The sequence below is a fragment of the Sarcophilus harrisii genome, chromosome 6 (assembly GCF_902635505.1).
Source record: "Sarcophilus harrisii chromosome 6, mSarHar1.11, whole genome shotgun sequence".
Classification (NCBI taxonomy): domain Eukaryota; kingdom Metazoa; phylum Chordata; class Mammalia; order Dasyuromorphia; family Dasyuridae; genus Sarcophilus; species Sarcophilus harrisii.
This window is the reverse complement of record NC_045431.1, coordinates 244814349-244922071: the sequence shown is the minus strand read 5'-3', so window position 1 is coordinate 244922071 and position 107723 is coordinate 244814349. Positions and strand designations below refer to the sequence as shown.

The following is a 107723-nucleotide window of genomic DNA, read 5'->3' as shown; positions in this document are numbered from 1 at the left end:
TTTTCTTTGTACCTGGTGGAACACAAGTTCCATGAGGGAAAAGCACCGAGGCTGCCCCGCAAACTCCGGAATGGCAACCTCATCACTTCCCTGCCTTGTCCCATGGGAAGCCTTTCTTCCCCATCTCCCTGGTACAGTTTGTTCCCTCCTCAAATTCTCTCAGATGGACATTGCTTGGTCAAATGACGCCTGCCCCAACAGATCATGAGCATCTTGAGGTCAGGTCTCGTCCTTTCTGTCCTCAGCGTCCAGCATGCAGTGCCTGGCCTGGGCTGGATCAGGAGGCCTTTGTAAATACTTGTTCAATTGAGTAACAGATGCTTAATTGAGTAAATCCACATTCTCCATTGCTCTCATGTGCGTCTATCTCCTGCTGTTTGTCCCACTTCTCCACCCTTCTGATTTGCCTGTAATCCATTAAGAGAACTGCCAGATCGGCCCCATGCCTCATGGGCAGGCTGGGTAAATCTCAAAATTAAAACCCTCTCCCCCAGACTTCAACTTACTATTTGCTGCCCAATCTTGATTAACTCGTAGACTCACTGGAATGAGACCTTCCGCTGAGCACAGATCCCTAACATTGTTGGCTGCTAAGAAGGCTGCCTTGCAACCCATTCCAAACAATCATGTGATGAGTCAGTAAGTTTCTATTATTTTCCCAAAGGTCAGTTCGTGCAGAGGCCTGGAGTGAGGTTAGCTCATCAGAGGCTTCGTGGAAAGGGACCATTCCAGCTGGCTGGAGTCAAGTTCTTCAGGGAGCCCTTTACCTCAGGAGGAGTGATTAATGGTGCATGAGAGGGGGTGGTCAGAGCAGAACGTTTCCCCAAGAGCTGCTGGTGGTGGGATGTGTAATGATGAAACTTAACTCTGAATGACAATTCCCAGGAGCCTGGGCCCCGAGAAATCAAAGTGCCAAAAGGCTTCAGGGCTCCCCGACTTAGAAAGATGAGAGTGGGGCAGGCTAGGCTAAAGCGTGCTGCTCTCCAAGTGACAGCTGGAACAGGGCCTAATCACGGGGAAAACTGATGCTATGATGGCCCAAGATGATAGTTAGCTAGGAAACGGGCTCAAAAACAGCTCTGATTGCCAGCCCAATGGGCCAAAGTCACGGAAAGGCAGAGCCGCACCAGGTAGGGAGAACAGAATCTTGGCGGCATTCTACCCCAAGTCCCAGTGTGCTCTTCAGCTGTGCAGACTCACCGAGTCACCCAGGAACTCTGCAAAACTGAAGAATATCAAACACACAGAAGATTGATTCATAAACCTAAAACCCAATTTATTAATTTACAACAGTCATACGAGAGGGGAAGAAGGGAATGATCTTTCCAGGGACCAAGACACACCAAAAAATCCCCAAACTTAAGTCATTAAGAGGCCACTTAGAGAGCGAGGAATCAGAGCTAGAAAGATGGTTTTGAAGAACGTTCCACTCGGGCTGCAATAGAAGCCTGGATAATTATCCCTGCTCCCCTGGAAGGCCCGCCATTTTAGCATAATGCCCCATCCACACGAGTTTCTGCCGTGGATGGCACCGGATTAATGTTGCCAAATTTTCTCTTTGGAACTTCTCCAGTGGATCATGTGAGAGACTTGTTATAATTAACTAGATCACGGATAATTTAATATTTCACACATAAGATCACAGAAGTTACAGTCGGAAAGGATCTTAAGAGGTCACATAGTCCAATTTCTATTTTAGGGATGAAACTGAAATACAGAAAAAGGGGTTTGTCCAAGGTTACACAGGTACAGTCAAGTACTACTGCCATATTTAAATGTCTTCCCATATAAATCAAGATTCTTTCCATGTTATAACCTGGTAAAAAGCCTTGATGGAAGCCCATTTTCTCGAGTGCATTTGGGAGACACCTCCAGTTCAGGTGTCTCTCAGTTACTGAAAAACCACCATCTAGGGGTGGCCAGCTACTGCTGCCAATCTTAGCCATGGCATACGGATTCTTAGTTTCAATTTTGGAAAGTGACATTTTTATCTTGTCCCCAAGTCCTTATTTGGATCTACTTGTTGGTCACCTTGCCTTATACAATAATGAACCATCTTGTATGGTCTTGGGTCAGTCACATGGTCATTCTGCCTTCCAGATGTTAGCTGGACACTTCCCTTGTCAACACTGGTTCCCAGGACAGGAAGTCTGGCCAAATTCAAAACCTGTCTTTAAACAATTAAGTTCTGCGTTTTTCAGTTACTGAGACTCCCAGAGGTCCCATGAGGGAGAAATCATTTGGTTTCCCCATCAGAAGCCAGTAGAGAAAGAAGCCCCACTGCGGAGACAGCACCTGTGCTGCCACCCGAGCGCCTGCTTGGACCGGGGGATGACTTCTCACTGTCTGCTGTTACTGGGGGAGGCCGGAAGGCTAACGTGAATGCCCAAAGCCAGTCTCCTCCCCACATTCTACCCAAGTCAGCTTCCAAATCCACACAGCTGAGGGTTCCTGGCTCTCCAGGGCTTGTAGGACTCAAGGTCTAAGCTTTTGGTCTGGCCTTCCAGGCCTGTCCACAGTCCAGTTCCTCTTTTCAGCCTTCTGGCACCATCCTCAATGGCCCAGGGATAGCTGGCAACCTGCCTCATTGGGGGATCGTCTCCTGCTGGGCTTTACTCTCCACCTGCTACTCCCCACATCTGGGACAGACCCCCCCCTCCCCCAACCAAGCAGTGCACGTTGAAAGCCTTCCCTCTGTTCAAGGCCCAGGTCGTGGGGCTAGGCGCCCACCCACGAAGCTGCCCCTGGCTAACGGCCCCCTCCTGCGAGGTCCTCAGGTGATTACTCGGTCCCTCCTACCTAAAGCACCATTATTCGCATCCAGCTTCTGTGAAGAGGGTCCCTCGGGCTCTCCCAGCCTCCCCCCCCAGCCCTTACCTGAACTGCTCTCAGAAGGACTCGAGGCATCCTCCAAGCTGAGGCCAGCATGACAGAGCAGGGATGCACTTAACGTTCCTCTAGGGCTAACTCCCAGACCCACATCCCACTCTGGTGCTCCAAATCCAAAAAGCAGCGCCTGCTTACTTGACTTGGCCAGGTTAAGCCAAGAGGCAAATACAAGGAGAATGCACAGAGTGGGCGGCACCAGGAGGCTGGCAAATGAGCCCAAGGAGTTGTCTCCTCGTCTCTTTTGTAGGCCTCTGGGAGCCTGGCAGGAGGGCGCAGGATCATTCTGCAGGACCAGAGAACCACAGAACTCGGGGAAAATCGGCGCCTTGGCTGCCCTCTGCACGTTCTGACCACTTGGCAAGAGGAGGGAAAGAAAGTTAGTGGAGTCATACATTAGGCAAAGGGAATGGGGGAGAAACGGACGCAACCTCCGAGGCACAAGGTGCCTGCCTGGAGGAGCTAGGAGGAGGAGGGCCGACCAGCATACAGCACAGCAGGGTTGGCCAGCCAAAGCAGACCGGGCAGCAGGCTGGGCCTGGGAGATGAAAACAGAGAGAGAGAGACAAAGAAACCCAAGTTATCCAAATCTGGACCAACCTCCTGGCTGGGACGCCACCCTCGGATGCTAAGAGAGGAGGGGCAGAGGTGCCCCAAATAGCGATGCCGCCGTACCTAGGGGTGGCAAGGAGGCGTTCGCCGCTGGGGCCGGGCAGCTGAATTCCAGCCAGGCCAGGGGCAGAGAAGCAGAAACAATGGGCTCTTTCCTCTTGGATTCTACTTTATTTGGTAAAACTCAGAAACCAACAACCCGTTTGCTTCCCTCACTCTCCTTGTCCCTGAAGGCAGCAGCTCCCCCAGAGAGCTCTGGGGTCTCCGTCGCCCCATGGCCTGGTGGTCACGGACTGAGCGAGGGAAGCTCTCAGAGGCAGCAGTGGGAAGGCAAAAGGGGAACCTGGCTTCAAAGACAATGAACCCCGCCCACCCCCCACCCCCAGGAAATCCAAATACAAAGATCCTAGAGAACAGGGAATGAGGGAGACCAACGGATCTTCCCTTCAGCCACAGAGCTACGAAAGAGGACAATTGGTCAAGACCAAGGCTTGGTGGTCCCCGGTGACAGGTGAAAACCCAGGCATGAAAGTATTGTCACCCCCAGCCCATTTCCATTATCTCTAGTGAGCTGGCGTTAGTTCCCAAAAATGCCCCACCCCCACAGAGGGCAGAGGGTGGCTCCTGGGGCTGTTGGACAGCTGGCTTGGGGAAAGGGGGTCCCCCCTCCACTAAACAAAGAAGGGGGTGGGGGAAGACTCCAGGTGCAAAACATGGAGAGAGGTTCTAGGAAGGGGGGATCCCGGCCAGATGGCTAATGGATCCGAGTCAGCTCCTCCACAACCTTGATCAGGTCATCTGCGGTGGCTTCTCGCTTCATCCCACTGCCATCATCATACTGGAACAAGGATGCTGGTCAGTCAAGAAGAAATGAGGCACACCCCCACCCCACCCCCCGTGGGGAGACACGAGAACCCCCTCTTGTGGCACTGGGCGAGGGGGAGCCCCTCTCTCCAATGAACCAAACCAGGAAAGGTTCAGGGGAAGCCGAGAAGACGGGGCTCAGTGAGCCTACAGCGTGGGGATAGGCAAAGGGCGAGGGACAGTTACACATGTACAGTCTGATGGGGCCCGGACTTGGTGGTCCTTAAATCCCTCTCTGCTAAGCCAGGAGAACTGCCTTTTCTCCAAGCCCCCAGTTCCAAAAGGAGGAACAAAGGATGAAAAGGGAGGTCCCAGAGGGCGCCGAGCTCCATCAAATCAGGAAATAAAACTGGCCCATCTGCCATCGTCGCCCAAGGCTCACCTGTAAGTTAGCCACGACTTCCTGCATCTTGGGCCGGCTGATATCCAGGAAACTTTCAATCAGATCTCCATCAATGAAACCTGTAGCCGGCTCTGTCTTGCGTTCGGTATGAAACGATCTCCAGGTGCAAGCAAGAGTTAGGGAGCATGGGATCATTTGGAGGGAGACTTCCCACCAGACACCTGAGACCCCTCCCTGCCACAACCGAGGAGCTGCTCCTCAGAGGGCTGAGGGCCGACGGTTCCTGGGTGTATGTCTATGTCAAACCTCACATCCTGTGGGGGCAGCGGCTGGGGCTCACAGGAAGTCATTACTGTGGCACCAGCTTTAGGCCTTGCCCCTACACTGCCCCCCAGGGGGTCCTCTCTGCTCTTTTCCTAGAAGGTTCCAGAGCTTCCCTTCCTACAGAGACGACCCTGGATTTCTAAGAGCACCTGCAATGTTAGGACACCTCCAGGGCGGCACTGAAGCTGGTGCTGTTGGGGGCTCTTGGAAGCCGCCCCCTTCTTCCCTTCTGTTCAAAGACAAGCTCCTCTGGCCCACTAAGCGCCTCTCAGCCCAGTTCCTGGCTGGCAGCTTGTCCCCGGAAGACAGAGCCTTGTCACTGGCCCCGGGCAGAGTGGAGTCAATGGTTAGGGAGGGCCCAGGGCTAATGGGAACTTCAGGAAGGATATAAGGAATGCTCGATCTTGCCAACGCTTTTGATGACTTTGTTGAGTCGGTTCTGCATGTCCAGAAGGAGGTTGTACCAGCTTTCTGACAGGGAGGTCACCAGACCTGACAAGGCGAAATAACAGGAAGCCAATGGCGGAGATCCAAAAGCTCCCCGGGAATGGCCACTGGCCCCAGCGTGGTCCAGGCCACGGCCGGAAAGCCTCCCGGGCACCAGCCCAAGGCCGGAGAGCGGCCGACTTACCGATCATGCCGTTGACCGTGCCGAAGAGCACGGAGCCCTGCGTGGGGGTGGAGGTCTCCCCGAGGTTCTGCATCACCAGGGAGCCGTGGCAGAAGACGTTGACAAACTCGCCCAGGTGGAAGAGCCCCACCTCCTGCAGATGCTGCCGCTCCTCATCAGTGGTGGCAGCGCTGAAAGGCACAAGGAGTGGGCACTCGCCTCCCTCCCCAAGTTCTCCTGGAGGCCCTGAGGTGGTGTGCCAGGCTAGGCTGGGCACGGCTCGGGCCCTTGGGAGCACAGAACTCCAGAGGATGGAGGCCTGGCTCCTGACTCCCGTGGGCTAGGCTCCTCACTTCCAGGGCAGCCCGAGAGGCCGCCACCACCAGCCTTCTTGCTGCCCCACAGAGGGGCTCCGAGTACAGAACCGGATCTCTTTACCTCATCCCCCGCCCACCTTGGGACAGGTCACTCACCTGTCCTTCTGACACACAAACAAGTTAAAAGCATTCTCGGCCCCCAGGAAGTTGTCGTCATCTAAGATTTCGACGGCACTCATCCAGTTGGGGTTAAAGTCCCGGGCAATCTTGGAAAAAAAGGTGGAGAAGAATCAGCAAGTCCCAGAGAGCAGAGCCCGGTACCGTTCATCCTGTGGCCAGAAGGCTGAGCAGCGGGCCGTAGCACAGCCCCTAACCCCCTCCACATCCTGCTCTGCATCCTGCACACCAGGTCAAGCCGGCTGCTCCTTCCTCCTCCTAGAGCATCCTCAAGCCCCAGAGCGACCCAAGACTGCTCTGGACTCCGCCAGCCTGGAGGCCTTGTGCCAAGCAGGTCCCCACAGCCGCACCACAAAAATGAACCCTTCAGTCTGGCCATTGGCCACCCCCACCTCCAACCCCGTTCCCCCCCAACCCCACCCTCCAGCCCTGGCTCTCCCAGGCTTGCTACCTCTTCAAAGTTGCCCTCCATGGGCTTGTAGGCCAGAAGCAGCACAGAGCGCATCAAGTCACCGACCAGAATGAAATCGCCCTTGGTCTTCAGATACAAGGCCATGATGTTGTTGTAATGATTGCACTCGGTCCTGAGCTCTTTCTCTGCGGTCCACTCGTAAAGTCGCACCTTGGAAAGACAATCATTCCCAGGATAAGAGCGAAGGAATTTCTCCTGACGGCTCCCAGCTACCAGGAAGGTCGCTCTCCAATGTTCTGGTGCCCAATGGGAAATGGACAGCAGCCCCTCCCCTGCCAACTGCCTTTCCTCACACACTTGGTCAGAACTCAGTCCCCTCCCAGACCGGGAATGCAAAAGAAATATAAGCCTCCAACTCCTGCCTTGGTGATTCCTGATCAATGATCCACAATCTTATCTAGTGTGAATCACCCCACGAGTCCTTCCGGTCCCCACACAGAGAAGCCCGGCCCTCTGAGCCCAGGCCTTGGGCTCCTGCCTGGGAAGGCCTTCATACAGAAGTCTGTTCTGCTTCCCTGAATCTTTAAAAGCAGAGTCGTGACCTCATTTCCTCTCTGTAACTGCTCACGGGATTCTGCACAAAGCGGGATTCCACTCCATGCCCCCTGAATGACAACCCCAGGTCTCGTTCCCCCCCAACTGGGGCACCCGCACCCAACATTAGGGAAGACAATGAGCTCAGGTGCCGCACAGGAAGAGCAGGTCTCACCGTGCTGTTGATGCTGGCTAAGAGCTTCCCATTGAACTCCACCATGGAGTACACAGCACCTTTGACTTCCTTCTCAGCTACAGTCTGAAGTTTGCCTGGGAAAGAACAAGCATGTCCTTCGGTCATCACCACCGGCCCGCTCTCCGTCCCGTTCCTGCTCCCCCACTGCCACCCTCTCCTCTCTCCAGGGCCCTTCCTCTCCCAGCTTCTTCTGCCCAGCTCTCCTCCAGCCTGGAGCAGGTCCTCGACCCGAGAGACACCAACGCAAAAACGAAGGCTACAGGCCCTGCCCTCAGGGTGCACAGCAGGGGACACAGAGTGCGGGTGCTCCCAATGACACCATCAGAGTGGAAAGGCTCAAGGCATGAGAAGCTGTGATAGCTGCAGGTCTCGGGAGAGCTCTCACTTCTGACCAGATGAGCACGGGTCACAGGATTGGTCACAGAACTACAATGTCAGGGGCCAAAGGAATTCTGGGTGGGTGGGCACCTCAGGCCTGCATCAATGCCGGACTCACAAGTCAGACTCTGAGGCATCTCCATGTGCAGAGAAACCCCTCCCACCCCCCGGAAATCTGAGGGAAGCACACCTTCCCAGCCACAGACACTGGGCTTTGAGAAGACAGGAGTGTCGCTAGCTCATCAGACTAGAAGTGGTGACCGAGCCTCCTCCCCACATGGTTCATCTAGGGACACAAAGCGAGGTTCCACTGCCCACTTCCCCCTGAGAGGAGCTGATAGGACCGACATTGCGCCTTCTGTGTCCAGGGGCTGCTCTCTGGTGGGGACCTAAGCAGTCTGGCACGGTTTGGTGGGTCCTCCGCAGGCAGCGACAGACCCAGTGCTCAGAAGCACAGCCCCCGACGTCAATGACCTCCCACCCATCCCGGGGAAGATGTCCAAAAATGGACTGAATCGCTTTTAAGCCTTTCAATTCTAAGACTGAACTCTAGAGTGAGGTTCCAGTGACAAACGTGCTTCCCATTTTATGGATGGAGAAAGCTGAGGGACAGCAAAGGTAAACAAATACCAGCACTAAGGAACAATTCAGGAGATTCCAACCTCAAGGGGAAGAACGCCCGGCTTTCCCAGCTTCCAGTTTCTTCCCAGCCCCAACCTTACTCCCACATTTTCTCCCAACCCCCTCATCCCCCTGACAAAACTCCAAGAGCCAGAAGCAGCAGAGCTGCACAGGGAGAGCCCCCCGTGCCCCAGGGGCGCATCTTAGCCCTTCAGAAGCGGGACCCCGCCCTTTTCGGGGCCACAGACATGGCACTCACCGTCCGAGTACTGGAACACAACAATGCGACCCTGCTTGGGCTCAGCCTCTTCGGGGTATACCATGGCAGTGCCCACGATGAAGTAGGTGTTGGGATCTTTGCCAAGCTTGCAGGAGACCAGGCTGAGAGCATACTCGTTCTGGAGGAACTGGTGAGCATGGAGCACTAGGAAAGAAGACAATTCCCCCTCACCTCACGGCCCACGTGCCCCTCTGACCGACGCATGACCTACAGGTCCCCAGGCTGCGCCTTTGTGTCGCCCCTCCCGGGTCTCCCCTGCTGGCCCAGAGAAGCTGAGGAAGGAGTGGGCATCTCCCCCAGTTTCCACAACGTGTCTGGCCTGACCTGGGCCGAGTGGCCCCTCCCCCCAGAGCCCGACGCTCGGGCCCCACCTTCAAAGGTGTGCTGATCAATGATGAGCAGGTTGTGCACCTCAACCTCTTCTCCAAAAGACGTCTCGTGAGGGGCCGTGCTGCTGGAGAACAGCTTGCTGGAGCTGACGCTGCTGGACAAGGCCTGGGGGCCAAGGTGATCTGGATTAGGCCTCGTCCTCCTGCCCCCCAACCCCAGGCAAGGGGAGCCAAGCCAAGGAGAAAAGCACTGGGCAGCCCCTCCCCCCAAGTCCAGGGGAGAAGGCGGAGGCAAGGAGGCAGCCGGCACGTGCTCGGTACCCGGGGAACTGACCTGCGTGCTGGCGCTGGGCCGCAGGGCCGTCGTCCCTCCGCTGGCGTCCTGCACCTCGATCCGACTGGAGAGGACCCCAAAGCACTGGGACACTTCCTGGTAGCAAATCTTTCTGTTTGGAGGTGTTTTAAGGAGAACAAAAACAAAAAAGGTCTGGCAAAGATGGCCAGCGAGAAGAGCAGAGGGGCTGCTCACGAGCCTGGGGTGGCTCACTTTCCCACTGGCGGCGGCGGGCGGGAGGCTCACCTTGGAGACTCGTACAAGGGCACTGTGCGGATGTGCAGCTTCTGAATTTCGTCAATGGTACCGATGGTGAGGGTGCTGTTGTTGGCCAAGGCCAGGCTGAGGGGAAGGAGCTCGGCTTAGAACGGAGCTCCTGGGCTCCGGCCCTATGCCCTGGCCCCACGCCCCTGAGTGCTCGCGCTCGCCGCTCACCTGTCGGGGTAGCCATCCGAGTTGAGGGGACACATGTAGTTGACCTCCTTGAGGTTGACATTGGAGAAGACTAACTTGTGGTTGCTGCTGTAGATGACGGTGGGGCGGTCGGAGCACGCGAAGACATTGGTGGTGGAGAGTGAGCGAAATGTCCTCAGGACCGTGGGCTGTGTCCCAAGAGTCACCTTCTTCCGGTCGCTCAACAAGCCTGAGGGCAAAACGGCATCAGCCCCAGGCCCTGGCAACCAAGGCGCTGCCGCGAGGGTCTCTGGGGGTCTCCAGCTCTGACGTCCATTAAGCTACTGGCCGAGTTCCACAGCAAGGGGCGGGGAAGGGGAGCAGGTGAGGCGATCCCCCCGTCCCCCCTCCTGCTGACCTGTCTCGATGCTGAGCCCGAAGTAGAAGAGGGCACCGTCTCCCAGGGCACAGAGGAGGTAGTGGCTGCTCTCAAAGGTGGTCATCAGGATAGACCGAGGGATGATCTCTGCCACACACAAGGGGAGAGCATGCTGTCAAGCAACCCCGGAAACCCACCCGACCCAGGCCCCTCGCAGCAGCTCCCTACCTCCCCCGAGCATCTCCTTGTGCAGCAGCTCGAACGAGGGAAGCTTCAGGATGCGGGCCGAGATGTCGGTCCAGAGGCCGATGGCACAGAGCGGGGACATGCCGTTGCTGTCCCCCAACGGGGTGATGTCCAAGCAGGCCACCTCGTGCTCCATCTCTGTGTGGCTGAGGAGCAGAGGAGGATGTTAGAAGGCGCCAGGGCCTCGTCCGAGGCCCCGGGTTGGGGGAGCGGGGAAAGCCGTACGGGTACCTTATCTGCCGGAGCTCCTGAGGATGAATCTGAAGGTAGTAGAGGGCCCTGCCCACGGCCACCACCACCTGGCTGCTGTTGCACGAGGCCACGCTGATGTTTTTGCCCTGCGGCTCCTTCCACTCACTCACTAAGGCCTTGGGCTCCTGGCTCACGAGCCGCACAGAGGCAGAGGTGATCTAGACGGAAGCGGAGGAGAGAGCCCTGAGGCGCAGCCCAGATGAGGCTGGCGGCCGGGACGAGCGCTCAAAGGCGGGCCCTCCTCCTCCACTAAAGGGTCACCGCAGTAAGGAAAATCGTGCAGGAGAAAGATTTAAATTGGATTTTTGGGAAGCTAAATTTAAGGGAAGTCTATGACCTCATGAAGTGGAAGGGATATTGGAGTTCAGTCTACCACCTCTACACTCGAACCCATAAAAATCTCAGTAACAGGCCACTAACGCCAAGATTCAAAAAAAGGGTCCGCAGATAGAAAAACATGTAGAACAGCTCTTTTTGTGGTAGCAAGAAAGTGGAAATGAAGGGGATGCCCACACAGTGGGGATGCCCAAACAATGTGACAGAGTATTATGGGGCTGTAAGGCAAGGCAGATAGATGTCAGAAAATGCCCGGAAACTCTGACTGATTCAAAGTGGAATGAGCAGAAGATTGTACACAGCTAACATCCACACTGGGCAATGATCAGTCGTGAATTACTGAGCTGGTCTCCACACGAGGAAAAATGCTATCCACCCCAGAGAAAAAACTGACGGAGTCCGAATGAAGATCGACGCATATAATTTTTTACTTTCTGTATTTTTCCCCCTTTGGGTCTGTGTTCTTTCGCAACATGACTAATATGATAATATGTTCTACGTGACTAAACATGTATAAGCAATGTCAAGTTGTTTACCATCCCAGGAAGGGGGGAGGCAAGGGAGGAAGACGGAATTTGGACCTCATTTGTTAAAACAAATGCTTAAAATTGTCTTTACATGTAACTGGGGAAAAACGAAATGTTTAAAAATGTATTACTAATGACAATCTTTAATTAGCATTTGTGTTTCCTCTTATCTTCACAGCAGCTGCACAAGAGAGGTGTGGATGGTATTCCTTTCTGCTCTGATAAAATGAGGAACCAGCATCCAAAGGGCCACATACTACACTGCGAGATAGAGCACTCCCAGACCCCTCCTGCTCCTATCGGCAGTGCCCAGGTACCCACCCAGCATCTGTTCCAACACTTCCAGCTCCAGGGAACAACCTCACAAACAACCCCTCACATTTGGAGAGTTCAGGAACTGGCAGAAAATTGAATGTAAACCTCCCTCCTGTAGCTTCTATCCACTAATTTCCAGTTTTTGAATTTTCTCTCAGGAACACAGGATAAATGACCCTAGACTTCTGACCCCAGAGGCCTTTTTCCTCCAATCTCCTCCTTTTAGAGAGAAGGAAATTCAGACCAAGGGAAGTTCCTAGTCCAAAGCCACAGGTGAAGCCTGATGGTCTGATTCTACAGGCCTCAGAGCCTTCCCCTGGAGCCACTCGGTATTGAGTCTAATTCCTCTTCCACAAAACAGCTCTTCAAATATGTCAAGAAAACTGTTACAGCTTCCCCAAAACACAAAGCTAAATAACTCCAGGTTAAACAAGTTCCTCCAACTCCCCCATTTCTCTTGATAGTCTCACTGCCCTGTTACAGATGCTCTGCAGTTCTTCCACCTCATTAAAGAGAGCCCAAATGGGTCTGATGCAGCAACGCGACCCAAGCGCAGGAGGAAAGACGAAGCGCTGTTTGGCCTGCCTAAGATGCAGCACGAGCGGAAGGAGAATGGTGAAGGCCTGGGCCCAGCAAAGACCTGGCCTCCCCACTCAGGAGGCGCCTTCCACTTCTCCCAGGGAGAGGGAGAGAAATGACCAGCACTTCAGGGATATATGGGGCGGACAACGCACTTCACAGGTTTTGTGTCCTCACGACAATTGCAAGAGGGAGGAGTTGAGATCAGCCTACTTATAGCTGAGGAAACGAGGTAGATAGAGGTTAAGTGAGTTCCCGGGACCACTGTGGCTCACGGCGCACTCTGACTCGGGTCTTCCTGAGGCCCAAAGTGCTGCTCCTGAGCCTCCAGCTGCCTCCACCTCCACTGAGTTGGAACATTAATGTGGAAAGGCCTGGAGGCTAGGACCAGAATAACCAGACCCCGCAACAGCAACCCATTTACTCTGTGTTCTGATCAAGCTGATAAACCGTGGAGAAGATGGGCAGGGGGCGGGGGTCACGCCAAAGGGCTGGGGCAAATCCTACAGTCTGTACCACTGCTCTTGGGATACAGGCTGAAAATCTTCAGGGAAAGGAAAAGTGACTCGTTTCCTGGGCCGGGTCAGAAGCTAGCGTGCCCCAGATCGCCAACCCCCACGAGGTAAGCCGAGGAGATTCACAATTAGGATCACAAACTGGCCAACAGTAGGCCCTAACTGACAAAGCCCTCCCCAGAAGCTGCAGGCTCATTCCCAGCGACAGCGATCTTCTCCAGACTCGCGGCCAGGCAATTACCTGGATCAGCTGCTGATGGGCCACATTCCCACAGAAGAAAGTCTGCTGGTCATCCACAAATCCGGTCAGCTCCGTTTCCTCCACCTCCTCTCCATTCAACATCAGAACTCTGCCAACAGACGGAGAGCCCACATCGACCCGAAGCCCTCTCTGAGAGGCAGGGTCTCCCCGCCCCCCCCCCCCCCCAAGACCGGGACCACGCTTACCTCGTCTGGCCCACAAAGGACAGCACCAAGGTGTCATCGGTTTCTCGGCCAGAGTCAGACCTGAGAGGCCATAAGCCTAGGAGGAGGAGGAAGATCAGGCTCTATCAGGAGGCTGTCCCAAGAACCTAGCCCCTGGCTCCAGGAAGCCTGTGTCCCCCCGAACTCCCACACTCCCCATTTGACTTCAAGCCAACTCCACAGCGTCCGCCTCCTAGCCTCAGTGGAAGGGGCACCTGATCCCTGGGACACCCGCCGGAAGCAGCCTCCAGCCAGGAGACTTGCCTTTGGGCCGCCCCCGACCACTCTGGGAAATCCCACCTGGCAGGATCTTCTCCTGACACCCACATTACACGGACTTCCCCTAACTCCTACTCATCGTGTGCCAGGCAAACTAGAATCTTCTCTTCTCAGGGAAAATCTCTCAAATACTTGAAGACAATTCCCAAGTCTGCTCCACATGGCAGAGTCCCGAGGCCCTGCCCGCCCATACCTGCCTCTCCTGCCTCTCCCCCCCCTCCCCGAGGAACAGGACACTGTACCTTTGATACCAGGTAGGTCGATGCTGGCGTGCTCATGGATTCCGATCCCGTTCCGGATGATACGCAAGGAGCCTTCCTTAAAAGCCCCAGAACACGTGACCAGCTGGACACAGACACACACACAGAGACGGTCACTGGGGCCTTCAGGAACGCCAGCAAAATCACAACTAGCCATTGTGCCGAGGGGCGGGCAGTACTATCAGCCCACCCCTGGGAAGGCGACCATCAAAGGCTTGCAGCAAGGGCCTGGAGGGCACGGCCCCCTGGGGGCATCAGGAGTATTTGGAACCCAAAAGGTGAGAACATCACAGCGACTTTGAAAGGTTTTGCAGAAAAGAAAGCCTCCATTTAGGCCAAAATGTTTATTTGTAGCAGCGTTCCTTGTCACAGTATATTGCTGGGCCACAGGAAACGACGACCACAATGATAAATACAGAAAGGCACCAAAGTGCCTAGGAAGTGATCCAAGGTGAGCAGAGCCAGGAAGCCGTCACCCACCCAAGGACGAACAACGGGGAACAATGACGGAGAGATTGCAGTGAGGAAGACCAAACGGACCTTCTGTGCTTGTGAGAGACGGCGTGCTACACTGGGGGAGAGTAGTAGCAAGCAAACTTCAGGCTCCCCAGATTTCCCACAAATAGGACAAAGAGACTGGTGAAAGGTCAAGAGGTCTTGGGACAGAACAGGGGTACTCTGGATACAACCTAAGAAACCCCTCAGCCCAGGATTAATCCCTGTGAAGTGCAGACACCTCGGGCTAGCTCTCCACAAATAGCAAGTGGGACCTCTGGGGCAAGTGTGGTACGGCTGGAGCCTCGGAGACTGTGGGGAGTCAGGGCTCTCAATCCAGGAAGACTGAGGGAATGATCAGAAACACCAGGCCGGGCTGTGCTGTAGGGCCTCAGCCCTGAGAAGGCGCCAGCACACTGGGAGTGCGGAAGTAGGGGGACCCAAACTTGCAGGAGTGGGGAGCTCTGAGTTTAGGGTCCCAGGTCAGAGGGAGAGCTTAAGTGAAGCTAGAGGCATATCCCTCTACCCCACAATTATACTTCTCTTTAAGAAAAAAATTAAAATGAACTGGCAAAGAAGAACCCAACTTGGGAAACCTACTATGGGAATAGAGAAGACTGGGGTTTATCTTCAGAAGAGGACACTTAAGTTTAAAAAAAAAAAAGCTTCTTCTACCCCAAAAAGTAACATTAAATGGCTTCCTGCCCAGAGAATAGGCATTGAGGAAAAACTAAAAAACAAAATAAAACAGAAACCACCTGAGAAATACAAGATTATGAAAAAAAAATTAACCAACTAGAAAAGGTGATACAAAGTCTTAAAGATGAAAACAACTGCTTGTAAATTAGAACTGGACCAGGGAAAACCAGCAAAGTTATAAGAGACCAAGACATAACAATATAAAGAATGAAGAAATAGAACAGAATGTGAAACATCTTAGAAGAAAAACAATAGATCTGGAAAATCATCAAGGAGAAAATATAAGAATAAATTAACTACCTAAAGCTGTGACCAAAAAAAGAACCTCAACATAATAATGCAAGAAATAATCCATGATCCTAACTGTGTGACCCTAGACAAATCACTAAACCCCAATTCCTCAGCAAAAAAAAAAAAAAAAAAAAAAAGTAAGAAAGAAAAAAGAAATAATCCATGAAAATTGTCCAGGACTGATAAAACATGAGGGAGGAGTAGAAATAGAAAAAATCCACCCATCATCACCTCAGAGATCATTTTTGGGGAAAATATAGGAATATTATTGCCAAATTTCAAAATACCCCAGGTCAAAAAGGAAAAATTTGCAAGAAACAAGAAAAAAAAAAAATTCAAATAACACTGGAGCTACAATGAGAATTGTACAGGACTTAGCAGCAGCTAAAATCAAAGACTCCAGATCCTAGAGTCATATCTACCAGCAATCAAAAGAACAAGGTCTATGGCCAAAAATATATCCAGCAAAATTATCTCTGATAACTTGAAAGAAAAAAAAAAGGACATTCAATGAACTTGCAGATTTTCAGGTCTTTCAACCAAATCTGGACTCAAAAGAAAATTTAACAAATAAGAACTGATATCAAAGATCAATTCAAGGAACTCAACATGGACTGTTTATGGAATTGACATCAGCAAGTGGGCAGCTCAAAGGAAAGATTAGGAAGAGTTGAGTAGATTCTAAAAAGCAAAACCACCTAGAAAAAGGTAAAAATAGTCATTATGTTGGACAAATTGAGGTGCAAATAGACTCAGAGGTATTAGAGAGAGGAGGGTCTATTCACATTGGAAGTGGGGGAAATAGCACTCTCTAAAATCTATAAAGAAATCGGGGGGAAGGATGGGTGGCCGCAAAGGATGCAGGGAGAAGATAAGGGAGAGATCCATGGGTAGGAGGAGGTTAAGTAATAGCAAGGCAAGTGAAGGAGCAGTACCATAGCAGAAGTTAGCAGGGATAGGAAAGAAGAGTTAAGTCAAACTTAAAAGATTCAATCAAGAGAGAAATGCCTTGAACCAAATCAGTTCCAAGGGAGCAGTAATGAACTGAACCAGATACACCCAGCGAAAGAACTCTGGGAGATGACTAAGAATCATTATATTGAATTCCCAATTCCTATATTTTTGCCTGCCTACATATTTTTTTTTTTAATTTCCTTCACAGGCTAATTCTACAACATTTCAGAGTCTAATTCTTTTTGTACAGCAAAATAACGGTTCAGACATGTAAACTTATTTTGTATTTAATGTGTACTTTAATATATTTAACACGTACTGGTCATCCTACCCTCTAGGGGACAGGGTGGGGGGAAGGAGGGGAAAAATTGGGTAAAATTACCCATGCATATAACTTGTAAATAAAAAAGCTATAATAAAAAAAGAGAGAGAGAAATCTCTATTATATGTCAGCTATACTAATATTAGATGCATGTTTACATATGGCTTAATGTGTATAATACATATGTCTGAGTACATGCACATGTGAATGCATTATGTCTATGGATGAATTATAGATGTCTATGTGTGAGTGGGTTGCAGGTGGGGGATGAATGTGTATTTGTATGTGTGTGTATACGTCTTGTGTATCTCCTCTCTTGAACTGTTAATTTATTGTCATATATGTTGTATAAAATAAATAGACACACACACACACACACAGTTTTGCTGAGGCAATTGGGGTTAAGTGACTTGCCCAGGATCACATGGCCAGGAAACCTGCGGCCAAATTTGAAATCAGGTCCTCCTGAATTCAGAGCTGGTGCTCTAACCATTACACCAACTAGTTGCCCCTTGTCATATATTTTGAATACTCCCTGATGTTCTGTTGGGCACTTGACAATGTTCTGTTTTGTTTTCCTTTTCTGGGCTTTTTTTCCCTATTTTTTTAAAAATAAATTTTTTAAAAAACCACTGTGATATGTTTTTTTTTTTAATATATTCATTGTATTTCATTTCTCTTTTCTCTCATTTAAAGTCTTTGTTATAAGAGGTGGCTCTCGGGGAGGAGAGGAAATTCAAGGGGGAAAATGTAGTCAATGTAAAAATGAAAGATAACAATAAAAATCTATTAAGAAAAAACTCTAGTGCTTCATCAGCCTTACCTGGCCCTGGCCCTGTCTCTCCAGATCCACCACACACATGTCCACAATGGGACCCAAATTGGTAAAGGTTTCCATGGCCACAACGTAAGAGCCTTGCTCGTTGCTGTCTACATTGAGCTGAAAGTAAACAAACATGGTATACTTGTTTAATGGCCCACCAAAGCCATCCCCCATACTCAAGCTTCAAGAAGTACTGAGCTTTTCCTCTTTCCTTGACTCTTGGGATCTGCCTATACACCGACACCACTGAGATGGGGAGGATGAAACCCATTGGTTTCCCTTTGTGAGAAGCCACACCGAGGAGACAAAGTGAGGATGAGGAGAGGTCAAGAAACAAGAAGGAGGAAGAAGGCTTCTTACCTTTACAAGCTGGGAGTCGCCAAGGCGGGAGCCAACAAACACGACCCCGTTGTCCAGGTACGTCAAGCATTCGGCAATGGAGGTCTAGGAAGAAATTCAACTTGAAGGAGACGCTGTGTGGGAGTGACTGCTGTCTCCCCCACCCTCCAAATGAATATATGCCAGGGCAGCCCTGGGAGGACCAAGACCATATCAAGGTGAATTAGAAGGAAACTTGGTTTTCCAGTTTCATTGGACTCCCAAGGCCCTCAAAAACCGAGGTTATAAAATTGCTGAATTCTGTGATTCCCTATAAAGTTTACAGTTTATCTTCTGGGTGCTACCATCAAACTACTGTCCAGCTGCTACAGCCCCTTTCCACCAGTCAGCCCTCCACAGAAACATGCCCTAAGTTCCCATCCCTCCTGCAATAAATACAGACTTCCACTTCCAGGAATCTCCACCAGCACTAGGACTATGGGATTTCCCCGGTATTGTCAACACACACACCCCATTTCTTGCTCATCCCTCATCTTTATGCAATAAGGCTCATTGCTCACTGATTTGATTTTCTTAAATGCCAAAATTCACTTTCCAGTGGAAAAACTCAGACATTGCTGCTGATGGATAGGGAGGCTATGGACAAAGTGATGGCCTGGCAGGGGCTGCCCCTCTGACACGCTGAGCACAGAAACTCCAAAGAGCCGGGGACGAGCATTACCTCTCCGAGAAGCTCCACACGAAGATCCTTAAGGGTCACCGTGCCGTCCATCTGCTCCTCTTTCTCCAGCAGCAGCATGAAGAGCCGACCTTCCATGTCTCCGAGCAGGTAACGGGAACCATTCGGATCTACTCGATTGTGGCACACAATTGTGCTTTGCTGCCCCCACAGAAGGAAAAGTAATCAGGAAAATAGCTTCTGTCTCACGCCAGGGAATAAACCCTAGGAGGCTGCTCCCTTTACTAGGTAGCCCTCATCATTTTATCAGAAGAAACCAAAAAAGCCCCAGGATGCCTTTGGCTGACAACATAGACCTGGGTTCCTGGAAATGCACATGAGGTAAAGGAATAGGATACAAACAGTGTTACACAAGGAGATCATTCTGTGACTTCTGAGACATAGAAAGAGGGGATGGAGCCGGTTATTTTCTGCCTGGCACAGACACAACTGAAAGCAGTTCTCTAAGTATTCACATTGAGTAAATAGTAGGAGAGCAGAGCTTTTATTTTCACTGACCAAAAATGACTAAAACTATCATTTTTTTCCTTCTATACTGAAGTTAGATTTTTCTTTATTTGAAAAAGTAACACAAAATTTTGATCTATTTTTCTGTATGAGTTCCAAGGATATAAACTTCTATTTGGCTATTTTATGAAATAAATGTTACTGTGACTGAGTGAAAACTGTTCTTTTACATGTACACCTGGCCTGCATGAGGTTAGGTAAAGGTTTTCAAGGGCAGGTTAACCGGAAGTATCTCCAGAGCCTTATAAAAGTATCTGTAGTGGAAAACAAGGGGCTGTCTATCTCTAGGCCCTAATCTCAGAGCAGCAGAAAGGAAAGGCCATTGGAAAAAGGAAGCAGGAAGAAGGTATCTCACCTTAATGATGGGAGGGGCAATGGCTAGGTACTTATCGCCATTGTGATAGGTGATGGATTCTTGGCCAATAATGATTGCACCTCCAAAAGGCTCTGGGACTGCAAAAGATTGAGCAAGAAGCTTTAGAACAGGCTCAGATTTTCCAAGATCAAGGATTAGCACCCCCCCCCCCCCATTTAAAGAACTTACTAGAGGGGATTTCCCTGGGGTGTACCTCTTAGGACAACCTCAGCAGGGAAACCTCTCTCTCCTTGGGGCTTCTCTAGAAAAGCTCTAAAGAAGCCAGGAGAGTGGGTGAGGGTGAGAACGCTTCTTGAATAGCCGCTCCTGAGCGACAGCAGTTTTTAAAACTTTGTCCCTACTGATTCCATTCTGCTCTACTCCTGATTCAATCCTCCCTGGGAACCAACATGAGGAAGTGGTAATGTGCTGGAGTAGGGGGACGCTAAGGTGCTTCCAGCTCTAACTCCAGGAAACCTCCTCTCCTCCATGAGGCAGCAGGCCCGAAGGGCAGGAGTACAGCCCGACCTCAAATGAATATAGTGCTGCAAAAATGTGTTCAGAGAAACAAAGTTACAGGAGGCAGCAGATACATACAAACCACCACCATTCCTGTTAAAAATGGACAGTCAGCAAACACTCCAGTAGGATTCTGTGACTGGAGCAAAAACAGTTATAGAGTAAACGGTTAACGGTGTGACTGCAAAATGGCATTTGTTGTGGCGAGCCCATGCAGAGAAGGCCAAAGATGGATCCTTATCCAGACGGGATTTAGACCTGACCGGACCTTCTAGACCGGGCTCTCTCCCCACCTCCAGCTATGTGACCCTGGTACGGGTGCCTTAAGCTTCCCCATCTCTACAACAAAGGAACATCTAAGTTCGGTTCCCTTCCAGTTCTAAAAGTCGATGACACCTAACTTTTCAAATGATTTCCATAAAACACCCAGGAAAATCAGCCCCACAGACGATGAAAGATGGGAAGGAAGGGATGGCCCCGGAAGGAACAAGAAGATAATGTTCTAACACACTCAAATGTATCTACAAACGTAAGACAATTCCCAACTTTTTGAGCAGCCCAGAGCTGTGACTTCATCTGTGTGGACCCCTTCCCTCCCAGGGCAGCTCAACCACTTCTCTGTCACTCCCACTCGTGGGCCCAGGGTCTCACAGAGCCAAGGCCAAAGCCTCGGGTTTCTGGATTCTCAGACCAGCCTTCTCTCCTTCTCTCCCGAGGCTTCTCTACTAATAACTCCACAGAAGAGAGTGCTTAGAGCCAAGGATGACAGGTACCTTCGTTATCACTCTCATCTATTAGAAAGGGGAAGTGATTAGCCTGCGATCACACAGCTACAAGGGTCAGAGTGAAAATCTAGAGCTGATCTCAACTCCAGGCCATCTCTTTTCCCTACACTTGCAGAGGAGAATTGGGGGGAAAAAAACAAAAACACAAACTGGGAATGATAATAAGTGCTATAACATATACCTGTTTCCAGTGACACCATAAAGGGCAAAGGCAAGTAAGGGACAAGATCAAGCAAAATGACAGACGCAACAAGGAGAAAGCAGATTTCCTTAAAGCCACAAATCTAACCAACCTGCAATCACCATTGAAGCTTCCGCCTCCACATTTTCCTGCTTCCAAGGGCCTTTATTGAATTCCTTCTCTCGAAGAGATACTTCATAGGTCTTGACATGCCGTCCCTGGGGGTCCTGGCCTCAGGAAAAGGGGAATGTTAAGCACGGGGAAGAAGGGGATCGGCGCCGGTCAGCAGCAAGAAATGGGACAAGGCCCCTGCCACGGACGTAGGGTGCATCGGGGTCCCTGTTAGTGGCGCTGGGAGAGTCAGGGCTGACCCCCATACAGCAGCCAATCAACAAAAATTCACCAAGTGCCTTCAGGCAGGGCCTTGCTGAAAATAACACCAGTAAATCCACAGCCTCTATTCAACAACCTCCATGCGACAGATGGTGGGAACAGGACAATTTTTATGGAACATTCTGTTGGGTGACGGTGTTCACAGCATGCAGAAGTGAATCCCAGACCTTGACCTGAATCAGTTCCCACCTGGTATATGCCCTGCTCTCCCCTCTCAGCTTCCTCTGCCAGTCAGCCCTGGGAAGAACAGGAACTGTACAACCATGCCCCTGACCTCCAGGCCCTCAAGGGGACCGGCTGCCCATGGGGAGCTCAGCCCAGTAGGAGGCAGCTTCTAGAAAGGAGCAAGACGGCTGTGCCCCAAGGTCTCCTCTACGTTCCATGAATTTAAGGATTCACACATAGTTTAGCACTAACACTTCAAGGTCTTTACAGTCAAGAGAAAAGGGACCAATTCTCAATCTAATGGAAATAACTTTTAACACAAGACAGGGTAAGCAGGACTTCCAGCCTGTTCTGGAAGTGAATATCTGGGATACAAAGGTCTGTCTCGGGAGGGAGGCAAAGGGGTTGGGGGGGTGCCAAGAACCTCCCGGAGCAATCTGAACTAATGATCGCTACCTCTTCAGTGACAACCAAACTCCAACAGCCTGACTTTCAGAAAGGTGGAGGAAGAAGAGAAGAACAGGACTCGCACTGCAGTTTCTAAGAACTAATCCAACATGAATATATCCAGAAAAGTTTTCCTACTCCAGTTCACCTTTATTCCAACCAGTTACCAAGTCCACAGAGATCTATGGCTTGGCTGAAGATAAAGGGATACCGCGGCTCACAAGCCAAAGCAGGATCTTCGCACACATGATCCTCCCCAAATATCCAGATATCTGAGTATGTCCCACCTACCCAGACCAGAAATCTGACTATATGCTCCAGAAATGACTTCACCCTGTGCTCACTGTGCTTCCCAGGACCAGGAAAGCGGCCTGCCGGTCAGCCTGTTTCATGGCACCCTCCAGCTGCCAACCCCGAATCCCCCACCTGTCCCAGCCCAAAGGACAAATCTGAAAAACGGACGGTGATCTTTTAAGTGAAATCTCACAGAAGGGAAACAATGCGCTGGATGGGAACTCTGTCCCAGCTGATCTCTCTTTCCTTTCAAAGGCAATCCTCCAGATCAGCAGTCAAGCAACAAACATACTCTGCAAAGTTCTTCAGAGAACGAAGCCAGAAGCGGGTCACCTTATGTCCTTTCCAGAGGGTAGCCCCCGGACCAGGGAAGCTCTCCCCCCAAAGCCCTTTTCATCTCCATGGCGTGATCAGCTCCCCAAATCTCATCCTAGAGTAAGCTGTCCCTTCCAGACCTGCTTCTCCCTAAATCATCCCGGTCATTACCTGGTAGACAAAGCAGATGGTGGGGGCCTGGCAACCATAGAGGAACTTGACATCGATGACCTGGAGCTCCTCCAGACGAATGTTGAAGGCTTTTAATTCTTTGTTGTCCCGGTCCAGGGGGATAACCTTAAAGAGGCCATCGTACAGGCGCAGGCCGATCATCCGGCACTCGGGGTCAATGATGCCGATGATTCCAGTCTCGGAAGGACGACCGATGCGATCCTAGAAAGGAAGAGGGAATGATGGACCTGAGCGGGGGGCAGCACTCCCTGCGGCCTGAGCTGCAGAACAGTAACAAGCTGGGGCTCCCCACTGGGAGGAATGGGCCTGGAGGTCCAGGGGCCCTTACTTAGGTCCACTTCTATCAAGAGCTCAACTCTTTAATACAAGAGTGCAGTTCACTGACATGAGCTCCCCAATCTTCAAACGCCCAAGGGCACGGGAAGGAAATGAAGGAAGATAAGCTCTCCTTTCCACAGAGAGTATCCTCCGGGGTGGTCTCACGGTTTCTACGACCACAGAGGAACTCTTCCAGTTCAAATGCCTCTAGTCCAGGTTCAGCGATCCTCAAATTTCACAGTTAAGTTCTTCATGAACAGACAAGCAGCCCTGATTTTTGATGCACCCCCGGGCATCTGTGGCTTCCCCTCACCTGGACGTTGCCATGAGCTCGGGTGATGATGTCGATGCTCTCCCCACTCTGCTTATACTCCAAGATGCAGGCATTGTATTTGGCCGTCAAGATAAAGAGCAGGTCCTTACTTTCTCCCTAGGAACCAAGCGCATCATTAGCAGAGTTTCTGGGGGAGGGGGGGATGACTGAGGGGGAAGGAGCAGACTCTAGGTCCTCTCCCTGGGTCACCCTCCGGCCCACTCTCTCACTCGGCCTTCTGCTCTTCCCACAGCACACTTCCTCACACAGCACCTATTTGTCCTAGCTCTTCTACCAATTTATAAACTCATCATGTCTCCCACAACCATTACTCCCAGTTTCCATACAATAGGTGCTCACATGGTGGCTGCCCAGCTTGATTTTTCCCTGAGGCCTCCACAGCTCTGGCAGCTTTCTCCAAAACCGGCTGCTCCCTTTCCCATACCTCCTGTTTTACAAACAGCCTAGTCCTTGCTTCCCACTTCCACTTCCAGACCCTTTCTCAGAAATCATAACTTATGCTTGCTTGTTTTTTGTTTTCTTTTTCATTTTTTCCCCTTTTTGATCTGATTGTTCTTGTGCAGCATGATAAGTGTGGAGAACTGCACGTGTTTAACATATATTGGATTACTTGCTGTCTGGGAAGGTAAAGTGAGGGAGAAAAATTTGGAACACAAGGTTTTGCAAGGGTAAATGTTGAAAACTATCTTTGCATGTATTTTGAAAATAAAAAGCTATTATTAAAAAAAAAAAAAAAAGAAATTGTAACTTAAATCACCCAACCATATTACATTAGTCATGGATTTGCTACTGTCATATGGCAATCTCCAAGGACTATCCACCTTTTCGCATGACTTTGGCATCTGATATTCAGTCTTCCCCCCCAACCCTGCCACCATCCTTGTTAAGGCCAGCATTCACAATGACAATCCTTCTAGTGCTCCCTCCTGACAGTGACTAACCAATGAATTCCTACAAATCCTAGGCCAATGGACTTCAGTTACTCGCTGGGTGGTACCTCAGCTACACCATTAGGCTCCTGAATTCTGAAATTCCCTCCCCTAAGTAAATATCTCTTATTCTCCTCCTTCACTCTCTTCCTCTTCCCATACCTGTTTTTCATCCTTGCTATGATCTTCATTTCTCTGATTCCTCTCTGTTCTCCTGAGTCATCAATCCTATTTTGGCTTTCCTCCTTTCTTGTGCGAGGTTTGATCCCATACTCAGCCATTTCAATATTGCCCCCTCTCCCACTTAGGAATCCTTTGTCCCCTTTGACCTTTCTCTATTTCTCAAAGTGGCTCCTATCATTCACCTCTGCCCTCAAGCAAAAATAACCTCACAACCCTTAACTGTACATCGTGACTTTATGTTGCCCTCTGAGATGCCTGCGACCACGGACTTTCCTCCTCCTGCACCAACTCTTGTCAAGTCACAATCTACATGCACTGCTCTTTCCCTGCAGCCTTGGAGGCAGAGGAGACCCTCTCCCAGACCGAGCTTCTTCAGCTGGGCCTCTTTCCGCTCCCCTTCCTGTGTTCTAGCAATCCCCCTCTCAAACTTGCAGCACCTTTCCATCTGCTGCTCCTTTTAAAAAAGGAGATATATAAGTGTTCTAGGATCCTAGTCGGCAAATGCGTGCAGACCTCCTCATCCTAAAAAAAAAGTCCTGGGGAGCCCACTAACCCTTTACACACCATGTTCTTTCTGGTTCTTCAGCTCATTGTGCAGCTGTCCTGCCTCAGCTTATTCTGTGTACAGCCTGACAATCAATCCTACCACAGGCCTATCATCTTCTTCACCAAGTAACCACCTTCCCTCTTTGGGGAGACTTACTTTCCCAACTGCCAGGGAATCTGCCTAACTCTCAGTCTCCTTTGTCACTGAGTCTTCTACTTGTTCCTCCAACACTGATGGCCCCCGACAGTCTGTCCTTGGCCCTCTTCACCAGGGCTTCAATGGCCATTCCTCTAGGCAGATGGTTCCAAAATCTATGTCAACGCTTACCTTCTCTGTCAATGTGCCAAACTGCCTGCTAAATATGTCCTCTGGCACTTCAAACTCAACAAGCCCAGGCTGAACTCATTAAGCCTGAAGGGACTATGAACTACTTAGAAAATGACTAACAATCTTACCTCTTCTAATTTTTTTATTCCTGCTGACAGTGATCCAAGCTTATAACCCTGGCATTCCCTTGAGCTCATCCATCTTTTACCATCTCCAATCTACTGCCAAGTCCTGCCAAGGCTGCACTGGCAATAACTCCATCCCCTCCTATATGGACCTCACTGACCACCAGGCACACCTCCAATCTAGCCTTCCTAGCACTGGCACAGCAATCTTCCCAATCCTAACACTCTCTTACTCATCTCACTCCCCAGACCCTTTACAATCTGGTTTCAGCAACTGTTCCAAACTTTTATCCCACCATTCCCTTTATATACTGAGAACCAATTAAACCCTCATTTTCATCCTGCCTCCCTCCCACTTCTATGCCTTAGTTCCCACCATCCCCTCTAACTAGAATGGGTCCCCCATTGTACCATTTACCTTCGTAGGCCAACGCAGAGAACACTTCCTACATGAAGTTTTCTCTGGGCTCCTACCCACCCTCCACCGACTCTCAAAATATTCTGCTGGACTTCTCCAAAACACTGATCTCATTCATCCTTCCATCTCAGTTATTTGTGTTTCTTTCCTTTCTCTATTAGCCTGTAAACTCCTTGAAAGTGAGCTCTATAACACAGTTCAAAGCTGGCTGAAAGGAAATGAATTCTAAGCAAATGTTGTTCATCTTCCCCTCCTTTTTCTCCTCCTCTCACTTGACCACTTCCATGGCTATGCATTCTGACCCTTCATATCCTTAAAAAGTGCTACTTCCACAAAACTACCCCAAAGACCATTCTTTCCTAATTTGTGAATTTTAAAGATGTTATCCTGAGCTCTGTTTCACTTCAAACACCTCCAAGAATTAAAGCAACATATATTCCTCTAGTTATTGAAATAACTAGTCTCAATTCTATTTTATTTATTCTTTTGAAATCTCTTACATATTTAATATATTAAATTTAACATGGCAATATCAACCAACACTTTTCTGCTTGTGTCTACATCTGTCCTTTTATTATTTGGCATCAGTGTCAGTACCCATTACTCTTGCCCCAATCTCCAACTTTCCCTCTAACAAAACAAATTTTCTAGCAAAAAGGGAAAAAAAAACACATCATTAAAAGCAAACAAATGTCTGTTATATTGGTTATATCTGATAACATTTCACACCTAACCTATGGTTAGTCCATCCCTTCTCCAACAAGAAGTGGGAGATTTTTTTTTTTAAGTTCCAATTTTATATAAAGCTAGAAACATGCTCTGAATAACTAGCTGATCAGCTTGGGAGACTGGGAGGAGCCACTGGCTCAAAAATTTAAAGCTGAAAAGGACCTTAAGAGATCACTGAATCCAAGCTCCTCATTATTAGATGAGTATAAGGCAACTTATAAATTATAAACTAGAAGGGGAAGTGGTTTAATCAACAAGGAAAGCAATAATATTTCAAGGGAAATCTTTAAGTCACTTCCAAATCACAAGTTGAACAAACAGCGGAGGGGAAGGAACCTCTTTTTTAAAGTTAACTTTAGCATTCTACTACCTTTCTGTCTCAGATCACTTTGGGGAAAACCTGCTTGAACAATTGAACAATCAAGGCTCTGTGATTTCCTAATTGTGGGGAGGCACTCCTTCCACCAACACCAGAGGCTAGCTGCCTGACATTATCTAAGACCCATTACTAAAAATTTTTCTAGCTTGGTGGGACCCTCCAAGGTTTGCATTCGACTATCCGAGAAAATCTCCTCCTGCTGATGAGCTGTCAGAGCATTTTAATAAAGGCAGTAAAAAGGCATAAAAACAAGTAACTAGTTGGATAAAGACATCTGGTATCCAGAATTTAGAAATTAAGACATTTTCCAAAAGGCCCTCTTTTCTCTTAAGAGAATCTTTCCAAGGGCCAATCCCATTCAAATATGAATTTACCCTTCAAAGTGAGAACTCCTTGCCAAGTCTTCTTATGCTATTGTCCCACTCTCCAACTGTGATCCAAAGTAAATGTAATAAAAACAAGAAGCAGGCTCAATGCCATACAAGGTGTGGAGCTCTGGAGACAGTGCTTACCTTGGGACGGAAAAGCTCCATAACAGCAATCTTGCCATACATGCCCACTTCTTTGACGGGCCGCAGCCCCTCTGCGGTGACCACATAGATCTCCAGGCGGGTGTTTTTGGCAATCAGCAGATTCAAGTCTTCGGCAGAAGTGAAGTGACCTGAAAGAATTGTCACCAGGAATAAGAAGGGGCCGAGTCCTCCTCAGCAGCATCCTAAAGGCTCCCAAAGTATTAAAATCTAAAAACTTGGGAGCATTCAGGCATTTCTCTAATTTCCTTTAAGCATTTCCTTCCTTGATGCTTAAAACAATTTCATTCCCAGATATTTACAAAGAGAAAAGCAGGATCTTTCAAAAAAAAAAAAACATAAAAATTGTACCCTATCTACCAAAAAAAAAAAAAAGGCTTTGATCAATTAAAGCCCCAGGGAGAGAGAGACCAATAGGCCCACAGACTCAGACCACCAAAGGATGGACACATCAACACAGAATACCAAAGGATGGATAGATGGAGGGTCGGACTGGGAGACAGACACACACACATGTTGTTTCTCAACATCAATCTTTACCTAGTCTCCAAATTAATGTATATTGTGGTCCGGATGTTTAGGACAAAGGACAATCATCTCCTGGCCCTTTCCTAGTACTCTGGGAGCTCAAACAGCCCACATGTCAAAGCTTCTTGGTACCATGGTATTGCCATGGCAATAGGTATTGGGAGGAGGGAACAAGGGCACTTTGAGTGCATTTTGCTCATTAAAAAGTCTTAGGCCCGGGGAGATCCAATCCATAATATTTGTGTCTTTTATACAATGTTGACTTGCACTGTTATTACTAAAAATAATTCCCCCACATGACTGGCTAACGGCGCAAGCCCAATGTTTAGCCTTTGCCCTCCAAACTCAGTTGTCCTGATCATCCCTGCACCTGTTGCTGAGGATAAACAGCTGCTCCATCTAAACAGATGGGAAACTCATCTATCAGGAGGATATTATCAGGGGAGTGTTTGATCAGGTAAAAAGGTAAGCCCAGACAGCTCTAAAATGTGAACTTCACCATGTCCTTATAGGGGCTATGACAAGGAGCTCTTTTCTTGACAGGTGCTATCACCTCATCTCAATCTGGGAGCCCCCAGCTGATTCAGGGGTTCAGAGAATCTAGAGCTGAAAGGAAACAGAAACCCTTTGTTTAAAGCCTTCACTTTCACAAGTGAAGAAACTGACCCCAGAGCAAAAGGTCACACGGGGTGTCATTTGAACCAAGGTCCACTCACTCTAAATCAAAGACATTTTTCCTAAACCGCCCTCCCTCTCTGCATTCACAGACTATGAGAGTGGGAAAGAGCATCCGGGGATTCTTCCCATACAAGCCCTTGGGCAGTCCGGCGAAACCACTGGCCCGCTCCTCAGTGTTTTTAAAGATGCAAAATATAACATTGTACATAAAAAAGAAACAAATTATATTAAAGCAGTTATCAAACACAGGAAACAAAATTCAGTGACCCCAGGTTAAGAATCACCATCCTCTGACCAATCCCAACACTGTGCTTGGGATAAAGCTGAGGTGAGGTCACCGCTGAGGTGAGGTCAGAGGTCACCCAGATGGTGAAGTGTCCACGCCAGACCTCACACGCAGACTTTTGTTCCCACTTCGCCCTGATCGGAGGCCTCGGGGCTCCAGGAGCTGCCCGACACTAGGGCCTCTCTTCCCCACAAGTCCTGGTTTATTTGAAGGGGAAGAAGAGCTGAACTTGTTCACTTGGCCCCGAGTTTTGGGCCATTAAGAGCCACCAGTGAAACTCGCTGCGGGGTCAATTTCAGCTTGAGGTGAGGGAGAAATCCCCAACAATTACCGCCCCCCCCAACCCAAGAGCACTGCCATGGGGGTCAGGGGCTTCCCGGGGCCGCCTTCAGGCCCAGGCTGCCAGACTCCAGCTACCTCCGTCTGGAGGTCCCGGACCCCAAGTCATTTCCCCCAATGGTGCTCCTCTGAAAAGGACGGGGCTGGTCTATCGGCCAACAACGTTCCCTCCTGGTCAACAACTGCTCCTGTCTCTGGCCACCGGGCCCTGGAAAGAGCATCCTCGGGGCTTAGCCCAAGGGCCACCTTGGAGAGCAGAGGCGGGGTCTGCTCCTCCCCTGGGAGTGGGCTCCCCCCAAAACCACGCCCATCAAGCTGAGGTCCCCTAAAAATCAAGGTCCAGAAGGCAGCCTTGTTCTCATCTGCCCGGGGTCAGGCCTGAGAGGCTGAGACAGCCTGGAGACGGCGAGCCCAGCCCCTGCCGGAGAGACGCAACAGGCCTCTCGCGGAGGAAGAGGAGCTAAGGGACGGAAGGGCTGACGCCGGCCTCAGGTACCCAGCTTGGAAATCTGAGGGGCCCTTCCCTTCTGCAGCCCCAGGTTCTAGTCCTCCCTGCCGGGCCTCAGTTTCCCCCGCGGGCCCCCAGGTCCGGGCGCACATGGTCCCTCCCCGGGCGGGCCTCAGTTTCCCCCGCGGGCCCCTCCCCTCCCGTCCTGATGCACATGGTCCCTCCCCGGCTGGGCCTCAGCAGCCCCCCACCCCCCACCCCGGGTTCCAGTGCACACGGCCCCCAGGGCGGGCCTCAGTTTCCCCCGCGGGCCCCTCCCCTCCCGTCCTGATGCACATGGTCCCTCCCCGGGCGGGCCTCAGTTTCCCCCGCGGGCCCCCAGGTCCGGGCGCACATGGTGCCTCCCCTGCCGGGCCTCAGTTTCCCCACGTGGGGAGGCGCGCCGCCCCCGCCCCCGCCCCCGCCCGGTCCGCGGCCTCCCCTCACCCGTCACGCAGCCGTTGACGGCCGTGGGCTTCTGCGCCGTCACCACGTAGTTGTACGACATGTCGAGGCCGGAGCCCGGGCGGGGTGGGCCGGGGGCGGAGCGGGCGGGGGGCCGAGTGGGCGAGGGGCCCGGGCGGCCGCGGAAGCGGACACGGACAGAGACACGGCGACGGCCGAGAGACGAGCAGGTCCCGCGCACAGCCTCCGCACCTACACCGCCACCGCCACCGCCACCGCCACCGCCGCCGAGACGCGCCGCTGCCGCCGCCTAGAGCGCCCTGGCCGCGGGGCACCACGGGACGGGCGCCCTCCCCTCCCCTAGCGGCTCGGAGGTCTCAGCTCGCTTCCCCAGCCCGAAGATGCCGGCTGGCCGCAGGCCCCGCCCTTGCCGAGCCCCGCCCCTTCCGCCGAGCCCCGGATGAAGGGACGCTTTGCCCGCCCCTTCTCTGCTCGCCGGGACCGGAGCAGGCGCAGCGCGGCTGACGGCTGGTGAGCTCGTGCTCGAGGGGGGGGGGAAAGGGGGAGAAGGAGAGAGCGCTAACGTCAGTTGCCCCCAAGCCCCCCTTCCGCACAGCTCGCGCCGCCCCTGCGCCGGAGTCCCCCAATCCGGAGCGGCGGCCTCCCGCGCCCCGCCCCCCGAGAGCGCCCGGCTCTGCCTCCGGCGGCGGCCCCGCCGCTTGGGTCCCTCCCGCGCCCCGCCCCCCCGTCCCCCCGCCCCCCGAGAGCGCCCGGCTCTGCCTCCGGCGGCGGCCCCGCCGCTTGGGTCCCTCCCGCGCCCCGCCCCCCCGCTCTCCGAGAGCGCGAATTTCTCCTTCCCCGCCTCAGTGACCGCCTCGGTGCGCCCCCCCTGGGGTCCCGCAGCCCACTTCGGGGAGGAAGCTGACGAGGTCGCGTTGCCCCCGCCCCGCTTCGGCCCCGAGCGCTGGTTTTGTTTTTTAATAGCTTTTCATTTTCCAAAACGCGTGCGACCGACGTTCTCCCGACAAAAGCTTGTGTCCAGGTTTTCTCCCCCCTGGCCCCGGCCCGGAACCCAGCCCGGGTCAGACGCGGGCCGTCCCGCTGCACCCGCACAATCAGATCCAAAGGAAATAAAGTGAGAAAAAAGGCGGAAACGCGGCGGCTCCTCGGGCAGCCCCGCCCCCCCACCGGGCAGCCCCGCCCCCCCACCGGGCAGCCCCGCCCCCCCACCGGGCTGCCTCTGGGTATTTGGGATGCACCAATCAGCCCGTTAGATCTAAGCCACTGCACCGACCCTTATTAGCACCTGCTGCCGGGCAGGGGCCGGGGTGACGTGGAAAGAGCGGAGGAAGAGCGTGATATTCGGCAAACCCCCGATCTTGAGCCCGGCGACTTGGTTGAGGTTCAGAAGGAGACCCCAAGACGGGGGTCGCCGACCAGCGTCCCGAGGTGTCGCAAAAGGGTTTGCAGGATTGAACTGACGCCCGCGGCAAGGGACGGTTTATTGTAACAGTAACGCTAATAGCCCTGCTGGGGCTTGGGAGTTTGCCCTTGAGGGCCCCAGGAGCCCCCCACCCCATGCCAGCCTAGCAAAGAAGCCAGCCCGCGCGCCCCACCGACAGCTGAGGAAGAAAGGCCCCGTCTCAGTCTGCCAGAAAGCCCGTCATTCAAAAGAGGCTAATTCCGGGCATCTCTGGCTCTGATGTCCCGCCCGGCCTCTGACCCCCGGCCTCTGACCCCAGCGATCCACAGTGATACTGTAGGAATCTAGGAGATTAGGGAAGCATCCTACAGTTCCAGCCCCTCACTCAGTGGGTCACGGTGTCCTAGCCATTGGGGGCCTCCCCGGGAGCTCGCGTCCTGGGACCGCCTTTATTCTCAGGACTTTCCTAGAGAGAAAAGTCTAAAAAGGTTCTCAGGCTGCAAGAAAGGAAAGACTGTTTCTTACTCATTTCAGTTGGATTAAAAGGGGGGATTCCCTAGGCTTCCATACAATGTCCGCTTCCTTCTGCCCCCCGCGTCCCCCACCTCTCTGCCAAGAGGAGGCTGGTGTCCGTCCAATGAAGTACCCACTCGCACCATCTCTTTTTTACAGTCGGGTAAACTTGGGGTTAGGCCGAGTCACACAGCCAGTAGTGATGGTCAGGATCGAGCCCAAGGCCCTGACTCTGCACTGTGCGGCGCTGCCGGTCCAAGAGCAGCCTCCAGGAGCCCAACTATCAGTGGTTGTTTGGCCCGGGGTGGGGGGTCACTGGGCAGCACGTGCTGCCCAACCTGGGACGCCCCTGCCTTGGGCACCTGCTCCAGTGATTGCACGTGCTCCCCAGGTGGATTTTACCACTGCAGAGGGAGAGGATCTGGGCCACGTGCAGACTTTGGCCTTTCTCCCCCTGTGCCTTCCCCACTCCAGAGCTGAGCCACGCGCTAGAGTTTGGACTTAGACCAAGGTCCCAGGCGGGAGCGGGATCCCAGCGGGCAGAGCCCACACCAGTGCCAGCAGACTTGGCCCAGCTCGGCCCCTTCACGAGCCAGCCCCCATCCATCCGGCCCTCCAAACACTGCCTCCGCCTCCCATAAAGGGCACTCTTCTGTCTCCCTAGGGCTGGAGTGGCCGAATAGCCCCTGAGCCACCCTTGGTTCTCTGAGCTGACGGGAGCCTCCTCCTGGAAACCTTGCAGCCATGGTGAGTTCTGGGGGAAGGAAGGGAGAAGGGAGCTCTGGGTGCCCCTGTGAGCTGCCCCCAGAGCGCAGTCCGGCTAACCGCGCTCACCCCTGGAAGCTGCTGGACCACAGGTCAGAGACCGGGCCCTGGGGTGACGGTGAGAAGGCCCATGGCCCGTTAGGGTGTTGTGATTGACGTCCTGCCACAGGACTCTGCCCCTCTCCGGCTCCCCCGGGCCTCCAGGTTCACTCTGTGGGTGCCCAGGCAGGAGGCCATTGCCACTCCAAGGGACCTAGAAGCCCGCCTTCTACAGGCAGCCTTTCTGGCTCCTCTTAAACCCTCGCCTTCCCTCTCCGATATTTCCTAGTCACCCTGAATTGGGCTTGTTTGTACCTGCCCGTGACATCCCTCCGTGGGGGAGGGGACTTGGCTTTTGCCCCTTTTTGTCTCCCCGGCATTCAGCACAGTGCCTGGCCCACGTGCGTGAGGTTGTGGCCAGCCCCGGGCCACCCCCCCACTGCCAGAGAACCGTAAGAGTCTGGCGCAGTCTGGGTCGTGTTCTTGGCTGGTCTGAGTGACCAGGGCCCTGTAAGGTACAGGGGTGCCCCAGCGCCAGGCCCCTGGGTCAGGAGGGCTGGACCGTGCTGGGGTCCGACAGACACTCACTCTGAGCCGGTGGCTTCCTCCTGTGTCCAGCCCGGGCAAGCCCTCCCAGAGCCAGACCCCCCGGAGTGAGACCCCTGTGGCCTCTGCTGCTTAAACCTCGACCCCAGCTCGTTCTCATGTCAGCAACACTTGTTAGACCCCTACTGTGTGCCAGCTCCGGGGCTGCCAGTCCTTGCCTTCAGGGATGGGGCACTCGAGGGCCACAGAGTACTTACTGAGTGGTTTCTGGAGGGTGGGGCACCAGCCTGTGGCGAAGGGGGGCAGGATCGGGAAAGACCCTCTCTGGGGGGAGGCAGCGTGGTTATGGATGCGGAGGCAGGGGATGGCCCACTCTGTAGACTCTCATGGTTTTCATTTCCTCATTTTTAAGAATAAGGGGGCAGGCCTGGGGCACCTCCAGGGGAGGGTTTATGGCATCTCCGGGCACAGGCCTGGGGCACCTCCGGGGGCTGGCTCCTGGCACTGCTCCCTCAAGGGCCACCATGCTGTCAGCCACTTTTGATCAGAGCTCATTCCCTTTGCTTCTGTCCTCGGGCCGGTTGTCTGTGGGCACTCACCTTCAGAGCTCTTTCATCGCCCTCATCGAGCACAGGTTTAGGGCAGGGGACCCGGCTTGGCTGCTGTGCTGCAGTGACCTGAAGCAAGCCCTTCCCTCCTCCCTGCCTCAGCTTCCTCCTTCCGCCTCAACTCTGAACGGTCCCATCCGTGCCCAGTCAATGCTTGTCCCCTTGATGGACTGACCATTTATTCCCTGGGCCCGGATGCCCCCAAAGGCCTGAGGGAAAGACGGGAGTGATCATCCCGAAGAGGAAGAGCCGGCATACACAGGGCACAGGAAGGTCAGGGAGCTCTTCCCAAGCCGCGGCCCCCGCAGCAGCCTCTTCTCAGGCAGGTCGTTGGCCAGTCCGTCTCCAAGCCTGCCCTTTGCCCAGGCCGGCACCCAGGAGGATGGTGGCTGAGGAAGAACTGCCGCTTCCTGGCTCCTGGGATTCCGCGTCGAGTCCTGGCCCTGCGACTTTCTCTCTGAGGGACCTGAAATGTACCTTTGACTTGTCCAGCCTCAGTTTCCTCATCTGGAAAACCCCTTCTTGTGATCTTGTGAGAACGAGGTTTGAGGGTAACTGGTCCGGAGGCCGGACGGCCCGGAGCCATTTAGAACAAGGGGGAGGTGTGTGAGGTGAATCCAAAAAGGAGCCCGGAAGCCAGTGCCCAGCACAGGAAGTGCCCAGCTTGGTCTGATGCCAGAGGGGACCACAAGCCCAGGCCGTAACCAGTGGGAGGCAGCCAGAGCGTTGTCCCAGGACACAGAGATGTGGAGGGGGAAAGCGTGAGCTCCCAGCCAGCTGGAACAGCCTGTGTGAGCTGCGCCCTGAGTGACTAGGCCTTGTTTCCCCCCCTTGGACCCCGTCCACTTGCCAGCCTGGACATCTAGTGGTGGCTGCTGTGGGTCTGGTGGCTCGGACGGAGAGAAAACACAACCTGGGGCCTGCCTTCAAAAAAGCTCGGAGAACTGCCCACGCAGAAGTGTCATTGGGAAGGAGATGCAGCGGCCTGTGGGGGGAGGGCCCAGGTCTGGGGCTTCCAGGGGACCCGGTGAATGGGGAATGGCCCACTGGGAAGGGCAGGGGGCTGAGAAGGGGGGGTCAGAGTGGGGGGGCAAGCGGCTGTGAGTCAGAAACCCACGATTCCGAGTGGGCCGCGGTCGGACAGTTGTCACCGGGCCTTTCCCAGGGGCAACGGTGACACTGATCAGTCGTCCGTCCTTAGCCAGAGGGAGGAGGGAGGCAGGTGGGCCCCGTAGGAGAGAAAGCAGGGCTGCATCCCGAGCCCAGGGCGGGTCTGGGGCCTTCGAGAGCCTGGCTGGAAGCAGAGCCAAATGGAGCGGGGCCTCAGCGAGGCAGGGTTCCAGAGCCCTTGCATCCGCCCAGGCCTTGCCAGCCAGCCAGCGGACTAAGGGGCGTCACAGCCCTGGGGGCGGTCCCAGGCTGCTTGAGGTGGGGGCTGGGGACCACGGCAGGCCCCGAGGCGCCCCAACCCCTTGCTTTCTCTCCCACCAGAGCGCCAAGAAGCTGGTGAACTCGGTGACGGGCTGTGCGGATGATGCCCTGGCCGGCCTGGTGGCCTGTAACCCTGGGCTCCAGCTCCTGCAGGGGCACCGCGTGGCCCTGCGCTCTGATCTGGAGAGCCTGAAGGGCCGGGTGGCCCTGCTGTCAGGCGGGGGCTCCGGCCATGAGCCTGCCCATGCAGGTGAGCCCACGCCAGGCGTGGGAGGTTGTGGGGGGGCCGGGCCCAGGAGGCCGTGGAAGAGGGAGCCAGCGGCAGCTGACCAGCATCTCACCCCCACCCCCAGTCACCTGCCTCTGGGCCCTCCTCCCCCTTCCTTAAAATGCATAGCCAGCATCCGCTCCCCTTCCACCTTCTCTTCCCACATGGGGGCTCCCCCTTGCCACAAACAAGCATCATTAATTAGAACCAGCCCCCACAGAGGTCGTGCCCCCGTCACACTTTCCTGTGTCTGCCATCGCACCCAGTTCTCCGGAGCCGGCGGCAGCCCGGTCCCACATGTGCGAGGTCCCACCAGATCTGAGGGGTCTCAGACCCAGGCCCTCGTCCCTTGGCCCAGCCGCTCTCCCCGTGTGGGGATGCCCCCTGCATGTAGCCAGGCTGCTCCTTAATCAGACTCTGCGGGGACCCAAAGGGCCAGGTCACCCCTGGACCCCCCCGGGCTCCCAGCCGGAGCAGAGCCATCCCGAGTCTTCTCCCGCGGCGACCATCCTGGGGGCCTTTCTCGGGCATCCAGCAGGACTGCCAAGGACAGAGGAAGCGGGCGGGAGGCGGCCCAATGAGCCCCCTCCCCCTTTGCCTCTCCCTGCAGGTTTCATAGGCAAAGGGATGCTCACTGGGGTCATTGCCGGGGCTGTGTTCGCTTCCCCCGCGGTGGGCAGCATCCTGGCCGCCATCCGGGCGGTGGCACAGGCGGGCACAGGTAGGGCAGGGATGGCGGCGGGTATGCCTCCCGTGGGTGTGGGGAGGGCAGGGTGGCAGAGTGGCGGGCGAGGCTCCCTGACCCTCTCTCCGGCCTCTGCAGCGGGAACACTGCTTATCGTGAAGAATTATACTGGGGACCGGCTCAACTTCGGGCTGGCTCGGGAGCAGGCGTGCGCCGAGGGCATCCCCGTGGAGATGGTCGTCATCGGCGATGACAGCGCCTTCACCAGCCTGAAGAAGGCTGGCAGGCGGGGGCTCTGCGGCACCGTGCTGATCCACAAGGTGGGGCTCAGGGGCCGGGCATCGGTAGGGGAGGGATGAGGGCCTCCTGGGCAAGGTCAGTGGGAGTGGGGTGTGGTCCCCCTCCCCCGCCCGCTGCCCCCAAAATGTGCCCTCACAGACCCTGGGGCTTGGATCTCACGCTGGTACAGGTGGCCGGGGCGCTGGCCGAGGCGGGGGTGGGGCTCGAGGAGATCATTCAGAGAGTGAGCACAGTCGCCGCCACCATGGGTGAGTGTTGGGCTGGGGGCGGCGAGGGGGGCAGGTAAATTCTGGGCTGGGGGCGGCCTCCCTAGCCCCGGGAGGAAAAGGAGCATTATGGAGGGCACGGGCACTTGTGAAGGAAGGAGCAGAAGCTGCCGGCCACACTGGGCATCTGTGGGAAGGTGCCCTGGGCAGAGGAGTCGGGCCCCCGCTCTCGGGCACTACCCCAGCTCCTCCCCACCCCCACTGCGAGCCCCCTGAGCTGTCCCAAGCTCACTGCCCCGCTCCCTCCTAGGCACCCTGGGCGCGAGCTTGTCCTCCTGCAGCGTGCCGGGCTCCAGACCCACCTTCCAGCTGCCCGCCGAAGAGATGGAGCTGGGCTTGGGTGAGCAGCTGGTCCGTGGCCCCTGAGGGGCCTGTCTCGCAGAGCGGCCCGCGGGCGGAGTCTGGCCCCAGGGTGGGTTGGCCCAGTGCCTCCCCTCCCCCCGAGCAGCTGCCATGTGTTCTTTCCCACAGGGATCCACGGTGAGGCTGGCGTGCAGCGGCTGAAGGTGGGTGGGGCGCGCTTGCTCGGGGCTCGCGGGCGCCAGAGCAGGCTCGCCCCCCCCCTCACTCTTGCCCCCCACTTCCAGATGGCCACGGCTGACGAGGTGGTGAAGACCATGCTCGACCACATGACAAACCCCTCCAATGAGTCCCACGTGTCAGTCACGGCTGGTTAGTCGCCATGTCCTGCCAGTCCCTGCCCCCCGGGCTCTGCCCTCCATGTCCCTGTCTCCCGGCGCCGCCCCCCCTCCCCGAGACCCCCGCAGGGTTGGTCGCGGCCCCCACACCCCTGCCTTGGCCCCGCCTCGGCACGAAGCCCACTTCCCTCCCAAACCGCCTCCTATGAACCACATGGGCGAGGCAGCCTGAGACCTTCCAGGCCCCCGGGACGAGGCCCTCAGTGCGAAGGGCCCGTCTCAGCCCTCGCCGGCTCCTTGGGATGTGAGGGGGCACCTGCTCTCTGCCCCCGGAGCCTTGTGCCCATTACGGGCTTAGGGGAGTCCTGGTCGCCTGATGGGCGGGGGCTGCCCGCCCCCTTGTGGGCACCCGCAGGCTCTTCGGTGGTGCTGGTCGTCAATAACCTGGGAGGCCTGTCCTTCCTGGAGCTGGGCATCATGGCGGACGCGGCCGTGCGCTGCCTCGGTAAGTGGCTCCCCCCCTGTGCTGGGGAGCTCCAGGATTGGCCGGGAGAGGAGGGGCCGGGGGCTGTGGGGAGAGGCTGGGGGCGCCCTCGAGACGCACCCATCGCCCTGCTCCCCTGGCCTGGTCGGAGCCCCTTCCCTCCCCAACCCCGGCTCCTGCTCTGGATCCTAGAGGCCCGTGGGGTGAAGATTGCCCGTGCCTTGGTGGGCACCTTCATGTCAGCCCTGGAAATGGCTGGCATCTCTCTGACCCTCCTGCTGGCAGATGATGCCCTCCTCAAACTGATCGGTGAGAGCCCGAGGTCCGGCTTTGTCTCCGTGGGCCGAGGGGGCGGTCGGGGGCAGCAGGAGGGACTCCCCTTGGCTCCAGCAGCTGAGCCCGCCTCCTGTTCGTTCCCAGATGCCGACACCACGGCCTCCGCCTGGCCCCGTGTAGCCAGCGTCCCTGTGACAGGCCGTGCCCGGAGCCGGGCGGCCCCCACAGAGCAGCCGGGGGGCGCCAAGCCGATTGCCACGGGAGGTACGCTGCCCGCCCAGACGGGGACGTGGGAGGGGGCCCTGAGCCCTGGGACCCCTCCCCACTGGCCTCTCTCCGCCAGGTGCTGCCTCCCAGAGGGCGACTCTCATCCTGCAGCGGGTGTGCAGCGCCCTCCTCGGCCTGGAGGAATATCTGAACGAGCTGGACCGGGCCGCGGGCGATGGTGACTGTGGGACCACCCACAGCCGGGCCGCCAGAGGTAGGCCCGACGCGGCCCTCCCCCAGCCCGCCCTCCTTCCAGGCCGTCAGCTCTGCCTCGGGCTGGGCCCCAGGGCCACCCCCTCCCCACCACTATGTTGTCTGTTTTGCCTTTCAGCCATCCAGCAATGGCTGGAGGAGGGCCCTCCCCCCAGCCGCCCTGACCAGCTGCTCTCGGCTCTGTCCCAGCTCCTGCTGGAGAAGATGGGAGGTTCATCGGGGGCGGTGAGTGAGCCGGGGACCCCTGGGTTTGACCCCGAGGTCAGGGTGGGGGGCACCTCCGGGGCCACAGACACTGAGGCCGAGACCGGGCCTTCACCGCCTCCCCTGGGGTGGATTCTGTCCCCAGCTCTATGGCCTGTTCCTGACCGCGGCCGCCCAGCCCCTCAAGACCACGCCTGGCCTTTCGGCCTGGACTGCAGCCATGGACGCCGGGCTGGAGGCCATGCAGCGGTGAGTCCCCGTGGCGCGGGTCAGCGTGTCCCCAGCTCTCACCGCCCTTCCCCCAGGGGCCGGGGGGCTGACTTGGGCCTCTCTCCCCACAGGTACGGAAAAGCGGCTCCGGGTGACAGGACCATGGTGCGTACGCTGCCCTTCCCCCCTCCCCCCCTCCCCGGGAGTCCCTGTCTGCCTGACACTCAGCGCCTCCTCCCTTGTCTTGGGCAGCTGGACTCACTGTGGGCCGCGGGCCAGGAACTCCACGCCCTGAAGACCCCGGGGGCCAACTTGGAGCAGGTGCTGAGCAAAGCAGTCCAGGTGAGCGGTTCAACCAAGCCCAAGGCTGGGAGGCTGAGGCAGCCCCAGGAGCCACTGAGACCATTTCTCAGGCCCCCAGCTTGGAGGCCAGGCTCGGGGGGGGGGGGGAAGGGGGGGAAGTCTGAGGCTGAATCCAAGCCAGCAAGCACCGGGAAGGGGCCCGCTGCCAGGCCAGGCTGAGGAGCTCCCCATCCCCCCACCGTCCTCTAGGACACAGCAGCAGCAGGGCGGGGGGCAGGGACGGCTTCAGACCCCAGAGCAGCCTGACTGCCTGGGGCTCAGTGGGCTCATCCATAAAGTGAACCCAGGCTCTTTCTGTCCCTTCTCCCTCTAAATGTCTTGGCTCCTGCGCCCGTACTAAGGTGGGCTTGCGGGCAGGGATGTCGGCAGGTAAGCAGGTGCAGCAGAGTTTGAGGCCCAGATTCGGGCACTGGGATCGGAGATGGGGTGTTACCCTGCACCGCAGAGGATTAGATTGTCGGGGTGATGGGTGGGCTGCGGTCAGGCCTGAGCTGGAGGAAGGCGAAGGACAGAACCACCATGGCAGTTGTGGCTCGGCTGAGGGGAAGGGCTGGAAAGAACCCAGTCTGGGCTGGGCCAGGAACTACCCATGGGGCCCTGCCCTGGTAGAGCTGCCGAAGGTGCCTCATACCAGGGCTGTGGGCATCCTGGCAGAGAGGAAGCAGCTGGGCCACCTCCAGCCCCAATTTGGACGGGGACTGAGCCCTGGGCCTTGTCCCACAGAGCGCCGAGGCCGCCGCAGAAGCCACCAAAGATATGGAAGCTGGAGCGGGGAGAGCCAGTTACATCACCTCAGCCAAACTGGTGCAGCCAGACCCCGGGGCCGTGGCAGCTGCCGCCGTGCTCCGGGCCATCCTGGAGACCCTGCAGGGCCAGAGCGGGTGATTCCCCTGGGCCTCCTGGGGTACAGCTGCATCTCTGCCCCAACCTAGCCCCAGGGGGCTTCTCCGCCTTTTGGGGAAAGGCCTTTGCACAATCATATTTTAAATGCATAAAATAATCAGATTCCAGAGGAAGTCAGTCACCCAGCAACCTAAGGGTCAAAGTAATGTGTCCCCACGTGGCTCTTTCCAACAAGAAGATGATTCAGGCCCACCATCTTGTGCTGATCTACACCCAGAGAGGACTGTGGGAACAACTGAGGGTGGACCACAACCTGCTGTTTTCTCTTCTTTTGTTTGCTTTTTGTTTTCTTTCTCATTTTTCTTTTTGATCCGCTTTTTCTTGTGCAGCAAAAATTTTAAAATACATCTGTGTTTTTACCATGTTTAACATATATTGGATTACTTGCTATCTAGGGGAGGGGGTGAGGAGAAGGAGGAGAGAAAATGGAACACAAGGGTCAGTGTTGAAAAATTATCCTTGCTTATGTTTTGAAAATAAAAAACTTCAATTAAAAAATAAAGTGTAAAAAAATAGAAGACTGGAAAACTGAAAAAATAATAATGACATCCCCAAATCCTGCATCCAGGTCCCGGGTTAGGAGCTGCCCTTGAAGGCACCGTTCCCTTCACTCAATCAATCACCCAGAAGGAGGTCGGCCATCTGGGGCCGACGGCAAACTGGCTTCAGAGCCCTGTTCCAGACCCAGCCGGCCCTGCTCCCCATTGGCCCTGCTCCCCGCCGGCCCGTCCTCCCAGGAAGTGTGAGAGAGCTTGGTGGGACCTCCCATGGGGATAACACTCGTTTAAGGATCTCTCCGAAGCCTATTTCTCAGTCTGGCAGAGCTGACTCCCGTCAGTCATCTGTGGCGCAATGTGGTGGCTACCACCTCCCTCCCTTCCCTGTGTGACGCCTGGTCACTCAAAGCCCAAGCAGAGGTGGCAATGGATCCCCCGGCTTGTCTGGCCATGGTCAGACCCTGGAGAGCCGGGACTAGGATGGTAACTGCCAGATCTGAGCCGGGCCCTGGGGGCGCCCTGGGTTTCCTCCGAGCTCACGCCCAGCACGCACAAGCCTGCCCATGGGCCGTCTCCGATCCAGACTCGTCTCAGGTGGGGCCCCCGAGCCCCACTTTCTCACAAGCCAAGTCACACACAAGCTCCGTCCTTTCATCTTGCAAGGGGAGGGGCCAGTGGCAGGAAGAGGGGGCAGCCCAGAGGCTCGTGGGGCAGGCTCGGGCATATCTCCAGTGCCACCTGGGGGCATGATGATGGAGAACGTCTGAGGGGACCCGCGTGGCCCAGCCTGGTCTCCATCCGGGCCTCCCCAAAGTCAGCTGGCCCCCCTGGTGTGACAAGCGTGGCCACAGAAGCTGCATCATGGAGGGGCTTGACCGTGCTCTGGTACGCACCCCAAGGGAGGATCTGGTGTGAGTGGCAGAAGCCAGGCTGCACGGGCACTGGCACGGCAAGGGCATGATCTGAGCCAGCCTGGAAGTTTGGGAGCCACGTACCTGGGGCAAGCCATTTCCCCTCAATGCTCCCAGCAGCTAAGACCAAGGGGCAGGGTAACTGCCGTCCTGTCTTGGGGGAGGAACCACACAGACTGCATGCCAGGCTCGCCGTGTGCCTGCTGGCCAGAGCTGCCCTGGCACTGGGAGTGCCCAGCCCAGATCCCCTTCCCACATGGGCACATCTGGCTAGCCCGGGGCCCGCAGCTGCCCCAGCCCTTCTGGACTCTCCAGATCTGAGCCGGCTGAGACCTCGTGGGCCAGCCAGACCAAAAGGCCTCCACAGCCCCAGTGCTGGTGGGCCCAGCCAGGGAATCAGGGTCAGCAGGCTACAAGTCGGACTCACGGAGCAGAAAAGCAGTGAAAACAGCTTTAATGGGAAGAAGAGGTCAAAGAACACAATTAAGTCCAAAAGGGGCCAACATACAAAACGCTTCCCTCAGCGGGGCAGGAGGAGCTCCGGAACCCAGGACAGGTGGCCAGAGGCCACACCTGCCTCTAGAGGTGATCCACCCCTGCCTTGCACCCCTGCCCCCAGAGCCCACGCCGCCCCTGCCCCCAGAGGCCAGCCACCCCCCCTCTGCCTCCAGAGGCCACGCTGCCCCTGTCCTGCCCGCAGCATGGGCGCTTGGCTCCAAATGCAATCCTTAACACTCTGGTTTCCCCTTTTATCCCCTTTTGAATATGCAGAAATGCTTGGCCTGGAAGCCTGAGGGTCTTGGAGCCTTTAGAACAAAACCCTCGGCCCTGCCTGACAGTGGGCCCAGCCACCGTGGCCCTGCTGATACCAACTGCTCCCCCAGGGAGCCGCGGGCTCTGGAGGCCTGGCCCGGTCACCCACACCCATCTTCCCTCTGGGCCCAGAGAGTCTGAGTCCTGGGCCCAGCCAGGCCTAGTTTGGGGGGAACGAGGAGAATCCCCCCAGAAATGGAGAGGGCAGATGAAAGCCTCAAATGCAGGAACTCTCGAGGGAGGGGCAGACAGTCCCAGGAGTCCCTCACGTGGCCCTGGCGAGCCCCTCTGGGGGGGCCCGTGTACCCTCCCCGGGCCCCGTCAGCCCAGGAGCTGGCACGTTACAGGGCTGCGGTGGAGTCCAGTCGGGTCAGCTGGGCAGGGAGGGGCGAGGGAGAGCCGGCTCTGGAAGCCGGGCAATGGCGCCCCCGAGGAGCGTGAGAGGCTGCCAAGGCCCAGAGTGTTGGGAGGCCGAACCCCATGGGCCAGGGGTGGGGCCGGCTGGAGCCGAAGCTGAGGGGGGCAACGGGCATGGCACCCCCTGCTGCTCTGCCAAGGGCTGGGAGAGAGCAGAGGGCCTCCCACCCCCCCAGGATTGTGGGCCCAGCCACACTCAGGCCCAGAGTGGGGGGGGCAGAGGGGGCGCTGCCACCACCCAGGAGGAGGTAACAGATGTGGACAAGCCTTCGCACGACGGAGCTGGCACAGGGACAAACGAGCAGGGACTCCCGGGAGGCCCGAGAAGGCCCGGAGGACAGGAGCTGGCGCTGCCGGGGAGCAGATGGCCCGAATCAGCGAGCGGGACAAGCAGAGGGGCGGAGTCTGGGCCCCCGCGGAGCAGGGCCCAGGGAGGAGGGACAAGGCCACTGCTCCCGGCGCCCTCAGGGCTCACTGCGCTTCCTGCAGCAGGGGCTGGAGAGAGAGTTGAGGGGACGGGGGTCACAGCCCGGCTCAGGCTGCAGAGGCCCAGCCTGGAACCCAAGGCAGCCCATCAGGGCCGCCCAGGAGGATCCCTCATCCCCACATGCCCCGGCTCGGCCCGGCTGGGCTTGTAGGGAAGAGGCCCGAAAGACCAGCCTGGGCAATGGGACCCCTGCCTTTTCCGACCTTTGCCCTTCCCCGGACAGGCTGAGGGAGACCCTGCAGAACCAGGCTCTGCTCCCGCTCTGAGCGGCCTGGGAATAAGATGGGGCTCCCGCCGGCCCCCTCCCCCCCCCTGCCCCTGGGTTTGCACCTGTCTGTCCGCCAGGAGGCCCGGCTCAGGCCGCTTCCAGGACGAGACCAGGAGCACGTAGAGCACGAGCACCACGAAGACGGCCACCAGCATCCCGGTGAAGTTGGCAAAGCAGGCCTCCGGAGGGAGGCTGGAGTAGGGGGCCGTCGTGTTCTTCCTGTGGGCGACAGGGACTTCCTGGGGTGGCTCTCGCCGGACCCTCCCCGGGACTTGCTCAGCAGGGAAGGCCGGGGTCTGGCAGCTCGGGCGGCCGCCATGGCCCGGAGACAGTGACTGGCCGGAGCCGGCCTTCTCGGGCAGCTCCGCTTGGCCCCTTTTCTCTACTCCCCGCTCAAGGACGGTGGCCGGTGAGCCCCGGGGCCCCTGGCCCATGCTCAGGGAGGGGGGGCCCAGGGGGCACATCGCTGCCCCCTCTGGAGAGAAAGGCCCCCGCAGGAAACTCACAGGCTGAAGAAGAGCTTCTCGTTGATTCCGGAGAGGACCGAGGCCATGGACAGGGTCAGAATGGTGGCCCCAAAGAAGACGTGGGCGGGCTTGAGGAGGCTGCGCAGGCCCTGGGACGCCCAGGGCAGCAGGAAGACGGAGAAGCCCAGGAGCCACTGAGGAGAGACCCCGGCCGGGGGGGGAGAGGGGAGGGTCAGCGGCTGCCCCCCAGCATCTTCCCGCTCCCAGGAGACACCCCGGGGTCCCACAGACACCCCAACCCGCCCTGTGACCCCCAGCCCCGCCCCCAGGTGCTCAGGCCAAAGTGTGCCCGGTCCCTTTGTTCAGAGGCTGGAGAAGCTCTGGTCCTGCCTCTGACGCAGGCCTGAGCCCTGGGGGGGCAAATCTCCACCCCCCCAAACCTGGCCAAAGACCCGGAGCCGAGGGCGCCCCCTCTGGTCAGCGGGACTCCGGGGAGCCGAGGGCACCCACCTGGCCGGCGAACAGGGTCACGGCCGCGATCCCCAGCCAGCTGTGCAGGGAGTAGAGATGAGCGATCTTCTTGTGCTGGTGGAAGCTGAAGACGGCCACCAGCCCCAGCACAGCCAGCATGAAGGCCGCCAGGTGCAGCGCGGCGTGGAGCAGCTTCCAGGGCAGCTTGGGCCCTACCCAGGACTGGGGCAGGCGGTACACCAGCGAGGCTGCGGGGAGACCAGGAGCCGGTGCCCCTCTCAGGGCCTGTGCCAGCCCCAGAGGTGGGGGAGTCTGGTGCCCGGGCCTGTGCCAGCCCCAGAGGTGGAACCCAGTGCCCGGGCCTGTGCCAGCCCTGGAGGTAGAACCCAGTGCCTGGGCCTGTGACAGCCCCAGAGGTGGGAGAGCCTGGTGCCCGGCCTGTACCAGCCCCAGAGGTGGGAGAGCCTGGTGCCCGGGCCTGTACCAGCCCCAAAGGTGGGAGAGCCTGGTGCCCGGCCTGTACCAGCCCCAGAGGTGGGAGAGCCTGGTGCCCGGGCCTGTACCAGCCCCGGAGGTGGGGGAGCCTGGTGCCCAGGCCTGTGCCAGCCCTGGGGGGCGGGGGAGCCTGGTGCCCGGGCCTGTGCCAGCCCCAGAGGTGGGGAAGCCCGGTGTCCGGGCCTGTGTCAGCCCCGGGGGCGGGGGAGCTCAAGGGGGGGACACTGGCAGCTGCCAGGAACCAGCTTTGGGCCAAGGCTTCCCATGAGGAGGAGACCTTCAAGCCCCTTGGCCAGACAGATGCCCCCCAGCCCCCCGAGGGTGTTCCCAGCCCCCATGCCCTCACTGCTCCCACTCCTGAGCCCCCAGGTAACGCCCCCACCCACTTCAGTGGCCCCAGTTACAAGAGCCTTCTGGAGGAGAACCCAAGGAGCCCCATGGCCACTGCACAGATGGGCGCACTGAAGCTCGGGACTTTGCCCAGGGACTGGATGCCCAGGTTGGCGACAGGCGCCCTCTTGGCCCAGAGGAAGGCCGCACACCCCGGTCCCGTCCCTACTCACCCGCCCCATAGACCACCACCATGCCAGCCACCATCAGGACCGGGTGCCAGTTGAACAGGAGGCTGCTGTTATCCCAGGCAAGGCCGCCACGCCAGTGCTGCACCCAGTAGATCACGAAGAGCAGGCAGAGGGAGCCCAGGGTGCCCAGGACCAGGGAGAAGACATAAAACTGGCCCCTGGCCATCGCGCTCCTGGGGAATGGCAGAGCCGTCACTCCCTCCTCAGCAGGGCCCCTGTGGCTGCCGCCACCCCCCAGAGCGCGACCTCCGGGTGAGCCGGGTTTCTGGTGGGGAGGAGGGGCCTGGCGCCCAACAGTGCCCGGAGCCGCGAGGCCTTTGCCAGGTGAGGGAACGAGAGCGTTCGGGTCCTGGGGGGGGGGGGCGCCAGGGGCACATGTCACCGCTCCGGTGGCAGCTCTCGGCCGCCCACCTGCTGCCCCCACTTCTGCTTTCTCAGCCTCGAGGGGAACTCCGCAGGAACAGAGAGAAGGGCCGGCCCGGCCTGCGGCCCACCGGGCCTATTTTGGGATCTGCCCACAAGGGCTGCTCGGAAGGGAGGGTCAGCGTGAGGCTCTGGGACCTCGGGCAGAAGGCCAGCCTGGGCTGGGGCTGGGGCAGGGCACAGAGGGCCCCGCCTTTATCTTCAGCCAGGACGGGGCCAATGTGCCCTCAGGCACCCACTCAGCCTGTGCCAGGCTGGCACCTTGGCCACTGAGGGTCCCAGGCCCAAAGTGGATCAGGCTGCCAAAGGGCAGAGCGAGACCAACACAAACTCAGGGGAGGCCCCGAGTCCTTTCTAGGGCACTGGGAACCCCAAACAGCTGGGGACATTTACAAAGGCCCTGCTGCATGCCAGGCCCTGTGCCAAGTGCTTCACAGACACCTCTCATCAGAGCTTCACAAGCCTGGGAGGCAGGTGCCCCGGGACCCCTGTGAGGGTCACACCCAGGAAGTGTCTGAGGCCATATGCGGGCTCCAGGCCCGGAGCGGTGCCCCGGCGGGCAGGGGTGAGGGCATGTGGGCACAGGAGGCAGCCAGTGGGCCAGGTTGGCAGGCAGGGCACACGGGATGCACAGAGAAGTGGAGTCGGACAGTGAAAGTTCCCAATGCCAGCGGCCTACTCGGCCAAAGGCAGAAGGGAGCCCGGGAGATGGCAGGGTCTGACCCAGCACCCGAGGGTGGCCGGGGGAAGCGGAGGTAGGGAGGCAAGCTCCAGGTCCTGACTGCTCCGAACACGGCCTGAGCTTGCAGGCTCGCTGCCAAGCACTCGGGAAGGAGCTCCCAGGAGCCTCCCAGGAGGCTCATCTGCCTCCCCCAGGAGGCCCCGCCAGCTCCCATTCCCAGCTACCCACAAACCCACAGCTCGGGCAGGAGAGCCGAGGAGCGGGCATTGAGTCAGCAAGTCCAGAGTAGGCTCCAGAGGTCAGAAAAGGGCCCCCAAGAGCCTGGCACAAGATCCCACCCCGGATTCTGGCAGCAACACTGTTTTCCCATCAGGCTCGTGGGCTTGTGACCCCTCGGCTGGACCATCAAATGCGCTAAGGCACACGAGGGGCCACCGGCCTCCCCCCCCCCCCCCCGCCCCGAGCAGTCCCAGCTATGGGAAACTGAGGCTACGCAGCCTCTGCCATCTGCTCTGCCCCCCCCCCCACGGGGACCTCTGGATGTGACCTGGAGACAACTCGAGCCCCCCTGCCTGACGGGGAGGCCGCGGCGGCCCCTGTCATGTCCCCCCCCCATGAGGCATCCCTGGCTCTGCATGTCGCCGGGGCCCCACCCTTTGACTCCCAAGTCTGCCAGAACCCAGGGCCACTCCGGAGGCTCCGCCACACAAGGCTCACACAAGGCCATTGGGCTAAGGCCACACGAGGCCACGCCCACCCCCCTCGAGCAGCCCAGCTATGGGACTGAGGGCAGGGAAAGCTCGCCTCTGCCCGCTGCCCGCCCACGGGACCTGCCTGGATGAACCTGGAGCAACCTCCTGAGCCCCTGTCTGGCCACGGGAGGCCGCGCCCCTCTGTCCCCCATGGGCATCCCCTGGCTCTGAGGACTGCCCCAACCTTCCTGACTCCGGAAGCTGCAGCCCAACGCACTCCGGCCAGGGCTCCCCACAAGGCCCATCAAGGCCATTGGGAGTGCGTCACGCTCCCCTCGCTTAGAGCCCAGGCTCTCTGAGGGCAGGGAAAGCCTCCATGCCGAGCTCGCCCAGTAGAGCCTGAAGCAAGGAGAAGGGCGCCCTGCGCCTGCTCTCACCTTGGGCTGTAGCGCCCTCCCTTCCCCACCCCTGCTCTAGGGATCACAAATGTCCTGGCCCGGAGGCAGTAGCCCCAAGCTCTGACAGGGCCTGACCCAGAGGAGGGAAAGTGCTCACCTCTCCCGCGTTTCTTAAACTAGGCAGGGACCCCAGGTCCCCAGGAGGAAGCAATGGGAAAGGGCCCTGATCGCCTGCCTCCCTGGTAGAGCTCAGTGCTGGAGTCTACAAGACACTTGGCCGGCAGGAGCTGCTGGGCTGCCAGAGGAGAAATAGGACACCCTGTTCTTAAAAAGCCAGACCTCAAGAGCCCGAGACCGGAGCCTGCAACCTGTGAGTCTCCCGGTGCTGACCCAACTCTGGGCATTGTCCCCTAGAGCAGGAACTTAGAAACCGGAGGGGCAGACCTACGAGCCGAGCCCCAACCCTTATGCTGGGGACCGCCAGAGCCCCAGCCTGCTCGGCCCCTCTGACCGGCCCGAGGTTTGGTTCGGTTCGGGGAAGGACATTTGGGGAAGGACAGAGGGACTCTGGAGTCCGTTGGGGGAAAGCAAGATGGAGAAGGATCTGAAGCTTAGGGCCAGGGGCAGCTGTGGGAGCCGAGGATCGGGGAGCCGGCCTGTGGCAGGGGGTGCTTTCCGGGCCCCCAAGTGTGGCAAGAAGGGAGCACGAGGAGGCAGAGAGAGGATCCCGGAAGAAGGGAACCTTCCTGAAGGACTCTGGCTCTCCAAGCCGAGGGGGGCCGGGCTGGCTGGGGAAGGGGGGGGGGGGGAACGGTCATCGGCGGTGGGAGGGGCTCCTTCTCCAGGGGCCGAGCGGAGGCTCTTGGGCCGGACATTAAGCAGTTGGCGCAGGGCGGGCATTGCACCAGGCAGGGAGGTACAAGGAGCGGGGAAAGCGAGCTCCTGCCCTCAGGGAACTTACGCTCTAATGGGGAGACACGGGAAACCAACGGGGGAACAAGTTCTCTAGGAAAAGACAAGGAAGGCCAGGAGATGGGGAAAGGCTGGGTCGGAAGGCGGAACGGGGACTCTGTGGGGCAGAGGCAGGACGGAGGCCGGGAACGGTGGGAGAAAATGACCAGAGCCCAGGAGGGGCCTCGCCCAGGGAAGCGACAGCGGCCAGAGACGGGGATCAGAGCCCGCGGCAAGGCCGGAAGAAGGGCTCCGAAGGCCAAGCAGAGCTGTGGTTGGTTCCTCCCGGGTGTTACGCCAAAGTCCCCTTTTAATGGGGTGACCCGTTCCTCCAATTGTCCTATCTCTTAATTCTGCCTTATTAAGGCTATGGCCGTCCCCTTAATGGTTGAGATAAAGGCTTTATAGACATTCCTTGATGTTTGACCAGATGAAGGTTTCTCCACTTCAGGTGCCGTGAGAATATCAGTGATGTCATTGTTCCTGTTGTTCCATAAAAGGCTCGCTGTCCCAACTCGGGGCTAGACCCTGAGATGAGAGTCTCCCCTAGCCCTGGGATCCCTTGGTCCCAGAATTTCTCTCCATTTGATAAGCTGTTGAGTTGGTCTCTATCTCTGTCCTGCCCAGTTTCTTGGGCATTACCAGGGCTGTACTTTAGGAGAAGCCCTTGGGTGGCTGGGGGGGGCAGGCAGACCCTCCCCCGCCCCCACTCAGGAGCCCCCGCAGGGGGTGACCGTGTCAGAGAGAAGGGGAAGAGGCGGCACCAGCAGGCCTTGGCAGGGGCCTGAGGGAGGGAGGGGTCCCAAGCTGGAGCCTGAAGGGCGGCCCTGGGGTGGGTGTTCCAAAGGAGCGCCTGCCCCCCCCCCCGCGGCGGCCAGCGGTGCCCCGAGGGTGTTCAGGGGGGTTTCCTTGCAGTAACTGGACGTTCCCTTCTCAAATCCATTTGACAGATGAGGAAACTGAGGCACGCAGCTCGCAGCGTTTTGCGCCCCCTGGCGGTCCCACATGGAGTGACACTGCCTACAAAGCAGATAGGCTTGTCCCCCCAAGGGCAGAGCTGCCCCAACTCCAGGCCAGGAGACCTTGGGGGAGGGGGCAAGGGGCGCACACTGCTCTGGGTGGGGAGATGAGCCCCCCCCCGGAACCGGGGGTCCGAGGAAGGCGGCCGGGCCACCCACGTGTCCCGGAGAATCACTTCATTCGGCCTTTTGGCCTCCATTTTTTTATCTGCCGAATGGATCTATTCGGTTGCGGAGGGGAGACAGGCTGAGCGGTCTCTCCCAGCCTTCCTGTTTCCCCATCTAGAAGGTTCCTACTGCTCCTAACTCCTGTCACCCGATAAGGAGACCCGATGGCCGCGGGTCCACGAGCGCCCCAAGCCGGGCAGCCCCCTCCCCAACCCACCACCCACGGCACGTGACAGCTAGAGGACGTCCCAGGGGCTTCTGGGAAATGGAGTCCCAGCCCCTCGATCACTTACCCGAGACCGCCTCCAAAGAGCTGGAGAGCTGCCCCGCCTCTCCCTTTTTTCTAGTTTACCAGAACTTCCGGCTTCGCGCGGATTAGTTAGGGTGATGGAGTCTTCTCGTTTCCCCCTCATCCAGACGGCCTCTTCCCTGAGAGAACTTCCGGTCGCGCGCGAGGCAGCCTGGAGAATGGAGTCCAGCCTCTTAACCTCCCTGCAGATAACTTCCGGTCCCGCGCGAGGCAGTCTGGGAAATGGAGTCCTGGAGTTCCTCCGGCCTCCTTATCAGCCTGTTATTCCTTCCTATAACAACGGTCTTCGAATGAGGCAGCCTGGGGAATGGTGTCCTACGCTTCTGCTTGGGCTCCCTTCCCACTCTTAGTATCTTTCCATTGCACCCTGCACGGGACAAGAACCAGGTGGCGGGCGGAAATGCAGTCGGCCGGATGGGGCAAAATTTTAGCAAAATGAGAGGGAAAGAAAATGGGACTGATTGATGAACGCTTTTGTTTGAGGGATAATGAACATGGCCGCCGGTTGGCCCATCGAGAGGCACTGGGGGGAGGGCTGGTGGCTAGAGCGGCTCCGGAGCCCGCGTCCACTACGCACTTCCGGTATTTAAGCGCGCCCTCCGGAAAGTGGGAGGCGGGTACTTTGGCGTTTCCATGACAACCTAGGATGGCGGCACCGGGTGAGAGCCGGAATTGCGGCTTGGCAGCGCGGGGAGCGGGGAGCGGGGAGCGGGGAGCGGCGAGGGGAGGACTGACTCTGGGGCAGCCGAGGTTTGTGGGGACAGGTCAGCCGGCTCGGGCGGCTGTTGACCCCGGCAGGGTGACCTTGGGCCGGACGCCGTCCCTCGAGCCTCAGTTTCCCTTTCTGCACCATGGTTGCCCGTCCATTTCCGTCGCGCTTTAAGGATTTGTCAGGCCCCGTCTGTCCAACGGAGGCTCGCGTCCCGAGCCCCAGGCGGGCCGGCGTGCGCACCCCCGGACATGCCGTGGGCCGTGTCAGTGAGCCCCTGAAGCCGGCTTTGGGCTGAGGGTTGGGGCGCCGCCGCCCCCAGAGTGGCTGACGGACCCCCCTCCCCCCTCAGGCTCTTGGCGGCAGCCCGGCAGAAGCGCTCGCGGGGGCCCCGAGGCTTGACGCGCCCCCGTGGGGGATGCCCCCCCAAGATGCTGCAGACCAGCAACTACAGCCTGGTGCTGTCCCTGCAGCTGCTGCTGCTGCTCTACGACCTGCTGGTGAACGCCTTCTCCGAGCTGCTGCGCGCCACCCCCGTGATGCAGCTGGTGCTCTTCATGTGAGTCCCGTCCGTGGTACCGCGGGTGCTGCTGGGAGCGGCGTCCTGGGCCCCGGGGAGGGGGGGGAGAAGGGGGGGCCTTACTGAGGCTGAGGCTGCTGGGAGTCCCGTCCTGGGCCATGGGGAGGGGCCCCTTACTGAGGCCGGGGCTGCTGGGAGGTTGGCTGGGAGGCTGGAGGTTGGCGGGCAGCCTCCGATCGGGCACTCTGCCGACAGGCCACCGGTTCTTGCTCATCCTTTGCTTGTGCCTCTGCAGCATCCAAGACATCTGTATCCTCTTCAACATCATCATCATCTTCCTCATGTTCTTCAACACCTTCGTGTTCCAGGCTGGGCTGATTAGCCTCCTTCTCCGAAAGTTCAAAGGGACCATCATCCTAACGGCCATCTACCTGGCGCTCAGCATTCCCCTCCACGTCTGGGTCCTGGTAAGCAGGAGGCGGGTGGGAGACGGGCACGGGCAGCCAGGCCGGGGATCCCTGCCCGCGTTCTCCCCTGCAGGAGGAGGGAGGCAGGAGCCGGCCCAAGGGCTGCTCTGCCCCGACCATCTCGGTGGTGCTCCCTGGGCATGGCCCCCTCCACTGTCTCTGCTGTCATTTCCCCCCTGGTTCTGCTTTCTTCACTTTGCATCAGTTTACACCTTTTTGCCTCTTCTGAAGCCATTATTTCATAGAAGACGGTAATAATTTTCATTTACGTGCACGAGCCGTAGTTTGGAAATCCCTTCACTGAGAGGCATTTACTGTTTCCAGTTCTTGCCTATTACAAGGCGCGCTTGTAAATATTTATATGAGATCTTTCTATTGGTTCTTGCTATCCCTGGAGATTAGAGTTTCTTCCAGCAGCAAAATTTCTGGGTTAAAAGGTACAATAGTCCCTTTCTTAGTCTAATTCCTCGTTTCTTGTTCGATGGCTGGACCGATTCCCAATTTCACTCACAGAGTGTTGCCGAGTCTATCACTCTGTTGCCCTTAATGGCTTTTTTGGTTGATTGACCTTGGCTGATTGACCAGGCATGAGGTGAAATGGTGGATGTTGTTCGTGTCTCTTCCTGTTAGTGACTCGGAGCAGACTTTCCTGCAGTGTCAGTAGCACGCCCCATGCCTCAGGATTCACGCGGCACCGGGGGCTGGGTGCCAGGCAGGGAGCCCACACAAACCAAAGTGAGTCACCCCCTCCTGTATGCTTAGAAAATCCAGCCTAGAAAACACCATTCGTTTTCCGGATCATCCTTCACAGGAGTCATCCACAAGCAAGTCGCCAGACCAGGTTTTCCCACTGCCAGCCCTTTGGCTGACACTTTCCAACCAGTGGATGCCTGCAGCTTTCTGCAAGTCCAAAGGTGTCCCTCCTTTTTCCAGGGTGACCGTTGTATAGGAGGAGAGGGGCCATTTTCTGGCTTTGTCCTCCCACATTAGGGGAATGATGGCCTGTAGAAGTAAAAATGGAAGCATCCTTGGTGACTTTTGAGGTCATTGTAACAAAGGTGTCTTAAGTACATGACGTGGCTGAGACGCTGTGCTAGGGATGGAGAATGCAAGGGAAAAACCACAAGTCTCCCCCCATCTTCCTGTGAGGAGTTATGTTGTCCTGGGGAGACACAGGATGTCAGCATGTGGAAATCCCAAGTAGGTTCTTGAGGGAAATGATGCTAATGGCCAGTGATGTCAGAGAAAGACTTTGGGGAGGAGGGACCAATTCCTGCGGTGCACTGTGCAGAAAGGCAGAAGGTGGAGTCAGGAGGGAACAGTTGCAAGGACATCTTGTGCAAACACGGGAGAGGTGGAGTGCCACAAGTCAGAGAACAGCAAGAGGGATGAGAAATAAGGCAGGAAAATTAAGGTGGAGCTCTGGGGTACGGGGTTTGAATCCCAGAGCCAGACTTTTGTATTTTATCCTGGTTCCCTTTGATTGGATCAGCATTTTCAGGAATAGCGGTTTGGCAGCTATTTGGAGGATTGATCATGGGGCAGAAAAGAAGTAAGGAGACCCCCTGGGTCTTTTCCAAAAGGCCAAGTAAGAGATGGGGGACCTCGCATTAGGTTAGAAGCTGTGTTCATGAAGAGCTGGGCACTGGGGAGTTCAAGGAGAAGGAGAAGGGGGCATTCGGGGAGTATTCTGCGCTTGGAAACTCAGCAAGCTAGATGACATTTGGAGGAGGATGCAGTGACTTGGCTGCCATTTGGAATAGAGGAGATGGAATAATAGCTTTAATTTTGAACCCGCCAGCACAGTACCTTGCATACAGTAAGCACTTAATAAATGCTTCTCCACTCCTTCCAGCTGGGTTTGAGATGTGTATAGGACATCCAGAGCAATTAGTAATACAAGACAGGAATCCCAGATGAATTTAAAGATTGGGAGTCATTTGGAGATGATAATGGAGTGTAGAAGAGAAAAGCAAGCTGGGAACTCAGGCCTTATGAGGAGGGTGTTGATAATGATTTAATTGGAGAGTTAGAAAAAATCACCCTGGAAGAGAAAGTATTACAGAAACCATGATGAATTGTGAAAATTTCCAATAAAACTAACATTTCTTACTCACGAAAGAGAAGCCATAAGGGTAAAATTAGTTTAAAAAAAGCATAGTGAGAGATTAAGAGAAGTTCCCTGAGGCAGCTCAGCAAGACCTGAGTTCAAATTCAGCCTCAGACATTTAGGCTTGTGACCCTGACTAAGTCATTTAATTGCCTTTCTCCCATTCCCCCTCAAAAAAAGAAAAAAAGTTCCTAGAGCAATTAAGGGTGAAAATAAAAGGACAACAAGCAGGAGATGTTTGCCGCTGTCATAGAAGAAACTGAACGCAGAATCCCCAGTGAAGAGGGATTTATTTCTTAGAGGGAAGTCCTCCCGAGGCTCTTATTTATGAATAACACCGTACTGGTCACATGGAGCCCCAGAACGTGGCAGGGCCTCCTAGAAGAAATCCATAATCATTTAGAAGATTTTGCTGCGATCATCCATGCGGGGAAAAATAAGTGGACGAAGACTACCTGTTGTGGTCGATAGTCATATGGACAATCTACAGAGTATGTCTATTACTGTGTACATAAACATGTGGAGATATACATACACACACACACACATATATATATAGACACATACATGTATGTGTGTCCATGTGTGTGTATATATGTGATGGTGCAGAAAACAGCAAAGCTTCTTTAAGAACTTCACTCATCTCCCAGAAACAAGGGCTCATCTCATTTTTTTAAAAGAGTTTCATATTTAATGATAATCTTTTGTTTTTACGTCATCTTTATTTCCAGTGAAATTACCAGCCGTTGTTCTCTCCCTTTTAACAGAGTAGGAAGAGGAAAAGAACAGCCTGGCCGCGCTTGCCCCCATAGCCTCAGCTCACTGGATGGACAGTGCCCACAATGCACGAGTCGTGAGGGGAGCCCACCCTGGGACTCCTCATGGCACATGGCATTTGGGCGTGCCTCAGAGGGCAGAGGTGGCGGCGGGAGGAGGCGGGCCGGCTGGGGCGGCCTGTGAGAAGGTGGGGACGAGAGGTGGAGACCGGGCCCCCTTTGAGGCCTGCTGGCTGGCTGCACACCCCAAGATGAGAATTTGCCAGCAGGAGTCCTCCCTGCATTGGGAGCAGATGCTTCCCCTGTCTCAGAGGCCTCAGAGAAGGGAGGGGACCTGGATCCTGAGAGCTTGGTGCCCCTCACTCCAGGTCCAGCTCTCCTTTCTCTGATTAGAGCTGCTGCAGCAGCGGGCAGACCCTGGTTCTGCCGGAAGCCCCTGCCCACGGGGTCGGCCTCTTGAGGGCAGGTGTGGGGGGAGCATCCCATCTGGGAGGCGCCCGGTGACTGGCACATTGACCTTTCTGGGAGTCTTGACTGTGACATCCAACGTAAAGTCCGCCCCCTTCCCCAGGATTCCCTTCCTCTGAATTACTGAGGAGGAGGTGAAGCCAGTCGGCATGAGGAAGACTAGGGGCAGGGCTGGGATTCTTGGGCCCTCTGTGATCCATCGGTTCCATCATGGTGGATCCTCCAGCCCCTTTCTCAGTAGCAGAGGAGCGGAGCTGACGAGGGGGAGGCCGGCTAGTGCCGGTGAGACGGCACTAAGCTGGCAGAGCTGCCACCGGCCGGGGACGTAAGAGGATTTTCTGGGATCTGCAGGCTGAAGCCAAAATAGGTTCTGCCTTTCCTTGCCCAAGCTGCTGAGCCGAGAGGTTTCATTCTGAGTACACTCGAGCCTTTGGCCTCTAGGAGCAGAGGTTAGAGGGGGAGGCGGCCGGCCCCACGGCCCAGGAAAGGGGGCTTGGCTCCGGGCCTCTCCTCCCAGTGAGTGAGAAGCCCTGAAGCACTTGACAAAGCATTGCATGGGGAAGGACTGAGATTTCCTGGGGACACCCAGGAGCAATCAGTGGGCTCGGGGAGGGTGGGGGTTCTGGACGGCCGGGCCCTGCAGTGGGAGACCTTGGCTTGGTGAGCCCCAGGCGCAGAGGGCCGTCAGCGTGGCCAGCACGGAGCAGTCCAAGAGAGGATGGGGGCTTGTGGATAGGGCAGAGAAGAGCTGGGCCCAATTGGCCCATTCATGCCGGGGCTGCGGATGGAGCCAGGCCCGGGGGCAGGAGGACACCTCTGATGGCCGCCTTTCCCTCCTTTAGAACCTGCGCTGGAAAAGCTCCAAGCCATTTATCTGGACGGACGGCCTTCAGACCCTGTTTGTGTTCCAAAGACTGGGTAAGGATCACATTCGCCTCGGGCCTCTCCCCTTCTCCAGGGAGTATCCCACCCAGCAGGAGTGTTCTGGCCAGTGGCTCGCACCCCCCAACCCCCCGCAGTGCCATCCCTCAGCCTTGGGGTGCTGGGGGGGCCTGTGTCATCTCCCCAGAGGGGCAGCTGGAGGGGGAGGACCCCTCAAGGCCCCTTTCTCCTCTTCCCCCAGCTGCCGTTCTGTATTGCTACTTCTACAAGAGGACAGCCATTCACCTGGGGGACCCTCGGTTCTACCAGGATTCTCTGTGGCTGCGCAAGGAGTTCACCCAAGTCCGAAACTGACCCGGCAGTCAGGAGCCGCACCCGCCCCCCCCCCCAACCCTATCCTTCCCCCCGCGAGAATCCTGGCTCTGAGTTCAGAGGAGAGCTCACTCTCCCTAGCTCTTCCCTGCCCAGCCCCCCAGCCCCTCTTCCCCAAAACTTCCTTTCTGCAATGAGAGGTTTTATTAAAGCAATTTTACGGAGCGCTGGGGCAACATCTGCCCTTCCCAGTGGAGCCCGGGGTTCAGGAGTAACGCTGGCACTCCGGCCCCAACTCGCCCAGACACTTGGCACTTGGCGCTTTTCTGCCCCAGAACCCTTTTGTACGGTTTTTTAAAAGTAGGAAATAAATGTATCCTTTTGCTGTAAATTTCCGAGATTCCTTCATCTGTTTGTGCTGGTGCCGGGGCCTCATTTCCTTTGGGTTCTGGCCTCCACGACTTCCCTGCAGAGCTGCCTCAACTCTTTAAAGACTACCTAAGTGGAAATGAGGATTTGGGGCTCAGGGACCTTTGCCCGCCATCTTGGTCGTTAGCCAAGAGCCACACTGTGGTCGGCCCCGGGGAGCCCAGGTTAGCCCAGGCAGGGCCTGAAGCACAGGGTGAGCATCGGGAGCCAAGGCTGGCCCCCAGCGTCTGTTCCTTGTGTGGCTGTGGACAGTGACTCAGAGCCTCCGTTTCTTCCATCTCTAAAAGGGGGGGAATGCTTCTCAGAAAGTCCTTTGCAAAATTACCTTGCTTTGCTCATATTGTATCTATTCCTATATAAAGGATGGGTACAAAGTGGGCATGGGGAGGACCATCCTATTAGGGTTCCTACCAAGTCAGGATTCAGCCGAGGAGATTCACAAGCCAGAGAAGGCAGCTTAAGCTCTTGGAACCAAGGAGAGAGAGAGAGAGGCCTCTAAAAAAGCTAACGGGGCCCCCGGAAAAGAGACAATAAAGGATTTGGGCTTTAACTCCCGGCTGCCATTTGGGGTGATTACACTGAACTGAAACTAAGGCTGCTCCCAGAAGCCCCCCAAGATCCTGCTCCCAGGGAACATATTTTAGAGAAGAACATTACACCATCAGTCCAAGTCACTCTGGGGAATGGAGAGGCCTGACACTTAGTGAGCTCTTTTGGGAGGTGTGTGTGCATCTGACATCACCTGCTGGGGAGGAGGGGCTGCAGATGGGGAGGGGGGCCATCCATCCCTCCCTCTGAGATGCTGCTGCTAAGTGGGGGGTCTGGGGCTTGTGTTAGAGGCGAAAGGGATCATACACACGAGGACACTGAGGCACGCGGGGCCAGAGGTCACAAGCCCCCCCCATAGGACCCCAAATGCCACTTCCTCCTCTTCTCGGAAGGCGGCACATCTACTCACCGGGGAAGGGGAGGGCTCTGGCCTGCCACTGAGGAAGGCGGCTTTTGGGCTCGGTCCTGCAGCTCAGAGAGGACCCCAGGCCCTTGGGAGAAGAGATCACGCAGCTGTGAACTGCTGGGTTCGAGAGAGGGAGGAGGAGCGGGGGCCCTTCCCCGCCTGCCTCAGTGTCCCCACGTGTGCTGGGGAGCAAAGACACAAGCACAGGGGACGGGCAGGGAGGGGCATGATCAGCTTAGGAGAGCTGAGGAGGCCTGGGGCGGGGCTGCACAGGAGGAGGTCCTGAGTGGTCGCCCCAGCCGGCCTTTGCCTCCGCCCGCCTTTCCCCAGGCGAAGGCCCCGCCCCCGCTCAGAGCGGCTGGCCTCCGCGCATGCTCGGAGGCTGCGCCCATCGAGTTAAGAGGCCGCCAGCTAGAGCAGCCCTTCCGGCGGGCGCCGCGGCAGCAGTTTCCATGGGGACTGACTGGCGATGGCGCCGCGAGGTGAGCTGCCCGAGGTGTGTGAGTCTCCGCGCTCGGGGACCCCCGCCCGGCCCTCGGTTTCCCTATAGGTCTAAGGGGAGGAGCGCGCTGGCCGCGGGCGGGCAGAGGTCGGATGGCGAGGGAGGTGGGGGAAGCGCGCGGCCTCGCGGCCCATCGCCCTCGGGTCTCCCCCTCCAGGCCGCCGGCTGTCGTCCATCTCCCTGGAGGTCCTGATCTTTCTCAATGGCTGGTACAGCGCCACCTACTTCCTGTTGGAGCTTTTCGTGTTTATGTACAAAGGTGAGCTCGAGCGACCCTCTCCCCGAAGTGAAGCCCCTTCCCTCCTCCTGGCCCCGCCCTCCTCCTCTTAACTTTGCCGCTCCACGCCCCCCGGCCCCGCCCCAGCACAGCTCCACCTTTCCGTTAGCTTTGCTTGTCCTGTCCCTCTCGGCCCCGCCCCTTCTTAGCTTGTCAGCCCACGCCTCCTGGTCCCGCCCTTTTCTAGCTTTGCCCATCCACGCCCCCCCCTGGCCCCACGCCTCCTGCTCCTAACTTTGCTCCTCCACGGCTCCTAGCTTTGCCTGTCCATGCCTCAGCCCCACCCCCCAGCTTTGCCCCGCCCCTGCTGTTAGCTTTGCCCCTCCATGCCTCTCTGCCCCACCCCCAGCATAGCCCCGCCCCTGCTGTTAACTTTGCCCCTCCACGCCCCCTCCTGCTTCTAGCTTTGCCTGTCCACGCCTCTCAGCCCCACCCCCGGCATGCCCCCGCCCCTGCTGTTAGCTTTGCCCCTCATGCCCCCTCCTGGCCCCACCCCTTCTGCTCCTAACTGCCCCTCCACATCTCCTAGCTTTGCCTGTCCACGCCCCTCAGCCCCACCTCCAGCATGGCCACGCCCCCTGGCCCCACCCTTTCTGCTCCTAACTGCTCCTCCACATCTCCTAGTTTTGCCTGTCCACGCCTCTCAGCACCACCCCCAACATAACCCCGCCCCTGCTGTTAGCTTTGCCCCTCTGGCACACCCCCTCCAGCTCTTTGCTTTGCTTGGACACGCCTCTTGGATCCAACCCCAGATTGGCCCCGCCTCCAGTATGGCGTGGCCCTGCCCATAAACAAGGGCAGGTGCTTTCCCAGGTAGGCTCCTGTGCCACCTGGGGCGAGTCCCTCGCCCTGCCCTGGGCACGCTGGTCATTTTCTGTCTCTTCTCCCCGCTGGCACCAGGGCTCCTGTTGCCGTACCCCACAGCCAACCTGGTCCTCGATGTGGTCATGCTCTTCCTTTACCTGGGCATCGAAATCATCAGGCTTTTTTTTGGTGAGTGGCCTGCAGTGCTCTTGCCCCACCGGGCACTGTCCCGGGCCTGAAGCTGCCGCCATGGCTCCCGGGGAGCTTGGGGAGGGGCCACCCTGGAGGACCCGGCCCAATGAGGAGCCTCCTCCTCCCCAGCCCTCACCCCGCCTCATGCCCAGCCCCCCAGAAGTGGGCTCCTTTCCAAAACCCTTCGCAGGCACTTGGGGGAGGGACATACCTCGTGGCATGTTATTGTCCCAAGTGCTCCTTTTGGGGAGGAGGGAGGAGCCAAGCCTCCTGACTCGGATTCCAAGTCTGGATGACACTGGAATCGGCAGTTGGGTGGTTGGGCATCCCCTGGTGGCCTGGTAGCTCCAAGTCCCTCCTCGATCAGGGCAGGTCACTGGAGGGGACGCCATAGGACGTTTCTTGGACATGTCTTGACAGCTACAAAAGGCAACCTCTGTCAAAGGATGATGCCCCTTGGGATCAGCTTGGCCATGACCTTTCCATCCGCCATGATGGCTTTCTATTACTTCTTGGTGCAGACCTATGTCCTGCGCCTCGAAGCCGTGATGAGTGCCATCCTGCTCATTTTCTGTGGCTTGGAGCTGGTGCTGGAGGTGTTCACCCTCGCCACCTTCAACAGGTACTTCTGCCTCTCTCTGGGAGGGTCCTGGGTAGGGGGAGGAGGGCGGGTGCATGGGGAGGCCAGCTGCTACCTTCTGGTCTCTAACCTGCTCTCTTCCTGCCCCTAGCATGGACACATATTGAAGGACGAGGTCTACTGAGGCCAGACGACAGCCCCCCTGGCGCCCCAGAGACACAGGCTCTCAAGGAGGCTGGCGGCGTCTCCTCCAGGATGGCGAAGGGCACACGGCCCTCTCCCAGGCCCTCCGCCCCGGTCCTTGCTCGGCACTCCCAGAGCGCTGGTTCCGAGTCGTCTGCGTCTCCTAGGCTCCCGGCTTGCATTAGGCCCCACGTGCCCTTTGTGTGTGTCTCTATGTGTGTCTATCTATGTGTGTGATCCGTCCCCCCAGAAGCCCCAGGGCCTGCCTTCCACAAGGATTTCTGCCACTAACTCCAAACCAAGCTCATTCCATTCATTCCCTTCCGAAGGGACCAGGCAGCAACACTCAGCAGCTCGGAGCCTTCTTTTCTTACGCTGTGTCTTGGGACAAACACTATTTTACAATAAATATTTATTTTCTGTTGTGGGGGCTGCTGCCCTTTCCTCATGGCCCTTTCCGTGCACGAAGCCCGGGGGCCCTGGCAGCAGGGGCACCTCGAGAGTTTCAGCCTCTCTTCCTCACCAGGACTTGCTCCGGCTGGTCCTCGAGAACCCGGGGCTTTCCAAAAAGTTTCATCTCATTGGATTCTGGGGCAAGGCTGGAGGCAGACAGACAGGGATGAGAGACGGACAGCTTGGGGGAGGGGAGGGATTTTCTGACCAGTACTTGGAGCTACAGCTGCATCCCCCAGTTGTTCTCTCGCTGCAGGCCACCGGGTCTACCTCCTCTTCCTCTTCCTTTCTTTAGACTCGTGAGGTCTTCCCAGGCTGGGAGACTTGCGCCAAGTCCCGTCCCCTCGGTAAAACGGACTCGGCGGCCTCTCACAGGAAGACCCCAAATCCACACATCTCCTCTAGATGGGCTGGACCCTTCAAGGGGTTACTGCCTTGCTTTTCTCCACTGTGGCTTTAGCACTTGGGACCTTAGTGCTCCCATTTGGGAAAAAGGAACCCACGGGTCTTCCCACAATTGGATGTGAAACCTCATTTCATTTGCACGTTGCCATTACGGACACTAAAAAAGGCAAAGGCTGTCAGAAAAACCCTCAGTTCATTAGGACACCCCTGGATCCTGACCTGATCCAACATCCCTCGCAGCCTGACTTGGAATTGATTGATGGAGGCCAAAGGGACCTTGGAGTTCACCTAGTCCAAGCCCCATTTTATAGAAGCAAACAGGCCCAGAGAGGGGCAGGGATTTGCCCGCCAGCACATGCTAGTGCCGAGCCTTGGGACTTGCCCCCTGCTTCCTCATTCCACCACCCCTGCTGGCTGGATGAGTGCTTAACCGTAATGCTCTGTTTCGGTTTCCTTGGGGTCTCTGGGAGCAGCCTTCCTTGCAGTTCAGTCATCACAAGTACAGCCAGGGGTTAAAGTCCAAATCCCTCATTGTCTCCTTCACTTGGGGCTCGGCTAGTTTTTCTGGAAGCCCATCTCTCCCCTGGTTCCGAGAGCTTGAGCTCTGCCCTCTGAATCTCCCCGACTCCAAAGGTTTGTGCTTCAGCCTCCAGCCACAGCAAGGGCGGCCGATGGGATGAATCTGTCTCGGCCTCCAAGAGCTTCTAGTGCGCTTGTCCTTCTGGCCCTGAGAGCTCCTCCCTTATATGCCCCACGCTGAGTACAGACCAATCATTATATCGCTAGGAAACCATTATTTGTTGTAGGGTTAAATCAGTGCTAAACCAGACTTAACCATCATTTCCTCAATTCCCCTTAGTGCCTTGTTTCAAGTTCTGGCCCAGAATACTTAACTCTGCTTACAAGCCCGGCTCCTCCCTTTGCTACCCAAGTAACCAGAAGCACTTCCTTCCTCCTCCTGCCCAGGAAGTGGCGCGCGCTGCCCTTTGTGAGGCCGGGTCCTGTTACCTCAGCTTCTTTCTGAACTGTTAGGTGGGATGCTTAGATACCAGACCTGGGAATTAGGATGCTGCTAAATGCTCAGCACGAGGCCACCAGGGGGCGCCATGGGATTTGCTAGCTGGCCAGTTCACTCTCCCAGCCTCAGTTTCCTCATCTGTAAAATGAACTGGAGAGGGAAAGCAAACCACTCATTCTTTCTGCCAAGAAATCCCTGGTGGGGTCCCGAAGGGTCAGATCCACCTGAGGTCACCTGGCCAGCCCCACAAATATCTGAGACTGCCTGCGGTCCTGCACCCTGTTCCCAACCCCCAGCACACACCTCCCTCCCTCCCTCCCCCCCCCCACCGGCCATTGTTCCTCCTGTGGAGGGTTAATGACCGTTTCCCAACACCTAAACCAGCCCCTTTACTACACCCCCCCCCCCCCAAGTATCCCGGGGGCACCCAACTCTCCTGCTGTCAGGCCAGGCCTCTCCTTTCCAACAGTTGCTTGGGGAAATTGCCTTTGATGGAGGAAGGCGCCTGGGGAGCCCTTTAAGAGTCAAACCCAAAGCTCAACACGTGTCTCCAATGCAGGGTCCATGAAACGGCTCACACCCCATTTATTATTGAAAATATTTTGTTACAAAAGGAAAAAAAAAGCATACAATGCAGTATAAAAGATTGACAGCGTCATCAAGTTTATTACACAATTTCCAACCTATCAGAAAGAGACAAACAAATCGAATCACCGACAACAGGGGGACGGGGCCTTGGCCTTTTTTTCCCTCAGGTATTTTTCTTTTGCTATCTGGAAATAAAACTAAAAATTGTGTCATTAAGTAAAAAAAAAAAAAAAAACACAAACTCTCCGGGCAAACGGATTTCTGGTATTTTACGGTTTCTTCCTCGAACAACAGTCACCTCATTTGGTTTTCTCTACATTTTAAAAAGACATCGGGAGCTGCTCTCTGGAGAAGAGCGCCACTGAACACTCGAGACTGGGGAAGCCCGGCTCCTTGGAGGAAGTGGGGATGGGACAGGGGGATGAGGGGAGGGAGCCACCACCCCTTCCCTCTGTCCCAAGGGAATGTCTCTCTGACCCTGGGGAACTGGCTCCGTGCTGACCGAAGTGTGAGAGGCCGCGGCTCTCCCGTGCCCTCTGCCTGAGAAGGCCCGGACTAAGTGCGGGGTGCCCTGTGGGGGATGTGGAGGTAGCCCTGGAACCACCAGTGTGGAGAAGCCTAGTTGCCATGGGTGGGATTCTCTGGGACCATCACCCCCAGGGAACCCGGTGGCTGCAAGCTCGGCTCTGGCTCTTTCGTGGACTTCCTGGAGGGGCGAGGGGGAGGCCAAAGGCCAAAACATCCCGGGGACAGCTTCCGATTCCGGAAGCCGGCTCCCCCGGTCGGCAGCCTGATGGCAGGCGCCTGCTTCCATGGCTCTTTTGAAAGGAAAAGCTTTGAGAAGTGGTCAGTGATTAGGCCCCTCTCTCCCCCCAGCTCGTGTAGCCTCTGGCTGGGATTGCCGCTGCCAAGGTGGGGATGTGTTGCAGTGCCTTCCTTTAAAACAAGGAAACGGCCCTCTTGGGGCAAGGGCTCAGGGGAAGAGCGCCTGTCAGAGCTTGTTAATTCACGAGCAGCAAGCAAGCAAAGCAGGGAGAGGCGGGTGCAGACACCTGACAGGTCTCTTGTTTGCCAAGGGACCAATGGGACCAAGGAAACTGGGAGTGCTGGAGGCCTCACGCCTTCCCCGGGAGATCAGGAGAATAACCGTCAAGGAGAGAGGAAGGCAGAACAAATGAGGGCAGAAAATGCTTCTTCCTGCAGGTCCTCCCCAAAGGGCTGAGAGGGCTCTGGGGTTGGAGGCACCACCCTGCAGGGGAGAGGAGGCCCAGGTGGACACAAAATGGGGACCCCTTTTGGTGGGTTTCTGAGAGGCTTTCCCACCTGCCTCAAGCTGCTCCCAGAAAAATACGAACCTCACAAGTTCCCAAGAAAAAGAAAGCACCGTTCTTTTGGAGTCCAAGCATTTGTGGATCATGGGCCCAGCTACAGTCTACCTTCTTCCCTTTCTCTTCTCTTGCCCCTCCCAACCCCAACCAGTCTTTTAGCCCTTTCCCTAGGTAAGCAGGGGTCATGCCAGGACCTGGGGAGGGCTGGGGAGGGTGCCAAGCTCTCTTCGGTCTGGTGGGGCATCAGGTGTTCCCTGGGTGTCTGGAGGGAATTAGGGGGCTTGGGAGAGGGGAAAGGGGTGGAGCGGCCTCCGTCCTTTAGTCCTGATCGAGGTGAGGAGATGCAAGTCCATTAAAAAAAACATTTACTTCCAACCAGACTCCTGCAATGAGAACAGCAGAAGGGGGGAGGGAGAGAAAATACAAGTTAGAGATTTATATTTGATTATCTGGGGATTATCTGGATTATCACCAGCATTTTCTAAAGCAGGAAGCCCATGAGGTCAAAGGATGCTACGGAAAGCAGGAGAGAACATAATTTTGTATGACCGAAAGAGAGAAAAAAAGGAAAAAGGCCTGGTTGGACTATCCTGAAGCAAACAATGACAAGGGCTCAGAAGGACTCTACTGAGATCGGCTCTCGTGGACATCTTAAAGGGTCGTGTGACTGCCGGCTCTCCCGGACAGCAAGGTCAAGCCGTGGCGGAGGGAGACAACAAGAGGCTGACTGTCACAGGTGCTATCAAGGAGAAGAAAAGAGAACGGCTCCATCTGCTGGAGTCCAGGGCAGCCAGCACCCAGCGAGGGAGTCCTGGGGGACAGTCCTGCCCTGCTCACAGCAGGGGGGCCACCAGCTTGGGAGAGCAAACACAAAGTATCCTTGGAGGAAAAGGCCCAAAGGCATTTCCAAATCAGACTGGAAAACAAGGGCCAGAGACCGGTTAGGATTATAAAACTCTCCCAAGCGACAGCACCACTTATGGTTCAAAAAGTGGCAGGGCGAGGACAAGGGCACAACAGAACTAAAGCTGTGTTTCAAAGTCAAACAGCAGCCCCCATGCCCCCGCGCTCCATTTTGGGCCAGGCTGCGATGGCTCCCTGGGGAGGGGGCGTCTTCCACAGCAGGGGCTGGCACCCACGACCTGCTCAGACTCAAAGGCAGAGTTCTGGTCAATGCTGGGAAGCTGCAGGTAATCCCAGAAGAGGCTAATTAGTCTCATGGGAAAGAATTCAATACAGTGTTCAGGCCCCCCCAATGTTAAAGGGACGAGCAGCTATATTACAAAAGAGGGTGCAGAAATCTATTCCCTTCTTAAGTCAAATAAAGCAAATACATGTGCGGCGCGCCAAGGAAAGAGGAGGCCTGGACTGGAAGTCAGAGCAGAGAGGTGGGAAAGGATGGCAGGCCGAGCCAGACTTCTCCCCCACTAAAGCATCCGCACCTTACAAGCTTAGACCAGTCACTCGCTCTCTTCCAGAGCACCTGAAGCCCCAGAAGGTCACCCAGCCCACCTGGGTGCAGCTTGTGCTGTGAGTGTTTCTGACAGCAAACGCAGGAATCTGAGCATGAATCCCACTGTTACAAGTCACTGGGCCTTTTTGTTCCATCTCCTCCTCTGAAATGTGGGTTTGGACTAGGTGACTAGATGGTCCCACATTATTTAATGAATCCACAAGCCAGAAAATACTACAGAACCCTTCCACTAACATCTACTGTCCCTTTTCCTATTTTAAAGGATCCTCCCCTCCAAAATAGCAAAGCAGCCAAAAGAACACGTGTTCATTTTATAGGTGGGAACAGTTATGTGAAGTAATAATGAAACAAGGCAAAGAATCCAATCACTCAGTTTGGCCCATTCAGATTGGATTAACGGTGTCTAAGAAATTGTTTTTCCTGAGTCAAAAGGGTCAGAATGGCAATGAAAATGAGGAGTTTATCTCTAGGAGTCTGAAGATTATTCTTGAGTAGCCCTGAATAATGTACCAAGTGTCCAAATAACAGAAACGCACCCTACCCACAGTCTTGGATTACCCTCAAGTGATCAGAAAAAAGTATACATGCAAACAAAATGTCACCTATGGAGTATTCCTGCCAAACTTGAAAAGGAACTTGATGGTTTCAAAGGAAATGAGATGGAGCCTCATTCTAAACCAACTGCTGACTCTCTTGGAGTGAGTTTTCAGTGGAGGCTGGAAAGACCAAAGATCCTTGGGAGAGGCGTCCCATACATGGGGCCCCAAAGTGAAAAGTCAGTATCACCTCCTCAGACTGAGGCCACATCTTCTGATGAGGACAGGCAGCCACGGGGCTTAGAAAAGGTGCTGAGCCTGGTCCGACAGCACAGAACTGGCCGTCACAAGGCCTTTCTCACTATGAGCAGCTACCAAGAATTAAGAATCTCTGCACCAGAGAGGGATAAATATTTAAAAGCTGGGCATTATAGAGTTTTAACTCTGCTCATTCTGAGGAGGGAGGACAATTTGTTTCACTAGGGTCAGAGAACCAACCAGAAAAAGGGACCACCATAAAAACCAAAAAGAACAAATAGCTCCTGAATTTCACCTCAACTGCTACGAAGGGAAAAGTCTGTTACTAACAAAGGACCCACACTTGAAGAGGGCCCAAGGTGGCAGAAAACCTCCCCATAGATCTATGATATTTAAATGGAAGCATTAAATGACAATTCACTCTTGTAACACTAAATACCAAAAAAATTGAAGAAGCCATATTGTTCATTTCTGTTTCCTGCACAGAATAATCGAATCACCTTTGTAGAAGCAGTTCAACGTGAATCATTCTTTGCCAAGGCCAAGGGGCTTTTACAAGTGCTTCACACAGAGCAGAGACTTAATTTGTTTGTCCAATGAGTTGCTTTAGTAGTTCTAATGATGCGATTTGCCAGATCTTCTATTATTCCCTCAATCAAGAAGCAACACGGCACAGCGCACTTGGGTTCAAATCCCAGCTCTGCTATGTATTAGCCATGTGATTGAACAAGAACTTCCTGGCTGGCTCAGGTGACCTCCAAGCTCTTAACTCTACCAATGCACAGCAGACCCTCATCACAGTAAGAATTACGGTCTCCTCTTACAGACAGGAGCCAGCTCCAAAGGACGCGCTGCCCCCGCCAGCGTGGGGGAAGACGGCACCAGGGAACGCACACAAATCCGTCAGGATGGAGGCCAAGCAAACTGGCACCCAGGCGTCATTCAAAATGTCTCCTTGTTCTGCACACCAAAGGTGGGGAAGCCAGCCCCGACTTCTAGGAAAGGAGCAGACTGAGTGTCACTCGGAGAGGTACAAAGGTCTGGAGTTCACACCTGGGTTTGTCCCAGCAGCGTGACCCAGGAAAGGAGCTGCCCTCCAAATGCCTTTACCAAATCTTGACGGTGGCAAACTCCACAAAGGCTGCGGGGCCCATCCAAGAGCAAAGAGCAGTTCACCCAAACCAGAGCCTCCCAGCACCACTGGTCTCCAGGGAGCATGAAAAGGAAGCTTCCAAAGGAGACAGGAGACAGCTCAGAAAGGCATCCGTTCCGATCAACTTTCCTAACGTCACCCCTCCCCCCCAACTAACCACCCTCGTGTTCTGAGGACGGGGCTACCGAGGTGATGCTCTGGGGGCCAGTTCTGACCTCGTATTTATTACCTGCCGCCAACAGCTTCTCAGAGGTAAGCACCTCATGTCCACAAGCCGTCTCTTAATTTACAGACAACCAGGAAGCGCAGCCTGAAGCAGTCGGCTTCCCTCTCTGCCTCACGCATCCTCTCACCCCTTCACAACCACTCAGGCCCGGCTCCTCTCTATTTTGGTGACCAGTCTCTCTACCCCCTTCACCTCCAAGGCCAAAAGGGAAGAACACACACAGAAATATCCTGACATACACGACACCCACAAGTCTACAACGCGCTGTTTGGGAAATACAGGGAAACACAAGCTTGCGCCTAGAAGAGTCTCCAATCGTAGAGCTGGGAAGGGGTCCTGCAGCCTTACAAAAAGGCTCTGCATGAAGCAGACAGCAAACACCGCCCGTCCCAGACAAACGGGCATTTAGCTTAAATTTTAAAAACCCCAAAGGAAGCAGTCGATGACCTTCCTGGATAACTTTCATTTTATAATCCTCAATTTCAGCAAGCATCCCTATTTACTAGCCTAAATCCTTCCTGCTGCCACATGGAGCCCTTCTCCTCTCTCAATCTATACTTGAAAAACAGTTGGTTGTCATTTTCTGTCCAACACCCCCATTCTTAAAGGTTGCCCCCCCCCCCCATCTTCCTTCTCTAAACCCCCAACTGTCCTCTTTTTCACAGATGGGCCGTTTTCAAAACCGCGAATCTGGCACGGCACAGACCAACAGGTAGGAGTGATACCACTGCATGGGGTGGGATGGGGAGGACTTGGACCGGCTTTGTCCTTCCTGCCAGGCTCCCTAATTCAGGGCAGGGGGGCCGAGAGCGTGGCTGATCCCCAGAGGCGGCAGCAGGGGCCGCACATGCCCAGCTCCCCCCTACCGCTAGACTGGGCCAAGAGCAGGCTCCTCCCAAGCTGGGGTTTCACCCCCAGAAACCCCAAAAGAAATGTAGCCAGGGTGGAGCCAATCTCACCTTTCTCAGTGGTGCCGGTCCCGCTCTCTGTCCCGGTGTCTCTCATGTTCCCGATTCCTTTCTTGGAAATAATCCTCGTGCCTATCCTCATTGTGGAGCAGGTCCCGGTGCCTCCGGCTGCTCTCACGGGACCGGCTAGGTGATCGCTCACGGGACCGGTGTCTTTTCCTGTTGGAAAAGATTCTTCCTTCAGGGTTCTGCAGAGAGGCTCAATGGCATTCTCATCAAGATGTTCAAGAGCTTTTCTGGCACGCTGGCTGTCTGAGCATCTGACTTAAAGTCTCCATTTATGTCAGAATATAAAACTCATACAAACTCCAACTTATTTTCTTAATGCAGCTGCCTCCGTTATTTCCTTGCTAGCCTGTGACAATCATTAATAAAAACTTTCCGACTTCCAGAACTCCTCCTAGAGGTCAGGGCCTCCCCCACCCTGAGGAGGGGTCCAAAGGGGTGGGGAGACCAGCAGAGCAACCGGGAACTCACCTGGAAGAGCTCCCGCTGGCACCCACACTGTAGGACTTGGCTTCGATGCCATGAAGACAGTCCTTTAGGGAGGAGATGAGCACACGGCAACGTTCGTCGTTGGCGACCCGGGATTGTTTGATGACAGCAATGGCTGTGAGGAGCGTCTCAATAGCGTCACTATAATCCCCTGATGCGGGATGGGTAGGAAAGGCCAAGAATGAGTAGGAGAGCAACGGAAGCAAACCGGACCAAGAGGGAGGAGACGGAAGCCGAGCCAAAGCGGGATGCCCGTGCACGTCCCAGGACTGCCCGACCAGTCCCGAGGCCCTCCAGCTCCCACTGGCCCCGGCCAGCACAGGGCTCGTGCTCAGAGAGCCGGGGACGGCACCTCAGCCAGGACCCTTTGGGACGGAAGGCAAGTTAAGAGAGGAAAGAGTCCGAGGACGGAGTCTGCCGAGAATAACAAGGTCTCGAGGATACTCTGAGGGAGCAGAAAGGAGGACTTGGAGCTAGTCGTGCAAGAAGAGGACAGACCAGAGACGGGGAAGTACAGAGCAGTCAAGAAATACAGCAGGAGATGAAGAAAACGGGATAAAGATTTAATCAAACGTGAGAGAAGATTCTCTAGGAGAAAGTTCAGGAGAGGAAAATGGAGCCCACTCCTCCTGCCTCTAAGCCCCATTAGCAGGTGGGAACAGCCTGGGGGAGGGCGGGGCGGGGGGGCACTTTGATGAGGAAAAGACCATCCCCGGAAGGATGATGCTAAGGTTTCCAGCCCAATGTTCTTCTTGGCACCCAGTTGTCAATCTGGCCCAAAGCCCTGGACCTAACACGGAACAAGAAAGGCACACTAACACACAAACATCTGTTTAACGAACACCTGCCTCGTGCAGGCACCTACTCACCCCAAGTCTCCCCGTGAGATGGCAGTGAGACTGCACTGCCCAGCCCGGGACTGCCCGGCCCCGCTGCTTGAGCTCAGCAGGACCCAGGCCTCCCCCCCACTCTGGCTGGCCCAGAGGCCGATCCGTACCAGCCGAGATGGCCTTTGGTCACCTTGTGACCGGCCGGTCAGAAATCTACCCTGAAACGGCCAATCTGATCGAGTCCCGCTATTCCAGAGTACTCTGTCTCTGCCGATATCAGTTGGTCCGTTGTTCAAGAAAGACGTTTACGAGGCAGAGACGTCCCACCACAGCCCAGAGCAGAAGTGGAATACGAACACTTGTCCCGGTGCCAAGTTGGATTGTGTACACAAAAGGACATTTGGGAATGATTTCTAGCCTAGCAAAAAACCTTCCCCAAACACACTGGGAATAGGACAGAAGCCTAAATGCAAACCTGTCCCCGAAGTGTCTCTCTCTCTCAAAATCCCTGCAGAGGACGAGGGAGGGAAGACACACAGGAGATGGAAGCAAAGGCAAAAGCAGTTACCTGCACTGGCCCCAGAGACGGCTTTGGAAATGGCACTGCTAGAGATTGCTCTGTTCCGATTCATGATCTCCTCGAACTCGGCTTCGCACACTGTCGGGGGCGGGGGGCCCAGTTCTCGGCTGCACGGAGACAACACCATCCCTGACCGCCCGTGGCACTTAGATCTGTACCGTACAGCAGGGCACTTTATTGGTTATGATGTTGCAGCGATCTCTCGTTCACATGTCACTTCCTCCAACCCCCTCCCCTCCCCCGCCCAGTGAGAACAGCCTGACACTGTCCCCCACTTTCAACCCCCGCCCCCAACTCATAGGCATCCCACACTCATCAAGCCCATCGGGGTGAATGATGAGCCCAAAGCATGGGCCGAGCAGCCGACAAGAACCCCCGTGGAAGGGCAATACAAAAGTCAGGTGGCAGGGGTCCCACACAGAGATGCACGAGCAAAAAGCGAGGGTCCCATCCGCCTGGGCAGCCCCATGGACTCCCCTCCAACAGAAGGACAAAGGGCAGCCCTTACCTGCCATGGTGGTTATAGGGTGCAGAGGCCTTGATGTAAGCATCTGGCGGAGGCCCCACTGCAGCATTTGGTGGGGGGAAGAAGGCGGGATTGAGGTGCAGGGCAGGTGGAATGGCCCCCGGGGGAGGCACAGCCAGGTGGGGAGGCAGTCGGGGAGGCGGGGGCATGAGATGCTGGTAATGGATACCAGGAGGCGGAGGAGGGACCCCAAAGCCTGAGGAAAGAGGTGGCGGGGGCGGGATGGGTGGTGGGGGCAGACCCATCAGGGGAAGAGCTGAGGGAGGGCGGCTGAAGTAGGGCAGCACGCTGGGGGGCTTGTCCACTCGAGGGGGTGGGGGCACAAGGTTCTCGGTGGGTGTGGCCCGTCCGTCAGCAGAATCACTAGAATCTCGGGAGTGGGCCCGCGGCGGAACTCCTACGAAGCAAGAGAGAGCTAGCGTCACTGCCCTGGGCACCAGACACAGCCCCAGCACAGTCCAAGCCGAGCACGGGGCTGGCCCCCATAAAGTGCCTGCAGTGAGGGGGGCCAGGACGGACTCTGCTAAGGGGACCTCAAGGCACACTTCAGCGAGGCCACAGGCTCTGCTGCTCCTGTTTCTTTGTAAAGCCTTTCTGGGAACCTCAGGGTTGGGGAGTGTGCTTGATGAGTCATTCCTCTGCCCTGAGACTCCCCTAAACTCCACAAAAGCATCGTTACCCCCCCCTTCCAGAAGGAAGGGGGCCCAGCAAGAGAACTAAGGCCTGCTCAGGGGCACTCAGCAAAATGGAGTCGACACAAGAGCTCCAACCGAGCCCACGATCTTCCTCTGGGTGACTGCCAAAGCATCCTCATCTTCCTGACACCTACCAACATGTCACCTGCCACAGCACAAATGGAGCGGGACAAGAACCTGGTGACCGGGGTGGGAAGGGTGGGGTGCCAGTGGGAACAGAGAAGGGGTGAAGAGGAGGCTGTCATGAGAACCTGCCCATAGAACATAGCCTAGGGTCAACAGGCCCACCAGTCCACCTCAAGCCCCCTGACTCCCAAGAAAGAAGCAAGTGGGCCACAGAAGACTTGGAGCCCTCTCAGCTGCTTCACCCAGAGGTCCTCAGAAACTGTGTCCCTGGCTGGGAAGCCCTGATCCCAGAATGCTGCAATGGACGCCTTTCTCTTGCCTTGCCCCCAGTGAGGATTTCCACAAGAGCAGAGTGAGGCACCTGGGAAAAGGGACACGGGAAGGGGCAATGGCGGTCAAAGCACCCCTCACCACAAACACCAGAGATCTAATCAGCCTGGCCGCCTCATCGGCCCCGACTTCCGCAGGCCGATGCGGGGGGCACCTGAGCCCCTCAGGCAGTAAACACATCTTAAGAACCTCAGTCTCTCACAGACTCAACACTTCAACTTTCCCTTCCTGGCAACAATTTTCCGGCCTGGGAGATTTGGAGCCCAAGCTGTCCACAGGCCCCCAAAGTAGCCGCTCCACAGGAGGCAGCAGCTCCGCCTCCGGAGACCACCGTGGAAGACATGGCCGCCAGAAAGCACTGCCACGGCATCCACCATCTTAGTCCCCCAAGAGTAAAGCGGGAAGAGAGGATCGGGCCTGCTTCCCCTGGGACCGGGGGTGGGGTGGGGTGGGGGGAGGGGTCGGGTCTAGAATCTCTAAATGAACCAAAGGGACTCGGAAGGCTTAAGCGGCTGAGGAAGAGGAGTGGGACTCCAGCCCAGAACACGAGGCGCCAAACCCCTAGGAACCAAAAGCTCCAAGTCTAATCAGAGAGCTATTTTCCTATAGAAAAGCCAGGGGACCGTCCTTGGGCCTGGGGACGAGACCCAATGCAGGCTGAGCTTGGCAAGCAGGGCCTAAAACAGTGGTGGAAAATGCTCAGGGACCCCGCTGTCGCTAAGCAAGGCTGAGGCCGGCTGGCTGTCTCAGGCTGGACCTCGAAGGGTGGCTGTCCCCACAGTCCAGGGTCTGGTCCTCAGCTTTTGCAGGTTCAGAAACTCGGTTTTATCAGTTCACCCAGGGGTGATCGGACCCTGGGGGATTGATTCACGCTAACCAAACTCACAAGAGACTGATTCATAAATCAGAATGCCAATTTATTAATTTACAATGAGAAATATAACTGCCAAGCGGACCGGAATACTTGTGTCGGCTGGTCAGCGCATTCTCTTCCCAGTAGGAGAGCCTATTTGGGAAACCAAATTAAGATCAGAAGGTTGCTTGGTGAGTACAGTCAGATGAACTTAAGGGATCTTGGCATCAAGCTCTAGAAGCCCGACACCCCCGTTTCCACCACTGAGCTAGACCTGCCAAGCGGACCAGGCTGCTTAGGTTGGCCCTCGGGGCTCCCTCTCCCCCGGACGATGCCAGAGACTCTCCGGCTCTCCATACAGACCACCCTTCTGCTCGTACCGAGCCTACGACAGCACCGGCTTTATTTTCTACAAACCCTCTGGACACAGAACAACTTCCACAGTTACAGCTCACTTGACAGAAATTACATTCTGGGTGGCTGCTCCTAAAGACAAGTGGGATAGTAACCTGCTCGCTAAACTACTTCCACAGTACAACCCAGGATGGTTTCAACTAATTCCATCCGGTGTTCCCGGATGCTAATTCCCAGCACTGGAGGATTAGGGGGCTGAAGAGAACCTTAAAGGCCATCTGGTCCAACCCCCCATTTCACAGACGAGGTAACTGAGGCCCAAATTGACTGATCTGTCCAATGAGCCCACAGCTTATTTCGGTGTGAGGTAGGCCCAGAACCCCGCTCTGCCAAGCCCTGGTGCCATACTCCTCCTGCCTGAGCATGCGGTGTGCTCTGTTGGACCCGGTGAGGGGCTGACCTGGTATCCTCCCAGAGACTGAGCCCCCCGCCCCCCGCCTCCCTTACGCTGCAGGCTAATCCCACACCGTGGCAGAAGCCCTCCCCTCTCTCCCCCTTCATACAGACCATCTCCACGTACCCCCTCTTGGGACTCGGACGCACTCACGTTTCCGAGCCTGCGCCTCAAACTGCGACAGGTTCTGCCGGGTGGCCAGCCTCACGTCCACCTTTTCCCCATTGAGAATCTTGCCTGGCAGAAGCTCCAGCAGTTTGTGGACAGAGTTCTCAGAGGCCACCACCACCTCAGCATACCTTGAGGAGGAAAGAGCAGACAAGAGAGAACCACCACTTGAATACAGGGGGAGACTGCCAACGCTGGGGACGTCCTGGGCAGCCCCCCAGCTGGAGAAGGCTCGGCCAGGGGCTGGCCCAGCCTTCCCATTTTCACGACCCTCAAAGAACCTCCCTCCACAGCTCAGCACAAAGCGCCTCCAAACTGGCCTGGCTGGGAGGACGTGGGCGCAGAGGTGGAGCAGGATTAGCCACATCTGGCTGGGGATCCAGAATGACACAGACTCTCGGGGTGAGGGGTGGGGTCGCTGGGAAGAGAAATTCTTCGGCTCGGTGCTTACCCTTTGGACTGGCCATTGGCTCGATTCTCTGCAAATTTTAACTCCACAACATCATAGACGCCCACAGAACGGATGATTTGGATCAGCTGTTGGTCTGTTGTCCACTGGGACAGGTAAAGCAGAAAAGAGAAGTCAGAGGCTGGAGAGCTCCTTGAAAGGTTTCTAGCAGCCCCCGTCCCTGAAACCACAACTCCAGTCACCACCACGGCCCCAACGAACATCCCTACAAGGCCCCAAACCAGTCTTGTTGCAGTCAAGGCAAGTGTCCCGAAAATCCTCTCTCGTCCCGCCCCCCTCCCCGCTCCAGAGGTGAAGGCAGGCCGATTCATCATGGCCTCCAGAGTGCCTTGGCTAATAACCATCAGTGCAAGGGGTGGTTACTGCAAGACTGCGAGTCTTCTCCTGAATAGCAACATGGAACCACAGCCAGGAGCTTTTCCCTGAGTACAGAAAGCTGCTCGTGTGGCCACGCCACCCCCACCAGCCCAAACCATACAACAGAAATGACTTTGGCAGAACAAGAGTCACCACCTACCCAGAGCGTACTAGAGCTACGAGGGCCTTTGATCCCCGTCACCCACCATTATCACAGGACCATCTAATGACCACCAAGAGTTCAAGGTGTTCACTGAAAGCTCGTCCCAGAGATGACCCTGCTAGATATAAAGCCCCAGGGTCAGGGGCGGCAAGCATGACAGAAATAGCCGCACCCACTCAATCACTGCTTTCTCCAGCACCATTCAAGTCCTGAGGATTTTCCGCCCAGAGGCGGATCCAACCTGACCCCACTCTCAAGACTAGAGATCATCTGAGAGTAGACTCTGAAGATGGCATCCCCTCCATGACCAACCTCAAGGCAGCTCTAGGAGGCGCTAGTCTGTCCCATGGCCACCCTGCTCGCTGCTGGCTATCCAGGCTCACCCAGGAGAAGCTGCCCACGTAGACCGCGGCTCGCTTATTCCGCAGTCCACTGTATGTGTACAGGATCGCCGGCGACTTGCTGTTGGGCTTGGGAGACTGCTCCTGTCGGATGGGAGGCGGTGGCTCGGCACTGCTACTTCGGTCGTCGGAAGGCTGCGAGCTGGCGGCCAGCACGTCATCGTACAGGTCGATCTGATCGGCATTGCTGAACTCTGGGTCCTAGGGGATGAGGGGTGAATCGAGTGAGTTCCCCCAACGGGGAGCTCACCAATCCTGTGGGGCAGACAACCAGAAAGCATCGCTCAGGCTGTTGTCGATGGACTGCCTGTCGGCAGACTTAGAACAAGCTGGGCTGCACCCAACAGATTCTTCATCCATCAACTCAAAAATCAAGCAGCATCTTTATCACGGTGCCGGGCATCCAGACAGACAAGACACAGCCCCGGACCTTAAGCAACTTTTGTTCACTTGAGACCTCAGTGCATCAACTCAAACTTCAGCCCATTACAGTTCTTGAGACCTCTGCTGAACTGACCTGAGAGAGGATTTCCCCTCCAGTCTGTTTCTCCTGCTTCACCTCATTTGACATCTAAATAGAATAACTCACAAAGGGCAAGCTTTCTGATGGACTGTTTAGGACAAACTACAAAACTGACTTTCCTGTGAGATAGAGCACGTAGGTAAGAACCACCCCAATAATTTAAACAGTTTTAGAAAATCTCTTCATGCATAGCTAGTATGATCTCTAATGCTTTTAGCCAATGACAGTGATGCTGAGTAGGTACACTGTGCATAAAGAGGACAATAACAAGCATAAAATTTACTTGGTGGTCAGATATGGATTCTATATGACAAGGAAACAAAATGAAACGCCCTTCCCCAAAGGTCTAAACATCATCAATGCTTTCTAAACACAAAGCTTCCATAAGGAATTCTGAAACCCATTAGCAACACTCAAAATTATCTCACACTGTATCATGAAGTTCTTAAAAATAAATTAAGAAGGCCCCAAACTAATCACTTAATGTATCAAATGTCAAAAAACACCTCTGTGGAGGGACCAAGAGGGCAGTTTCCTTAGCATGGTACAATTCCAAAGTAATTAGGAATCCCTGGCTTAAATATACTTTTGAAATATGACACAAACTTTAAAGCTCAAAAAATGGCCTCTTCTTTCCAAAAATCATTTATCAGTTCATGAAAATAAAACAGGCAGAAGCAATGTCACTGAGAAGTCCCCCACCTCCACCCCCAGCTCTGTTCTGGCCTATTCAGACCTGCAGCATTTAACCCAGACACGGGAGCATGCTTGAGAGGCACCTCCAAGGAGATGACAGACAGCAGACGTTTTATAATGCTGCAAGCAGAGGCGCGCACCCGAACACCCAGACCAGAAATGTTACGGAGGGCTTTTATTAGAAGGTCACATGTGAGGAAATTTGGAAAACCTGACTTACCCTGTGGTACAGCTAAATCTAGAAAGTAACCAACAAAGCCCAGCAGGCTTTTCCTGAAGGGAGCTGGCACTACTGCTCTGGAGAGAAACCAATTCACCTTCGGGGCCAGAGACAAGAAGTTCTTACAAGATCATGGAGATGGAAACCAATGACTGGTGACTGCCTCCCCCCCCCCCCCCCCCCCCCCCCCCCCCCCCCAATTCGCCACACACCTTGGGGCTGGATAAGTGAGATGCCTTAGTTATATTCTCTGTCAAGTGCTACAGTAACTCAACAGGCTGGGAGAGGTACCGGCTGTTGTTTTTTTGGTTGGTTTTTTTGTGTAAAAATTGGAGAAAGCCAACAATGAAGGGGAAAGGGAAGCATGCTCGCAAACACACTCTTAGAGGAGGTATTAACTGGCTCAACCATTGTGAAGAGTAAGTTGAAATTAAGCCAAAGCTGAATAAAATGTCCAATAAACTCTGACCCAGAGTTCTTGCTGCTATGCATATGCTCTAAGGAGAACACTAAGTCCTATAAACACTCAAATATTCACAAGAGGATTTTTTTATAATAGCAAAAACAAAAAACAACAAAAATTGGACACAAATAGATACTCATCAAGTGGGGAATGACAGAACTGTGGTACATAGTTAATACAACATGGCTAAAAGAAATAGGATTATGAAGAATTCTGAGGGAAAACTTACATGAATAGATGTCAAATGACAAGATAAACAAAAGAATATACATGTCGTCAACAACATAGTTGAACAGAAAGGAGAAGCCTGTTCCAGGGAAGGGATGAAAAAAAAAAAATATATATATATATATATATAAAACTCCTACCTTTCCTTTATAGAATTTGGAGGTGAGAATAGCTGATCCCATGATCAGAGATTGAACAAGATCATTTAGTTCAATTTCTATTTTATAGAAAGGGAAATAGAGGCCAGACTTGCCTAAGCTCCTTGTAAGCCAGATCTCTAAATACTCCCCATTCACCACACTCCATGCTATCTTCCTGATACATTGGTTAATTTTATCAAACTGCTCTTTCTTTTTTATTCTGTTACAAGGTATGACTTTTGGGGAAGGGAAAGGGAAGCTACATCTGCAGGTAAAGGTGATGCATAAATATATTAGCTTTTTTTTAAGCTACAGATGAGACCACAAAAAACGTGAGCAGATTACAACTAATTATTCCCTTCCTCCATTATTTTTATTTCTCTTCCTTTTCATCACAAGCTTATCTTGACTTTCAAATTCCCTCTTTGGTTCTTGATTTTTCTGCCTTATATAATGAAAGGATATTCACTTAGGGGTATACATTCTATAGTGTTTTGTTTCCTGCACTAAACAGTTCAAAATTCTCTTTAAAGTGTATAGTCCAGCTGACTAAAATTTAAAAAGGACCAAACAAAATTTAAAAAGTTAAAATCAAAAATTTAAAAATTAAAAGTATCTTACAGGACAAGAAAGAGAAGCGGTCAAGACAGTAGATTAAGATCTTACCAAAAACAGGTGGGTGTGTGAAGAAAGGGAGTAGAACATCAGAAACAGCAACAAATACAAATGGAAATGTGCTGTGGTTAGGTGGGGCCAAATTAGCTATCATCTTGGTCATTTAGTTCCATGTAATGCATTGTTTAGGTTTGATGTCAAAAACCTTCAAAAGGTTATAGGTAAGAATATTTTTAAACATCAATCAACTGACAAACGTTTGTTATGTGCCTACTACGTGCCAGGGACAATAGGATACCAACACAAAAAATAAAACAAAACCGCCAAAAAACGATTTGTCTGGGGTTTACACTCTGCCCCTGACAGAGCGTGCGCAATCACCCCAATGCTCTTTCTCGGTTAACCCTGACCTGCACAAAGCAAACAGTGCCTGGCACCTAGCAAGCCCCGAATAAGTGCTATCAGACATCTCTGAGGCCAGAGGATGAGGTTCCTTCCCACATGAGGACTAAGCAGCAACATCTACGATCCAGAAACATGTCAAGTGTGAGTGAATGCAGCAGAGTAAAGCCTCCCACAGGTACCCAGACATAAACAAGCGGCCTCCATGTTGCCTGGATGATAATCAAATAAACACCTCCTCCTAAGGCCGGGGAGCAGAGCAGGGCCCATCTCCCAGACGGCTCCGTCCCTGCCTTACTTACAGAGGGCATCCTCTCCTGGGCCCGCAGCCCCGCTACTAACCCAAGCTTACAACAGCTTCTGCTGTCAGGGCGCTTGGCGTCCATGGCTGAGCAGGGACATATGGTGAGCCGCCGGGCTGGGACCTACCCACAAAACACAGGAAATCGAAGCTCTTCCAGCACCTCTCCCGAGGTCAAGGGAGCTAACACGGACCCCCAATTCCCAAACAGAAAACAAAGAAAACCTCTGAAAAGCTGGGATTTCCAAGGACAGCAGGGGGAAGGCAAGCTGCCGCCTGATAGGCAAGAGACAGTCACAGAATAACACCGAGCTCTTTCCTGGGGGCCAGTACGTATGGGAAGGAGTCCTGGGCCTGAGCCAGCCCTGCCCAGCGGGCACCTACTCTGGCGGCCTCCAACAACGTGGGCTGGGTGGGTATTCCCTCGGCAGGTCCCGGTGCCCAGGAAGCAATCGGGCAGAGTGACCAGCCTGAGCCCGCCCGCTGCAAGACAGCTCTCTCAGCCACAAGCCCCGGGGCTCTCCGGGCCCACGGGCAGGGGCACCCCCAACCACCACGGGTCTTCCAGCGAGCTACAAAAGGGCTCTTGCAAGTTAAACTCTGAATGACAGGACTCCGGGCAGGAAAGCTGCTCCAAAGTTTCGTCCCTCCAGCAGAGACGCGGGCAGCACCCGGCGTGCCGGGCCCCATTCCCTGCTGGGGGCAGGGGCAGCCCCAAGGGCTCCGCGGTAACCGGCCGGCCCCGCCTCCAGGGCTCTGCTCCCATTTCCCAGTCAGGCACGTTGCAGGGTGGGAGGGGCCCACCACCCAAACCCGGACTGGCCGCCGTGGCCGCGCCCCCAGACCCCGCGGCCCCTCTGGCTCTAGACCCAATAGTCGTCGCTTCCATTTCCCCGAGGACTTAGTTGGGGTTCAGGGGGCGTAGGGGGGCCCAGGCGCCGGCCGAACTCCGGCCAGGACGCAACGGACTACGTTTTAGCGGGGCGCGCGTTCGCGGCCGGAGACGGAGACTAAAGTTTTCAGCCACATCCCAATAAGATTCTTCCGGAAAAAAAAAAAAGTCTGCCCTCACGCCCCTTCTCCCCTCCAACGATCTTCCTGCCCAGGCCGGCAGGCGGCCCGCCCCCTCCCCCAGCCGCTGGAGCTCCTTCTCTGTTGTCCCGAGGGGAGGGAGGCCCCTGGGGTAGCGGGGCGGGGGAGGGAGGACCCCAGCGCGTCCCGGGGGGAGGGGGCAGGGCTCACCCCCTTCATTGCCCCCGGGGGTCCCGTGACCTCGGGCCAGGTGCTGGAACCCCCCCCCCCCCGGCTCCTGCCGGGCGCCCGCTTCCCACTCCCCCCCAGCCGGGGTCAGGGGTCGCGGGGATCCCTCACCTGGTTGAACTCCTCGTCCGCGTAGATATCAATGAGGTCCACTCCCTCCGACATGGCTCGGAGACCCCGGGGGCGCCGCGAGGAAGGAAGGTGGCGGTGCTGCCTCTGCGCTCCGGAGAGAGGGACACGGGTCAGTGCTGGGGCCGGCGCGCCCCATCCACCGACGGGGCTTCTGCGTGCAGCCCGCCTCCCCTCCCCGCAGCCCGCCTCCCCCCCACCCCCCCACCCCCCCACGGCTCCTGGCCTAGTCCCGCCCGCTGCCCGCTGTCTCCGGGGAAGGGGGGAGTCCGTCCTCCACGCAGCCCGACTTCTGCCCGCCCTTCCCCCCTCTCGCCCGCTGCCTGAGCTCTCATGAGGCCTTCCCGCCGGGTCTCTCGGCGCTCGCGGCCCCCCTTCCTCTTCCCCTCCCCCCCGCGCGCCGCCCCGGACTGACCGGGCCCCAGCGCCGCCTCCGCCACCGCCTCAGCGCGGGCTCCGTCCCTGGGCCTAGGCCCTGCCCCGCCGCCCGCCCTCCGCGCCCCGCCCGCCCCGCCGCCGCCGCCGCCTCCGCGCTCCCACCTCTGCGCCCCGGCCCCCGCCGCCCCCCGCCGCGCGCCCCCGTTACCGGGAATATGGCGGCGGCAAGTCCGGACTAGGCCCGAAGCGCGCGAACCTCTGCCCGGCCGCAGGCCCCGCCCCCTGCTCCCGCCGCCGCCGCGCCCCCCCCCGCGCCACGCGCTGGCGTCACGCGTGCCGCCGCCTTACGCACACACGCACACGCACGCGCGCCCGGCCCCGCCTCTCCCACCTCCGGTCCGAGGCTCCGCGGGTGCGTCGGGGCCGGCGCGAGGAACCCGGATGTGGTGGGCAGAAGCGCTTCCGGCCAGGCCTGAGCGGAAATGGCGGCGGCGGCGGCTGTAGTTCGGGTGAGGAGAGCGGACCGAGGCCGGGCGGAGGGAGGTCGCGGAGCCCCGGAGAGAAGGCCCTGCCTGGAGAGAAGGCCCGGGGAGCCTCGCCTTCCTCGGTCGGGCCTCGACCTCCCCATTTGCAAAGCGAGGGGCCGGGCAGGCTGCCCTCTCCAGCTCCGAACCCGGAGGCAGACGGTGGATGCAATCCCGGCTCCGGCACGGCCGCACCCAAGCTCGTGGGCCCGCCTCGGTTGCTCCGCCAGTCTTCCCGGGGCCAGTCTTCCCGGGGTGTTTTCGAGGGTCGCGGGACGTGACGTCCTTGGGCGTTCGCGAAGCGCTTTGTGCGTGCTGCCCCCTAGGGGCCGCTCCGAGCCTCAGTTTGTCTCTCCCTCCAATGGGCCTGTGTCTCCCGATAGCGGAACCCCCGGGGCTCTCCCGCCGCGCTGCCGGAGCAGGCCGTCTGGAAGCCCCAAACCCGCCAGTCCTTGGAGCCTCGGGGCGGATCCCGTGGGGACCGGAAGCCTCCCCCGGCCCGCTCACGTGGTCTCCCACTAGACTGGAACCCCGGAGGGCAGGCGCTGTTCGGGTCTCTGTGTTCCCGGAGCCCTTGGGGCTGCTAAATGGCGGCGAGGCCGGGCTTGGGATCAGACTGGGCGGAGAAGCGGGCGCGGGCCCGGCCGGGGTTCGGCGCTGTATCCGGGCGGCCCTGGGGGGGGGAGACCTTGGAGGGGCTCCGTCCGCGCCGAGGGACCGTGGCTGGGTCCCCTCTCCCCGGGTGCCTCGGTTGTCTCCTCCATAAAACCCTCCGCTGGTCATTCTGCCGGGAAAGGCCCCGGCGCGGACGAGCCGGACGGCGCTGAGTGGGGTCACCCGAGGGGTCCCCTTCTGAGGCCTTGTCCGCGACCCTGGAAAAGACTGGGCCTGGGCCTTGATCTCCTCTGCGGCCCCTTCCATGACCTTGCCCCACCGGGGTGGGGGATGGGAGCTTTAGCCCTTCACCGCCACTCCGGCTTGGGGGAGGGGCTCTTTTAAGATGCAAATAGCGGTGGAATGGGAAGGCAGAGGACGGGTAGAAAACCGGGACTAGCTGGGAAAGATGTGGCCCAGCCCTGTGGGGTGACTAAGGCGGAGGGGCGGCCCTAGGGCAGTCTGCCCAGGGGCGCCCCCTTCTCACCTGTGGACAGTTCTCGGAGTTTTAGGGGAAAGGGCTTTAGAGAGCGCTCGGCCCCGCCCTTTTGTTAGGCAGGGGCTTAGCTTTTAGGTTTGCCCTTGAGTTGGGCATTGATTTTTTCTCCCCGCAGTCAAACTGCCCCAAAGCGTCCCTTCTGGAGGGTCTGATGGCTTTCTTTCCCCTCAGTCCTCAGGCGGTTTGGTTTCTTGCAGAAATTCTGGTGGGTGGACATAAAACTGGTCCGGAGGCAGGCGGGCCCGAGTGCAAATCCAGACTTGCTTATCTAATGGCAGGCTCCTCCTCCCGGCCTGTGATCTAGCCCTTGGCACGTCCTTGACTCTGTGGTGATCTTGTTCTACAGCCACGGGCTGCCCCTGAGAGGTGTACAAATGGGACCCAAAAGTCCTCCCTTCCCTTCCTGTATCATGACTCGTTCTGCCAGTCTCCCAAGGGGGGGCACCTCCCATCGCTCTGGTGCACACTTCTGTCTGTGCAGGACCTTTTTCTCTGACCTTTGGAGCACTGCCTTCGGAGGGGTCTTGTTGGGTCAAAGACGGTAATTCCTGCTTCTCCTCCAAGCATTTGTCATTCCCCTTTTTGTCAACTCTGCCACTTAATAGTGATTTAGAGCAATTTTCATTCAGAACCCTCCCCGGAGCTTGGATTTTTTGTGCCTGCCCTTGGACCATTAATCAACCCAGAGAATGAGAGAAGGAATGGACCTGGCTCTGAAGCCTGCTCCTCCAACTCCAAAGGAGGATTTAGGGAGTCACGCGACTGATAGGACGGTCAGAGATTAGAATTCAGACTGGGAAGGAACCCCTAGAGATTATCTCATCCAAGCTCTTTTTATATTTGGAGACTAGAGGCCAGAGAATGTCCAGTGGGACGGTCAGATCCTGGTTCTCTGACTCAAAATTGAATTTTCTGCCACTCAGCAACACGACTTCTGCCCAGACCCCACTATCTTTCACATCCAGTTTCCTTGGGCTCCTAACCTTGAGCACTCCTTGACGAGTCTTCCTACTCTTATCTGATCGGTCTAAAGGCTTGTTAAGTCTGCATAGTGTTTGATATCTGTTCTCTCTTCTCCCTTCGCATGAATATTTGCCTTTTTCTGGCCCTTCCTGCTGCTACCCTGGACAATTTCCTCTCCACCTATTATCTGTTTGGGTCCATCTTCCACGCCTCATGGCTATGTTGTTCTCCAGCTCTCAAACCTTAGCTATTAATCCTTTACCTTTTACCTCTAGGAGAAACTACAAATTCCTCTGCCAAATTTCAGTTATCTTTCCACAATCTGGTGGATTTCCACATTGAATTTTTTTTTTTCTTTTATTTTGACCCCTTTATTATGGATTTGACAAACATCATCAAATATTAACATTTCATATACAAAGAACCAAAAAAGGAGCTCTCTGACTTCATTTCACAACGTCCCCTAACACATTCTTTATTCCAGCCAAGCCAGACAACCAGCTAGCTGTTCCCTCAATGGTGTATTTCTCACACTGCCAGGCATCCGTTCACATGCAAACCATCATCCCCTCTTTATCCTTGCCTTCCAGAGACCTCTTCTTCATGCCCCTTCTACCTTCTCCTCTCCTCTGCCCCCCAGAGTTGTTAGTTTGTTTCTTATTCAAGAGCCCTTTGGTTTTGTTTTTCTGTTCATCTGTTATATCCCTTTATAGCAGGGGTTCTCAAACTTTTTAAATAGGGGGCCAGTTGACTGTCCCTCAGACTGTTGGAGGGCCGGACTATAGTAAAAACAAAAACTTTGTTTTGTGGGCCTTTAAATAAAGAAACTTCATAGCCCTGGGTGAGGGGGATAATCCGTCCTCATCTGCCGCATTTGGCCCGCAGGCTGTAGTTTGAGGACCCCTGCTCTATAGAATGGAGTTCCTGCTAACCAGAGACTATTTGGGTTTTGCCTGATACTCGGCACTGGGTCTTGACCTAACAGCTATAGGTTGTTGAATTAGAGCATTTCTTAGCTGGAGGAGTGTAGCTAACTATTCCCTGTGTCTCTAGTTCCTCCCCCTCCGGTGGTCAGTTGTGTTACATCTAAGTTCAATATTTTATGAATCTGCATGTTCCTTTAAGTGTATAGTCCCTGTCACATAGTAGACATTTAATAAACATTTATTGAATGGCATTACATGCAGCTTGATTCGTTCTGGGTTTGTCTTTTTCTTCCAGCTTTTTGCCTTGTCCAGGGACAGTATTCTATCTCCCTGCGTGAGTAGTTCATTGTCAAGACGGTTTTATCGAGGAGACAGCCCTGCAGACTCTCAAAAAGATATGATTGAAATCTCCTTACCCCCATGGGAAGAGCGAACAGACGAACCCATTGAAACTAAGAGGGCTCGCCTGCTTTATGAGAGCAGGAAGCGGGGCATGCTGGAGAACTGCATCCTCCTCAGGTAGGGACATGGGAGCCCTTGGGCCACCTGTCAGAGGACAGGTGGTACCTGGTCTTGATGCCTGGGACCACTCAGCCCCTCTGAATCACCGTCTTTACTCTCCTCCTTTAGTCTCTTTGCCAAGGAGAATCTGCACCAGATGACGGAGAGGCAGCTGAACCTCTATGACCGCCTGATCAATGAGCCCAGCAATGATTGGGATATCTTCTACTGGGCAACAGGTACTGCCACGTGGCAGTCACGTCCTGGGGTTCTGAGCCTGGACCAGGGACCTGGGTTCCAATGTGACTGTCACAAGCTGTTTCTGAGCCAGGCATCCTCTGTGAAATGACAGGGTTGGACCAGAAGGCCTACAGGCCCTTCTGCCTTGAAATCTGTGTTCTCCTGGGTTCTTGACCAGAGCTCAACCCGTGATTTTTAGAGTGAGTGAATTTCAGCAGTTATCTGCTCTAACTTCTAGGTTTACATCACAGGAACTAGAGTCTTAGAGAGTAACTCCTGGCTCTCTCCAGGGTATCAAGCTGCCCCTTGTAGTTCAACTCCGAGAGTAGACACAGTAATCCTGGGCTTTGATTTGTCCCCATCATGTCACATACATGGACATAGAAGGCGTCACCATATACCGGTTAGAGCTGGGGGGGGGGGGGGGGGGGGGCCTACCTACCTTAGGGTTTCAGTGACTTGATGAAGCTCTAACATGAACAGTGGCCAAGCCAAGCTGCAAACCCAGATGGTCTAGTTCTCCAGCCAATGTGATTACGACTTCCATGTGAGATGGGCCTGGTGCCCTTTAGGCAGCCTGTGGGACAGGCTAACAACATTTTAAAAATTAATCCTATTTTATGTTTGAGCCTTGTCTTTTGATTCAGACAAGTTCTGTTTAATTTGTTGGCTAAGCATAAAATAATATATTTTGTTACTTGGAGAACCTGTGATCTTGTCAATATGAAGACTCCTATAATAGCTTGTAGTTTTTTGGATGCCGCTAGTGTCCAAGAAAGAACAAGAGTCAGAGATTCTGTGAAGAGTTGGCTTTGGTTCAAATCCAGGTTCTGCTATGTAATTCTTCTTACTTAGTTACTGCTACTTAAATCTTGTGATTAAGATCACTTAGCCCCTTGGTCCTCAGTATCCCTAGATGTAAACAAGGTGATCAGACTACGCTAAGTCCAGCTCAGAGGCCTCTAACATGTTAACTTAATTCTCTGGAGCATTTCTGGAAAGGTGTGCATACCAGGGAACCCAAAGACAGAGAACTCCTCTTCCTACCTTATTATCCAAGCTCTGGGTTACATTTCCAGAGTACTCAAGCTCACAAAACACTTGACTGGGAGTTCGAATTTGTCCCCATTTTACAGATGAGGAAATTGAGGTTCTAAAGTAGTGGAACTTGTCCAAGGCTACCCCTGTCACAAGTTATCAACTGGGATGGGAACTCAGTTTGCCTCACTTCCAAGCCCAGGGTTCTTTCCACTAAACCACACCAGTGTTTTTAAACACTGTGCAGTCAGTGCTGCCTAAGAACTAAGCATGAATATCGCCATTGTTCTGTTGACAACAAAAAAATGAAAAAGCATTTGTTAAGTGCTAAGTTGTGCGGGGCCCTGTTCTAAATCTTGGGGATACTTTTTTTTTTTTTTAATAACAAGTTTTTCCCTAGTTACATCTAAAGACTTTTTAACTTTATTTAAAAATAAAAAATTGAGTTCCAAATTTTTTTCTCTTCCTCCATCCCCCTCTCCCCCCAAGACAGCATTTTGTTATAGATTATGCATCTTTAATCAATGTAAAACATATGCCCATATTAGTCATGATATGAAAGAAAACACAGACTCAAAGAAAATGTAACATGTGCACACCAAATACAGAAGGTGAAAAATAGTATGTTTCTATCTGCATTCAGACTGCCTCAGCTCTTCCTTTGGAGACTGATAGGATTTTTTTTTTTTTTGCCTGAGGCGATTGGGGTTAAGTGACTTGCCCAGGATCACACAGCTAGGAAGTGTTAAGTGTCTGAGACCAGATCTGAACTCAGATCCCCCTGACTTCAGGGCTGGTGCTCTATCCACTGCACCACCCAGCTGCCCCTGAAAGAATTTTTTATGATGAATCTTTTGAAGTTGTCTTTGATCAGGATAACTATCATTCGCAGTTCTTCGTCTTATAATATTTCCGTCACTGTACAGTGTTCTCTTGCACTCTACAGTTCACGTCTTGCCAGACTTTTTGAAATCAGACTGCAACATTATTTTTTTTAATATTCCATTATAATCAATACCAAATCATGTTCAGTCACTCCCCAATTGATGGACATCCCCTTGATTTTTAATTCTTAACCACAAAAAAAAAAAAAAAAGAGCTGCTATGATTATTTTTGTACAAATAGCTCCTTTTCTCCTTATTTTTAATCTCTTTGGGAAACAGAACTACTAATAGTATTGCCGAGTCAAAGGGTATAACTCTTTGGGGATAGTTCCAAATTGCTCCCCAGAACGACTAGATCAGTTCACAACTCCAACAGTGCATCAGTGTCCCAATTTTTCCACATGGGGACACATTTAAAAAGCTAGAAAAGCCCCACCTTCAAGGAACTTCTATCCAACAGGGAGAGACAAAGGAGCAAGACTGATGTTCTCAGAAAGGGCTTCTTAGAATATGAAAGTAGCTGGCACAGTCTTCCCAGGTACTAGCTATGTGATTTGTTTGTCCATAAGCACTGTTGCAATTGAAGTTTTAACAAGCTGAGCTAAGGCAGATCTCAGAGCAAGATTCTGGCACGTACGATGTCAATAAATGGGTCGGCGGCTTTGTTCTGTTAATGCCAGAGATGCTGAGTAAAAGAACAGTTCTTACAGAGAAGGGTAGGTGACACCTTGGCATTAAGGACAGCGTGGTTGGTGACAGCTGAGGTATAGGGAACAGCATGATTGGAAGTTTGGTAATGGGGGATAATGTCCTCTCCTGAGACTAAAAAATGCTCTCTATTTGAGTTCAGATGTGAGGTGTATCTCAAGACTGTGTGTGTGATATACATGTGCATTCATTTTTTAAACATAGTTCCTTATGAATCATGTTGGGAGAAGGAAAAAAAAGTGAACATAAAATGTGTTTGTTTATATTCTGTCTGTTCTATGAATGCAGATTTTCTATCCAAAGCTTACTGGGATTGCCTTGGATCGCTGAACGGCTGAGAAGAGCCAAGTCTTTCGTAGTTGATTGTCACAAAGTCTTGGTGTTATTGTGTATAGTGTATTCCTGGTTCTGCTTGTTTCATTCAGCATCAGTTTGTGCATCAGGCCTTATTAAAAACCTTGTTCATCAACTTTTTTGAAACAATCACACTATTACCTTTATATAGCACAGCTTATTCAGCCACCACAAAAAGAGCTGCTAAACATTTTTGCACACGTGGGTCCTTTTCCTTCTTTTATGACTTCTTTGGCATCATAGACTTTTTTTGCTGAGGCAATTGGAGTTAAGTGACTTGCCCAGGGTCACACAGTTAGGAAGTGTTAAGTTCTGAGGGCAGATTTGAACTTGAGTCCTCCTGACTTGAGGGCTGGTGCTCTCTCCACAGCACCACCTAGCTTCCCTGGCATCATAGACTCTTAAATAGCAAAGCAGACATCCCTTGGAGGATAGCTTGCGTGGCATAAAGATAACAGGTCTAAAATCCCTCACTTTCTCACAGTCCCCAAGATTAGCAAAACATGAGCAGGAAAGCTGGACTTTTAAACTTAACACATTATAGGCCAGCTGAAGACTGAGCTAAGTGCAGAAACAAAGAGTCATGACTTATAATCAATAGATATGAATGGGCAGTTTTCAGATAAACTGTCCATAGTCATGAAAAAAAATACTCTAAGTCACCATTGATGAGAGAAATGTAAATTAAAACAACTCCGAAGTATCATCTCACATCTATCTATCAGATTGGCCAATATGCCAGAAAAGGAAAATGAGAAATGTTAGAGAAGTTGTGGGAAAATTGAACACCAATGCATCCTTTGGTGTAGTTGTGAATTGATCCAACCATTCTGGGGAGCAGTTTAGAACTGTGCTTAAAGGGCTATAAAACTGCATATTCTTTGATCCAACAGTATCACTACTGGGTCTGTATCCCAAAGAGACTAAAAAATGAAAAAGGACCCACGTGTATAAAAATGTTTATAGCAGCTCTCTTTGAGCTGGGGAAGAATTAGAAATTAAGGATCCCCATCAGTTGATGAATGATTGAACAAGATGTTATGTGGATGTAATGGAATATTGTTCTAGAAGAAATGGGTAGTTGGATTTCAGAAAAACCTGGAATGACTTACATAAACTGATGCTAAATGGAATGAGCTGATCCAGCACACACAGGAAACGCAACACTGTGGGATGATCAACAGTGATAGACAGTCCCCCGAGACAATCCCAAAAGACTCATGATAGAAAATCTCTATATCCAGAGAAGGGATTTTGGAATCTGAGTGCAGATCAAAGCATATTGTTTCACTATATTTTATTTTTTTTCTTCCTCGTGTTCTATTCTTTCACATGACCCATGTGGAAGTTTGTTTAACATGATGCATTTAATATATAATCCCTATCAGATGGCTTGCTGTCTTGGGGAGGAGGGAAAGAAAAAATGGAAATCAAAATCTCATAAAAGTAAATGTTAAAAACTCTTTACATGTAATTAGAAAAAAATAAAAGATTATTTTTTTAAAAAGAATCATGACCTAGGCAGTTCACAGAATGAAAACAGCTACTTATAAATAGGATTGATAAGAAAATGACAAAATCAATTCCAATCTTCTCAGTGCCATCTGTGTGCAAGTGATAATAATAATAAACCACCACAGCAAATAATAATAGCAAATGTCACATACTGTGCACCAGGAACTGTGCTAAGCACTTTCCAAATATTATTTAATCCTCAACAAACCTGTGAGGTCAGTGCTTTTAGTATCCCCATTTTATAGTTAAGGAAGCTGAGGCAGAGAGGTGGATTGACATGCCCAGAGTTACACAATTAGGAAGAAGCTGATGTGAACTGGGGTCTTCCCTAATTCCAGGCAGGCTCAATGCTGTCCACTTGGGCGCTTCCCACTTCCCTCCCCCATAGCTGCCTCAAAGTCCCTCTCTGAAAAAAAGGCACCGGCTGGGGAGTTTTATACCTGCTGAACACAAGGGGGAAACATCCTCAGTCCCATGCTCAGCCCTCTCAGTTTGAGGGGCTGGGGCTGCTCATGGCAGAGGACTGGGCTCTGCCTCTTACCCCCTTGCCATCTCTTATTCTGCAGAAGCAAAGCCAGCCCCTGAGATCTTCGAAAATGATGTCATGTGGATGCTGAGAGACTTTACCAAAAACAAGAATAGAGAGCAGAGGTTGCGGGCCCCGGATCTCGAGTACCTCTTTGAGAAACCGACCTGACTTATGTTCCGGCCTTGCCCGGCACAGGGCAGGACCCTAGAAGGACAAGCATCAGGCCCTGGTCCTGACTGCCAATACTCTGCTGCTGCTCGCCACCGTGCCCGACTGCAGAAGGCCCCATTTCCCAGAGCATGTCGCTCGCATCACTTGTAATAAAAGGACTCCTTGTGTCCGCTTGCACAGCCTCACTGGTGGTTTGTCTGTGTCCATGTGGCCCAGCCCTCCAGAATACAACCAGAGAGCTCCTCCTAAAAGAGGAAGAAGCCCAGAGGGGACCCTCCCCCAATCCAAGGCTTGGTTTATGCAAAAATCTTGCTTCCTACTTACAAGGAGTTAAGAATTATTCTGCTTCCAAAACTGAATGTTTTCTTCAGTTTGGGAGCTCTCTTTATGATTACAAGTCACTACCCTTCTGCCCGCTGCCCCCCGTCTGCACTTTGGGCTGCTGGTCTTCAGCTGGTGTCTGTCTATTTGAAAGCCTCCCCTGGCCACGCTGGTATGAAAGGTGGACTGTAAGGGAGAACCCCCAGAGCTGGCATTTCTAAACTCATCCCAAGTTCTCAGACATCTGACCAATGAGCCCAGTAGGGACAGGACCATCTGTCATCCGGCACTAACAAGGCCTCCGAGGTGGCCTAGGACATTAGCTCGGCAGCTACGTCTGAGACTGGCTCTTAATCCGGCTCTGAGGGACTGGGGGAGACTCTTTTCCACCCCCTCCCTGAGTTTTCCCATCCCCTGACAGTTAAGTGTGCAAAGGAGAAAAGAGATTGAGGATCAGTGATTTGTCATGGGGGAGTCTGGATCTAATGCCCTTTCTGCTGGCGTCATTCCCTTCTGCCCTCAGGAAGGAGCACAGTCAGGCAAGCAGAGGAGGTGCCGACCAGGAAAGTCTTTGCTCCCATCCCAAGGTAGTAGATCCCTGATTGGCTGATTGCAAAAGAGCTGGGGATTTGGAGTCCAGGAGGGCAAAGGTCTGGGTTCCAGTTCCCCCAGTGAGAAGCCACTGAACTTATTAGTCTTAAAAATGGAGGTGCTGATTCCCAGCTTCCCCTCCCAAGAATCCTGATTCCCAGAAATCCGAACGAATGTTCCCATCCCATACCCTGGAGAATATAAACTCCTTGGATGGGCACGGGCTCCTTTCGTCCTCATCTTTGAGTCCCCAGATCCTACCTTCGCCTGACACATAGTAGGTGCTAGACAAACACTACCCTGCATCCGGCCAAGGGAATAGTTGGGAGCTTGTGATTAAAGAGAAGATGTGAACAAAGTGCTTAGGCTTAGCCTAATCCTCACTGTCGGGGTGTCTGCATATGAAAGAGGCAACGGGAAGGGATCCTGCCTGGTTTAGGAGGCGGGAGGGAGCAGTCACTGGGGCAGGGTCCCCAGGGATAGTCTGTGTGTCCGCATTCCCCCCCATTCTTAATGGTCATCACAAAAGTAGTCACTACCTCCCGGACCTTGCCATTGCCTCTCGCTCCTCTGTGATTCCAGGGACTTTTTGGTTCCCAGCTGAGGTCCAGGGACCACCAGCCATCTTCCAGGCCCAGCAGGATGGGAAGGCCTTGACAACCTGACCGTACAGACCCCCATCGCCCCTTTTTTCAGTTCCTGGGACAGTTTGCACTCCTCTCCACGCCCAGAAGTTATTCCCACCGGTCTGGAGTACACATACATGCAACCTTCTATCCCTGTCACTCTCCTTCTCTTCAAGGGCCACTTAAAGGCTTGTTGAGCCTCCTCTCAGCTCCCAGCGAGATTGTCTCCCTCAGATTTTTCATGGCCTCTTTCCTAAAGGTTCCCCTTGCCCCAAATGCATTTATGTCCTGCCATATACCATGAGTACATCCCTATGTCACCTGTTAAAATTCCAAGTTCAAGGACAGAAACCGTCCTTTTAATTCTTTGCATTCCCCAAATTGGGCTGGAGACCTTGTCCTTAGTTGATACTTAATCGTTGCTTAATTGAAGTTCTCTCAGCCTTCATTGCCTGGTTAGGTCAGTGGTATTGCCATGACAACCAAAGGGAAGTTGAGTCAATGCAGCGAGTAAGAATGCAAGAAAAAAACTTCTTGAGCGAGGAAGTTTTCACCCAAAACCATTACCTGGGCCCATTTAGCTTTCGGTCCTGCTGTTTTATTTACTTATTTATTTTGTAATTTTTATTTTTTTATGACTTTTTTTTAATAGATTAGGACAACTGGAGATGGCCCCGGATGCAGTGGGAGTACCTTGGCCTTTTTAAGCTAAAGTCCTCGACAGGTTTCAGTCTGAAGCAGTTCCTTATCAGTGATTAAGGCTAGGTAGAAACTGAGGCAAAGAATCCACCTAAAATTTAAAAAAAAAAATCTGTATAAATGAATGAACGAATAAATCTGGGAGGGAAAGACCCTCACAATTTCTGGCCAAAACAGAAATGATTAAACCCCTTACCTAGGATCTTGGGATTTAAAGCCAGACAGAACTTTAGAGACCATCCAGTCCAGTCTTATGTTTTGGCACATGAGGAAGCCCAAGCCCAGAGAGCTTAAATGACCTGCTTTGGGGTGAGCAGTGGACCTAGAATTTGTATGGAGATGCTTGGGCTCACACAGCTAGGAAGTATAGGCAAGATTCGGGTCCTCTTGACTTCAGGGTAGTGCTCTATCCCCTTTGACACTTAGCTGCCCCTGGTCCTGCTCCAACAGGTCACATCAACAACAAGACTTAAGGAACATAAGAGTTAAAGGAAAGTCGAGCCCAGCCTGTCCAAACCTCTTAGCCAGTTACCACAAAAATCCAATGATTTGCCCATTTGGTGGATGAGGAAAAATGAGATCCAGCAGATCTTGGTATGTATCTCATAGAAAATCGGTTGTAAAGTTTCTTGCCCAGAAGGGAAGGGACTTTGGAAGGCACTAGTCTGCCCCTCTGCTGTGCAGCGTCTTGTTGATAGGTGCAATGTAAACAGTTTTCCCGTTTATTAGACATTAAATAAAAATAGGCCATCTACAGTGCATTTTTCGGAATTATTAACAAACATATATCCAGTGCCAGGAACACACCGAGGAGCTATAAGGAGCAGAAACTAGATCCAGCCTTTTCACTTTGATAAATGGCTGCTCATTTACCCTTGTGCACACAACCCACGTGCTTTCAAGACTTGGGTCTGCTCAAACTCCAGCTCCTGTGCATCTGTCCCCTTAAGCTTCATGGCTCAGGATGCTGCTGGGTAAATGTTGCCAGTGTCCAGGGACCCTGAATTCTGCCTGGCTGCCCATCTCCCCTAGAAGAAGCAAAGGGTCGTGGAAAAGAGCATTAGGATTAGAATGGGCTCTTAGACTTATTAGCAGGGGGAACTTGGGAAAATGATTTCTTCAAATGCCTCCATTTCCTCATCTGTGAAAAATAAGCACAGTAATAGTTGTGTGTCCTTCTCTCTCCATGATGACCATGAGATCAGGGAGGGGATGTCATGATATGCAAGTGAATTGAATTTAAATCAGGGAGGGTGGGAAAAGGTCACTAGCCTCACCTTCTGTCCAGAGCCATCTGGGCCTGGTGGCCAGATATAGATCAGGATGACTGGAGATGGCCCCGATACAGTAGGAGGCCTTGGCCCTTTTTAGGCTAAGGTACCTAGGCAGATCCCTATCAGTGATTAAAGCTAGGTAGAAACTGAGGCAAAGAATCCACCTCAAGTAAAAAAAAAAAAAAAAATCTAAATAAATCAATGAATGAATGAATCTGGGAGAGGAAGCACCCTCATGATCTCTGGCCAAAACAGAAATGATTAAACCCCTTACTAAGGATCTTGGGATTTAAAGCCAGACAGATTTAGAGACCATCCAGTCCAGTCTTACGTTTTGGCACATAAGGAAGCCCAAGCCCAGAGAGCTTAAATGACTTACTTTGGGGTAAGCAGTGGACCTAGATTTGTATGGAGGTGCTTGGGCTCCCAATCCAGTGCTCTTTGTAAAATTTAGAGCACGTGACAGATGAAATCCAGAGAAGCTGAGGAAAGAAAGGCTTGAGCTTCCAAGCATATCAATCTATTAAGCTGTTCATGCCGATTGCGTAATAAATTGGGAGCAGACCTCTTAATCTTGGCTCTGAACCCCCAGTACAGGAGAAGACCAATGCTTTATTTAAAAAAAAAAAAAAAAAAAAGCAGTATACAAGATTAGGTAATGTGATTTCTAATTAGAACTGCAAGTTGGGAGGGTGAGAGTGAAGAGGCCCAATTCCCTGAAATCAGAAAGTCACTCTCCCTCCCCCAAGCATCTGTATTCAATCAAAGGTACGGAAACAATAACTACTTGACTAATACAGGGCCAATCTTCAGATAAGATATATGAGTTGCTTGAGCTGCGTAATTAAGAGAAGGGATAAAAAAAAAAAAAAACAACCCCCTTGCATCAATCTTTGGCGCAGGTAGAAGTCATCCAGCTTCCTAGCCACACAAGACTAGGTTCAAATGATGCAATCAAGTTTTCTCACAATTCCCAGAATTGAAAAGTCTTCTCACGACAGAAATTGGACTAGAACCATAATTGAATAGAAAGGAAACTGAACTGGATCCAGAACTGAGTCACAAGATAGAGTCTGCGTGGTTCATTCAATTCCCCCAAGTGCTATGTAAATGTGAATTATTCATATTCTCTCTTCTTGGTTTTTGTTATTTTTTAAAATGCTAGGGTATTTCTGGGTCCCATCATACAGCTTAATTTCAGAAGAGCCAGAAAATTCTTCCTCATGGTTTTCAAATAAGAAACTCACAATGTTCTACTCTCTTGGAAAACCATATTAGATAAATTCATATTTGAAGAGTTTTTCAGTCCATCATCTACCTGCTGCCTTATTTCCAACAAGGATGGCATGAAAAGGGTGATTAATGGATCTCCTGTTTAAACCTTTTTAGAGTTTAGCTAAGACTGTCTCCAAAAACTTCCATTTTGAGGAAGTATATCAGCCTGTCTTCCTTACTCCCAACTCTACATAGTCTTGCTACCTTCTCTCCCACTCATCCTTTTTTCAGGTTTCCTTATGTGGGGTCTTCCACCATATGAATTAAAGCTCCTTGAAAGCAAAGACTATCTTTTGTATTGTTTATATTTGTATCTCCAATGTTTAGCATAGTACCAAATGCATAGGAAGAGCTGAAGACATGTCTGGAGAACTGTTGGCCGGTAACAGTAACTTCGTTTACCTTTAGGCCAATCTCAGCACATTGAAACTTGGGGAAGACTCCAGCTTCTGGGATAAGAACTTACTATTTGACAAAAATTTCTGAGAAAATTAGAAAACATACTGGCAGAAACTAGGCATTGATCAATACCTAACACCCTATATCAAGATAAGATCTAAAAGAGTTCCTGATATAGACGTAAAGACTGACACTATAAGCAAATCAGGAAAACAAGGGGCAGTTTACCTCTTATATCTGTAGAGAAGGAAGGAATTTATGGCCAAAGAAGAACTAGAGAACATTAGGAATGCGAAATAGATCATTTTGATGATATTAAATTAAGACGTTTTTGTACAAACAAAACCAATGCAGCCAAGATTAGAAGGAAAGCAGAAAACTAGGGGAAAATTTTTACAACCAAAGTTTCTGATAAAGACTTCATTTCTAAAATTTGTAGAGAGTTTGATGAGGACAATACAGCCTGGCCCAGGAGAGCATCTGCATTAAAATGTTCCTTTCAGATGCTCACCTTTTTGGATGCAAACCCATCCCAAGTATGTCCCTTTCAGATGTAAAACCTATGCACCTTTCGAATGCAAAAACCCAAATTGTTTTGTTTCTGTATATAAGTAAGCTCCAGAAAATGTCTCCTTGCAATTCTCTGATATTGCCCACTAAGAGAACATCTTAGTGTCTTTCTCTCTTTAATAAAGTGCCTTTTCTTATCATAGCCTTTTGTGTAGCGTTTCTAGCTGCGAACCCGCCCTAACTTGGTGTTTTGGAGAACTAGGAGAACAACCCATATTCCTGCCACAATCCATACCTCATCATTTGGTGGCCCGTATGGGGATTTCTTTTAACTGAGGTAAGAAGCCCATTATAATTTCTTCTATAGCGGGGGGCAGCTCTGGTTACCCCGGGTTAGAACCTAAGCTGCTGACAGACTCAGGGAGTCGATTAAGAGGAAATTAGTCACCTACAAGACGTTGTAGGGACGACATCCTGGTTTGTTATTGTTGTTGTTTGTTTGTTTTTGGACGAATTGTCTTCTTACAAGAGGGCCTTTTGTTGACACTTTTATTGAGACATCTAGAAAGGTTACGCTATAGAATCATAAAGTTGTTTGGGCTTGTGGCAAAAATGGGTCAGTTTCTTTCCTCCATCCCTAAAGATTCTCCATTGGGCTATCTTTTGAGAAATAAGAACAAATTTGTATAAAAGACTTAAAATCGAAAAGGCTTGTCTATTACTGTAATTCTGTTTGGCCTCACTGTAAGTTAGACAAACATGAGGCATGGCCAATTAATGGCTCTATCAATTTCACCACTATTAGAGAATTGGACTTGTTTTGCAAGAAACAAGAAAGATGGATGGAAATTCCTTATGTTCAGGCCTTCATGGCCCTTTCCCAGAATCCTAAAGCATTGTTAACTTGCAGGATGTTGCTGGCTAAGTCTGTTGTGGAAGAAATAGAGAAAGAAGCTGATTCTCTGAATGACTCTCTCCTTCCTACTTCTTTAGAGGTGCAGGGAGCATCTGCCCCATCTTGCGGCCCTCCGCAGGTTGCTCCTAAATCGCCTCCAAAGCCACCTCCTTACCAGACAGAGGACCCAGGATCCCACACTACTCAACCTATCCCTCCTTCCCCTCCCGAGGCTCCTGTGTTGTTTAGCCCTTCTCGGACAAGAAGAGGCACTTCCTTCTCTTCCCGCTCCCTCCCACCTCCTCCTCCCCCACCTCTTCCTCCTTCACCTTCTCCTCCTCTACCACCTCCTCTGGCCACTCTGGCCCCAAGCCTTCACCCTCCTACCCCTCCCCCAGAGCCTGACCACATCACAGCTATAGCTCAGGACTCTGGTTTGGGGACCTCTTCTAATCTTTTCCCCCTAAGGGAAGTGGCCAGTCCTGAGGGGGGGGAACACTTAGAGTGCAGGTGCCCTTTTCTATGTTGGATCTTTCCCAGATTAAGGAGAAACTGGGCAGATATTCTGAAGATCCCACTAAGTTTACTGAGGGCTTTAGAGCTGTTACTCTCCAGTACGATCTGTCCTGGGGAGATGTTAACATCCTTCTCTCTACTTGTACCATAGAGGAGAAAAGGACGATTTGGGACCTGGCCCAGAAGTTTGGAGACGAGTTGGCCGTCACCTCCCCCGGTAGATATCAAGCAGGGGCTGCAGCAGACCCCAGGTGGAACTATCAGCAGGGGAGCGAGGATAGAGAAAAAAGGGATCATTTCCTAACCTGCCTCATTGAGGGTATGAAAAAGGGGATTAAAAAGCAGGTGAATTATGATAAGCTTAGAGAAATCACCCAAGCAGCTGATGAGAATCCCGCTTTATTTCAGGGGCGCCTCGTAGAAGCCATTAGGAAATATACTAACCTAGATCCCACTTCTTTAGAGGGGACTGCTGTCCTCGGCATGCATTTTATTAGCCAGTCTTCCCCAGATATCAGACGGAAGCTGCAGAAATTGGAACTAGGACCCCAGACTCCAATGAATCAATTAGTGGAAATCGCCTTTGGGGTGTTTAATAACAGGGATCAGGAGGAGGACCGAAAAGTCAGAGCAAGGAACAGAGAACACGCCCAGTCTCTGGCTGTCGCTATTTCCAAGGGTCCCCAAAGCTTGTGCTTTAGGTGCAATCAGCCCGGCCATTGGGCGAAAAACTGCCCTCAGAGGAACCAGCCGCCAGGCCCTTACCCCAGGTACAAATGGGAAGGACACCGGAAGAGCGACTGCCCGGAGAAGGGGAGAACCACAGCCTCCAGCCTCGCCCTCCAGGTCTCTCCAGGCCAGCACTGACGGGGCCCTGGGCTTGTCCATGGACCCCCTTCCTCCATCATCGAAGCCGAGCCTAGGGTAACCTTGGACGTAGGAGGTACGCCAGTCTCTTTTCTCTTTGACACCGGGGCTTCTTTCTCCGTTCTGCTGGAGCATTCGGGTCCTACTCGTCCCTCCCCCCATAAGGTAATAGGAATTGAAGGGAAAATTAGACATTGCTTAGAAACCCTCCCCTTGCCTTGTCGGTTCGGAGACCTGTTGTTTCCACATTCATTTTTAATTATCCCTTCCTGTCCCAGCCCTTTGATGGGTAGGGACTTGATGATGAAACTGGGAGCCCAATTCTCTCTGGTGAGGCCTCCAGATAATCTCTGTGCACTCCTCTCCAGACCTCTCCACATTCCCTGTGAAATTTGGGGGGAAATAGACTCTTCCATGTGGGACCAGGGCATCCCTGGGAGAGCCTCACAGGCCACTCCAGCCCTTATCAGACTAAGGGATCCTAGTGTATTTCCTCATAGGCACCAATACCCAATTAAGCGGGAAGATAAGATAGGGCTGCAGCCTTTAATTGACAAGTTTCTTAAATTCAAACTCCTGATTCCCTGCCACTCCCCTTGTAATACTCCGATTCTTTCTGTCAGAAAGCCCAACGGAGATTACCGGCTAGTGCAGGATTTTAGGGCGATTAATGAAGCGGTTGTCCCAATCCATCCCATAGTGGCCAACCCGTATACAATTCTCGCACAAATTCCAGGGAATACACAATGGTTTTCCACCCTGGACCTTAAAGATGCCTTTTTCTGTATCCCTCTACATGAGGACTCGAGATTCCTTTTTGCCTTCGAATGGGCTAAGCCAGGGGAACTTCCCCATCAACTAACTTGGACTGTGTTGCCCCAGGGCTTTCGGGACAGCCCGCATTTATTCGGCCAAGCCCTAGCTAAAGATCTGCTGGACCTTAATCTGTCCAGCAGCAGCCTTGTACAATATGTGGATGATATATTACTTTGCAGCCCGACCAGAGGGGAGTCTCTGATAGCGGCCACAAAGACCTTAAACTTCCTAGCCTCGAGGGGGTACAGGGTCTCCCTACCAAAGGCCCACATTGCCTGCCAGTCAGTTAAATATTTGGGTCACAATCTCACCCCCACCTCTCGATCTCTAACTGAGGAGAGGAAACAGGTTATTTTAAGCCTCCCAGATCCTGCCTCAAAAAGGCAGCTAAGAACCTTCCTTGGAATGGCTGGTTTCTGCAGCATCTGGATTCCTAATTTTGGGATTATCGCCAGACCCCTCTATGATTCTATTCAAGGTCCTGATAATCTTCCTCTTGAATGGGGACCGGAACAAGTCAAAGCTTTTAAAACCCTGAAAGCCAAACTGACCTCTGCTCCTGCTCTTGCCCTGCCTAACTTACAGAAACCTTTCACTCTGTATGTAGATGAGAGGCGCGGACAGGCATTGGGTGTCCTTACTCAGCTTCTAGGGCCTGAGCCCAGACCAGTGGCTTATTTTTCGAAGAAACTGGACTCTGTCTCCCTAGGGTGGCCTTCCTGTCTCAGAGCAGTGGCTGCCACAGCCCTGTTAATTGAGGAAGCCTCCAAACTGACCCTGGGTCAGACATTAGAGGTTTTAACCCCACACAGAGTCCAAAGCATTTTAGAAGCCAAAGGGCATCAGTGACTCTCAAGTGGGAGGCTTACTAAGTACCAGGCTCTCCAGCTGGATACCCCTGACCTGTCCCTCCAAGTCTGTCGTACCCTAAATCCTGCCACTCTTCTCCCTGACATCTCTCAATCGGAAGAGATTGTTCATAATTGTGAGGAAGTTATAGATTCTGTCTACTCTAGTAGACCTGACTTAAAGGACACCCCCCTTGAGAACCCAGTCGGGGAGTGGTTCACAGATGGGTCTAGCTTTCTCGAGAATGGGGAGAGAAAGGCGGGCTATGCTGTGGTATCTCTTCACGGCACTGTGGAGGCCAAACCATTGCCTCCTGGCACCTCTGCACAGAAATCAGAGCTCATAGCATTAACCAGAGCATTAGAACTTGGGAAGGGGATGAGAGTCAACATATACACAGACTCCAAATATGCTTTCCATATCTTACATGCTCATGGAGCTATTTGGAAAGAAAGGGGTTTGTTGACAGCAAAAAACTCTCCCATTAAACATGCAGGAGAAATTATGCACCTATTGCAAGCTGTCCATGAACCGAGAGAGGTCTCGGTCATATTCTGCAAAGGGCACCGGAGGGGAGATTCATTTCAAGCAACCAGGAGACTGCTTCAGAATCTAACCTCAGGTACCGTCTATGCAACTAAGGGATATGCCTTCCTCTGCAAAGTAAGTTCCCCATCCCCCTCCATCACCTCTCAGAGGCCTATTAAGAGAAATGCCTCTGATTGGAACCCACTCCCACCTGTGATTCTCTCCACCCGGTGCTTGACACCCTTCAAACACTATGGGTCTTGCACCTTAGGCCACTTGATTACCCCTTTCACTATATACAATGCCAGTGCCCCAGAGGCAGCCCCCATTCCCCTGAGGAGACATAAACTGGGATTTTGGGAAAACACTCTGTGGTACTTGAAGAAAGGGGCCAGGATGCTATTTCCTTGGGTTGGATATTTAGAGCATGAAAGCATTCTCTCCAACCTGACAGCCACAATCCACCAGTTTGCCAACGAAACGGCTCATTCCTTGAGAGAGATTCAGGAATCTCTTGACTCGTTGGCTAATATGGTTTTGGATAAGCATGGCTTTAGATTATCTTCTTCCCTCCAGTGGAGGTGTCTGTGCTCTAGTCAACAGCTCTTGCTGTATGTATATTAACAACTCAAGGAAAGTTGAGTTGCACACAGAGAGAATCTTACAGAAGGCTGCCTGGATGCAAGACATCCATGAGCAGTTTCTTACACCCCCCCAAGTCCACTGGGTGGGATTCCTGGATATGGTCCCTACTGGCACCTATACTAACCCCTCTTCTGATTATTATCCTTCTGCTCATATTTGGTCCTTGCGTTTTCAAATTGCTCGTGAGGTTTGTTTCTTCTAGGCTACAAGCTGCAAACTTTCAACTTCTCCTGCAACCCGGGAACCCTGAAATAACTGATACACCAACTTCGCATCCACTGGACACTATGGCTGCCGCCTTCAGATCTCGCTTCTCCCCTCCAAGCACCACTTCCCCTTCTTCCCTCCTTTAGGTTGAGCTCTACGCCCATCCCCAGCAGGAAGTAGATACAGAAGACTAGAGACCACCTACCCTTTTCCAAAAGAATTTGTGTTTAGTGCTTGAGGGGGGAGATGATGAGGACAATACAGCCTCGCCCAGGAGAGCATCTGCATTAAAATGTTCCTTTCAGATGCTCACCTTTTTGGATGCAAACCCAGCCCAAGTACGTTCCTTTCGAATGCAAAAACCCAAATTGTTTTGTTTCTGTATATAAGTAAGCTCAAGAAAATGTCTCCTTGCAATTCTCTGATATTGCCCACTAAGAGAACATCTTTCTCTTTAATTTTTTTAATTTTTTAATTTTAATCTTTCTCTCTTTAATAAAGTGCCTTTTCTTATCATAGCCTTTTGTGTAGCATTTCTCCCTGCGAACCCGCCCTAACTTGGTGTTTTGGAGAACTAGGAGACCAACCTCATCAAATTCACTCAAATTTATAAGAATACAAGCCATTCTCCAACTGATAAATGGTCAAAGGATATGAACAATTTTCAGAAGAAATTAAAGCCATCTCCAGTCATATGAAAAAAATGCTCCAAATCACTATTGATTAAAGAAATGCAAATTAAGACAACTCTGAAGTAGCACTATACACTTCTCACATTGGCCAAGAAGATAGGAAAAGAAAATGACAAATATTGGAGGAGATATGGGAAAACTGGGATACTCACACATTGTTGGTGGAGTTGTAAACTGATCCAGCCATTCTGAAGAGCAATTTGGAACTATGCCCAGAGGACTATAAAACTGGACATACCCTTGGATCCAGCAGTGTTTCTACTGAGTCTGTATCCCAAAGATATCTTAAAGGAGGGAAAGGGACCCACATGTGTAAAAATGTTTGTGGCAGCCCTTTTTGTAATGGGAAGAAGCTGGAAATTGAATGGATGCTCATCAATTGGAGAATGGCTGGACAAGTTAAGGTGTATGAATGTTATGGAATATCATTGTTTTATAAGAAATGATGGGCAGGATGATTTTAAAGAGGCCCGGAGATACTTACATGAACTAACATTAAGTGAAATGAGCAGAATCAGGAGATCATTATACATACAAGATTATATGATGATTAATTCTGATGGACCTGGCTCTCTTAGACAATGAGGTGATTCCAATAGACTTGGGATGGAGAGAGCCATGGGCATCCAGACAGGACTATGGAGACTGAATGTGGATCACAACAGTATTTTCTTTCACCTTTGTTGTTGTTTGTCTGCTTGTTTTGTTTTTTTTCTTTCTCTTTTTTTGGGGGGGAGGGTGGGGATGGGGAAGAAGGTAGGTGGCACAGGGGATATAACACTGGCTCTGAAGTCAGGAGGATCTGACTTCAAATCTGGCCTCTGGCACTTAACACTTACTATCTGTGTGACCCTGAGCAAGTTTTAACCCCAGTTGTCTCATCAAAAAAAAAAGAAAGAAACTTGAAAAAGGCCTAAGTCCAGTCACCTATATCTAAGTCTACCCTTTAAGAGCATAGGACTGGAAGCTAAAAAGGACTCAGAGGCCATCGGAACAACTCATTTTATAGAGAGGAAATGGAAGTATAAGACATTTCAATCATTTTGCTGTCATTTTGCAGATGAGAACTCTAAGAACTAGAAATTAAATGACAGCCTGAAGGGACTCAGAGTAATGAGAATGGGAAGGAGAACTTTAAAAGATGCTTCCCTCTTTTTCCTTCCTTCCTTCCTTCCTTCCTTCCTTCCTTCCTTCCTTCCTTCCTTCCTTCCTTCCTTCCTTCCTTCCTTCCTTCCTTCCCTCCTTCCCTCCTTTCCTCCCTTCCTTTCTTCCTTTCTTCCTTCTTTCCTTCCTTCCTTCCTTCCTCCTCTTTTCACCCATCCTTTCTTCCTCCTTCCCTCCTCAAATTCAGTTCTCTTTCACCCAGATCATGTTCAAAACACATCTGTGGCCTTTGGTTTGCTTTGGTGAGCTGGATTAAGTTCCTCCTATTCATTATTCATTCATTCATTCTTTCTTTCATGCAGCTGGGCAGTGCCTCAGTGGATAGAATGCTAGACCAAATAAGACTCGTTTTCTTAAGTTCAAATCTAACCTCAACAACAACAAAAAAAGTCACAAAATCACATCCAGGGCAAGTCACTTAACCTTGTTTGCCTCAGTTTCCTTATCTGTCAAATGACTGGAGAAGGAAAGGCAAACTTCTCTGGCATCTTTGCCAAGAAAACCCCCAAATGTGGTAACGAAGAGTTGGACGTGATTGAACAACAAATTCATGCAACATTAAAACAACATTAATACCACCCCCCTGTTATTCACCGGTCACTGTGCTAAGCTGCAGATACAAAGACAAACCAGTCCCAGAGCTCTTTGAGTTTGTTATGTGATCCTGAACAAGTAACTTAACTTCTTTCTGCCTCAGTTTCCTCACTGCAAAGTCTGAAAACAATAACAGCCCCTCCCTTACGAGCACTTATTTTATAGGTGCCTGGGAGGGTCCAGATCAGCTGAGACCAGAGGTACCTGTACATGGGGACACACACACCTCGTTGGGTATCCGTATACGTACACATGTGACTTTGCAAGCCTTAAAGCCTATACAAATGTTAGTCACTATCAGTATATTTCGTAGCCGACTTTGAAAGTCAGCGGAGAGATTTGCCCGCTCTCCCCACGCGGAGATGCTGGGACCGTCCTGCTCCTTCTGGGATCTTTCTGTTCGAGAAAGGTATTGATTGACAAAGCTCGTGGGAGTGAAAAGGAAACCGGCTTCCCAAGTCCCGCCGGAAAGGGGGTCAAGAAGTGTACAGATGGCTGGTTGTCGCTTTTCTGAAGAGACAGGCTCTAAACCTGCTGGGAGCCTCTCTGGGCACCTCCCCAGTCACCTTCAGTAACTGAAAGCTGCAAAGGCTCATTTGTATCCCCTGGTACTGAGGAGAGGAGCCCCCGTATATTAAAAGGGAAATCTGCCTGTTCCTTCTCCCACAAGGCCCGAGAGCCGTTCGCTCCGAGGGATCCCTCCTGGCATCTCAGCTGTGACGGATGGGGATCTGTGGCAGCCCCGGTGATGATCAGAGGACGGAGAGAAGGCAGAGCTGCTGGATTCCACGGACGCTTGTGTTTTCGATTCCGAGGAAAATGATTTTTGTCTGGGGGAAGGGCTCTGGGCTTCCTTTCGACTCTGATATTATGTGGTTTCGGTTATCTGGAGCCCCTTCGGCCCCACCACTGACAGGGGGGAAGGGAAAGAGATCCGGCCCCCTGGGGTTCATATCTGTCCTGAATTATCTCAGAGAACTGCTTTGGGAGCCTGAGAAGACATGTATTCCCTGTTTGAATGGAGGACAGAGCATCAAACTTGGATTCAAATCCTGACTCAGATACTGCCTGGGTAGACCCAGGCAAGGCCTTTCCTCAATTTTCTAATCTGTGAAATGGGTATAATAAGAACTCTCGCCTCCTCTGGTCATGATAAAGCAGTGCTATGTCATTCTAGCTCTTGCCACGTGGTGGCTGGTAGCTGTGCTTCACAGAAGCAGCTCAGCCTCAGGACCTTCCTGCCACAAGGACCTAAGCTGCTGGGCCGGGAGAAGTGACAACAAAACGATTGAGTCATACTTAGAATAAAGAATGTCGGGGTGATGGGAAGCTCAAGTACGGGGACCCTTCAACTTTCCTCGTGTCCCGGACCCCCCTGGACAGGCAGGCTGGGGAAGCCCATGAGCCCTTGCTCAGAGTCATGTTTTTATATGCACAAGATAAAATGCATAGGCTGATCAAAGGAGAGCAATTATTTTGAAATTCAGTTATCAAAATACTTTTTAATATTTCTCTGTGTCTGTGTGTACATGTATTCCTTTCTCCACTTTCTCCCTCTTTCCTCCTCCCTCCTACCTTCCCCCTCTTCCTCTATCCCTCGCTTTCCCAGGCGCCTTAGAGACCAGCACAGGGCTGTATATGTTTCTTTAAAAAAATTATTGCTCTTTTCTTTTCACATCAACATCAATCCCAGTGTGCCGCTCTCCTACCCTTCCCAGGGGCCACCTTTTAACAAAGGATAAAAAGTGGGGCAGGGAGTTCAGTAAAACTAAGCCAGCGTATTTTAGAGGTCAAAAGTTCCCTGCAGTCTTCTGTACCCATAATCCCCTGCTCTTTGGGCCGAGGTGCTTTCTCCATCCCCGCTCTGGGGCCAGCCTTGCTTACCATATAGCTCAGTAACCAAAAGACTTGCGAGTTGACCAGGTTGTTGGAGATACCCACTTGTCTCCAGACAGACAAAAAACCTGACATGGCCCTGAATTCTAACCCTTTTAGGCTTTCGAAGCGGATCTTTGCTGAATTCTCTGCTGAGCCCATTCTTCAGAGAGAGCTACCAAGTCACCCCACGATCTAGCTGTACTGATCCTCCATCCCCGGAGCGGCAGGCTGCCTTGTCTGGGCTGTGAGCAGGTTCCCGGGCATCTATCTCCTCTCCAGGGGGGCCTGGAGCATATCCCCATGACAAGAGCACTTCTGGTTACCCCCCACCCCCTGTGGTCCCGGATTTCCTCACATGAGTATTTCCCATGAATCCGCCTCTCCCAGGTATACCACCTCCACTGTCAAGCGGACAAACACAGGAAGTGTCCAATGACCAATGGAATCCTAATTCCCCTCCTCCTCTTGATCACTTCTGTTTCTATTAAATTCCCTGGGGCACTTTGTGTTCCCTCTTCCTCTCCAGAACCAGTTCCTTTAAGAGCAGAGGCCCATTGGTTCTCTTTCCGCAGGCCCGGCACCCTGTGCCCCGCCGGCAGCAGCGATTTAATACATCCTTAGCAGATTGAATTGAATCTTCCTTGAAGAAAAAAGGTCACGGCGATAGAAAGGTTCTATATATAACAAAATATTTATAGCAGCACTTTTTGTGGTAGCAAAACTGGAAATAAAATGGATCTCCATTGATGGGGAAAGGCTAAGCCGGGGGACAGACGGATGCTGTTACATCATGGGCTAGAGAGAGACTGGGGAAGGCTGTTAGGAGGCGGCCGGAGTCAAAGATGTGGCAGCAAGAAGGCGGCGACTGCCCCGGTGACCCCGGCCTCAGTTCTTGCCCCAGACTTGAGCTGTCATGTACAGGGAGCAGGGCAGAGGAAACATGGGCGGCCCTCCCGGGGGATTGTGGGGACCAGGGAGAGGAGGGGCCCCAGGGTCGTCCGGGAAGGCCAAGCCCAAGCTCTCTGCCAGGGCCAAAGGCAACGGAAGTCTTAGCTATTCCTGAGTGACATCTCCATCCCTGGAGAAGTTGGAACGGAGAGCCCTAGAGGTGGGGAACCGGGGATGGGGAACACGGTCCAACGGGGGCTGGTTCTGCTCACGTGTTTTTGGTGAGGGGGAGAGTTCTCTGTGGGCGCGCACCCGCACGTGTACCGTGCATCCACACTGTGCATGCTTGTGCACATGAACGGGCATCCACACTGTGCGTGCTTGTGTACATGGGTGATAACGGTGCATCCACACGTGTGTGTGTGTGTGTGTGTGTGTGTGTGTGTGAGACCACCGGGAGATACAAACAACAACCAACCACAGAACTGGCATAACTAAGCCAGGGGATCCCCAGACTCAGGATGCAGCTGACAGAATCGGAGCGAAGGGAGCCATCCTCCTCTCCCTCCCCCATCAGCCACAGATTCCCTACCCGCCTAAGCTGGCAGGTGTGGCCACAGG

At 53.7% G+C, this 107723-nt stretch overlaps 7 protein-coding genes across 20 annotated transcripts; 4 read left to right on the top strand and 3 right to left on the bottom strand.

The window, feature by feature from the left end:
- Positions 1-1251: 1251 nt before the first annotated feature.
- On the bottom strand, positions 1252-30431 carry DDB1 (damage specific DNA binding protein 1). Its single transcript, XM_031941718.1, has 27 exons — positions 30223-30431; positions 27440-27588; positions 23270-23386; positions 22618-22839; positions 20945-21059; positions 19348-19445; positions 18468-18626; positions 17768-17851; positions 17408-17524; positions 13806-13908; positions 13267-13342; positions 13061-13169; positions 10527-10705; positions 10278-10441; positions 10089-10196; positions 9713-9920; positions 9524-9619; positions 9278-9389; positions 8986-9109; positions 8594-8758; positions 7315-7409; positions 6585-6755; positions 6113-6222; positions 5661-5830; positions 5419-5521; positions 4745-4868; positions 1252-4336 (listed from the first exon to the last, which is right to left on the bottom strand). The coding sequence occupies exons 1-27, from the start codon at positions 30281-30283 to the stop codon at positions 4253-4255; spliced, it is 3423 nt and encodes a 1140-aa protein (XP_031797578.1). The 5' UTR covers positions 30284-30431; the 3' UTR covers positions 1252-4252.
- Positions 30432-30553: 122 nt separating this feature from the next.
- TKFC (triokinase and FMN cyclase) lies at positions 30554-40884 on the top strand. Of its 4 annotated transcripts, none has more exons than XM_031941730.1 (18): positions 30554-30711; positions 32781-32863; positions 35566-35755; positions 36384-36494; positions 36597-36778; positions 36928-37006; positions 37275-37364; positions 37496-37530; positions 37612-37696; positions 38078-38167; positions 38339-38455; positions 38567-38686; positions 38766-38903; positions 39021-39127; positions 39252-39355; positions 39448-39481; positions 39569-39658; positions 40403-40884. In XM_031941730.1, exons 2-18 carry the CDS (start codon positions 32861-32863, stop codon positions 40562-40564), a joined length of 1737 nt encoding a protein of 578 aa, XP_031797590.1. In that variant the 5' UTR covers positions 30554-30711; positions 32781-32860; the 3' UTR covers positions 40565-40884. The 4 variants fall into 4 exon arrangements, with proteins under 4 accessions (XP_031797590.1, XP_031797592.1, XP_031797591.1 ...); XM_031941732.1 differs by lacking the exon at positions 30554-30711 and adding an exon at positions 30868-32279; XM_031941731.1 differs by lacking the exon at positions 30554-30711 and having other exon boundaries at positions 32297-32863.
- A 1544-nt stretch (positions 40885-42428) lies between these two features.
- On the bottom strand, positions 42429-50828 carry LOC100926690 (cytochrome b ascorbate-dependent protein 3). Its single transcript, XM_003774012.4, has 6 exons — positions 50616-50828; positions 45972-46162; positions 44953-45161; positions 44482-44636; positions 44038-44194; positions 42429-43715 (listed from the first exon to the last, which is right to left on the bottom strand). Exons 2-6 carry the CDS (start codon positions 46153-46155, stop codon positions 43692-43694), a joined length of 729 nt encoding a protein of 242 aa, XP_003774060.1. The 5' UTR covers positions 46156-46162; positions 50616-50828; the 3' UTR covers positions 42429-43691.
- Positions 50829-51216: 388 nt separating this feature from the next.
- On the top strand, positions 51217-56971 carry TMEM138 (transmembrane protein 138). Its single transcript, XM_003774013.3, has 5 exons — positions 51217-51291; positions 51694-51900; positions 52157-52328; positions 56525-56600; positions 56806-56971. Exons 2-5 carry the CDS (start codon positions 51773-51775, stop codon positions 56916-56918), a joined length of 489 nt encoding a protein of 162 aa, XP_003774061.2. The 5' UTR covers positions 51217-51291; positions 51694-51772; the 3' UTR covers positions 56919-56971.
- Positions 56972-57053: 82 nt separating this feature from the next.
- On the bottom strand, positions 57054-82453 carry CPSF7 (cleavage and polyadenylation specific factor 7). 10 transcript variants are annotated; one of them, XM_031941723.1, is made up of 10 exons: positions 81753-82449; positions 80966-81070; positions 75989-76207; positions 75068-75171; positions 74575-74747; positions 71619-72033; positions 71099-71262; positions 69683-69851; positions 69197-69364; positions 57054-57374 (listed from the first exon to the last, which is right to left on the bottom strand). In XM_031941723.1, exons 1-9 carry the CDS (start codon positions 81987-81989, stop codon positions 69202-69204), a joined length of 1749 nt encoding a protein of 582 aa, XP_031797583.1. In that variant the 5' UTR covers positions 81990-82449; the 3' UTR covers positions 57054-57374; positions 69197-69201. The 10 variants fall into 10 exon arrangements, with proteins under 10 accessions (XP_031797583.1, XP_031797580.1, XP_031797581.1 ...); XM_031941720.1 differs by lacking the exon at positions 57054-57374 and adding an exon at positions 63309-67853; XM_031941721.1 differs by lacking the exon at positions 57054-57374 and adding an exon at positions 63309-67850.
- TMEM216 (transmembrane protein 216) lies at positions 58637-61225 on the top strand. Of its 2 annotated transcripts, none has more exons than XM_023506456.2 (5): positions 58637-58742; positions 58920-59021; positions 59940-60032; positions 60456-60657; positions 60767-61225. In XM_023506456.2, exons 1-5 carry the CDS (start codon positions 58730-58732, stop codon positions 60780-60782), a joined length of 426 nt encoding a protein of 141 aa, XP_023362224.1. In that variant the 5' UTR covers positions 58637-58729; the 3' UTR covers positions 60783-61225. The 2 variants fall into 2 exon arrangements, with proteins under 2 accessions (XP_023362224.1, XP_012408213.1); XM_012552759.3 differs by having other exon boundaries at positions 58645-58756.
- SDHAF2 (succinate dehydrogenase complex assembly factor 2) lies at positions 81788-91050 on the top strand. Its single transcript, XM_031941734.1, has 4 exons — positions 81788-81870; positions 85223-85446; positions 85558-85667; positions 90735-91050. Exons 1-4 carry the CDS (start codon positions 81844-81846, stop codon positions 90863-90865), a joined length of 492 nt encoding a protein of 163 aa, XP_031797594.1. The 5' UTR covers positions 81788-81843; the 3' UTR covers positions 90866-91050.
- Positions 91051-107723: the final 16673 nt, after the last annotated feature.

Bases quoted from the DNA above. Each gene is read 5' to 3' on its own strand.
- TMEM138 (XM_003774013.3), top strand. From the start codon at position 51,773: ATGCTGCAGACCAGCAACTACAGCCTGGTGCTGTCCCTGCAGCTGCTG. The intron at 51,901-52,156 runs GTGAGTCCCGTC...GTGCCTCTGCAG, and splicing joins ATGCAGCTGGTGCTCTTCAT to CATCCAAGACATCTGTATCC. The intron at 52,329-56,524 runs GTAAGCAGGAGG...TCCCTCCTTTAG, and splicing joins CCCTCCACGTCTGGGTCCTG to AACCTGCGCTGGAAAAGCTC.
- CPSF7 (XM_031941723.1), bottom strand. From the start codon at position 81,989: ATGGGGAGGTCGAGGCCCGACCGAGGAAGGCGAGGCTCCCCGGGCCTT. The intron at 76,208-80,965 runs GTGAGGGATCCC...CTCATCCCCTAG, and splicing joins CGGACGAGGAGTTCAACCAG to GACCCAGAGTTCAGCAATGC. The intron at 71,263-71,618 runs GTAAGGGCTGCC...TGTACGGTACAG, and splicing joins CCCTATAACCACCATGGCAG to ATCTAAGTGCCACGGGCGGT.
- TKFC (XM_031941730.1), top strand. The intron at 39,128-39,251 runs GTGAGTGAGCCG...TTCTGTCCCCAG, and splicing joins TGGGAGGTTCATCGGGGGCG to CTCTATGGCCTGTTCCTGAC. The intron at 39,482-39,568 runs GTGCGTACGCTG...TGTCTTGGGCAG, and splicing joins CTCCGGGTGACAGGACCATG to CTGGACTCACTGTGGGCCGC.
- SDHAF2 (XM_031941734.1), top strand. From the start codon at position 81,844: ATGGCGGCGGCGGCGGCTGTAGTTCGG. The intron at 85,447-85,557 runs GTAGGGACATGG...CTCCTCCTTTAG, and splicing joins GAGAACTGCATCCTCCTCAG to TCTCTTTGCCAAGGAGAATC. The intron at 85,668-90,734 runs GTACTGCCACGT...CTTATTCTGCAG, and splicing joins TATCTTCTACTGGGCAACAG to AAGCAAAGCCAGCCCCTGAG.
- DDB1 (XM_031941718.1), bottom strand. From the start codon at position 30,283: ATGTCGTACAACTACGTGGTGACGGCGCAGAAGCCCACGGCCGTCAAC. The intron at 23,387-27,439 runs GTAAGCACTGTC...CTTGGTTCCTAG, and splicing joins TGGAGCTTTTCCGTCCCAAG to GGAGAAAGTAAGGACCTGCT. The intron at 4,869-5,418 runs ATATCCTTCCTG...TCTTGCTTGCAC, and splicing joins GGCAAGATCGAGCATTCCTT to CTGGAGATCGTTTCATACCG.
- LOC100926690 (XM_003774012.4), bottom strand. From the start codon at position 46,155: ATGGCCAGGGGCCAGTTTTATGTCTTCTCCCTGGTCCTGGGCACCCTG. The intron at 44,637-44,952 runs GTGGGTGCCCTC...GTCTCTCCTCAG, and splicing joins TGACCCTGTTCGCCGGCCAG to TGGCTCCTGGGCTTCTCCGT. The intron at 43,716-44,037 runs GTGCAAACCCAG...CTCTCTCTCCAG, and splicing joins GCCTCCTGGCGGACAGACAG to CCCCTGCTGCAGGAAGCGCA.
- TMEM216 (XM_023506456.2), top strand. The intron at 59,022-59,939 runs GTGAGCTCGAGC...CGCTGGCACCAG, and splicing joins TTTCGTGTTTATGTACAAAG to GGCTCCTGTTGCCGTACCCC. The intron at 60,033-60,455 runs GTGAGTGGCCTG...ATGTCTTGACAG, and splicing joins AATCATCAGGCTTTTTTTTG to CTACAAAAGGCAACCTCTGT.